The sequence below is a fragment of the Acipenser ruthenus genome, chromosome 4 (genome assembly GCF_902713425.1).
Source record: "Acipenser ruthenus chromosome 4, fAciRut3.2 maternal haplotype, whole genome shotgun sequence".
In the NCBI taxonomy this organism is placed as follows: domain Eukaryota; kingdom Metazoa; phylum Chordata; class Actinopteri; order Acipenseriformes; family Acipenseridae; genus Acipenser; species Acipenser ruthenus.
Genome location: NC_081192.1, coordinates 12,168,990 through 12,313,168, shown reverse-complemented (window position 1 = coordinate 12,313,168; position 144,179 = coordinate 12,168,990). Strand labels below are relative to the sequence as shown.

At 37.3% G+C, this 144,179-nt stretch overlaps 3 protein-coding genes and 1 long non-coding RNA gene across 4 annotated transcripts; 2 read left to right on the top strand and 2 right to left on the bottom strand.

Annotated features, from left to right (window-relative positions):
• Window positions 1-36,920: 36,920 nt before the first annotated feature.
• Window positions 36,921-69,953, top strand: LOC117400284 (collagen alpha-2(I) chain-like). The gene is made up of 49 exons (XM_034000009.3): window positions 36,921-37,034; window positions 37,576-37,611; window positions 38,287-38,370; window positions 39,103-39,150; window positions 41,406-41,450; window positions 41,562-41,615; window positions 41,765-41,818; window positions 42,182-42,235; window positions 42,689-42,742; window positions 43,510-43,563; window positions 44,036-44,080; window positions 47,967-48,065; window positions 48,957-49,010; window positions 49,284-49,382; window positions 49,480-49,524; window positions 49,903-50,001; window positions 50,271-50,324; window positions 50,413-50,520; window positions 51,196-51,249; window positions 51,694-51,792; window positions 53,228-53,281; window positions 53,531-53,629; window positions 54,049-54,102; window positions 55,188-55,241; window positions 55,465-55,518; window positions 55,963-56,016; window positions 56,147-56,191; window positions 56,721-56,819; window positions 57,636-57,743; window positions 57,908-57,961; window positions 58,361-58,414; window positions 58,730-58,783; window positions 59,999-60,052; window positions 60,161-60,268; window positions 60,527-60,580; window positions 60,668-60,721; window positions 61,145-61,306; window positions 61,722-61,829; window positions 62,223-62,330; window positions 62,938-62,991; window positions 63,104-63,211; window positions 64,384-64,437; window positions 64,706-64,813; window positions 65,237-65,290; window positions 65,391-65,498; window positions 66,657-66,903; window positions 67,346-67,530; window positions 67,954-68,196; window positions 69,057-69,953. The coding sequence occupies exons 2-49, from the start codon at window positions 37,600-37,602 to the stop codon at window positions 69,201-69,203; spliced, it is 3,954 nt and encodes a 1,317-aa protein (XP_033855900.2). The 5' UTR covers window positions 36,921-37,034; window positions 37,576-37,599; the 3' UTR covers window positions 69,204-69,953.
• A 13,287-nt stretch (window positions 69,954-83,240) lies between these two features.
• Window positions 83,241-125,828, top strand: LOC117400447 (N-acetylneuraminate 9-O-acetyltransferase-like). The gene is made up of 18 exons (XM_034000427.3): window positions 83,241-83,840; window positions 101,341-101,437; window positions 101,731-101,851; window positions 102,313-102,357; window positions 107,567-107,632; window positions 108,195-108,239; window positions 115,458-115,581; window positions 115,800-116,014; window positions 116,567-116,992; window positions 117,365-117,454; window positions 118,397-118,516; window positions 120,553-120,709; window positions 121,100-121,179; window positions 121,493-121,594; window positions 121,884-122,024; window positions 122,716-122,793; window positions 123,854-123,946; window positions 124,293-125,828. The coding sequence occupies exons 1-18, from the start codon at window positions 83,516-83,518 to the stop codon at window positions 124,548-124,550; spliced, it is 2,583 nt and encodes an 860-aa protein (XP_033856318.3). The 5' UTR covers window positions 83,241-83,515; the 3' UTR covers window positions 124,551-125,828.
• LOC131736819 (uncharacterized) lies at window positions 86,600-93,199 on the bottom strand. Its single transcript, XR_009328400.1, has 2 exons — window positions 90,266-93,199; window positions 86,600-87,896 (listed from the first exon to the last, which is right to left on the bottom strand). It is a non-coding gene; the product is annotated as an uncharacterized LOC131736819 (long non-coding RNA).
• A 6,171-nt stretch (window positions 125,829-131,999) lies between the features above and the next one.
• Window positions 132,000-143,954, bottom strand: LOC117972266 (epsilon-sarcoglycan-like). Its single transcript, XM_059021197.1, has 10 exons — window positions 143,945-143,954; window positions 143,701-143,831; window positions 141,434-141,506; window positions 138,610-138,778; window positions 138,187-138,337; window positions 137,391-137,419; window positions 136,245-136,412; window positions 133,982-134,008; window positions 133,347-133,535; window positions 132,000-132,336 (listed from the first exon to the last, which is right to left on the bottom strand). Exons 1-10 carry the CDS (start codon window positions 143,952-143,954, stop codon window positions 132,000-132,002), a joined length of 1,284 nt encoding a protein of 427 aa, XP_058877180.1.
• Between the last annotated feature and the right edge of the window lie 225 nt (window positions 143,955-144,179).

Genomic DNA, 144,179 nt, shown 5'->3' with positions numbered 1-144,179 from the left:
CTGTCTAGAACAGGCCATCCTCAAAAACTGAGTATCCGGGTGAAAAGGGCATTAGTCAGGGAGGCCACCAAGAGACCTCTGGCAACTCTAAAGGAGTTACAGTCTTTCACGGCTGAGCTGGGAGACACTGTGCATACTGCAACTATAGCCTGGGTGCTTCACAAAACTGGCCTTTATGGGAGAGTGGCAAAAAGAAAGCTATTGTTGAAAAAAACTCACATCAAATCTTGGCTAGAGTTTGCCAGAAGGCATGTGGGAGACTCTGAGACCAAGTGGAAGAAGATTCTATGGTCTGATGAGACCAAAATAGAGCTTTTTGGCCTCAACACTAAGTGCTATGTTTGGCGCAAGCCTAACACCGCACATCATCCTGACAACACCATCCCTACCGTGAAGCATGGTGGTGGCATGCTTCTCTGCGTCAGGGCCTGGAAAGCTGAAGATAGACGGCAAAATGGATGCAGCAAAGTACAGAGAAATCCTGGAGGAAAACCTGCTGAAGTCTGCAAGAGACCTGGGACTTGGGAGAAGATTCATCTTCCAGCAGGAGTGGCTTAAAATCAAAAAAGGTCAATGTCCTGGAGTGGCCCAGTCAAAGCCCGGACCTCAATCCAATTGAGAATATGTGGAAAGAGTTGAAAATTGCTGTTCACCAAAGGTCCCCATCCAACTTGACAGTGCTTGAGCAATTTTGCAAAGAAGAATGGGCAAAAATTGCAGTGTCCAGATATGTAAAGCTGGTAGAGACTTATCCAAATAGACTCATGGCTGTAATTGCTGCCAAAGGTGCCTCTACTAAATATTGACTCAAGGGGGTGAATACTTATGGAATCAATTATTTTCTGTTTTGTATTTGTAATTAATTTAGAACAATTTGTAGATTTTATTTTTCACTTTGACATTATGGACTTTTTTGTGTTGATCAGTGGCATAAACTCCTAATTAAATCCATTTTGATTCCATGTTGTAACACAATAAAATACTTTTGAGGAGCCACTGTATCATAGGCATCAATTGGAATTTTAAATTAAAAAAAAACATGTGCATCTCAAAACTTAGCCCACAGTACAAATGCACTTGTTACACTCATAAGCGAAAACATCATTCTATGAACACACTTAACAAATTAATATCCCAAAGGCATGTATTTATTGTTGTTGTAAATTTTTAGGCTAATGTTGTTGAATTATTATTAGTCGTAGTAGTCGTATTATTATTATTATTATTATTATTATTATTATTATTATTATTATCCAAAAAAAAACAACCCAGCATAAAAAAAACATGTTGTCCTATTTCTGGATTAAAGTTGTTGCCCCTTCTTTATAGTTTTATAATTATTTACAAAGAATTATACAGAAAAACTCCAGCATTTGCTATTCCATTTTTTGAACCAACTGCTAAATCACAATAGTCAGTTTATTACTCACCGTAATGCATTTGAAATTATATTGTATATTTTCTTTCAGTTTTCTTTAAAAGGATATCCTTTACTGATGTTTTATTAATAACTTAAAATTGTCTAAATAAAACTAAGCATTCATCAGTTATATTATCCTTAATTGTAAATACTATAAACTTTTGACTCTAGTCAAAAGTTTACGTACTCCAATAGAGATTTATAATTTATAAAAATTTCTCGAAAACAAAGAATTTTAGGAAAAATCTTTTGTAACAAAAGTTATGCTTTTGTGGATGAAGAAAAAAAGTTACAAGAAATATATGTCTATAGTTATTTATTTATGCATTTTTTTTTGCAAAACATTCATCTTGTTAAGGTGAATTGTTAACTCATGATTTTCTTGACCATCTTCTCTCAATTCTTGTGTCAAATCTTTTGCCGGGCTGCTCAAACGATTCTTCTTCCAGATTTTGCAGAAATCTTTCTTGGTCTTCCACACTTGGAGCTAGTTGCAGTAGTTTCTGTTCTCCTGTGTTTGTCAATAATAGCCCACACAGTGTTGTTCGGTAAACCGAGTCTTTCTGCTATTTTTCTGGTAGTTTCTCCTTTTTGGTTTAGTTGTATCACTGCCATTTTGAGATTGTTGCTGTACTCTTTAGTTGTAACCATTTTTTTGCTTTTTTTGAATCACATATTTCCAATTTATTTTTCAGCACTTGATGATTATGCATTCATTTATTCTATTATTATCATCAGGTGTTGGTTTTCAATCATGATAATTGTCAATAAGTAGCAACGAATGGGTTTCATAAGATATATGCTGATTGCCCAAATACTTTCGTATGAAATTAGTTTTTGCATGTCATTTTTCATTTTATGCTTGTTATGTAATAATTTGTTGTTTTATTATAAAGCTGAATCTCTAATGTATATCTTTCAATAGAGCAATTAGAAATTATAGAAATCACTTTATTTGTGTTTTTTTCTAATTGTTTTTAGTTGCCCAAATATAGAGAGATAGTAATTAAACCATATTTTATGTTTTATTTATTTTTTTACTATAAAGATATTTAAATACACGCAGATCAATGTAATGTAAAGCATCCAGAGATGATAAATAACAAAAGCAATAAAAGTATCATCATTAAATACGCACAAATATATTTTTCACCCTCCTACACCTGGAAGTTCTATCCGTTACCATGGTTATCCAAAACACTGAGTGGGTTTTCAAACCTCGGTTTAGATCCAAGCACGACTCCAGCCAAGCTATCCTCAGCTTTGTAAACTCTGGGCGACCATTAGCTTCAGGTATTTCATTTAACCCCCATTCTATTCTAGTTTGTCTTAACAGCTGTATTGACATTTTGGGGGTCTGATGTGTAGCACCCTAAATATTTTACCCACTATTAATTAAACTTTAAATTAAGCTTCCCAAGGCTGTCAACTTCTCCTTTGTTCAGGCTAATTAGTTTTCAGAAAACTTCTCAGAAAAGAAGACTCACAATCCATTCATCTACATAAAAACATCAGTTTTCCACAATTTGACCTCTTGTTTCAACATTAACTACTACTGCCCTTTCCCAAAAGAACAGAAAGCTCTGGTATCGCACTTACACACACAAACAAAGCCAGCATAACTCATTCTCTCAGTTGCAGTTACTATGGTATATTAAATTATGGTAAAATCAAAGCATCGGGAAAGTGTAGTTAATACTTATGAAAGTGTATCATTAGTTCAATGGTTCCAGTTGGGAAACAGAGGGGGAGGGGGGAATCTGACCTTTTGTTTTCAATTACAAGGAATTTCGGTGTTTGGACTGAAAAGGGGAGGGGACTGGAGGGGAGGGGCTAACAGTACATGCAGAGTTTACTCCCTATTACCAATATAGCCAAGCCCACTTCATGTTTCTGTAGCATGGAAGCTATGTACTAGCACCCCTATAGAGAAGGCTGCCAATAAGGGGCTTCTACTGTACTTTGTTCAGGCTAATGTGCAGTACAAAGTTATCACCTTTTTTCACTGTAAATTCTACTTTAATCTCAACTTCAAAAACCAGTGGTAGGAGGAATAGGAACAGGATAACATATCCTCTAAGGGTCCCCCTGTGCTCACTTAGTTTGCTTGCATTGGCTCATACTTCTGTTTCTTCTGGAAACCACAGATTTTAAAATGGGCTTGTGTTCAAATCCAATGCTCCAAGCAAACAGCTTTTAAAAGAAATAAAATGTTTTTAATACATTTCCTGACAAATGTTACTGCTTTATATCTTTCACAAGAATTAGTTTAAGCAAACTCTTGAAGCAGCTTTTTAAAACCAAGTTGTTCACCCTTTTTGTAAAGTAGTGGATGAACAATGCATAAAGTATGCCCAGCAATCTAGCTGGCTTGTCTAATGGAAACAGTTACAAAGCAGACATTTGTAATTGTTTACAGACAGAATTTCCACAACTGTTTTTTTAAACAAATTACTGAAGCAGCAAAGCCTGTTTTACTTCTAAAGTTAAAACATCTCATCTCAAAGCTTTTTATGACTTTTCAAACAGGGAGCATTCTTTTTTAATTTTAACAGAAAATGTCAGACCACAGAACCCTGGTGAGTCCAGCCCAGGATGCTTTGATTTAGACCAGCCACACTCTTGGATAAGAAAACAAGAATAAAGACGTGGCATTCCCATTGGGGACCGTGACAAAAAAAATTATAAAAAAATTTAAAAGAAAAAAAATCATTTCCGTTACAAAAACCTTTTGTTCACTACAAGGGTTTTCAACCATCATCAAACCATTGCTGTTTGAATGTCCTGTTACTTATTGCAATAAGAATTGTTTGAATGCTATGTCAAAAAATACTGTATTGTGTAGTATTCTGTTTACAGAGAAAGTAACTGTTCACCAAAGAGAATACATTTTAAAATATTAGTATGGCAGACTCGGTGTTTGGGTTGCCAAGATGCACTCTATTGTTTACAAAAGGAACCCTAGTTGTGCCTTACTTTACAACAGGGTTGACCTCTCCCATGTAGAGTGTCAGTGGCCGAGCTTCTTAAAGTAACAGTACAAAAACAAACAATGTAATTAAGCCAAAAGGGACTGCTAAAACCAAAACTACCACATTTAGTTTTTGTCTTTTTTGTCCTAGTATTATTCAATGGAAATTTTACACTTTTCTTATACATACAATATATACAAATCTCCATTTGGGCGACAGTGGATGTTCCCTTCATTGTAAATAAAAACGTGATTTGGTATAATTTAATTAAAACACTATTAATAATACATTTATCATGGTTGTTCCCATTGCTCCTCAAAGTTAAAAAGAGAGCAATAAATTACTGTGGCCATCTAAGCCAGGCCGACCCACGCACCTACCACCACATAGCACTGCATAGTGACATACTGCGCCCATATATATATAAAGGCACTGTTTTATATATATATTCATAATCAACCCTGTTTAATCACACATAAAACATACATCCTAAAATATAAACTAAATACATTTGTGTTTGCAAACTATCATTTTTCCTGATAGAAGAAAAGATTATTAGACTATCATTGTGGTTATGATAATGGTGTGCAGTTAATCACTTGTATAAACTGTATCAAGTAAGTATACTGTAGATCACCAAATAAACCACATCAGGCCCTATTCCCAAAGCTTTCTTTTTTTATGTTTGTTTTGACGGATTAAATAAAGTATGATAGTTATTAAAAACCTTTCTAGACTAGTAAAGTTAAATTCTTATGAAACTCAAAATGTATTTTATTTAAATCAGTCCACTGAGACTCAGCACTGAAACAGCAGTGCGATAGTTAAAGATTTTCTCTTGAAATTTTACATCCAGTACTTTCAACAGCTGTTTTACTTTTACTCAGTATTCTATCCCCTTATTAAAACCATGTGGCCCTGGTGAAACCGGCTATCCAAACATGGAGGTCAATACAAACACTGAAATGTTAAAATCAAAACCTTTTTTTAAGTTTCTTTTCCTTCAAACCTATTTCTGTTGATGCACATGATATGAGCCCACTTGGAGCAATAGCAATGTTAACTCTTGAGTGAAAGCTATATTAAGTTACTCCCCATGTATTTACACTTTATAAATGAAGGGTGATCACAGCCTACAGGCTGCCAGTGGTGATCATGTGACCCTTCACCTTTTGAACAAGGTACACTGTTGGGTGAGGTGTGTGTGTCTCTCAAAAATGTCATCAGTGAAAAGAGGAGTGGTTTATAGAGATTAATTGGTGGTTACACTCCTTGTTCAATCTGCAAATTTTGCAACATCGGACTGTTTAAGAGATACAGTGGCTCTCAAAAGTATTCACCCCCCTTTGACTTTTCCACATTTTACTGTGTTACAACATGGAATCAAAATGGATTTAATTAGGAGTTTTTGCCACTGATCAACACAAAAAAGTCCATAATGTCAAAGTGGAAAATAAAATCTACAAATTGTTCTAAATTAATTACAAATATAAAACAGAAAATAATTGATTGCATAAGTATTCACCCCTTGAGTCAATATTTGGTAGAGGCACCTTTGACACCTTAATTGCACACAGGTGGACTCCATTCAACGAATTATGTGACTTCTAAAGACAATTGGTTGCACCAGAGCTTATTTAGGTGTGTCATAGCAAAGGGGGTGAATACTTATGCAATCAATTATTTTCTGTTTTATATTTGTAATTAATTTAGAACAATTTGTAGATTTTATTTTTCACTATGACATTATGGACTTTTCTTGTGTTGATCAGTGGCAAAAACTCCTAATTAAATCAATTTTGATTCCATGTTGTAACACAATAAAATGTGGAAAAGTCGAAGGGGGGTGGATACTTTTGAGAGCCACTGTATACTGAACATGACATTAAAAAGTACATTTAAAAGCCAATTCTGCTTGCCACTTTGTTATTTGTTTGGTTTCCACAATTTTAAAACATATTTATTAAAAACTGGTGATTATTGCTAATAATATATATATATATATATATAAAAAAAAAAACACACACATGCTAAATGAACTTTGCATAACTCTTTCATATGTTCTCCAAACTGCTTTCTGTGATGCTGTAATATAATCTCCTCCTCACGTCACTCACACTGCTTACTCTGAAGCTGGGGCCCCCTTTGGAACATCATATGGGTCAAAACAAATTCTTTTTTTTTTTATGTATCTTCCAGCCTGACACTGCAGCTCCCAGCTGCAGTATGATATACTACACTGAAGTGATCCTTGCCAAAAACTTTCAGACAGACTGAGTCACTTAAACGTATCCCTCATATGGCTGAAATAATATGGAAAAAAACAAAAAAAAAATTACTTTTTAGTTTTACTTCTTTATGTTAAGTGTCTCATTGCTGAACCTAAATGAAAATAACACTCAACATTATGCCAGAACATATATATATATATATACACACACACACACACACAGCTATGGTGGTATATGTTTTGAATCACTCTGTAGAATTAACTAATTTTGAATGAAGCCTGCTGAATAATGTTACATTAACATATTGCATTGCAGACCACTTTGTAGTTTTTCATATTTTTCGGGAGGAGACAGAAAATAATTGTGCTGTGCCACAAAAGGAGAGTTTGTAAAAATAATAATGTTTTTTCAATGGAATGTCCTTCTGATGGCCCACCCAAAAGTCTGGTTCCCATATGGGAGTTTGCAGTCTGTTTTATGTGAATTTCAGCAACTGAAAACCCTCTTGGCTGGTGAAATAGTGAACAAAATGACATGAAGGTGGAATTAATCAGATATATCACCAATAATTAAAATAATTATTCTAAGCAGAGATAATTAGGGTGTGTAGTTTTAGATAATATATTACATATAACATTCATATGACTTCTCCGACAGACAAAAGCTATAGTACTGACCTACATTTTCAATGCACAGTTCAGTGCCACATGCATTTTCTCAGCAACCACAAATGTGTTGAAATAGACATTATGTTGGAATTCTCTTTACTCTGAAAGTATATTATATACTATGCCCGTGCCAAGCCATGACCAGATCTAGCCCCCAATTTTCAGATGGGCATTGTATTCAAAAACATTTTATGCAGACATTTATAGTTTTTTTTTTTTTTTTTAATGCTTTTGGTTACCAGTCTGTGAGTCATGTGGGTTCAGTTGGAAGAACCAAAAGGGTGTGCCCTATTCTGCTTTTTGGCTGAACAACCCTTTTAGCAATGTATACAGAATTGACCGTGAACAAAAACATATATATTTTTTTTACACTTAAAAGTGATTATCATACATATCTTAACATTATTGATATGATTTCCCAGTTGAAAGAACTTAAGTCTATTTAAAATTGCCATTCTCTGAGGAAGAGTTCTTTATGTAAGAAAATGAGAAGATAAAAAAGGTTTCCTCGTTCCACATTGTTTGCTCTCTGTTGGTGCAGAGTACAAATCACCATTTCCTACACACACACACACACACACACACACACACATACTTAAAAAGACAACTTCTTGTGCAGCTTCCAAGGGCAATAACTTCTGCTGTGCACAATCCCAACCTATTTATACAGTTGCCATTAAAACCCTAAGCAGATGTAAAAGAATGCACAACCTCAGGCATACTCAGCCAATGGGCAAGCTCATAAATTAAATAGAATAATTCAGTTGCTCAAGAGTATAATATCTAGCTCAAAGATCTGAATAACTTCTGAGCTAAAATCATATTATTACTGTAGATCAAATTAAATTAATTCTGAGTGTTTCACTGGCAGCGGTATATTCTCTTCTACATAATTAAATTCCTTACTAAGATAGATAGATAGATAGATAGATAGATAGATAGATAGATAGATAGATTAGGGCTACCTGCCATTTTATGCATTAAAAATACAAAATATGCACTAAATTTAAATTGAATGTGTAAAAATACGCATAGCAATTTTGTTGCACATTTTGTCTGCCTCCCCTAAAACTTCCACTAACAACTACATCTCCCAGAATACAATGTCTTCAGTTACTAGGAAACTGTACACTAGAAAAACCAACCCAACAAACATTATCCAATCTCTGGCTAGCCCTGTTGTCTTTGCAAACAATCACAGTAATCATAATAATAAGAACAATTTGAAGCTACATAGGTTGAAGTTTAAACATCCCAGTCCAGCTACACATCCAACTGGAACCATCGTCACAGGCAACTGCTAAAAAAACTGCATATAATAACAAACAAACTTTTATAACTTTTTCCTTATTGTATTTGTCTGTATAGTTTCATATTGAAGTTTTAACATGTTCACAGAGTTTAAGAACTGAATGTTAAAATATAAGTAATGTAATTCATTTGCAGAGTCAATGTGATACCTCGAAAAAAATGCACTGAACTGATAAAGAACCATGTAGAACACATGCGTGGTTGTACAGTAGTTCAAAGTAACATTGCAGTTCAAATGGAAGGCTCTTTTTTAATGCCTACCTGTGGCGGGGTCACCCCTGCCCCTGGGTGTATTTTGGTTTATTGTATATAGTGTGGGTTATGTAGCATGGGTGATTTAAAATGTATGTTGGTATGTGGGCACAGGGATGTCACAATTAGTTTGTTTGTTTTGTGTTACAGTGTTCTGTTTGTCTATTTATTTTGGCCATCATGCTGTTTGTTTTGTCACAGTGTTTTGTTTGGCTATCATGCCGTTTGTTTTGCACAGCAGTGTATGTATGTATATATATATTAGGGGTTTCATCGATTAATGATTAATTGATTAATCGAATAATTATACTTGTAGCCTTAAACTGCATATCTTCAAATTGGTACTGTGCTTAAAAAATGACCTGTAAAACTGAAAAAATATTTTTACAACATTATATTTGTGTGATGAGGCTAATTGATCTGGACACATACAACACAATCTGGCAAGACTGAATGCATATTAAAAACATTGCAGAGAAACTTGTTCAACCGTATCAGTAGTTGGGTGCCACTGGCATGCAAATAATCTTCCGATGGACATTAGTCTACTTCATGAAAAGTGTCATGCAGGCACAGTTAACAGAGTGGGAGAGAGCAACAGGCCTGAATGGCAAGTGGTAGTTTATCATACATCTTGTAGAGTAAGCAAGCACTCAATAATTCCAGTTTTAGAAGAGCCCTTAAGCTCCTCGGTGTCACATATTAAAGACAAAGATAGTGCTTTGCCTTTGTCAGACATAATTTTCATTCCATTCTGTTTCAGATACAATAGTAAAATACTGCCATTTCTCTGCCTAGAACAAAGATATCTAACTTGGAAGGGAGAATGTATTGTATAAGCCTCAGTGGTACCAGACCTCAGTGTGTTTTTCTATTCATGCTGCCAATAAAATCACTCCTAAATTATGGCGCATGTGCACCTCCTCCCTCATCTTTGCTGCTGGCTTAGAGTCTAGACAAGGAAAAGGCACAACAATATTTTACTTTAACTACAGTATATTGATTTTGTTTATATTTATTTTATTATTACCAGAAGATTTATCAACATTTTACAAATACAACCAGGGGATCCCTTTCATAGACAACTTTTAATTGAAAGTCTTCAGTGTTATCATAGTTGAAGTTTATTTTACACAAAACAAAATCCAATATTTTAAATTCAGTTAAAATACTAACTTTCAGAACATTACATTATCTTCTGTAAGTATATTTCAAACCCTGCTTTTTGATTTCATCATGATTCAACTCAAGATGTACCCTAGTAAACTACAATTGTAGTGATTGGAAATGTGTTTATTGTCTGTTGTCTGGGTGGGAGGGCCGGCTACTTCTATATAATATAATTAACAGGACAAAATGCATACAGTATTTTATTCTAATAGTGCAGTAGAATAATATACTATTTAAAAATAAAATAAGTTTAGTTACAGATTTCGATTCATGCAAATTGGCCAACTAAAACTCCAGGTTTGCATGATCCTTGCGAGGCAGGCTGCACTGAGTTAATATGAGTTTCCCTTCTGCTCTTTATAAAGTGCAGACAGATTCCAAAAAGGCAGACACAGAAAGGAAGCGAGTTCTGAACAATCCCCCTGATAATTACACTAGAGTGCCTGAGAAGAGCAATTTTAGTGGGTTTTAAATATCTTTCCAATGGAATTAATAAAACCAAAAATGCCAATTTAAAAGAAACTCTTTGAAAATATTTATTTATATGCAATTTCCAATATAATTCAAGAATATATGGGTGTAGGGAGGGGATTGGGACTTAGAAGTTAAAACAAACCCTTTTTTTGGCTTACATTTCTGGATAACTGAGTCGTCTGGATAGTGGAGAACACTGTCAAAAGCCAAGTTCAGATCCACTTAGACGTGCATCAGGAGCATGAGAGAGAGATTAGAGCATGTATTTACTGACTTCTGAATTCATTCATTGAAGTATCCCCCCAGATATTTACATATTTAGAACTATATGAAAACATATGTGTCCCTTTTTTGTTCTTGTGCTGCTATGTTAAAATGGTAAGACGTTGTCCTCTTTAAAAGTGAGGTTACTGTGCCAGTTTGTATCCAGCCCTAGCCTTTCCATTAAATTCGATGGGATGAAATGCCAAGCCATTACAATGGTGCCCAAACATAAAGTTGAAACAGGCAATTTAATGCCTGTGTTCTTTGTATTAAAAGTTACATAATTTACACAAACCATTGAACCGTCAATACACAGTTAGGGTTACCGCCATACAGGAAATCATCTAGTAACTCCAATTTCCATATGCCTCATTGAGCTCAAATTACACCAACAAATCATGTGTTCTGCAAGAAGACTCTAGTGGGAATAAAAATAAACACAGTCAGAAAGTCTCCTGTTTGCCAGTGCCTACATGACAAACACGACACTTGCCATTAAGTGCACAGCTTCAATGTGTTGACATTTTGTGTAAAGTATACTACAGGGAAACTACCAATCATTTAAAAATGTAAATGGTTATTGACTGACTACAGGATCTTTTCACACCAGCATCTGTCTGGAATATATTTAGGATTGCAACCAGCATGAAGAGACATGCCAATTGTATTATTCATTGAGATGACTTTACTGTCCCCAGAAGTGGAAGGAATGTTGCTGATGATTATTTCTTATCAAATATGCCATTTGCCCCAGGCACTGCAAGATTATGTATGTTAGTGTCTTCAGACAAATCATGAAATCCAGCTGGCCTTTTACCCATTTGCCTATTACACATAACACAGTACAACTCGATCTAGAGCTAACATGCATTGACTTTAAAGTGAGCACTCAGAATCTCAACTCCCCATCTGATTACAGACACCCATACTGCTATCATTACCCCCTCGTTTAAAGCATTTAACTCTACATGACTTCATTATTTACATAAATAAACAATAACAAAAGGTCCTAAAACTTCTGCAATGCACCAGCTCTCTGGTCCAGTCATCACAACTGTCCCTGGTTGGGAAGAGTGATGTTGCTGGAGAATGTATTCTTCTGGTGCCTGCAGCGTGGCTATGTAACCATTTGGTGAGTTTCTGGTGCCTTCCACCAAGGTCTCCTAAAGAGCAGTGTTCAGTGTACTCTTCAAGACTGGTCAAACAAAAAAAATTATAGGAAATGTGAATCCACTTCTTCACCCAGTCAAGCAGCATTCAGCCCCCTGCTCTCTGACGACAGTCAGGAGAACTCTTGCTTGGCTAGCTGACCAGAAGCATTCGCTGGTAGCTTGGGTACTCATTTTATGAGTTGTGATGCCACTGTCTTCCTACAGTCCCAGGGACAAATCTACATGTTCCTCCCAGCTCAAGTTCACTGAAGCTGGGGTGCTTGCTGTCCACCAGCTGAAGCTGATAAGCTGACTAGGGTTTCTTCCTCCCATGACTTTGATGTACATTATTCAAGATGGTGATCCTCTGGTCACCATTAGATGACCAGTAAGAGGTACAATGTTTTCTTACTGGTCCGTCTTGGTCATGTGATGAATTTCCAATGCTTGTGCTACAGAACATATTTTGTTTTTTGGTACTACAGCTGGCTTAATGGACCCCATCTATTTTCAAAACTGCATATACAAATATTAAGGTGTCTCCTGTAAGATGTGCTAATGTATGCATAGCAGCTGGTAGGCAGGTGTACTACTGAACATGAATGGATTTGCACTGCAATGGTTTCATTGCTTTTTCTGTGCTTCCAGCAGTTTGGGTTTGGTAAAGAAATATGAGAACCTGAAAAGAGAGCCAGCACAATTTCACAAGACCAATATGATGTAAAAGCATCTGGAATGTGACAACAGTCAGTACTGTAGGGCAGCAATGTGGAGTGTAGGGCAGCAGTGTGGAGTGTAGGGCAGCAGTGTGGAGTAGTGGTTAGGGCTCTGGACTCTTGACCGGAGGGTTGTTGGTTCAATCCCAGGTGGGGGACACTGCTGCTGTACCCTTGAGCAAGGTACTTTACCTAGATTGCTCCAGTAAAAACCCAACTATATAAATGGGTAATTGTATGTAAAAATAATGTGATAACTTGTAACAATTGTAAGTCGCCCTGGATAAGGGCATCTGCTAAGAAATAAATAATAATAATAACAATAATAATAATAATAATCCTCAGTAACTACTCTGAATTTGGAAACAGCTGTGGAAAATGTAATTATTCATCATGGCGAAGAGGGAAGAGAGAGAGCTCCTCAAAAGATCCCAGTTGTTATCTTAGTTTGTGATAGTTGTATAGTATGTATGCATAGAAGATGTCTCAAAAAGGAAATATTTTGTGAAAGCATTTGCATTTCCCTTATTTTATTATATGACCAATAAGGCAAAATAAGGCATATTTTGTATTCTTAATTTGCTTGTGCAAGTTACCTGTATATTTGCAGTATGTCTGATATTAAGTGAAACTTAACCAGTTGGTGTGTGCTTTACTTAATGCTTTAAGATATTTAGACTTGAGACTTTCTAAATGCTCTGTACCCCAACACAGAAGCACATGTGTGCAAATACATTTTCTAATTTATTTTTCGACCTTAATAGGAAAGTGTAGTCGTAGTTTATTATAGTAAATGTTAAATAATGTTCCGTGCCCAATTGAAAGGTATTATTTTATTTTATTTTAATTTAATATACCGGTAGCAGTATTTTTTATAGGTTTTTAATGACAAGGGTTTCATTGGGGTTGTATTCATATATTTCATGGCCTTTGCATTTTGGAGAGAAATTGCCACTGATTACTGTGGTAATGAGGGCTTTTCATGGTTCAAACCTTTTCATAAAATTGACCAAAGTTGTATGTAATGGTTTATTTAGATTTCCAGAAAGCTTTTGACAAAGTCCCACATAAAAGATTAATTCTCAAACTGAACGCAGTAGGGATTCAAGGAAATGCATGCACATGGATTAGGGAGTGGTTAACATGTAGAAAACAGAAAGTACTGATTAGAGGAGAAACCTCAAAATGGAGCGAGGTAACCAGTGGTGTACCACAGGGATCAGTATTAGGTCCTCTGCTATTCCTAATCTACATTAATGATTTAGATTCTGGTATAGTAAGCAAACTCGTTAAATTTGCAGACGACACAAAAATAGGAGGAGTGGCAAACACTGTTGCAGCAGCAAAGGTAATTCAAAATGATTTAGACAGCATTCAGAACTGGGCAGACACATGGCAAATGAAATTTAATAGAGAAAAGTGTAAAGTATGTTGAAGATGACACCCTGGGATCCTTTAAGAAGCTGCTTGATGAGATTCTGAGATCAATAAGCTACTAACAACCAAACGAGCAAGATGGGCTTAATGGCCTCCTCTCGTTTGTAAACTTTCTTATGTTCTTATGTTCTTATGTAATCATCTTGATGTCCAAATTATAACAAGATGTATTTTGTTTATGTTTATGTTTATTGAAAACACACACACACACACACATGTATGATTGTTCTTTGAGAATCGCAGAGGTACTGTCTGACTTATGACTAAGGTGTTTTGAGCACAGTGGTTTCCCAGCTCATGTTTAGGGCTGTAGAGGCTGTAGGACATACTGTAGTAAAGAAATGGTTTGTTGGCCAAAACAGTTAAACAGCTGGAAAAGAAGCTTTACAGGAGCTATTTATGATATGTATAACTGAAGAGAGGTTTCAGAAAGCTGGGTAAATGGGGATTCTGATTGTGCCTGCAACTAATTTGGTAAGAAACTCAGCAATGTGGGAACATAAAGATTCAGCTATGACACAGCCTTTGGGAGTGCCTCCAAGGATGACATCACAGAAAGCACAGCACACCACTGGGGGCTTGGGGGCTGCCATTAGTGGTGGAGCTGGTCAGGTGATTAGGAATGGAATCTTATCAAAGGTGCTCAAGGGGACTTTACTGCAAAAGTTACTGGAGAATTTAAGCAGTAAATTCATGCTTGAAAACAAAAACAGTTTTGCAGAGAAACCACGTCTTGGAGCAATTGCTAAAAATGAAAGACATGTAATAACAGACTAGTAAGGATTGTCCATTATAGACAAACCTGTTGACCTTTGGATACTTTAAATTCCCTAGTGACCCCCATACATTTTCTTTCCACAGATTCCCTTAAGTCAAAGTAAAGGCTGATGCTGCGAGTAGATTTCTTTTCAAGGAATATATAACGTCATTAAAACTATTCTGTAAAAAAAAAATATATCTATCTATCTATCTATATATTATTATTATTATTATTATTATTATTATTATTATTATTTATTTCTTAGCAGACGCCCTTATCCAGGGCGACTTACAATCGTAAGCAAAAACATTTCAAGCGTTACAATACAAGTAATACAATAAGAGCAAGAAATACAATAACTTTTGTTCAAGTAAAGTACAAGTTTGACAAACCACAATTCAATGATACAGCAGGTAATAGTGATAGTTACATCAGGATGTGAGTAAATACAAAGTACTACAGGTTAAAAACTTGGCAGATTACAGTATTCTGAAGTACAGGATTAAATGCAGTAAAATAGGGGCTGATAAGAGCAAAATAAAGCACATTTACATGAAGGGTGATAGTGTCCCAGGATACAAACAGAGGAGTTCTACAGGTGCTCTTTGAAGAGGTGAGTCTTAAGGAGGCGCCGGAATGTGGTCAGGGACCACATATATATATATATATATATATATATATATATATAAATATATATATATTGTAATGAAGTGGGCACTGGTCTGCAATGTTTGATGTGGACAGCTTCACCAATCCCGTCATATGTGAAAAATACTCCAACAACTTTTGAAATGAAAACAGGTTGGTGCCTGTATATTTATTTTCTTCACAAAACAAACAAACAAAACAAAAAACTAACTCCCTTCAGAGTACTGCCTGTAGTTTTGCAAGAATCTAACTATAACTGGGCAGCTAGTCCATTTACCAGTAATCAAAATACTTTATTTGCTCTATGTTTTAGCTCACAAGCCACTTCCTGACTTTCTCCAAACTCCCACACCTAATAACTCACCTGAGGTTCATTTATATCTCCCCCAAGATCAGCCTCAGCTGATCAGCATTTCCCATTATCTTTAATTAGTCACTGCATTATTCAATTTAGGATGTCTTTACCAAGATGGCCCCCTATTGCCTTCATTCACAGTAACATGGAGTGTCCTACCCTAACCCCAGGGGCTTAAAGCCTCCATTTTTATGAAAATCTTTTAGTGGAGCAGAAGGGGAGTTTGATCAATTTAGAGCAGCATGCTCTAAGTAACATTAGTGATAACAGGAAACTACTTTAGAAAGAATCAGTTTCATCTGTATTAGGGAAGCTGTAGTGGTCTAAAACATTATTGAAGTTGCATGCTCCTCCCTGTTAAGAGAGAAGAAGAAGCCACCACCCTCTCTAAAAGAGGAACTGATCTGGCGATGCCAGGTCAGCAGGGTGGCCCGTGACAAAACCATGCCCTCCCCCTCAATGATAATAATAAAATATATATTTTTGGGTGTACATTTCTATATGTAAATATAGAGTTGAATGAAAAGTGGGATCGCACAATGACAGTTTTGGCATCTAAAATTACTAAGTGGCAGTATTTAGATACACTTTTTTAAATCGATGCTTTTTAAATCAATCGAGTAAACCTCATTTAGTTTTACATCTGCAATACATTATTTCTTACCTATACAATGTTTATCCTATAACAGTATGTCAGTAACTTGCATCCCCCACCACTGTAAATTCAAAATTAGATGGATGATGAAAAAGTTGATGACAATGACCATTAAGTGGAGATAGACGAAGGATAGAGGGAGTGGTGAGGGTATGGAATGGGTAACTAGTCATGTTGTTGAGGCAGAATCACTTGAATCCTTTAAGTTTTGAGATCAATCACCTACTAGGAACCGATTAGCTTAGATGGGCCGAATGACCTTTTCTTGTTCGTAAATTGTTTTTATGTTCTTATGTTCTTATATATCATCAGTATTTACAGAATAGTATATAACAATTAAATGTTGATGATTATGTTAAATAATGTTAATACGTTTGTGATGGAGAGAATTCCATCTTCCATCACTAACCATGAACACGGACCATTTTAAAAACTCGTATTGAACTTTTAGAACATAAGTTGTACTTTTGAAGAATTCATATTGTGGTCTTATGCAATGCAATGTGTAACTTACCTGGGGAAGGCATGTGCTGGTGAGGGGGTGACAGCCAGTAAATAAATAAAACAACAACGTTAGTAAAGCAGCTGGCGTGGTGTACGGGAGTTTATTTTACAGAGTAGGTGTACAAATTACAGTCCAAGCTATCTGTTGTTAGATTTGTGGCTATAACTCTTTAACTATAAAGGTTACATGTACATGTCATACATTAAATGAATGTGCACACACTAGGCTTTCATAATAAAAGTGAAATCGTCTGAAATTCACCCTGTTCAATACAGATAACAAAAACCACGGAAAAAGAGAGATGCTTTTTAGAAAAAAAAACATTATTTATTGTTTGTAAAAAATATGTTAGCATGGCCAGCTAAAATCTGACAGTGTAAAATGAAACTTCAACATGTAGGGAACATGGAAAAAAAAGTTTGAACAAATTGCATAATAAATAAAGGAATTATGGCCATATATACAAAAGGGACCAAAAGCAACCGCTCACCGCTACCACCCCTGCGCTGACTCGGGAGGGCGAAGACGAACATATGCTGTCCTCTGAAGCGTGTGCCGTCAGCCGACCGCTTTTTTACACACTGCAGACTCACCATGCAGCCACCCAAGAGCTACAGCGTCAGAGGACAACGCAGTTCTCGAGCAGCTTACAGGCAAGCCCGCAGACGCCCGGCCAGACTACAGGGGTCGCTGGTGTGCGGTGAGCCGAGGACACCCTGGCCAACCTAAGCCCCCGGGTGACGCTCGGCCAATTATGTGACGCCCCCTGGGAGCTCCCATCCTCGGTCGGCAAAGGAATAGCCTGGACACGAACCAGCGACGTCTAGACTATAGAGCGCATCCTGCACTCCACGCGGAGCGCCTTTACCGGATGTGCCACTCGGGAGCCCCTTATTTTGTAAAGATTTTGTGTGAAAATGTTTATTTACTGCACCGAGTAGGTCTGTCTTACAGCTCAGCAGCAACATTCCAAAACACTTGCATTCAAGGCTATTTCCTAATATGGTCATGTGACAGGAAAAGAAGGAACCCCTGGTGTAATCCACCTTCCCGACCGCTGGCAGCATTGTGTAGGACTGTCCATACTCTGGCCAGACAAGCAGCGTCTGGGGATACTGGAAGTTCCAGGTCTGGCTCGACACGGAACTGCAAGGCTGTTGAGGCCCACAATTGCGCTCGCAGATTGGCGGAGGTGGGGGCACGGGCTGATTGCAGAGGTGGGGCTTACACCCCTTGTGTTTTGCAGCAGAACCTGAGTGAACCAGAGTGGCGTTTGCTAAATCCCGGATCTAGCATATGGGCATAGAGTAGAGTCAATTTCTGATAGCTGAATAAATTGACCTTGCTGAAGCTGATCTGTTTTGGAAATGCGCAGGAAGATGATACAGTGGGAATCCTGATGAGTGTGAGATCACTACAGCGAACACCCAGCATAGGAAAGCTGGCAATAGAAGGAACTACATATTCTGAGCATCTTAAAAAAACAAAAAATGCAGTTAAACATATAGTTTCCATTATTAGGTCATCAAATGTAGAGAAGCAGTCTTGACAGAGGATTGAAATCAAATTGCCCAGAATAGCTATAGAGATAGGCAGATGAGAAGGAGAAGCAGTCGGAGAGCTCTTAGAGATTCTACGCAGGAGGAGACGGACAGATGATGTTGATAGGAGAGTTGGGGACGTAATGGACATCAAGCGAAATTGGTATTGTATTCCTGACAGATAGGATTTGATTGTAGCTAGTTCAAGATGTAAAGAGTCCTCTGCATGTACTATAAAAGCCATAATCCAGTCCTAGTTGAATGGGGTCGGATTAATCCTGCTTTGGGAGCAGAAAGTCAAATAGGTGGTCCAGCTGGTGGAATAAGAGGATCTGGTGGAAGGAGCGAGTGCTGCAGCCATGTATGCTTGCACTGCATTGAGTAGTCTGCTGATAATTCGGTTCAGTTAAAAATTAGCTGGTTGAACTGGGGTGTCACTGCTGGAGTTGGCAGAGCTGTAGGGACCTGGAAATCTGGAAATCTGTAAACGAGAAAAGGCATCAGCTGCACTATTATAAATGCCTGGAAGATTGCACGCTTGGATTAGAAAATTATTTGAGACTGAAATCCATATTAACCAATGCAGCAATTGTGTGATAAGAGGTGAACTGGAACAGCTTTTATTTATAATATGAACTGTAGATTTGTCCAAGGCGACTTACAGAGACTAGGGTGTGTGAACTATGCATCAGCTGCAGAGTCACTTACAATTACGTCTCACCTGAAAGAAGGAGCACAAGGAGGTTAAGTGACTTGCTCAGGGTCACACAATGAGTTGGCTGAGGTGGGAACTGGGGACCTCCTGGTTACAAGCCCTTTTCTTTAACCACTGGACCACACAGCCTCCATCTTGCTTGTAATCATATGATCATATCCAGCATTGTCTTTGCCTCTCAGGGTTCTCTTGAAATGTACAGCTTTTATGGGGGAGGAAAACAAATTTGCAAAGTCTGGGGTGTTAATCTCGCCCTCACAATGGGAAGGGCAGCAGTGTGGAGTAGTGGTTAGGGCTCTGGGCTCTTGACCGGAGGGTTGTGGGTTCAATCCCCAGTGGGGGACACTGCTGTTGTACCCTTGAGCAAGGTACTTTACCTAGATTGCTCCAGTAAAAACCCAACTGTATAAATGGGTAATTGTATGTAAAAATAATGTGATATCTGTATAATGTGAAATAATGTATAATGTGATATCTTGTAACAATTGTAAGTCGTCCTGGATAAGGGCGTCTGCTAAGAAATAAATAATAATAATAATAATAATAATATGGAGCTTGACAGCAAAATGTGCATTTTGCTCTGGGCCATTTTAAAAAGCTTGGTGCTTACAAACTTTTTTTGGTTATTTTAAAGTAAGAAAATACAGGAAAAGTTCAAATTGAGTGTATTTTTGATCTGTATAAAATGCAACATATATTGCCAAAGTTGTAATGTCTGCATTGTGGATACATGTATTCTGATAAAAACTACATTATGTATTGGATAACAGAAATCGAAAGCATACAAAATATGCTTTTTTATTTTCAGATTTTGTAGCATTTCCAGAAAATGCAGTGGAATACATCAGAGTTATTTATTTTTTAAATAAAGCTGAACTCTTGGATTTTGGTAAAAAGGGCAGTACAGTATAATACTGGTTTTAACTTTATATATATACAGTATATATATATACACATTTGCCTTAAGAATTTTTTTATTGCATAATCTGACAAAGTAAATGAAACAGACTTTATGTTTAACGACAAATGTGTCACTGTACTCTGGTCTTAGAGAACTAAAACATGATTGCTTTGGTCAATGGTCAAAAATACAATTACTTTCCTTTTTTTAAGAAGTATGCCTTCAGTCAGTGCCTGTACCGCATCTGCTTTAAATGATACTGCCTAGGCTTGCGGCGCCTGGAGGACTACAGGTTTTTGGGAATGCAATTGAACAACTTTATTTCATATAATATAAAATCAACCTAGGCAGGATAGGTAGATCTATCATTTGTTTTTTTTTAATGGTTGGGTATCTTAGAGATTTTTTTATTTCTGTTCATAAAAAAGCTTTTCCTTTTGGAGAAAGCGAACGCCTGCATGACAGACCAACCTCAAGTTGTAAATTACCAATTTGCTGCACTGTTTATTGCCTCACAGTCTGCACATTGGTATTGCAGGTAATCTAGTGTGATCAGATGCATGCACATGGAGGACTGGAGAGGGGGTTGGTAGGGAGGGAAGGCACTACAGTGGGATATTAATTACTAAAGTTCTCAAGTTCTGTCCTTTATTCGCACCACCCCTTTTCTACAAATACGATACTTGTATTATTGCCACCATGATGAGTTGTTGAAGCAGGGAGTATTTTACTACAAATCCCAATGCATTAGCACTGGGAGTTGTAGTGCTTCTTTGTTGTATGAAGGTGCATTCTTAAACTTGTCTTGTATTCCTCTACCACTAGAAACACATATGGGACATCCTGGAAAATTCCCTTTAGATCTTATATATGATCTTTAATTATAACATAACCTCAGTCAGCTATGCTAAACAAACTTTGTTGTAATAAAATGTGAACTGTGTTTATGGTTTGATTATTTAAAGGACTTTCATGTAACAACAATGTATATTAGGGAATATAAGGAACAGGAGTGAGTGCAAACTAATGCAGAAAGTTACAGACTAATGCAGAAAGACTGCATGGGACATTTTTTTCTGCTCAGTGGAACAGATGTCTCTTTTTGTTTTGAATGTATTTGAAATTAGTCTTCATTGAACATGGGCATTCAACCCTACACACACAAAAAAAAAAGCAGGCAGTTCTGGCCAATGATCTGTAGGATCTGCTGATGACTGGTCTAGATATGTGCTTTTCAGCTTTTTGCTTCAACTGTGCAGGGTCTCTCCTCTCAGAGCTTGTAGCACTCTAATTCCAATGCACTGGAAAACGGCATAGCAGTCTTGGAAGGGGTAGGCATAAAAAAAAGTTAATAAAAATCCATCTAATATCACATGCCTGCTGTGGGAAGGCTTGTGTAAATAATACATACTTCCCTTGTATGTATTATCACACTTATCTGTACTTTTATAAAAAGTTCCAATACAGATATTGGAAAGACCTCAAAACTGGAGATCAGTTTCATATTTCATAGAAACCCAGTATGTATCCTGCATATATACGACATATGGCTGTGTTTAACAGTCTTTTCAAAGGAGGCACTAGTTACATGACTACAGTGGAAAGGGATTTCCTGTTTCACAGTTGTTTATAAAGCTTCTGAAAAATTCAGTGCAGCAAGATGCCCTCACTGTTTTCTTGACCTATGGAGACCACAAAAGTCAAGAAGACAGCTGGAGAGGTGGGGTGCAGGTAATGGGAAATCAGAGACGTCACTTATACAATTGGGCTGCTTGATAACTTATTGGCTAAAAATTGTATCTTATGAAAGAAAATGATAACCATGTCATAAAACACTGTCTAGCTCACCGTGACAATACTTAAAAATATATATATGTTTACAATAAAAAGAAAAACAGCACTGGGTGTAAATGTTGAAATAATAGTTTATTTAAATAACCTAATACTTGCTGTCATCATATTTATATTATTTGATTATTTTTATAGTAGCACATATTTTAAACGGGGGGGGGGGGGGTGTAAATAAATACATAAATGACAGCTAATTAGTCCAAGTTCTTACCTTTCAAATGAGCCATTGACCGTCACTCTAGGACTTGTAGAACCGGAGAAATTATGTTTGAAGTGGGGAGTGTGTCAGTGAAACTGCATTGAACAAGGGCGCCGTGTAAAAAAAGCACTAATGTTTTAACAGGTATTTTTTCCTGGATTTAATGTAAATCGCATATTTTTTATCCAGATTTAGCTAAATACATAAATATTAAAGAACACATTCTTAAAAACCAGAGTATAAGTGCAGCTCTGGAGAATACAATGCCAAATCAAACACATCAACGGGCATGGGCTTGCATGTTAAAGGGCTATGCACACCGGATGATAAAAAATAATTAAAACTATTGATTTAAATGGAGTAATGCACACCACAAGCGAAGCGAGTGGCATGAATGATGCAAGCAAATATAGAAATACATTTGTTGTATTTGTATTTGCGCTACGCGCTGTTTGCGTCACAATGGACCAATCAGAAATAAGGTCAACCGTAGTGGCTGTTTACATGAGCATAAGAATTCCGATATTTTTCGGAAAACTAATTCTGATATCAAAAGTCATGTAAACACACTTTTCGGAAAATGTATCGGAATATTCCGAAAGTCAGTTTTCGGAAAACAGCACCAAGAAATTTCAGATTAAATTCCGAAAACTAACAAAATGTATATCATGTAAACACAACTTATTCCAATAGGGTACTGCACATGTGCAAACTTTGACCTTCATTCCTGGACATGGTTTTAGAAAACAGAGAAAATAATAATAATCTGCAGTCAGTCTGCATGCATCCATTTGTCTAGTTAGGGATAAAGTAATACATTTGTTAAAGTCCGTATGTATTTCTTAATAGCCCATACTGAAGCAGCAAATGTTTGCCAGCTTTAAAATGACGTAATAATTTAACATAATATCTGCAAAAGAAACTGGTAATATAGAACAGGATGAGCTGTTGGAAAGGCTGATTGCACATTTTGGGTAATCTGAATAGAGGTATAGGATAGTAATCTTTGAATTTAAGACCTGACACTTCAATAAAGCACTATATTGGATTGGTCTTCAAAACGTACTTAGGCTACTACAGTACTTTGCATGCAAAAATATCCAGCATTTTCCAAAATCTTCAATCCTTGTATACAGTTGAATTCTAATTAGATTTTCTATTGTTAATCATGTAAACACAGAAAAGTGACTTTTAAGGAAATCAGTTTCTGATTCAGTTTTCAGAAAACATTAGTTTTCGGGAAAACGCTTTGTCATGTAACGTACTGACTGTCTTGCTCATGCAGACATTACCACAGGAAAAAAAAATGGACATCCAGGAGAATTTAATTTGACAATTTAAAGTCGACAAATATAATGTTCTTTAGGATGCCAGTATCCGTGGTTATAAAGACAATAAAAAGAAGGACGCCACAGACAAGCAATAGCAGAACAATTGGAAATTGATGGTATGTCTATCTCTCTTTATTTATGGTATGTCTAGCTCTCTTAATTTTAGTCAAAGTCGACGGGGAGCACCACACACTAGTTTTGTATTTCTGTAAAATGACGCTTCTTTGTTTTAATAATGTTGATCAATAATAATAATCACATTAGCTCTTTAACAAGCTGGTGGTATTCCCTGAACTGTTTCCCTTTTTTTAGTGTGTGGTGTACCCATGCTCTATTTCTTTGTGTTTTATTTATTTTGTTCGACATGTCTCCATGTACGGCAGAATGCACAGTATTCTATTTTTCCCCGTAGGTGGTCATGGGGGACATGGCGATCACGTGACGTGGGTGGCTTGGGAAGAGTGCGAGTGTGATGAGATAGTGAGATAGCGTCGACTGAGCTAAAACACAGTCCTGGCTTTCGGTAGTTAACCACTTACAGTAGGATGGGCAAACATAATTTCTGGTTAGTAAGAACATAAGAACATCAACAACATTACTGGGGAGTTGGTTCCAGACCCTCACAATTCTCTGTGTAAAAAAGTGCCTCCTATTTTCTGTTCTGAATGCCCCTTTATCTAATCTCCATTTGTGACACCTGGTTTCTTTTTTCAGGTCAAAAAAGTCCCCTGGGTCAACATTGTCTATACCTTTTAGGATTTTTAATGTTTGAATCAGATCGCCGCATAGTCTTCTTTGTTCAAGACTGAAAGATTCAATTCTTTTAGCCTGTCTGCATACGACATGCCTTTTAAACCTGGGATAATTCTGGTTGCTCTTCTTTGCACTCTTTCTAGAGTAGCAATATCCTTTTTGTAACGAGGTGACCAGAACTGAACACAATATTCTAGGTGAGGTCTTACTAATGCATTGTAAAGTTTTAACATTACTTCCCTTGATTTAAATTCAACACTTCTCACAATATATCCGAGCATCTTGTTGGCCTTTTTTATAGCATCTCCTCATTGTCTAGATGAAGACATTTCTTTCTCATAGATTCCTTCTTCAATTTCAGTATCTCCCATATGATATTTATAATGCACATTTTTATTGCCTGCGTGCAGTACTTTACACTTTTCTCTATTAAATGTCATTTGCCATGTGTCTGCCCAGTTCTGAATGCTGTCTAGATCATTTTGAATGACCTTTGCTGCTGCAACAGTGTTTGCCACTCCTATTTTTGTGTCGTCTGCAAATTTAACGAGTTTGCTTACTATACCAGAATCTAAATCATTAATGTAGATTAGGAATAGCAGAGGACCTAATACTGATCCCTGTGGTACACCACTGGTTACCTCGCTCCATTTTGAGGTTTCTCCTCTAATCAGTACTTTCTGTTTTCTATATGTTAACCACTCCCTAATCCATGTGCATGCATTTCCTTGAATCCCTACTGCGTTCAGTTTGAGAATTAATCTTTTATGTGGGACTTTGTCAAAAGCTTTCTGGAAATCGAAAATAAACCATGTCATATGCTTTGCAATTAACCATTGTCAACGTTGCATCCTTAAAAAAGTCAAGCAGGTTAGTTAGACACGATCTCCCTTTCCTAAAACCATGCTGACTGTATCCTAGGATATTGTTACCACATAGGTAATTTTCCATTTTAGATCTTATTATAGTTTCCATAGGTTTACATATAATAGAAGTCAGGCTTATTGGTCTGTAGTTACCTGGTTCGGTTTTGTCTCCCTTTTTGTGGATCGGTATTACGTTTGCAATTTTCCAGTCTGTCGGTACAACCCCTGTGTCAAGAGACTGTTGCATGATCTTGGTTAGCGGTTTGTAAATAACTTCTTTCATTTCTTTGAGTACTATTGGGAGGATCTCATCCGGCCCAGGGGATTTGTTTATTTTAAGAGCTTCTAGTCCCTTTAACACTTCTGCCTCTGTTATGCTAAAGTTATTTAAAACTGGATAGGAACAGGTCGACATGTGGGGCATGTTGTCAGTGTCCTCCTTTGTAAAAACCTGTGAAAAGTAATCATTTAATATATTTGCTATTTTTTTCTTCGTCTATGATTATGCCATTTGTGTCTCTTAGACATTTAACCTCCTCTTTGAATGTTCTCTTGCTGTTATAATATTGGAAAAACATTTTGGAATTGGTTTTAGCCCCCTTAGCAATATTGATTTCTATCTCTCTCTTGGCCTTTCTAACTTCCTTTTTGACTTGTGTTTGAAGTTCCAAGTACTCTTTCGGTGTGCTTTGTTTTTGGTCCCTTTTAAACGCTCTGTAAAGTGCCTTTTTCCGCTGAATTTTTTTTTTAATTGATCTATTAAACCATTTTGGCCATTTTGTTTTATATTTAGATTTGTCTACTTTTGGGATGCAATTGTTTTGCACCCCTAGTACTACATTTTTAAAAAACAGCCATCCTTTTTCTGTGGATGTTTTCTCTATTTCACTCCAATCTACTTCGGTTAGTCTCTGTTTCATACCTTCATAGTTTGCTTTTCTAATATTGTAAACCTTAGCTTTAGTCAATTCTTTTGGGGTTTTTAAAAACACTTCAAATGAGACCATGTTGTGGTCTGAGTTTGCCAATGGCTCTCTGACCTCTGTTTTAGATATTCTGTGTTCGTTATTTGAAAAGACTAAATCAAGGCATGCCACGTTGTACCTAGCAGGGCGCATCCATCTTGTCTTTCAGTTCCCCTCCCCCATCTCACACTATCTCTGCTAATCTCCTGCCTTTTGGTGTTTAGCTCAGTCACCTATCTTTGACTGAGTCGTGTTAGGCTATGCAAAACTGCACATAGCTGGTTTTGCCGATGGGAAATTAAAGAACTCGAAACTTACACAATACTATATAGAAACTTAATATAAAAGCATATTAAAACAACTTAACTATAAAAGACACATATACACATGTCAAACTTATATAGTTGTAATTAATAACATAATTAATATCTCGTGCAGAAAGCCATCACTACACCTGTCCACTACCCAAAAAACAATAATTCAGCAGTAACATTTTCCAAAACACAAGAATCAAATTTGAGTATTTCAAGGGAGCAATCTTTACACACTGAAATTAATATATACATTAATTTAATTATGTGCAGAACGTGACATGCATCAGAAGACAAAGCTTGGCCAATAGAGATTAAAGCTTGAAAATGGTCTATATGAATGTCTCTGTATCGAGTAGGGGTCCTCTGGCATTAATAATCATGACCTAAGGTATTTTACAGGATTAAGGTCTGGACTTCTTGCTGGCCAGTCTATAACTTCTATCAATTCACCTCCTGTTTAAAATAATCCATAACAATCCTAGCAGTATGACTAGTAGTATCTTGAAACAGAGCAAACCCAGGACAAATTGCACCAGAAAATGGTCTTACTACAAGGTCCAAGACTGTATCTGTGTACTGCAGAGCTCTGAATCTACCCCTTGGAAGCACAATAAGATCCATGCGAATGATGTTGAATTGAGCAAATCATTTTCCTAGGGCTCTCCATTCTCAAACATGTTGATCATTAGTGAACAGATTCAATATTTATTCAAGAGTGAATAAAACAGATGCCCAGTGATGGAGCTGCCAGTTCTAGCGATCAAGTCAGTAATCAGCAATCTCTTTAGTGTTGGGGGGTTAACTAAGGAGCAGCAACTGGTCTTTTTTTAACTTAAACAAGACATGAAGTCTGTCCCTCACAGTCTGGTTGATTATGGTGAGTCCAGTGGCTATCCTTAAGTGGATATTGAGCCCATGTGCAATGGACTGGAGATTCCTCAATGCCATATTGTGTAGATATCAGTGATTCCATGGTGTGGTTCACCTTCCACAACTTTGTCGAGGACATGTAGTGTACAAACCTATGGTTTAAAAACATGTCCACTATATGTAGAAACAATAGAAGGGGCCAAAACTGGATTGACCAGCTACAAATCTTTGTGTATCTCCAGATTCCCGCTTTTGAACACTTCTGGAAGTCTGGACTTCAGTAAAAAATCTTCATCTGCCACCACCTGTCTTCATTAGAAGCCATGACTCACAAGCCAACAACAAGAAACAATGTTATCACCTGAGCTGCCACTTGATTATAATCAAATCTGAAGTCACAGATGCAAAATGCATCTCTACAGCTGTCACAATTTATTGAAGAACACAAAAAAGGTCTACCCGGTGAATGACTTAACAACATATATAATGTTTGTTCCTAAAAAAGGAATATATTTTTAACCCGAAGCACACTTAAGATAATTGTGCATCTTGCAACATGAAATGAGTAACACTTTATACAAGGTTAAGATAAAGAAAGTTTAATGAAACATTCCCTTGGTGTTTTGGAATTCAGTAAATGTAAAACTATGTCTGCATTCAACTCCCAGAGTCATAAAGTGAACCAAAATAGGATGCTGGGCATTTTTACTATGAACAAAACTAGAAAGCTGTCTATCTGTGTAACTTGTGTATTCCAAATGAGTAACTTGTGGAACCATTGAAATACATTTCTGTTAAAACCTGTGGTTAATAGAGTGTGACACATGGTAGCAGAGGCTGTGCGTGCAGATGTTGACCAGCATGATTTTCATTCATTTAGGCAATATAATTTCCTTACATTCCAGCAATCAAAGCTATCACTGGTAAATCCATCTCAGTTACATATGTGAGCAGGAGGATGATGGGAAATGTAGTTCAGAGGTCCGTGCTGGTACATGGGAAGCCGTCTTGAGGCAGGGAATGCAATTTAAAAGTCTAAAAAAGTGGTCAAATGTAAAAAAAAAAAAGAAAACAATACACACACCTTACATAAACAGTTGTAGCAACACATGAGAACACGTAATACAATAAAATAAAAAGGTCCTTATGCACCCTTTAAAAGCAATGCAAATTACTCAACACGCACAAATAATGAGCTGCAATCACGATAATGAGGGTCACAATGTGTGTTTCCTGTGCATCGGGATATTTAGCAGCCGCACTTGTAGCCCAGAGGTGAGGTGAGTTAGGAGTACAGAGAGCAGTAGGCGCTGTATGAGATTTGTGGAGCACAAAAATCAAACGAAACAAAGAAATATGGCAGAGAAAGGGCAGCAAAGTCCTCTTGGCACAGAAAAAATGAAAAGTTTTCTGAGGAGGAGCTGAGAGTCCTTACAGCTGAGTGAGATGATAACGCCTTACCACTGCATCCTCCGGCATCCCAAACAAAGTGACCCTGGGTTTGAATATGCAGGGTCTTCTCCGTCTTGCCCTTCTCCTATGAAGGTTTTCCTGCCTGTCCTCAACAAGAGCCAAGCGTTGCTGCATCAGGAAGTGCACCACAGCAGCCATCCTGCCAATGACAGGTATCTGAAGGTGTGTGGTTTTATACAGCTCCTAATTACTCTCTTCTACAATGGTTTGCACCTTGTAAGAGGAGGTGCAACATTTTTGGAGGGTCAGCAATTGCCCAAGTGCAAGGCAAAATCCTTACATCGCTTAGTATTCTAGATCCCTGGCCAAGTCCATGCTCTTTTCTTCATATGAATACATTTCAATATCATTTAAATGGATTAATGATGGCAAAGTGCTAATTTGATAGAGGGTGCAGAATGGCAGGTAAAAATCATTCTTTACATACGCCACATTTTTAGTGGCCACTAAAGTCCCATTTTATGGCCGCTAAACACAGTTTGCATGTGCAAAACGCAGATGTTGGCCTACAATATGGGTGTTTTGCAGCTGCAAATCACTTTGCACCTATCCTTACATCATGAGATTCTCAACAGAACTAGGATTTTTTTGAGTGATTGTTTTGGTATATCCACAAAATCAAAGATAGAATACTATAGCACAAGAATTCTTACTTTCCTGACTTCTATGCAAGCTTCTCCAAGCCTACACAACAGGCTGGCAGAAGTTAATAACAGTGTGTGAGGCTAACTGCATTTCTATACCATGCAATTTACCTTAGTAACAGGAATGAGCCAAAAAATGTAGCACCGCCAAGGTTTTCTTTCAAGCGTTTGATTCCTCCCCTTGATGCCTATATTGTCTGATAGCGCTGGTAAAGATTCAGGCATTAGCTTGAAAACAGACATGTTGTGGAAATCACTTATGGGTAGATAAACCTGTATATATATAACATGATATTTGATACTGGAAGACAGTTTTGAGATTTGTGCCACATGTGTAAAACTACTACAAGCCTGACGAGTATTGAAAATCCATCTGTTGGCCAGCTTTTAGTCATTGGAAATATTTATGCCTTAAAGTGACTTTTATACCCTGTATCAAAGCTTAGCTTTTCAGAAGATGAAAGCACCAAAAGAATGGTGGTTTTGTTTGCTAGGTTTTCATATCAATATGCACAGGCTACAGGCCTACTATATATATATATATATATATATATATATATATATATATATATATATATATATATATATATACAGTACTGTGCAAAAGTTTTAGGCAGGTGTGAAAAAATGCTGTAAAGTAAGAATGCTTTCAAAAATAGGCATGTTAATAGTTTATATTTATCAATTAACAAAATGCAAAGTGAGTGAACAGAAGAAAAATCTACATCAAATCAATATTTGGTGTGACCACCCTTTGCCTTCAAAACAGCATCAATTCTTCTACGTACACTTGCACACAGTTTTTGAAGGAACTCGGCAGGTAGGTTGGCCCAAACATCTTGGAGAACTAACCACAGTTCATCTGTGGATTTAGGCAGCCTCAGTTGCTTCTCTCTCTTCATGTAATCCCAGACAGACTCGATGATGTTGAGATCAGGGCTCTGTGGGGGCCATACCATCACTTCCAGGACTCCTTGTTCTTCTTTACGCTGAAGATAGTTCTTAATGACTTTCGCTGTATGTTTGGGGTCGTTGTCATGCTGCAGAATAAATCTGGGGCCAATCAGATGCCTCCCTGATGGTATTGCATGATGGATAAGTATCTGCCTGTACTTCTCAGCATTGAGGAGACCATTAATTCTGACCAAATCCCCAACTCCATTTGCAGAAATGCAGCCCCAAACTTGCAAGGAACCTCCACCATGCTTCACTGTTGCCTGCAGACACTCATTTGTATACCGCTCTCCAGCCCTTCGGCGAACAAACTGCCTTCTGCTACAGCCAAATATTTCAAATTTTGACTCATCAGTCCAGAGCACCTGCTGCCATTTTTCTGCACCCCAGTTCCTGTGTTTTCGTGCATAGTTGAGTCGCTTGGCCTTGTTTCCACGTCAGAGGTATGGCTTTTTGGCCGCAAGTCTTCCATGAAGGCCACTTCTGGCCAGACTCCTCTGGACAGTAGATGGGTGTAGCAGGGTCCCACTGTTTTCTGCCAATTCTGAGCTGATGGCACTGCTGGACATCTTCCGATTGCGAAGGGAACTAAGCATGATGTGTCTTTCATCTGCTGCAGTAAGTTTCCTTGGCCGACCACTGCGTCTACGGTCCTCAACGTTGCCCGTTTCTTTGTGCTTCTTCAAAAGAGCTTGGACAGCACATCTGGAAACTCCTGTCTGCCTTGAAATTTCTGCCTGGGAGAGACCTTGCTGATGTAGTATAACTACCTTGTGTCTTGTTGCTGTGCTCAGTCTTGCCATGGTGTATGACTTTTGACAGTAAATTGTCTTCAGCAACCTCACCTTGTTAGCTGAGTTTGGCTGTTCCTCACCCAGTTTTATTCCTCCTACACAGCTGTTTCTGTTTCAGTTAATGATTGTGTTTCAACCTACATATTGAATTGATGATCATTAGCACCTGTTTGGTATAATTGTTTAATCATACACCTGACAATATGCCTAGAAAATCCCTGACTTTGTGCAAGTGTACCTAGAAGAATTGATGCTGTTTTGAAGGCAAAGGGTATGGATTTGATTTAGATTTTTCTTCTGTTCACTCACTTTGCATTTAGTTAATTGATAAATATAATCTATGAACATGTCTATTTTTGAAAGCATTCTTACTTTACAGCATTTTTTCACACCTGCCTAAAACTTTTGCACAGTACTGTATATATATATATATATATATATATATATATATATATATATATATATATATATATATATATATATATATATTCTTTCAATAGATAAGGAAAAGGAAACTACTCTTTTAAAGATAATAATAATAATAATATAAATGATTAAAATGTTACTATTTGCATTCTCTTTTAAATAGCTATTTGTACCAACCCCAGTAATTGCTGGGTATGCTGGAGAGTCCTTAAATGACCCTGTTGTTTTTTTTCCCCTTGGTTAGCATCATCATTGTTATTATTTCTATAAAACTATCTCTTTAAAGCACAGCCCTATGTATTACCTTTTCGTTATCATACCAAAACTCTTTTATTAAGTCACAAGCAAAAAAAATACATCAACACCTGCAAAAAGGAGTGGCAGTTGTCTCTATTTCAAGGCGTGTAACAACATGGTTTACTTTTACATACCCTTAAGCTATACTAAATGGAGACACAGAATTAATGGCGAATAATATTATATTGGAATGGTTTAATTTTATGATTCCAAATTTTAAGCCTGGTTAAAATGGTTTGACCCTATTCTATACAAACACAGTTACAGTATAGGCCTACTTTAAAATACTTCAACATTTTGCAATGCTTAACAGTATCTCTTTTAGTTACAACTTTTTAAAAATCTGTTTTATTTCAATAACCCTGATTTTGTCCATTATTTTACACCTTGCGTAGCATTTTTTCTTGGGTTTGCGTATAATAATTCTGTAAAAGGATACATCCCATAATCATAGACTAGTCTCTGCGGGTCTGTTTGTCTGGGCAGGAACTCCGTTCTAGATAGCCTCAAGGTGGAGTTTCTTCTTTAAAAAAAGCAGATGCGTTTCCGATTATCAAGAATTAATGGCATTCTGTTGTATGTCGTTTAGCTGTTTTATTTAAACATGTGCGCTATAGTTAAAAAAAAATAAAAAATAAAAAATACTACTACAAACTGATTTGATTGTGGAGACTAGATTAACATAACGAATTACTTTTTACTTTACAAATACGTAGACAAATTATGTTAAACACAAACATACAGGTGTTGTCTACGTGTCCCCAGGATTTAGGCGAAGGAAACGAAATGGTAGCAAAAGAAACCACCTCCAGCAGTATTTGCACACACGAAAACAAAACTATTTTAAAGTGTTTCGTATATTTTTGCAAATAGCCCAGACCTGACAGATTCGAATGTTCTACATCTTTTTTTTTATTATTATGACGTACTTGTAATAATACAAATGTTAAGATAATCGTTGCCAATTTATTACAGAACGTGTTTTTCAGCTCTGTCTATAAACAGCAACAAACGTTAAGTGTCTTAAACTCCAAATAAAACCCAACATTTATACAAATAAAATCATTTTAACTATGGTTCTTTTTTGTTGTTTTGCACGAAAATGCATTAACGTTTAGGTTCAAAACGTTCACATTTGTTTCCTTTCTTCAAAAAAAAAAAAAAAAGAACGTACAAAACAGTTTATCCCATCTTTCAAACTACCATACGCTTTTCCAAAAATGTACATACATCTAATGTTTAATTAATACAGATCTTTCGTATCCATTGTAATTTATGTTTGTTTCAAACATGTACAGTATTGTCCGTAAGCATTGCGAGAAGGCACCTTTTCTAAAGCGAGAGCCTTACGATGTAGTGGTGCTCGGTGTAGGTGTCTCCCGTGATACGATCTGTAGTGGTGCTTAGGTGTAAAGGAGTCTCCAATGATATAGTCGCTGGACAGCGCTTAGATCAGTCGGAAGCACCAGGATACAACTCCAGTTAAGATGAGAACAAAAAGCCAGACAAAATGTCAGATGTTCCCTTTTAAAGCTTCAAAGTGTCCACGTCCTCAAAAGAAGAGATCTAATTAAAAACAGTGCATTCTCGTCACCATTGTTACATTTGTGCCAATATTGCTTGAGAAGGCTGGGGATAAAAAGCACCACATGACACGGATAAGTTCTGGGATGGGAGTAAATTTAGAATGTCTCGATTGCTATTGGTTTGGAGCGCGGGTCTTGACACGCAGACAAAGGAACCTCCTGCCATATAAATAGGGCTGATGATTAGACTATTATTTTAGCATCACTGCAGCAGGTTTCTGCTAAGTTTGGAGTTACTCTAGTCATCACAACTGCATGCCTGCTCGTTGTAGGTAATAACCACGGCTCAGCAGCACAAGGAGTCTGCATGTCTAGTCTGCAGACATGCTCAGCTTTGTGGATACTCGGATTGTGTTGCTGCTTGCAGTAACTTCATACCTAGCAACATGCCAATGTAAGTTTATATATACTTTTTATGTTTGTTACCAAGTATGTAAAGTTTTTTTTTTTTTTTTTTTTTAATGAACAGATGCAGATTTTGCTAGGAACTTTAGGTTTAAGTTGTTAAATGCTACAGTTTTAAGAACGTGTATTCGGTTTTAAATGTAAAGAAAATTGTCCATATCCTTTATGACTATGTGTTTAGGTTTTACTTATTATTAAAAAGATACAAGATATCAGGGCATTAAAACATTGGCAATGTGCTAGTTATTAGAACTCACAATATAATGCAATAAACAAATACAACACGCATGTATTTTGTTGTCCATTTTCCCACTTTTTAACATAGAATTGTGGATGTAATAAATTAAAGAAGGGTGTTTCTAAAGTGATGGATAATACAGAAAAATAATCTCTACAAACTCAAAACAGATTTTGTTGAAAAGAAAAACTTTTGGGCGTTGTACAAATAGCTATGGGGCGACTAATTGGACATTTATTATAAACAGGTTGAAATATGCCCCCTGGTGGCGTTTAAAAGATTTGCGTGGTAACTCAAAGTTGAGACCAGGCAAAGCTATTGTGTTTTGGCTCGTATCCCAAGATAAACGGAAAATTAAAATGATTTATTGTTTACATTACCATTGCCAAAAACCACGTAACAGCTTTAAAATTCAATGCATTGAAGTAACTACATTAAACAATATGTGTATTCATGTTTGACTTGTACGAGAGAAAGAGAGAGGAGAGAAAGAGAGAGACGCCCCCTGGTGGCCCTGCCATGAACTGATGCATTTCAGCAGTTAACTGTTTATTCTTTAAATCTGTATTGGTCTGTTATATTCTAAATCTATTCTAAGTTATACTAAATCAACATGTGTTCTGTATACTACTTAATACCATGGTCATGGTTAATGTTATCACATTAAATCAAAATACTTAAAATTCAGGTACGATTGAGGCCTGGTTTGAGGTCATTGATGTTAGGTTTGCATTAGGGTTACAGTTGGGTTTAGGTATAGGAGTTAAGGTTACTTGAATAGATATTTCAAATATGAATGTGGTGAGTTGAATTATATTTCTTATCATCAAATTGATTTTTTTTTAGACATAAGCTGGTCTGAATTGTACCTGAGCTAGGCCACGTGGTAAAAATGGCAAAATGGCAATGGGAGGCCCAAAAACCAAGAACTAACGTCATGTCTGATCTTGGACTTCATGGTTGCTTCAAACCTACCATCACTTATAAATACACTGGACACATACATTCAAATCTGAGAGGCTTTCAGCAATTATTATTATAGCTGAGTTATACATACATTTTAAATATAAGTCAGTATAAGTTATTGTAGCCTATTTATAATATTGCAAAATTCAATACAGATACAACAAAAAAGAATGTTACTGAACAGTCAAATGGCACATGGTTTCAGAACAGTAATTTGCAGAGCCACATTATCCAGTCTTTGACTTAATGCTTAGAATTGCACCCATGCTTCTAAATTATAGCCTAGGTTTTACTGATTCCTTATACAAGCACTCTGCTTATTGTTTTGACCATGCAGTGGTTAGGCAAGTGGCAGTGCCCTCTAGTGGTTATTGCATGGTGCATCTTTTCAAAACTTATCACTTAAATATGTATAAAATACTTTGAACTGAGTTTGCAAGGACTATTTTGCTAAATTATTACAAACGGTTTAGATGGATAGTTTATTTTAGTGCTGTTAAAAGCATACATTAAATGCAAATTGTAGTTATATATTTTCAAATTATTCAGCTGTTTAAAAAAGGTAATCTATCACCAATATGAAAATATATTTCAAATAATTTCATCACTATTCTACAATGAAGTATTTCCTAAATATATCATCATATTTGGTAGAAACCAGGCCTTCTTGCTTTGAAGTTATTCACTTGATGACTTTTCATGTACGTGCTTATTATTTGTTACAGCATTGTAAGATATCATTTTAAATTCTCTGCATAAATAGAACCCAGCATGCATTATTATTATTATTATTATTATTATTATTATTAATATTATTATTATTATTATTAGTAGTAGTAGTAGTAGTAGTAGTAGTAGTAGTAGTAGTTTCAGTTTAATTCCAGTTATACTAGTTATTCAAATTACAGTTAGTATATTCTTGTACCAGTGCAATGGTTACTAAATTCTTATTAAAGCTGATTTAATACTAAACTAGAAATGCAAAAAAAACTATTATCCTCAGCATGCAAATACATTATTTCCTTTTGTTCCATTGCAGTGATTACAACAGTTTGTTTTCATTTCAAACACTAACTACATATTTTCTTTTTTTTCTTGCTGTCACACAGACACACAGGTTAGTAAAATACAATATTTGATGATTCTTTATCTGCATAGATGCATTTTACCTTTTTTAATAAATGTACTTCTGTTTCTGCTTATCATTCCATGCCAGGCTGTATGTACTGGCATTAATCTTCCCGTCTGTTCGTCTATTAGTGATTTCCTTTTATACTTCTAAAACTGGCATCATCCCCGATAGAGCATCAACCCCGATAGAGCATTATATTCTACTGGTAGAAGTCTCTGATTTCAATTGGTTTGGGGGAATGTCTGTGGGAATGTCCACCTTGGCTCATTATCCCAAAGGGGCTGGACATTTCTGGAGGCAAACCTTTAAAATAAGGTGGAAATTAAATTGATAAAGGTATTTGCCTTGCATACAAAGGACTCAAAGAAGGCTATGCATGCATCAGGGTTAAGATACATTCTTTCTATAAAATTTAACATGTAAGTTTGGAGTGAGTTTGTGGTGTGGCTAAATAGTACACATAGAACATTTGATGGGGAGTTTAATTCTAATCTTTCTTACTATATTGTATAACAAGAGCTCAGCCATGTACAGTTATTATGTGTATTTCATTGATTATACTGTATGTATTGATCATACTTTATAATATGTGACAATAATTCTAGTGTAGTTCTGTTTTTTACTAAAATGATCCTTTCTGTTGAGTTTTAATGAAGTAATCATCAATTAATGACAGTAAAAGCCTCAACCCTTTGATGTGAAGTGCCACCCTTTGTAAAGTGTCTAATATACCCATGAATTAATAAATCAACACCTGCAGTATTGCTAGATAATAACATTGTATTCATTTTTTTCCCCCATTGTAGAATCTTGAAGGACCACAGGTGAGCAATATTTATTTGACACTGGTGGACATTTAGATTATTTTAAAAGAGAATTGTGCATTTGTGGCCTGGGATGCGAAAACAAAAACTGTAATCAATGGTAGCATATACACAGATAGAAGGCCCTCAGATTGTTATGGTGGTTATCAATATCATTGCAAAAATAGAAGAAAAAATAATCTAAATATAATATAAATATGGAGACACTTATTTTAGTAATAGCTTATTTTAGTAGTAGCTTTAACACTATTGCATTTTGATTGGTTAAGAATGTTTGTGAGATGTTTGTGTGAGACGAACTTCTATGTCTACATTAATATATTAAGAGGAAACACATTCACTGTGTTGCTCATGTAAGAATACATGTAAAGCCTAAATAGATGTGTGCAATGTGCCACTGAACCAGTAGACTTTTTTCCATCTGCTTTTTATTATTATTATTATTATTATTATTATTATTATTATTATTATTATTATTATTATTATTATTATTATTATTATTATTGTTTTATATAATATAATGTTTTTTTTTTCTCTTCAGGGTCCCCGGGGAGACAAAGGCCCCATGGGAGACACGGTACGGAATTATAATTTTTTTTTAGCTGCTTTTTTCGAATACTTTAGAAACTGTAGTTTCCAATATTCACCCCTAGGCTTATTATGTTTAGGCATGTTCCATCTGTCATAAATTATGTTTGCTATTTTAATGGAAAAAATGCTCTTGTCTGACATTTTCACATATACCCACACGTTAAAATGGCAGTGTGGCCAACAAGAGTTTCCATACAGGGGGGAATTCCTGTGAAATGAATGAGCACTGAGGGACAATGGACGAAACAATGTCCTCCAACTTTGCACATGTCTTTTTCACAGGAATTCACTTTAGCATGGAGACTGACAGTTCCTAAAAAACACAAGAGTTGGTTTACTACTGATATTTATTTATTTATTTATTTATTCATAATTTTTATTGCAATTATAAAGCCTGTATGGTCAATTTTCTCTTTTAGGACTGGGGTTTATTAATACTTCGTCTATACATTGAGCAGTTCAAATAGTACCAATTAACAATAACTGTAATAACTGTGTACAATTATTTAATGCTAACGCTGCTCAGAATTCAAAAAAAGTTTGTTGTTGGTTTTGTTATTTGGTACTTTTTAAAAGTTGCTATCCCAGCTTCATAACTAGGATTGAGCATTTAATGACTGAGTATTTATTTATTTCTATTATCATATCATATTGCTCTTAGGGTTCCCAAGGTCCAAATGGTAGAGATGGCGTACCTGGTACCCCTGGACCTGCAGGACCCCCCGGTCCCCCTGGCCTTGGTGGAGTAAGTGCAAAAAATATCTTTAGACAAAAAGCACAGCTGAAATCTAAATCCTCCAAACTGAGAAAAAATGCTTAGACACATTTAACATGACACAGCCCTGTCAGAGACAGATTTTGAGGCCTACATCAAACTGCAGTAACTCCACATCATAGCCTGTGTATACATCATCACAGCCAACAAAATGGATGTCTGTTTGTGTTATATCAAGTAATAGTAGACTGTTTGAAGCCTCAATTGTGTAGTGTCAGTGCATACTTACAACATAGAGATGACATCACTTCCTTCACGTGACCAAAATGTTCCAAATATAATCCCATACCCATTATTGAAATATCTACCGGACCCTGTAAAGTTTCCATTCAAATTGCATTTGTAAATTTCCAGGATCTATCTGACACAATAGTTACCTAATATAGTCCTATGAGCTGTATAGAGCTACGTCTATATTTAACACTGTAATCTAACCTGATAAATGTTTCCTGTAGTAAATTTGTTTCCATGCTTACCATATTTATACTTTACTACACTTTACTATGCTATTGTCATGGTATTCCACTGTAAACATTCATAGAGGCAATCACTGCAAGGGTAATATTCATAAATAAAATAGCATCTTAGTAAGTAAATTGGGCATGTTTTTGAATACTTCCAAGGAAAACTACCTTAAAACTTTTTAATTTAGTTTGAAATGTATGTCATCTTAATATTTCCAAAATACTCTTCTTTTTCCAGAACTTTGCCGCTCAGTACAAAGCCCCTGACGCAGGTCCTGGACCCATGGTAAGCATATACGTATATATATATATATATATATATATATATATATATATATATATATATATAGTAGCGTGCACGGGGGAAGACAGCAGCAGGGCTGGTAGGTGACGTAATCACACACGAAGACATAAGCCTGATATACACTCCTTGCAAAGGAGCCGACTCTTTTGTACAGCAGTATCGGCGCTATGCTTTAGTGCGAGAGGTCCCGGGTTCGCGCCTGCCCTCCACCTGTGTGTGGATTGCCTTGCCCTGTGTGATGCGCCTGCCTGCATTAACCTAGATCGCTACAATATGTTAGTGTTTTAATTCAAACACTTTTATTATGATACAAGATAGATATAGGTAATTATAATAAGCAAAATGTAGTTATCCTCTTATTGGAGACTTGGTCTGAAAAGCAAATATTTGAATTCCTCTCTTAATTCAAGCTACCTGGCCACCATTTGATTCATTGATGATCCAAATCCACCACGAGACAGCTTTCCTCCTTTTGGGAGAGGCGCTCTGTATTTGTTGACCTTTAGTAGGACCAAAATGATGCCTGCACCTCAATAATAGATTCAGTAAAGAATGCACCTAATGTAAATTTATAGTGATTTAATTTATACAAAATACGCAGTTTTTTTTATACATCACTGATTGGGTACAGGTGAAAAGTTGCCCTTTTCATTACACATGTTGTCAAATGTATTTTTCATATGTTCATTCTTTAAGAACTTTAGTAACAAATAAAATAATGTTTATACAGTACATTTTACAGTACCTTTAGATCAATTGATCTAAATACTCCTGTCATCATTAAAATGTGACCCTTCCTGGCTTTTTGCTATTTTTATACAGAAAGAAATACACTAAATACTAATTAGCACTGTTTGGTGTTTGATTTCCAAAATCTTGCTATACAACAAGGAAAGAGACACACTTCAGATCTAAACAGTGGCAGTGTTCAGATCTACTACTGTTTAGAATGAATACATGGTACAGACACTTGTGTCTTCCTGTTATCAACACACCCGTAATACTTTTGCACAATGATATTATGATTAGGCTTGCTACTTTTCGATATTAACCGGTAAAGCTTGTTAAACGCAAGTTTGACTGAAATAAATTTATATAAGATAAATATTGGTAAAACCACTGACTATTTTTTTTTTATTTTCTTACCAAAAATAATCATTTAGAAATAATATCTAGTTTGTGTAGTTTTTATACTTACTGTCTGTCCCGTCTCCTTTCCGCTCTGAATGGTTAGGGGTCGCTGTCAGTCATCTCAGTGGTCTGTTAGAACTGTAGCTTCACTGTCACTGTCATTTCACCCTGTTCTGACAGATCTCGTTGACAGAAGCAGCACTACAATGCTCTCATTCGCTTAAATGACTGTCAGTCATCATGACCTGCACTGACTGTGCACTTGCCAGCTACAGCTCCTGTCATTCAAAGCGCCTACTTTGAAATTAGCGCATTAAGGTGTAGGTAGGCTTTTGCCATAGGTATACGGTTACTAGTTTGATTTGAAAATGGGGAGCAAGAGGAAAACATTTAATGAATATTGTGCACAATACCCTGACCGATGTCTGAAGTCTCCGCGGCAGGACGAAGTGGGCCTGTTTGCCTTACCTTCCAGTGACTCTGAGTCCAGCTGTGCTGAACCTGAAGCAGGAGAGGGGGAGCTCAGACTCCAAATAAGAAGTGGAAGTTAGTTCTGTTAGGTTTTTTTTTTTTTTAAAGTGTGTAATACACTTTTATACGCTGCGTTTTCTACAGTTTATTTGAGACAATTTAAAAATTTGTGTAGGATCTATATCTATACAAGGTATAGCTCTGCTGTGACCAAACGTTATTTCAGTTAGAATGTTGGTAACCATGGTTTTGTTGCATGTTGAATATGATAAAGGGGTTTTGCTAAATAAGACGTTTCTCAATGGTATAAAAAGTCTGTGGTTTTTTTAAAGCATAACTGTCGATTTCACCCATTCTCTGCTTGATTGGAAAAATAAAGATCGGAAAAGAACGGTAAATTCTTTCTAAAATAAATGTCGATATTAATCGCAGATTTGGCAAAAAAATAAAAATCGAATAGTAGCAAGCCTAATTATGATGAATAATACTGCAATAAGACAAGCTTTTCCTGCATGAATATCAATCTCTTACTGCAATCTCAAATGCCTTATAATCAATAAACACAGACCCTTTTGTAAACTTCTGACCATTATTGTAAATACACACTCTAAAAAGTCTTGTTTTGATTTTGATAGGGTTTGATGGGAGCAAGAGGCCCACAAGGCCCAACAGGACCTCCCGTAAGTCTGACATCTTTATTATTAGGACTCATACCTTTCAATTGCAAGCATTGATTTAATTAAAATTGCTATGACCAAAATGAATGACTGTTTTATTTTCTGTTAAATTAGGGGGCTCAAGGTTTCCAAGGACACCCTGGCGAGCCTGGTGAACCAGGACAGACTGTAAGCACTTTTTAAGCAGACCAGAGGCTGAGTGTCTTTTGGTTTTTTTGAAGGTTGCTGTACTTTTAAATAACATGCTGACTTTCTGACCTCATTCCACCCCCCCTCCCCCCCCCCACCCGCGCCTTTTTTTTTTTCTCGAAAATCAGGGCCCAGTAGGTGCTCGAGGCCCCACAGGTCCCCCTGGAAAGGCTGGTGATGATGTAAGTAAAGAGTTCTTGCTCATATTCTTGTCCTACAAGGAAGATGTGGCTCATCTCCTTCACTTTTTGAAATGTATTTTCCTATTTCACAGACAAAGAGAGTTATTTTATGATGTAGGTACAGACTCAGATACATTTGTTAATATAACAGGAGTCAGGAGTTATGATCTTTATTCACTGGTATATTCCCATAATTAGGCCCATCAATTGGTAAACCCCATGATATCAGTTTGACATAAAGCAAAGGTATTTTTCCTTTTTTTTTTTACTTAAGAAGGCCCTTGGATAAATCACAGCGTAATAAATAAATGTAATGAATGCTGAGGCACCCTTGTATATTTCAATGTCTCTCTTTAACAATAGGGTAACCCTGGCAGATCTGGCAAACCCGGTGATCGTGGAACTGGTGGTGCTCAAGTAAGAAGCATAATTGCATATTATACATATGAACATATCATATCATATAATAGGTCATATGTATATACAGTATATATATATATATATATATATATATATATATATATATTTAAAGCTAACAATGAGATCATTTGACAGTAGCCTAAACATTCTACTTAATAGATATGTAATTAGTGGCCCACACAGACATACAGTAGACCATAAGAGCGATTTTGTGCTGTTGTATCACTGCTTCAGAGTGAACTTGTAACCAAAAAGCTTTGCAAGAGGAAAAGGTTAGGTTAGTGTTTTAATAAATATAAACATGATCACTTTTGTATCCAATATTATTACACAGACAGAAGTTTGCTACACATGTATAATGTAGGTTCTTGTTTATTAATAATCCAGTTAGTAAGGTTATTTATTGCTTAGCAACTTTGATATTCAATAACCTGTTTCCACCTTCAATAGGGTGCTCGTGGGTTCCCAGGAACCCCTGGTCTTCCTGGAATGAAGGGACACAGAGTAAGTATCATTTTACCTGCTTTTGTTTAAAATGTTAATCATTCCCATTTCAGGACACACTGCAAGAGGTACGAGCCAGCTGGATGAATTGAAAGAGCAGTAGATCAACACACTGATAAAGAGCTTTGATAGGACTGATTCTTTAATATAATACCAAATAGGGATTTGCATCTGTAGTACATGTTTAATCCCTAACCCTAACCAGAGTCTTACAAAAGAGCGAATTCACTGAAAAGTGATATGGTCCACGTATCCACACTAGCTTAATTTTGGTTATAGCCTCACTTTCCTCTTGTTCATGTGATCTTTTGGTCCTGGGTGACATGTTTTCAAAGCTACATGCACAGTGTTCACATATTATATTGCTCACAAGACTTATACATGAAACAATAATGTCAAGTGTAGTTTAGTGTATCTGCACACAGTGTCATACCAGCAAATGGATCTCACTGTTCAATCAGCTGGTATGAGTGCAGTCGGAATGTCAAACAGTACATTAATCCAAGTGTGTCCAGTAATAGTATTAGTTCAAATAAAGAGGACATATTTTAAATTATGACTGAATGTGGAATAGTGTAGTATTTATTTTTTAATTATGCTGAAGTTTTATCAACAACCTGAAATATCTAGTAACTTTACCATTTCTTTTGAAATTATGAATTTTGAATCCAGGTTTTTAATCAGAAAAAGCCTGGGATGTAACATAATAAATCTTGGTTCTATTCAGTGTGAGCTTTCCCCTCAATTTCTGTATTGTTCTTATACAGGGTTACACTGGTCTGGATGGAAGTAAGGGTGATGCTGGAGCAACTGGCGTTAAGGTAATGAGAACACCATAATATTATAAAATAACAAGCAGGCGCTGCGACAGGTTAGACTTTCCATAGAGCTTAAGTATATTGTTTACCTCCTTGTCAAAACCTTGACTACCAATTATTAAGTTGATCCGTCATATACACGATAGTATATTAAGAAAATTTGCTGTATTTTGATATATAATATAGTATTATAGAATTATACCATATATACATGCCAAAATTGCCCTGTAATATTCCCATAAATGAAGACATTAAGATCAAACCAGTGTGTAGCCTGCTGGAATGACCCTTTCACTGATACACACTGAATACCAATGATCCGGGCTATATTATGACTGGATAGCATGGTATGCCTGATAGAACTCCCACCACCTTTATAGGGAAGGGTTTGGTTTCCAATGACAAAATGGTTATTTCCATATTGACTGCTGGTTTCATTTGGAGTTCTGATATATATCCTCTTCTTTCCACACAGGGTGAAACAGGCGCTCGGGGGGAGAATGGATCCCCCGGACAGGCGGTAAGTGACCTAAATACTTTAGAAGGTTTTGTTACAATTTTATTTTTACAAACAACAACTTATTATCCATTCTATTGAACGATAGGGACCAATTCACAAAAGTTTAACCCATGACATATACAATTCTATGCAAAAAAGTCTTAAAAAATAACCCATTAGTACTTTTTGAATAGGGCCCATAATCTAAAACCCATGTGGATCATATATTTATATTTTTTAAAATATACTCACAACAAGCATTTACATTATCCCATGGCTCTGCAAAACAGCATACAAGTTAGTTCTTGATATCGCTGACAAATTGGAAAACCTGGTTGGAAACCATGGTCAAGTATCAACATTAATTGTCCATGTAGGTACAAATGATTATATTTAGAGAATCTGAGATTCTCAAGAGTAATTTTAAATCACTTTGTCGAGAAGCAAAACAAGGATGTAAGAATATCATTGTTTCTGGTCCTCTACCTGTTGTTAGGAGGGGATGTGAAGCCCTCAGTAGACTCATCTTCTCTAAATTGCTGGCTAGCTAAATGGTGTGCTGGAGAAAACCTGGGTTTTAATTGATAACTGGGATAGCTTTTGGGAGAGACCTGGGTTCTTTAAAAAAAGATGGTCTGTATCCAAATAAGAGAGGCTCATTTAGATTAGCAGAAATATAGAGAATTATTGTAAAAACACTGACTTAGATTTCAGCCGTGTGACCAAACTCCACACTTAAAACATCACATTAAGGTAGTATCAGTCCCCCGCTGTGAATTGCCAGCTTACTGTCGGAGCTCATGTTCTGACAATTTAATTAAAATTAAAACATCGTCCAGTGGCAATCTTAGTAGCCCTGCACTGACCCATCTGAGGTTGGCTTTATCAAATACAAGATCTCTAAGCAACACCTCTCTTTTAATTAATGATTCTATTTTGGAATCAAAATATTTTTACTTTGGTTGAGACTTTGCTGAAACAGGATGATACTGTTTTCTCTTTTTATCAGAAAGCACGCCCCATAGGTCGGGGTGGCGGTCTTGCCACCATTGTTGGTAGGGAGTTTGATCTTAACTATAATATATAATATTGAAGGTTATTTGTCATTTGAAATCCTGTCATTTGTGGATGGTGGTCAATTTCCAACTCAGATTGTAGTAATTTATCGACCACCCAGACCCAATTCTTTCTTAGATCGCCGACCTCTTCTCAACACTTGCTATCAAGTGTGATAGGATTGGATTGTGGTTTTAGGTGATTTTTATGTACATGTTGAATTGAACTAGGACCCCCTTGGAAGAGAGTTTATGAGATTACTGGAGTCGGTAGGATATTCTCAACATGTATCTGGCCCTACTCATAATAATGGCCACACACTCAACCTAGTTACCACTCATGGTGTAGGCATCCAGAACCTGTCTATAAGAGATCTTGCAGTCTCAGATCATTCTGCTATTGTTTTTGAATTATTAATACCAACTGCAATAAAACCCACAGCACATTGTATAAAAACTTGGTCCCCCAGTTCTTCGGCTACTGTTAAATTCATGGAAGCTTTGTCCACTTCAGCATTTATTCAGTCGGGATCGGTCGATGTGCTGGTAGATAACTATAACACCACTCTTGGTAACATTCTAGACACCTTAGCACCTGTTAAAAAAAATAAAAAAAAGATTCTCAAAAGATTCTCCCCGTGGTATAATGACACTACACGTTTACTTAAACAAACTGGAATGTAAATGGAATCACTGGTCTTCCAACTTGCGTGGAAAGACAGTTTGCTGAAATATAAGGCGGCATTGTTCTCGGCCAGATCAACTTACTATTCTACTCTTATCGAATCAAATAAAGATAATCAAATAAATTGTTTCTTTTGGAAACAATTGCGAAACTAACAAATAAACAGAAGGTACCCCGCCTAAACATCCTATTAACAGCAAGCAGTAATGATTTTATGAACCATTTTAGTGAAATAATAATTGATATTAGGAATCAGATATCTAATCTAAAGGATAGTCAATCTAGAAGTTATCCTCCAACACTGACACAACGCATTTCTTGGGTCCTGTTACATAGAAACAAACTTTTGAATAATGTTCCTTACTCAACCAGACAGATTTAACTAATCTTGTTAGAAAGATAAAATCTACCACATGTGCATTAGACCCTATTTCTACTAAACTACTAAAATAAGTATTTTCTACAATGGATTCTACTGTGTTAAATATTATTAACAGCACACTCTCATCTGGTGTTGTTCCTGACTCATTTAAGGTTGCTGTGGTACAACCATTGCTTAAAAAGTCAATTTTAGGCCTATCTCTAATCTTCCATTTTTTAGAGAGAAAGGTAGCTAACCAACTAAATATATTTCTTGCCACACAAAATATATCTGAGAAATTTCAGTCGGGTTTCCTCTCTGGTTATAACACTGAAACTGCACTTATCAGAGTGGTAAATGATGTGCTGTTAGCATCTGATACGGGCTCATCCTCAGTTCTTGTTCTTCTAGACTTGACTACAGCCTTTGACACCATTGATCACCCAATTCTGATTGCTCGTCTAGAGAAGCTTGTAGGATTATCAGGCAATGTATTGTCCTGGTTTAAATCTTATCTTTCTGACAGGTTACAATACGTCAAAATCGAGGGCGATTCCTCTGCTTTATCTGAAGTTACATGTGGTGTACCACAAGGTTCTGTTATTGGACCCATTCTGTTTGCCTTATATATGCTGCCTCTGGGTGCTGTTGTCCATAGACACGAGGTAAACTTTCATTGCTATGCTGATGATACTCAACTCTATTTATCTTTGAAGCCAGGTGATACCTCAACTGTAAATGTTCTGACTGCCTGTCTTGCTGACATTCAGCAATGGATGTGAGAACATTCCTTAATGTTAAACCCGGGTAAAACAGAGGTAAAGTTCTTGGGATCAAAAAGTCAACTCAATAATGTAGATCCATATGTTAATAGAGTGGACAGCTTCCCTTTTGAGCCGAAGACTGCAATGAGAAATCTGGGTCTAATTCTTGATCCAGATCTTTCATTCGAACCTTATATTAGGAATGTAACCAAAGTGTCTTTTTTTCATCTAAGGAATATTGCTAAACTAAGACGCTTGCTTTCGCAACATGATGCTGAGAGACTGATTCATGCTTTTGTATCATCCAGAATTGATTACTGCAATGCCCCGTTTACTGGTGTTTCAAGTTATGTTTTATATCCCGATTGCAGCTCGTGCAAAATACAGCTGCTAAGGTCTTAACAAAAAAATTAAAAAATGACCATATCACACCTATCTTAGCATCCCTACACTGGCTAATAACCTACAAAACCATAAATACTTCAGTTCCATCTTATTTGAATGACTTGTTGATCCCATATGTTCCCAGATGACCACTCCGATCACGGGATGCTGGATTGCTTACTATCCTAAAGATTTATTATATAATACAGGCAGTTGAGCTTTCAGCTATAGGGCTCCTAAACTAGAATAAACTGCCAGGTTTCTTAAGGGAAGCACCAACCATTGCTGTTTTTAAAACAAGACTGAAGACACATTTTTATGGTGTAGCCTATTTATCTTAAAATTGACTTGTCTGCACCTTTTATTGTTCAGTTTCTACTGTTTTATTGTATTCACTTGATTCCTGTGCCTGCTGGATTCTGTTTTAAATTGACAATGTACTGTTTGTTGTATTTTTTATCACCCTGTGAAGCGCTTTGTGACAATTCTATTGTGAAGGGCGCTGTAATAAATAAATATTGATAGATTGATTTAAGCGGAAACCATTTGTGTTGCTGTTCACTGAGGATTATTTGTTAACTCATAGGAGCCATGGTGTTGTTGTTGTTGTTGTTGTTGTTGTTGTTTCTTAGAAGGTTTTTTGTTTTTTTTCTCCCAGGGCTCTCGTGGTATGTCAGGAGAAAGAGGTCGTGCTGGCCCTGCTGGCTCAGCTGGTGCTCGGGGTAGCGATGGGAATGCTGGTCCTTCCGGCCCTGCTGTAAGTACCAAGTACACATTTGTATTGCGTTGCTTTATAGGATTAGAGGGCTTTTTTTTTTTTTTACTCCTGGGTTAGCAATGGCAGTCATGTAGCAATTATAATAATATTCATTGTTAAAATATAGCATGCACTCTTTGTATCTAACACACATAATTGAACTGCCTTATTCTACCATATAAAAACACACCATTCCATACGATATAGAATACTATTACCCAAGTATAGTGTGGACTTCGTCCATGCAGTAGAATATGTAGTAATACTGAAAGAAACAATACAATTCAATTGAAAAAGACATTGGCAAGACCAGTGGTCAAAATGCTTATCAAAGAGTTTCTTTTAGTATTTCTATGATACCTGCACACCACTTATATAATGCTAAGCCTGTACATAACACTCACATAAATTCCCCCAAAAAGGTGCAAGCTACACTTAGACAATTATGGTACTTTTTAATTGATGTAAATAATCTATTGAAAATAATTGCTATTGTGGGGCCACACTGAGTGAAGATAGTTGTTTTGCACTAGGATTGGCGTTGAGGCCATTGAGAGTTTTCAGGTGTGAGGGACAAAGATGGTGAACCCATGTTACTTGTGTTAAATTTGCATTCATTTAGTTACTGTATCGAAACGTATTTGCTATAGTAATGTAGATAAATAGGTAAAAGTATAAGAAAATATAGTTGTTTAAAGTTATTGATAATATAGGTAAAGGCAATATGAGCTCACACTCACACTAAATTAATCCTCATGATAACACAGATAGTCTGACCTAATTAAAGCATCTAGATTATTCCTGTTCCATTCCAATGGCAAGCTACGACTATACAATCTAGAACTCAGTAAAAGGACATTAAATTGAAATAGATGCTTTTCATTTTTTCAGGGTCCTCTTGGTCCATCTGGTCCTCCAGGCTTCCCTGGTTCTCCTGGTCCAAAGGTATGTATTCTAGATTTCTGCTTTTACTTTTCAAAACTCCTCAAAAAAAGATTAAGTTCCAGATGCTCAGAGCACACTGTTCACTTCAAAACCACCAACAATTGTGTTTTAGATGCATTATAATTAGCCCAGTTAACTGATGACCGGTTTCTATGCACCATGAAATAGTTCCTGTAAGTCGCTGATGAAGGTGTCTGCTAAATAAAGATTATGTTCTTGTACTTTTGGTTTAGCTCTGTTTCTAACTACCTCTTCTTGTTCTATTTTATTTAGGGTGAGGTTGGCCTTGGTGGCCCCAATGGCCCAACTGGTGCTCAGGGTGCAAGAGGTGAGCCAGGTGCTGCTGGTGCTGTCGGCCCCGTGGGTCCTATTGTAAGTATCCCAGCCACTATGACCAGTAAACAGGAGTTTGTCATTTGGTTCATACAAGCAAATCTTTCTTATGAATTGAATTTATTTTTCCTCCTAGGGAAACCCTGGTAACAACGGTCTCAATGGTCCTAAAGGTACTGCTGTAAGTATATTAAGTTGTCTAAGTGACTTACTTATTGTTTGTTACCCAGTTGTTATGGATATTTACCTGATCTTCATACAACCCTCAGACATCCCATTCCGACTTTCACAGCAAGTGGGATGTGACAAAATGCCTTATTTCAGTTGTAGATGAATATGTAAAAAAAACTGCCAAAGTGGCCTTCATCCAAACTTTTACAAAACTGTTGTAGATTAAGATTTAAAAGATCTAGCTATTATATTTTGATGGAGAATAACAGATGTATTATGAAAATTCTAATTGAAGTCAGATTCAAGTGAGATTTACAACATGGCCCAATATGTGGTTATATACCATACATCCATTTGTAAATGGCATGAACTTGTTGTTTTCCTATAGGGTCTCCCTGGTGTTTCTGGTGCTCCTGGTTTCCCCGGCCCCAGAGGTGGCCCTGGACCTCAGGGACCTGCCGGCGCTGCTGGACTCAGAGGCAACAGTGTGAGTATTCTGTAAAAAGAGTCATGAAAATCCTACAAAATGACTGCTTTATAGCCACCAGTTATCCAATATAGAAAATAGCTGTTCTGCACATTTTGAATGCCCTCAGTATTTATCTCAAAGGCAAAAAATAAATTGCATTTCTGGAGCTGGGGTACTGCAAATCCTGTTATTTTATTTGTAATTTATATATGTTCTGTTCAAGATAGTTTCAGTAGTTTACAGTAACATGTTTTTACAGTAGAATATTTCTGTTTTTATTACTCTAGGGTGATCCTGGCCCTTCTGGTCCCAAGGGTGATACTGGTTCCAAAGGTCCACCTGTAAGTATTCTCCTTCAAATGTAATTTCTGTATTTTTGGTGGAATTCTAGATCCCCATTCTACAATGATGTTTCTGCTTCCCAAACAGGGTGACTCAGGTCCCCAAGGTCAGCATGGCCCTGCTGGTGAGGAAGGAAAGAGAGGCTCACCTGGTGAGGCAGGTCCACCTGGCCCAGCTGGCAACCGAGGAGGAAGAGTAAGTCTATTTCAGCTGGAACCAAACCATTCAACAAACATGTGCTTTATTTTACAAGCTTACTAAAACACTGACAAACGTTTCTTTAGTTAATTAAAATAGAATAAGCTATTTACAAACTAATAAAAAAATGTAACTTAAAATGTTCAGGAAGCATCCACCCACCACTTTGTTTAAAGGCACTTTAGATGTCACTGAAGTAATGTTTTGTAAATGAGAACAGATTTTATATTATCAGTGTTAGTAAGCTAGTTTTCAACAGTTAATAAACTAAAATAAATGACCCTATGATCATTTGTTAGCTAATTTTTAATATTTTATCCAAATTAAATCCAGTGCTTTTCCTGTAAGACAAAGTTGATTACTTAATTTCTCATATCTTTATTACATCAGAGTGAGCTGATATTAATCCTTTCAACCAGATGCCATAGCATGATGAAATATATACATCCTTCTTTAACGATGTAATTAATTTAGAAATTCAAGTGTGGTTAGAGATGGGGACCTTTTTAAATCCTGACTCTCAGTCAGTTGCTTAACGTTTAACAGTAGTTTAGTCTCAACAAACAGTACACATGGATGAGAGCCTTTTATTGGCTGAAAATGTGGATAACTGATACCTATGTTATTGCTATTCAATATATTTAAACATATTATTTTCTCTATTTTCAACAGGGTGTTCCTGGAACTCGTGGTCTCCCTGGACCTGATGGTAGAGGAGGCCCAATGGTAAGCCTGCTTACTGAGTAAAACAAACAAAACATACATGTTGTGTGCATGTGGAGAGGCCATAACATGCTTAGCATGCAGTTTCCACAAGGATTAGAAGGCAATAGAAGCCTTCCTGTGAGAGCACATTGACATAGCAAATACTGCTATGTTTTGGAGTTGAACTCTTAAGGCCAACTGTTTTTTTAGAAGATAATCACTACTGTTACTAGAGTAACTGTAACTAAGACAACAGCCCTTGGGATACATATAGTAGTACTGGGGGAAAAGTTATGAAGGGCGAGAAGGGAGGGGGGTATAGGATGGGATGTTGTTGTAATTACATTGATTGTTTTTGCAAACACCTTATGCAAGTGTGTCTCTATTGGGTCTCTATATAGGCATAGTATAATTAAATGTGTATTTGTGATATGTTGATATATTGATGGTATTTATTGTCTTTAGGGTGGCCCGGGCAGTCGTGGTGCCACTGGAGCACCTGGTGTCACAGGTCCCTCTGGTGATGCTGGCCGTCCTGGTGAACCTGGTCTCCCTGGCTCAAGAGTAAGTCCTGAGTCCTTTCAGGGTCAGCATGGTGGTAATAAGGGTGTAATTCCACTCAGGGTCATTGGACTGCCTTGTACTGCTGTTTGTTTTTTTCTACATTGATTTGGGTAATAAGGTGCATTGTGCTTTGAGAAAGGTATGACTATCTGGTAAAGCTGTAGAGGTTAAAACCTCCATAGATGCCATATTTCAGCCTTATTTAGTCCATCAGATCAGTCAGAACTCAAATCACAAGCTCACTAGTGTTCTCTGCGCAGTACAGTAGACACTAATTCAAACCATGGTATCATAATGAAATACATGCTGATTGCAGCTGTAAGAACCATATATCAATATGATAATTTTATTTTAAGTGTGTAAAGCACTTCATCTGCCTCTATTTTATTGTGAGTTATTGCTGTTTTTTTATGTTTTTTGATGAAAGCCTCTGAAAAGTTGAATGTGCTTAACAAACACAATAATGTGTGTACTTCTCATTATATCAAATGGTGGTAATCATATAAAGCACAATTCACACATGTAGATATACATATGAGTGTGGAAGTGTTTCTCTTGGGCTCAGTATAGTAAGATAATCAGTGGGACTGCCCATTAGTTTTATAATTAACATGCATTGTCTGCTATTTTTACAGCTTTTAACTTCTATACTTGCTGGATGTATCAACACACTTTCACGCAGTTAAACCACCAACTGGACATTAATAAACCTAGAATGCCATTTAGTAATACATTAATAGTAGGTAATATGATCACAAAAAATCGGAATCCATATTTAAAGTCTATATCATATGTTGTTTAAATGGTAAATCTGGCCCTCAGACATGATAAGGTCTTCCACAGAAGCAATATCCTACAGCAAAACATGGATGAAATATATTTTCATAGCACAAAATGAAAAGCATTCTAGCAAGCTAGACTATTTTATTATTCCAAAAATAATATATTAAAATGACATGGTGTGGGGCTCCCGAGTGGCGCATCCAGTAAAGGTGCTCCGCGTGGAGTACAGGATGCGCCCTATAGTCTGGACGTCGCCAGGCTATACCTTTGCCGACGGAGGACGGGACTGAGGCGCTCAATTGGCCGAGCACCGCCCAGTGGGAGGGAGGGCTTGGTCGGCCTGCGGGCTTGCCTGTAAGCTGCCCAGGGCTGCATTGTCCTCCGACGCTGTAGCTCTGGGTGGCTGCATGGTGAGTTTGCAGTGTGTAAAGAAGCGGGCAGCTGACGGCACACACTTCGGAGGATAGCGTATGTTCATCTTCGCCCCTCCCGAGTCAGCGCAGGTGTAGTAGCAGTGGGCTGAGCCTAAAAATAATTGGACATTACTAAATTGGGGAGAAAACAATAAAAATAATTGGTGACCACTAAATAAAAATAAATAAATAAATATAAATGACGATGTAAAAACATGTATTACCTGTTTTTATTTCAGGGTTACCCTGGCAACTCTGGCAACTCTGGACCTCAAGGAAAGGAAGGACCCGCTGTAAGTATCTCTTCTTTTATTATGATGGTTGATCGATAGATAGATAGATAGAGATAGATAGATAGATAGACTGTACATATTTTGTACAGTTTATAGCTACAGACTATTACCAATGAAAATATAATCAGCTAAAAACTGATTTATTTTTTAATATCTATGCAAATTCATAGTGGAAATGTGATAGATTTAGTAATAGTTAGATTTTTGCTGTTATTCTTTGTAAGTGATGGTTTAAACTCCTGTCTTTAGGGTGCTAATGGTCAAGATGGTCGATCTGGTGCCCCTGGTCCAGCTGGTCCAAGAGGTCAGCCTGGAAACATAGGATTCCCCGGCCCCAAAGGCCCCGCTGTAAGTTAATAAAGATGCTCATAAGAAGGAATTCAGTGACGCATTATAAGACATGTTCTGTCATAAATAAAATAATTGTAAAGTGTCCCTTTATAATGAGCTGAACAGTATTTTATTTGTTATATTTTTTTCCTCTCCATGTTCTAACAAATTAAAATATTACTAGTCAATGTATAAAGATTATACTCATGGATAACACATGATGGCAGAACATACACTACCCTCCAACAGACATTGGGATGCAGTATTGTCAGTACTATTTGTGGTGGCAAGTGTACTGTACAGTATATGGCAAGAATAATATTTAATTTTCAGTTAACTTACTTAATTTTGAGTTGCCTTCAAAGATAAATGCTAGACAACACCATAACTTTAAATAAATACAGAAACCTGACACCTGTCTTTCTTTTTTGTTTTAGGGGCTGCCTGGCAAACCCGGTGAAAAGGGACCTGCTGGTCCAGTTGGTGCAAGAGTAAGTTTCTGGTCTAGTATATATTATTGGATGGCATGTAGCCAGTGTACCTTTTACTTATAGTACATGGTACTATCCACTATCCATTAAAATAATGAGCAACAGTTCAGAAGGTCACAGGTTCATGGGCTCGGCTATTCATTGGGCGACACTCTCCGCAACCCAGCTGAGAACTTTCTGTTAGGCTTTAGTTGACACCGACTGTGGTAAGCACTTTGGGCCTCATTTACGAAAGGGCACTAAACACTATGGTGCACCATAATTGTAATTAGTTTGCACATTCATAATTTTTGTATTTACTGTTGCAATTGTATTAATTATCGTGCGAAATAGTGGGCATATTATGGTGCACACTGATTTTATTGTGCCACACTATGGTAATCAGAATGAATATGTGATTTGTATGGTATTGCATGATAATGTATTTAAATGAGGCACCCCACTCTGAATAATGAGATGAGCTTTATTCACACTGTATTTACTAAAGGGCAACAATCATAATGTGCACCTTAAAGTGGGCAATAATTAGTCAGTTTGGAAACCAGGCTTTAACCACTGATAGGCACACTATTTAAACCTATTTTTCTGGGCTGAAATCTATCTGTCATCATGGAGGCATTACTTGCATTACAGTTTTCACATAGAGCAGTGAATTAATGTTATAATTTCTTAGATTATATTTTATAGTTCATTACATTGGTACAAATAATAGAGTGGTTAAATAAAACACTCGATCAAACAAGGTATTATAATTTAAAACAACCTCCTTCACTAGAATTTCTAACTCCTCTGCAGTTTTAGTTTGTGCTGCTTCTGCCTGTTCCCTGTGGAGGGCTGCATTTGTTGATCGCTCATTTTCGGTCAATGTAAGCCACCTCCACCTTTCACAATAAGACACTGACCAAAAGAAACACCTGGACCTACACATGTATCATTAGCTATGAGTCAGCATCACTTCTTATATTGTAGTAGTTTAATCAAATCGTTTCCTGAATTTATGAATAGATTATATCCTAAATTACATGATAAAGATTCTTAAAGAAACCAGATATAAATTGATTTATTTTCTTTTTTTTCCTAACAAGGGAGCTGCTGGCCCTGATGGCAACACTGGTCCTCAAGGTCTTCCCGGTGTTGCAGTAAGTACTAACTATGAAAACAGGACACGGTACATCCATGTCTACTAATCTAAAGTCACATGTAAATTTACAAAAAATAAAATCATGTTTCTCTAATTTGGATTTGGAAAAGGTTATTTATAATCTTATTACAACACTATATATTTAAGGGTACTGATGTTAATAGTTTCTTAAGTTTAATGTATTCAAAATCCTAGTTTACTTAGTATTTTTTTCTGTTTAGGGTAATACTGGAGAAAAAGGAGAACAGGGTCCCGCTGGTGCTCCTGGTTTCCAGGTAAGTTTTCTGAAACATGACACTATACTGATTACTGATGTTCTTATTGCCCTTATAAAACTTTTGCGACTGAACCTTACCTAATTGTAATGGTTCCCGTTGTACATTTATACATTTTCACCCATCAATTAAAAGGCCTTAAAATTGAAGTTTAATGTTTCAAAATTGTTCCATGGAAAATTGTATGCAGTAGATTAATGCAGCTTTGATTTTGAACCAATAAATTGCCCTGACCATGCAAGTATTCAAGGCATATTCTGGTAGTTAAAGTTCAATCTGCAGATAGAACTTGAACAGGACTTTGGAGGGGGGTCTATTTTGCTATTTCCAATGCAACTCACTACTTATACTTCCATTACTGTAATATAGATAAATAATGTGACCAAAATATTAGCAGTAGAATATCAGTTTTGATTCAGGTTTATTTTCTGTTTTTTTTAACAGGGTCTTCCTGGTCCTGCTGGTCCTGCTGGTGAAGCTGGCAAAGTCGGCGACAGGGTAAGTAAACAGAACTGGTCTTATATAAAGTATAGATAAAGATACAAGAAAAATAACTGACAATTATCAGCAAATTATAAATTCCACACTGTATTATAAACTAAAGCATGTTCATTTCTCTTTTTTATAGGGTATTGCTGGTGATTCTGGTTTGCCAGGCGCTGCTGGTCTAAGAGTAAGTTGGTTTTCATTCTATGAGAGGAACTCAGAATTTTCATACACTTCCATACATAAAGGCTAACTCACCTTGCAAATCAAGTAATAATTACACATATTTGTCTTCTATGTACCTGTTATAGTAAAACAGGTAAAGTAAAAAAAACAAAAAAAAAACAGATACAACTAATGTTTTTAACAGCATTGCAAATGCTTTGCAATAAAATAAATTAACACAAAGTATTCTTACTTAACAAAATAATATGGATGAAATCTACGAAATAATGAAAAAAACAAGACCCTTATGTGTATGGTTGTAGGCTGATCCAAAAAGTTCGATCCAGGTCAGCCACTGTCTAGTGATTTATAAGGTGAAGTATGTAATGTGTTGGCTAATGTTTAACTCAACCACTGACACTCTTTCTGGAATCCTGGCGAAACAGGACATGGGTGTGACACATGAAGAGGATGTAAACATGCTATAGTATAAATGATGCATGCATGTCAAGTGTACACAGATATTGAGTTTTGTCTTTCTATCTTTACAGGGTGAGCGTGGTAACCCAGGTGCGGCTGGTTCTCAGGGTGCTCAAGGACCAGCGGGCCCACGTGGTCCTTCTGGTACTCCTGGGACTGATGGTGGCAAGGTAAATAAACAGGAGCGAGACTAACTGGTAAAGAACAGACTGGCAATGCCAATGAGCTTTTCAGTCCACAATACATATATATATATATATATATATATATATAGTAGCGTGCACTGGGGAAGACAGCAGCAGGGCTGGTAGGTGAGGCCTGCTTCTCCTCAGAATAAGGAACGCTAGTATATAATTCTTGGGGTATAATTCTACAGTATATTTGATCTATACTACAGTGACTGTTGTCTCCTATAAAATAAACCTGATACCTAGGTCTTAATCAAAACTTCCTTGTCTAAACATAGGTCTCATCTTTCATAAAAGAACAATCACTAAGTTACTGGGTGCTGTTAAAATGTATTGCTACATACAAGATTTTACCTAGTCATCCTAGTCAACGTAACCTCGTAAATCCAGAGTCCACTATGGGCTCTGACTGTCTCAATGCCAACACTATAATCCTAATGTTTCTAGTTTAGAATAGTTTTATGAAGAATATTAATGGTGTGTAAAGCATAAGATGTTTAATAATGGGAGAATTTATCCACACATTAACATTAGATGACTTTCTTAAAGCATCCCAGGAGCTAATGGGCTTCTAATGTTCTAATGGCCACAGAAAACCACAAAAGAAGCGTATTGATGTGACTGGTCACTCTACCCCTTTGGGTACTGAGGCCAGAAACAAAAGGACATGCACTATGCTTTCACTAAGAACACACATGGGCATCAAGTTTGTGTGACGTTAAATTTGATATTTAATGCTGCTGCATTTGTGACGACTGGCCGCATTTACGTAACACAGATTATGTTGCTTGTCCACAGGGGGAGCCTGGTAATACTGGTTCTGCCGGTGCTGCTGGTTATCAGGGTGCCTCTGGAATGCCAGGTGAGCGTGGTACTGCTGGCATTCCTGGTGGCAAAGGTGAAAAGGTGAGTCAAGAAGATATTTGGTTATATATTATAATGCTTTCACTTGAGTATTAGATGACAAGTGTCAAATAATAGTAGAGAACTCATCTAAAAGGATAATTGATAACAGTATGTACACTTTTTCAGGAATCTAACTAAACTCTCTATTAATTTTTACAAATTAGGGCGAGACCGGTTCAAGGGGTCCCGAGGGCAACACTGGCAGAGATGGTGGACGTGTAAGTATATATTTTAAAACATGCTTTAAACTAAATTGTTTATCATAAATAAATAAATCATTACAAATAATTAAAAAAGAAAATTGTCACCTTGTTTATAGCAGCCATTTCCTGGCTCAATTTCGCAAAGAAATTCATAAATGTACTGTAATGCGTTTGGCATTGACATTGGCATCTTGCTTACTCAGTTGCTATTGGATTGGCAAAACATATTTGTGGCCAAACAACACAATTAAAATGATGAGTGCTTCAGGGGGCCAATTAGAATGCCAGAATGTTTAGGTATATAATGCAACATTTCATTGTAAAGAGAAAGTGTGACCCCATTTAGGTTATACTATAGTTTTGAGAACTTCTGTCAGTATGTGTTTTAATGCCCTTTTTTGTTCACTTTTCTAGGGTGCTCCCGGACCAAGTGGCCCACCTGGACCTTCTGGTGCAGCTGGTGACAAGGTAAAGCTTCACACCATCGCCCAGTTTAACACATGTCTCTAATGTGGATAAACCTTACTATACTAAATACATAGACGATCGTGTTTACCTGTATGTGAACAGTTACAAGAGAAAACCTAGCTTCAGATTAAGATCATAAAAGGACATCACATCATGCTGCAAAAAATTAAGAATTAAAAATTAGGACAAGATAAACCAGATAATGATAATTTTCAATGGTCAATAATCTAAGTAATTGCATAGTTACTATGCATAACAATAATGCATTGTTGATACCAAGCAATCCTTAAGTCTTCATCTTTTTCTTTATTTAAGGGTGAATCTGGTCCTAATGGTGCCTCTGGTCCTGCTGGTCCTCGTGGTCCCTCTGTAAGTATCAACATGGCTTTTAAACATGAAACAAAACACTCACACACAGCAGTGGACTAACAATGCCTGTAAAACACTAAATAGCTTTCGTCAGCTCGTTAAACATTTTCTTTTGAAGATCTTACTAATAAATAACTTATCTTCAGCCTGTAGTTCAAATCCAAAATTGCTGCTAATCAATATACAAAGTGAGGAGCTGGTGTTAAACTCCTAGCACGAACTAAGTCTGAATCTCATTCAACAATAAATGCAGTAGTCTCTAGTAAATCTGAAATGTTTCTTCTGGTAGGGAGCAATGATCAAATTAGCAGCTCAACATGTATTAACCTTGGGGGATTACCTGTTGTCACTCCAAAGGCTAAGTGCATCGTCATCATCATTACAGAATTGATATTGCAAAGCCTGTCACTGTGCTTGACCCTACCTCCACTGTAGATATCAGAGATCAGACTCCACTGTGTTCCCCTTCCCTTAGCCTTTTAGGGTTCGCCCAATGTTAAATATCCCACTAGCAACCTGGCCCTTTAACTCTTTTTACTGTGTGAGTCAGCCCTGCTTGTGATACGTCACTGTCACTGGAAAGAGGAGATTCTGATCTTTAAAACGAGGTCCTACTTGTGTATTTCCAGTAGATGACCATATTAGGAGATAGCCTTGAATGCGAGTGTTTTGGAATGTGGCTGCTGCGCTGAAGACAGACCTACCTCAGTGTAGTAAACAAACCTTGTCACACAAAATCTTTACGAAATAAGAGAAATGGCGACATCGAAGGCACAAGGACCTATTTTCCGATAAATATGTATCTTTTCTTTTGCACATTTTCAATGAATCAGTTGTTTTTTTTGTCATTGCTTTTGGTTCCTTTTGTATATATGGCCATAATTCCCTTATTTATTATTCAATTTGTTAAAAAAAAGATTTGAGCTGGCCATGCTAAAATATTTTTTACAAACAATAATAATTTTCTAAAAAGCATCTCTCTTTTTCTGTGTTTTTTGTTATCTGTATTGAACAGGATGAGTATCAGAGTATTTCACTTCATTTCCTGTATGACATGTACTTGTAACCTTTATAGCCAAAAATCTAACAACAGTAAAAAAACAGGTGAAAATGTCTCGAACCCTAGAAGTACCTAATACATACAGATATCTTATTTTAATGAATAGCAATTACCAATCCAATGATGCAAACAATGGTGTGTTCGTTCTTCGGTAGGGTGAGCGTGGTGAAGTAGGACCTGCTGGTAGTTCTGGATTTGCTGGTCCTCCTGTAAGTATCACGTCAATGAAAGTGCTTTCTGAAGCTCTTCTATTTCATTATACTAATGTTTTGTTTTTTACTCTTTGCTCAATCTAATGCAACTTTGCTTGCTTGCAGGGTGCTGATGGTCAACCTGGTGCAAGAGGAGAGAGAGGCCCAGGAGGATCCAAAGGAGATATTGGTCCCCAAGGTCCTACAGGACCTGCTGGAAGCTCAGGTCCCGCTGTAAGTTTATATGGATAACATTTTATGGAATATCAGAATGACTTCAGGTGCACTAATGAACACTGTAGTGCGGTAACTCTTAGGCCTCTTAAAATTGGCAGCATGCATGCATGTAGCATAATACAGACAACCCCACTCACCTCGACTGGGTAGTGGGCTAGTCCTTCCTTTAAACAAAGCTAGATATGAAAACAACCAAACAACATATTGTTATTATCTAATGCCTTTCACACAATATATTGTTTACTTTGTATTTAGGGTCCTTCTGGTCCAGGTGGCGCCCCTGGTCCCCGTGGTGATGTGGGTCCCACTGTAAGTATTGGCATATTCCTGAATCATATTATAATTTGTTTGATGGATGGAGCCTATATTTATTTCCTCTGTTCTTTTCCACTTTAGGGTATGACTGGTTTCCCTGGTGGTGCTGGTAGAGTTGGTGGCCCTGGCCCTGCTGTAAGTATTCCTACAACAGTCATCTAACCTACAGTATTATTCTTGACATGCAGTTTACTAAGATGATAGTTTCAAGGCAGTGAGTAGCAGGTACTGTATAATACGATAGTGGTATGCTTTGTAATATATTATAGGACTGTGTCACTTTTTTATAAGTTCAACAGATGTTTTTTTTTTAATGAAAACATTTAAAATGCCAGCCAACAGATTAGGACAACTTAATGCACTACAAAACATATGTAGACTGCAATGCAGCGGACTGTGTAGATGTTTATGGCATTAAGACACGATTCAATCTTAGCACTCAATGTGTAGTCACTCATATCACAAAGCCACCACACAGTTTGGTACAACAATCAGTCACTCACTACTCAGGACAGGATTCCCAATAGTCTCCCTAATTGTCACTTCTTTGTTTTGTAGGGTATTAGTGGCCCTCCTGGTCCCTCTGGCAATGCTGGTAAGGATGGACCCAGAGGCGCCCGTGGTGATACCGGACCAGCTGGCCGTCCCGGTGAACAAGGCATGGTTGGTCCTTCTGGTATGGCTGGTGAGAAAGGCCCATCTGGCGAATCTGGTCCTCCCGTAAGTCAGTTTTGGTTTGTTTTTTTTCTCCCCCATTTGTCAAGAACACTACTAATTTCTGAATCACAGTTTTAGAAAAATAAAGAAAGCAAATTACTTCATTTTGGACCTTCATTTTGATTTTAAACAATTACTGATGGTTCAGGTTTTTACAGAAGCGTCCTAGTGCCAATTAAAAAAAAAAAAAAGTAGTATCTCCTATGTAGGACTATATAAAAACTGCTAAGCAGGAGATATAAAGTCCTACATTGGAGATACTTTATTTTTAATTGGCATTAGGACGCTTCCGTAGGTTTTCCCAATTCATCACTATTGTTCGGGGAAAAAAATGCAATATGAACTGTGTGCACAAATTCCCTGTAAAGAAAATGTGATGCTTCTTTCTTATAATTTTAAATATTTGTTACCTCTGCAGGGTCCCACTGGTATCTCAGGTCCTAGTGGTGTTCTCGGTTCCCCTGGTATTGTTGGTCTGCCTGGCTCAAGAGGAGATCGTGGTCTCCCTGGTGGTGCAGGTGGCACCGTAAGTATATGTTGCATTTTCACTGAAACAAATGGTTACCCTTGTGCAATATCGATTTTTATTAATTTGAATGAAGTTTTGAGTTTCATTTAGTAGTACATATTTTCCCAATTGCCCCATTCACTGTAATTCAGTGAGAATCTGAATACTGGAAAATGTTGTGGCAAACACCCGGGTTCCACAGCCTGGGTTGTCACGTCACTTGTGTGAAGGATGCAATGTTAACACCTCAGGATACTGAAGCAATGTGGTGCTAATAGTAGTTTTAAGAGGCCGTTATAGTAGTGATAAGCAGTGAAAAACAATGGAAAGGGAGGAAATGACCTATATATTGCATTGTTGCATTGACCCGTGTGTTTGGTGCTCTTTCAGTTGTTATGTTGTGTGTTTCAGGGTGAGCCTGGTGGCCTAGGTCCAGCAGGTTCACAAGGCCAGCGTGGTGCAGCTGGTAATATGGGTGCTCCTGGTATGACCGGCGCACCAGGCGAGGCAGGACGTGATGTGAGTAAAGCACAACAGCACGTTCTTTTAATGTGAGGCAGGTCAAACCATTACGTTGCAGATTTGATATGTATTTGCAATTTGAAACACTGATTGTTCTTAGTTCATTTGAAGCAAACATCAGTAGTCTAAATAGTTTTATAATTAAATTGTGGTGGTTTTTATGGAAGTGTGTGTGTATATAGATCATATGTATGGAGTATAAATAGTGAATTGGTCATGATTTAAACCTTTGTCTTTCATCATCAGTATTGTTTTCCATTGATTCTAGTGAGAGTTTATATCGCCATCTCGTGGCCAAGTATTGTAATTGCCCTATTTATTTATTGATTGATTGATTGATTGATTAAACTTGTGTTATGTATTTGCCATGTTTTTCAAAATCAGTTTAAAAAAAAAAAGGCAAATCTAAATTGTGTAGGATATGTTAAGAACAAGAAAAATTATCCTAGTTCTAATTGTTGTACCAATGAAAGACTGAATGATCTGGGTTCTTTTCTAAAACAAGACCAATATGAAAACTATTTTATTAGCTTAAGACCACAATATACGAAGATGTTCTTAATTTAATCATATCTTTAACAGTGTTTGTATGTCTGCTTAACAGGGACACCCTGGTAATGATGGTCCACCAGGCCGTAACGGGGCCGCTGGCTTCAAGGTAAGCATTTTCAGTTAATTGAAATATGTAATATTATGCATAAATAAGAAGTTGCATTGTCTCTAGGACATTTGATATAACAAGCGTGTGTTTTCCCCCACCTCTTCACCAGGGAGATCGTGGTGAGGGTGGTCCCGCTGGAATTGCTGGCACATCCGGAGCTCCTGGTGCTCCCGGACCAGCTGGTGCAGCTGGCAGACCAGGAAACCGTGGAGAAACTGTATGTATCATTCCATGCTGTGTGTTTACAGGACATCTTGTCACTTGTGCCTCATTCTGACCAACTGGTAATGGTTGAAAAAGAAAGTGTCTGCGTATTACGTTATATTAGAGTGATGAGAAACAATGAATTCCTTACCGAAATCCAAAATCTGAAAAGTAATCCCAAATAATGAGACACAAGATTTCACATATACAATTCAAATTGATAATCACATATGGAACTTTATCTACACATGTCTGAGTAGATACCTCATATTTAGAAATAGACCACTATGTTATCTCTTGTAAGGAACTATCAGTTTGTAAAGTAACTAATATTGTGGTTTATGATTTATAATGATTCATGTCCAAACAGTAATTAAGAATTTAACGTAGTTCCTTTATTTATTCCAATATTCAAGAGTTATAAGCTTGACAGTTATTGCTAACATGCTAATTGTAGTCAACAGCAGCATTTCCTGTAGTAAGCAGACGCGTGTTCTTGAGTTCAACCAAAGTCAGACAGACGTACTCTCACTTCACATTCAAACATGTCAAACCGTAACTCGGTTCCTATTCATAAACTCCCTTGTATGCATTCTTAATATACTTATGTCTGGTAAATTCAGTTTCCATTAATAATATTAACCCTAAAAGTACATTTAAAACCATACAGGAGACAGGAAACTATTTGGTTCCTTATCTTTGACACGGTTACACAATACCCACAAAATGGAATGCTTCCTCAGTGGAACTCTTAAAGTGATTTCCTATTATGCACGGTTGACCTAATTCAACATGGTAATTGTTATTCACAACTGTACCAGTTTAACTAGATTATTTAAAACACATGATGTGTTATAAATATACCTTACAGTATATGGGGAAATTACTTTTGGAATTACTGATGCACAACCATTGTATTATCTGTTGATCTACCTATTTTTTATGCTAAAACGTTAGCAGTTACTACTGTATACAAGCTTAATACTGTAATGTTTTTATTGAAAGTGCCCATTGAAACGAGTTAAACTTTGCTCGACTGGCATGTTTCAGACAATGTCATTGAAATATAGAAAATAAATGGGGTTTGCAACCCCCATGTGTTTGGGATAATAATTTCCAATAAAAAGTGTATATATAAATACTGATGTCCTTTGTATTTGACGTGTTTTCATGCTTTATGTTTAGGGTTCAGGTGGAGCTCAAGGCCCTCTTGGCCCAGCTGGTGCAAGAGGTATTTCTGTAAGTATCCTGTCTTGGTTTTATAGCACAGTCCAGCAAGATAACGGTTTTCAGTATGATTTTGTAAAAATCTTCATTTTCAAATGTTTTTCTAATTATATATTTTTATTTAAAGAAAGTGCATTCATAATGCTGCAGTTATTTCACTGTTCTGTAATAGTGAAGGAGAAGACACTGCATGTAGTGCAGTGAAGGAAAAAAAAGTTTGCACTGCATTTCCATGCCTTGTCCTGTATTTAAATAATAAACCTTTTTGTTTATTCTGTAGGGACCTCAAGGCCCACGTGGTGAGAAGGGTGTTGCTGGAGAGAAAGGTGAAAGAGGCATGAAGGGACTCACAGGCCATTCCGGTATGCAAGGTCTGCCTGGTCCTTCAGTAAGTACTCTTTTGTTTTACAGCACCTTAAATAGTAATAGAAATAAACTTATAAAAATGAACCAAAAAAATCTGAGTTTCTATCCCAAAGTAGCCAAAACATTTTTTGTGTGTTACCAACAAGTAGTTTTAAAACAATTTTTTGGTGTCAAAAGATGAAGCCCATCCACACCACAAAAACCCACAAAAATCCTCCACCAGAGTTGGCTTACTTATCAAACCATAAGACCTTGTGGAATCATTCAATTTCAAGGCCAGTTCTCCACATCCCAACTATAGTTATGCCCTCTAGTGTAAATAGGTTGAACACCCCACAAACACCTATTTTAAATCACTGTTTTCTCAAGTTAAAATCATTTGATCTACATTGCTCAGCTTTATAGATTACTATTGTATTATAATGCTGTAAATCTTTCTTAACAGGGTCCAAGTGGTGAACAAGGTTCTTCCGGTCAAACTGGTCCTTCTGGCCCAAGAGTAAGTAAACCCATGTCAACACTCCAACATTAAGCAACTAATTAAAAAAATCAGTTTTAAAATATTTTATAAATGTTATTATTAATATAATTGCTTTTAGGGTCCTGCTGGTCCATCTGGTCCACCTGGCAAGGATGGTCAACCTGGACACCCTGGTCCTATCGGCCAAGCCGGTTCTCGTGGTCCCAATGGCCAAAGCGGTCCAACTGTGAGTATAAAGTTAATGCAACCTCCAAAGTCGCGATCTAGTAGTGAAAAGGTATTTAGAATAAAAACTGCTGCAGGATTCAAAATTTAAGATAAAGTGTAATCATGTTACCAGTTAACCTTACTGTAGGTATTGGGATAATTTGCATTGAGCAGAAGGAAAACAAAAGTCCTTTAGTTATTATTATTATTATTTATTATTATTATTTATTTCTTAGCAGACGCCCTTATCCAGGGCGACTTACAATCGCAAGCAAATACAAATACATTCAAGTGTTACAATATAAGTCATACAATAAGAACAAGAAATACAATAATTCTCAAGTGTGACAAACCACAATTCAATAATACAGCAGATAATAGTGAAAGTTACATCAGGATATGATTAAGTAGTGATAGTTACATCAGGATATGATTAAGTACAAAATACTACAGATTAAACACTTGGGAGATTACAATATTCTGAGGTACAGGATTAAATGCAGTAAAATAGGGGGCAGATAAGAGCAAAATAAAGCATATTTAAATGAAGGGTGATAGTGTCCCAGGATACAACAGAGGAGTTCTACAGGTGCTGTTTGAAGAGGTGAGTCTTAAGGAGGCGCCGGAATGTGGTCAGGGACTGGGCAGTCCTGACATCTGTAGGAAGGTCGTTCCACCACTGCGGAGCAAGGGTGGAGAAGGAGCGGGCTCGGGAGGCAGGGGAGCGTAGCGGAGGTAGAGCCAGTCTTCTAGTGCAGGCGGAGCGGAGAGGTCGAGTGGGGGTGTAGGGAGAGATGAGGGTCTGGAGGTAGCTGGGTGCAGTCTGATCAAGGCATCTGTAGGCTAGTACAAGAGTCTTGAACTGGATGCGAGCGGTGATCGGGAGCCAGTGGAGCGAGCGGAGTAGTGGAGTAGCGTGGGCGAAGCGAGGTAGAGAGAACACCAGGCGAGCAGCAGAGTTCTGGATGAGCTGGAGCGGACGGGTGGCGGACGCAGGGAGGCCAGCCAGGAGGGAGTTGCAGTAGTCTAGGCGGGAGAGTACCAGGGCCTGGTGGTGGTTTAGTCTCTAAGGTCTTAGAAAACATTTTATGCAAGGACTGGTACAAGGACTAGAAATGAATAGTAGGAAGTAGTGTCAAGTAAAAAAGTGGAAATAACACAAATCTGTTCTCTTTAGGGCCCCCCTGGTTCTCCCGGACTTCCTGGTTTGCCTGGTATCTCTGGTGGTGGTTATGAAGTTTCTGGATATGAGGGAGAATACAGAGCTGACCAGGCTGCCCAAAAAGCCAAGGACTACGAAATTGGTGCCACCCTGAAGTCCCTGAACAACCAGATTGACAACCTCCTCACCCCAGAGGGCTCCAAGAAGAACCCAGCTCGTACCTGTCGTGACATTAGACTCAGCCACCCAGAATGGAGCAGCGGTATGTTTTTGACCACCTGTTCTTTATAGAGGTACCTACCTGCTGTAGACAACCTTGCTTGGTTCAGGAAGACAGTGGTCTCCTGTTACTGATGGTCTTCTACAGCAGGTTTGGATCAATATAATTGACTGAACCGGTTCTGAAAGCAACTGGTCTCGTAAGTGGTGGTCTCCTACAAATACTTGCTCAATTAGTACAAATATTTATAGACTTTCATTACCAACAGTTTATTAATCAAAAAAGTGTACCAGAAATCTCTATGCTGCAGCTACTGGTATTCTCTTAGAGAGGGTGGGGAGTTGATGGCCATAATGGACGATCATACCCAGGACTCACTTGAGTTAGAATAACAGAAAAGAGAACACATTATATCTCTATCTCTTTTTTTAGTGTTGCAATCAAGTATATATCAGTACTGACCTGACTTTGGTATCTTCTCCAGGGTACTACTGGATTGACCCCAACCAGGGCTGCATCATGGATGCCATCAAGGTTCACTGTGACTTCAGCACTGGAGAGACCTGCATCTACCCCAACCCTGCAAGCATCCCACGCAAGAACTGGTACAGAAATGCCAAGGACAAGAAGCACACATGGTTTGGAGAAACAATCAATGGTGGCACTCAGGTACAGTTTAACAAACAAAATATTTTCACCAGCACACCCTTATTACCTTAAAAAACAATGTGAGGAAAACATAGACTCATAGATACAATGGGTTGTATTTATAAAGCTTTATTTTTTTCAGTATTTACACCAAATTCCTATGCATTTAACAACATGCTAATTTTTCATGAGTTTTGTCTGTTCCGTTTTGTACTGTATATCAGTAGCTTTGGGGCTACATAGACCGAAGCACATTATCTATGGAACTTTGACTTCTTATCATAGAAAAAGTAATATACAAGATGAAAGTCTGCTGACAGGATGTGTTAATATTACAGTTTTAAGACATCCCATTTGTAGCAGACAGTTCATAGAAAGAAAAATTAATATGTACATCAATATGTACATTTTAATTGGTGTTCCTTTTTTTTTTTTTTTTTTTAGTTTGAATACAGCGACGAAAGCATGACTCCTCAGACCATGGCCACCCAGCTTGCTTTCATGCGCCTGCTGGCCAACCAGGCCTCTCAGAACATCACCTACCACTGCAAGAACAGCATCGCTTACATGGATGCTGAAGCTGGCAACCTGAAGAAGGCTGTCCTGCTGCAAGGCTCCAATGACGTTGAGCTCAGAGCTGAGGGTAACAGCCGCTTTACATTCAGCGTGCTGGAAGATGACTGCACTGTAAGTTATACATGATTTCATTGTTCTTTTCAAAAAATAAAGTACAGTAATCACCTATCCTATATTCCAAGCTACACTGAATGATATACACTAGGAAAAAAGTTTGCATATATGTATAAGGTTTAAAATTGTAATACAATAAATTGAGTACCTTAGTAATTTGCTTTGAATGTGGATATTTAAATAAATGAATATATCTACTATAGCAGCATGCAATATTTTCTTTTTAAAATGTGTAATTCCAGTATACATTAAACAGAGTTAATCCTTAGCGGTCCATTTATTCAGCGAGTCTCAGGCGTGTCAGGCCCAATTTATTTTCACACAGTTCATTTTAGACGTGCTGTTTAAAAGTCATTTTTTTCACAGTAAAACAGGTTTAAAAGGCACTGCATATCAACAGGATACTCAGTACTGCATCTCCAGCCCCGCCCCACCCCTTGTTCGCTGTATTTTTCACATACCTCTTCATAGTCGTGCATACCGATAAATCATCTCCTGATCACTCGTTTTATCACCAAACTCCTCAATAATGCGAGCCAAGTCTTTATTTTATTACTATAACATCTCAAAAAGCTCTGCAAATGTCCATGATTGAGCGCTGGATGCGGAAGCAGCTATCTTGTTTGTTTATGGCTGTGTTATCTCTGTGGTGGCGGGGCTATGTGTATTGCTCAGATCCTCCCCTTTTTTTTCGGCTTCTCTCGGTCTCACTCGGTCATTGAATGGTTTTCTCTGCTTTTTCCAGAGAAAAAACAATACTCATTCTTGTCGGAGGGTATGTGGATACAGCAGGTAGATATATCCAGTAATACTACCAGAGTATATATAACTGTTTTTTTCTTTTCTTTTTTTTACAGCGACACACTGGTCAATGGGGCAAGACAGTCATCCAGTACAAAACAACCAAACCATCTCGCCTGCCCATCCTCGACATTGCACCTTTGGACATTGGTGGTGCTGATCAAGAATTTGGTTTGGACATTGGCCCAGTCTGTTTCAAATAAATAGACTTATGATAAATTAAAAAAAAAATCTCTCTGCCATTTCTGTTTTTATACTGAATGCTGATTTCTTCTGCACATCCACTTGCTTAAGCTCTGGGCCTACGGACAAGAATATGGACTGAATGGAGGATTGTGCAATGCAATGTAATACAGACCCCAAGAGACGTGGAAATCACCTTGTTGAGGGACATGTCAGCATTTGTAAAATAAAGTGAAATAAAAACAATGAAAGTACACACCACTTGTGGTCTTTGTATATCTTCCAAAGAGTAAGTTTAAAACCACAAACTCTAAAGGTTTAAACTACCTCATATACTTGTATTAAAACCTGATCCACGTCCTTAATGTAAGAACTGGAATGCTTTAAGTCCTATCGCAAAGGTGCTAAATGCAGTATTACACGGCTTACGTGCTTCAAGCAGTGACATGGTGCTACACTCCTTGCTGAGTTTAAAAGAAGCCGTTCCAAGTTTAAACCACTTTACTGTATTACTTTGTATTGTATTTCAGACAGAATCCTCTGCAGCTTCTCTGTATACCCCATATTAAGCATGTGGATCATTCCTTAGCCGTTTTTTTTTCTTTATTCTACAATCCAGGTGTTCATGCTTTAAACACATTCCATCCATTTGAATGGGTAAAAGGAGGCATCTTTCTAAAAAAATAAAAAAATAAGTTTATTGTACCTATTTTGTATATGTGAGATGTTTAAATAAATTGTGAAAATAAAGCATGTCCAATGTTCCAAAACACGCCAGTCAATGAGTTAAGTTCATTGTTAAATATCTTTAAAAAAATTAATTAAACAAACAAACAAAAAAAAACATTAGTTACATTTGTATGTGCTGCATTGCCATATAATAGAGAAAAACGTCACTGTGGCACACATTAAATTTGAAGTTTGGTATTCAAGTGTAATTTCATGTAGATAAAGAAACTATTCTAACATACAATAGCTAAATAAGGTAATAAAATGACATGCTGTAAAGAAAAGGGAACTGTAAGTCCAAATACTCTAATTTTTAAGAAGAATGGCAATGGCATAGAAGTGTATCTTTTCTTGTGCTTACAGTTACTATACTTTATTACCTTATTTTGCCATTTGCTACTTGCTCTCAATGCTAACATACCAAAATGTGCTTTTCAGCACTGCAATATAAAATAAATCAATCATTCAATTAATAATTGGAGCTACCCCCCCCCCCCCCCCCCCCAATATATCATGCTCGTCAGTTGATTAATGAATTGAGAATTTCCTTTTTTTTTTTTTTTTTTTAAACTCAAAATCTTTATGTTTAAAAGACTTTGAATGCTGGTAAATAGTATTTTTTCATCAAGGTATTTAACTGACGTGAATGCATTCCCTTTTTACTGTTCAATACTTCATTTAAAATAAAAAAGACTCTAATTCTGTTCCATGTCGTTGATATAAGGAAATCTCGCTTTACATATGTTATATAAATACATGCACATACACACAAACTCTTACTGTATGTGTGGAGACCTATCTAAGAACCAGACTTTTCTCAGGTATTCTACACAAATGTATTATTTGTGCACCTACCCAAGTGAGACATACATCTTCAGATATCATGATATCCCCAAGCTCTTGGGCATGAGTTAGTTATGTATTTGAACATTTGCCCAATATATAAAAGTAGAGCAATCCTGAAACATACTCATGTAAAACACATGCAAAAAAACGCAAGACATCATATCATATTTTAATACTGAGATAAAAATATGGTTGGGTTTCAGATAAATCAAATAACCACTTTTGATAGTGATTTGTTAAAAAACAAAATCCTGGCCTTCTAACAGTCTAAAAATTTATGAATACCAACATTTGTCATCAAATCATCAAAACTTTACAAACTTGTCTCTTATGATACAGCTGTGTGAATATGGGACAGCCACAGATTGCAGAAATTAAGAGTGATGTCCACTACTGTTATCATGAGGAAATGAAGACATAAATAAAGAACTGGAGCACATGAATAACATCATGAATCAGGGGGTGCAGAGTCCTTTGACATATCAATGTGGATTAAGAAAGACTAAAGCTGTTGTTAGTAAGTAGGCTAACATACAAAAATGTAAGAAGAGTTTCAGGCTTTGTTATTGGATCAAGATGGCAGTTGCCAAGGATACTGATAATTCTAAAGGCAAGAACATTATTTGTCTGCAACAATGGACTTAAAAACCATAGTTTCCAAGGCAACTGCACTTAACTATGTAATTTCAGGACTACCCAGTTATGAGTGTGGAAATTCTAAGGTACAGTGTGTAATTAATATTGTGACAAGTCGAATCTATCTGCCATTAATGTTCACTGTGAATTAAAATCCTATTACCCTGCAATAATGCAACACAGTGCAGGATGGATAAGCACGTCATAAAGGCTCGATAGACACAGAAGTCTGTTGTCGAGTCAAATAACTGATTTGGTTGAACTCAAACAAAAACAATTTATTATTCAAATAGAGGAACCCAAATACCAAAATAGCTAGCCACAGTTTGCATAATATGAGAAAATAGTCTACCTTGCTAGTATAATATCCTTAACTTATGTCTTGGATTCTATCCAATTGATGCACCCTGTAGTTTAAATAAATATATATTGGAGTGGTATTTGATGGAACATATTTTTTTTACAATTACAATTGTAATGGTTAAAATGCACCTATGGCTCCCACATAACGCAAAACATATTGTACATGAGCTATGAATTACTTTTTACACAGTGGTCTGGGGACCCCTTGTGGACATAAATTTCCATGCACTTTGGTTGGTTTTATAGTATGTTTGTAATATTTTTTTAAACCATTGTGGCAAACTGGTGAGTGGATAAAGGTGAGTTAATCAGATTAATCACACAGACAATTGCTTTCAGGTGCAAGGGTGTTTTATTAATGAATGACAATGTCCAGAGCCCAAAGGCAAACACCAGTAAATAATAATGATGATGGAGTGATACAGTGGCGTGTATCACTCGTAATTGTAATCCCCGGGTTTGACCCGCAATCAAAAAGTCCAGGTTTTACACACACCAATACTAAACACAAACACAAGACAGTGAGTGAAATTAGGTGCTAGTGATGTGATTTACAGTACTCCATGAAATGCAGGGGTGAAAAGTGATGTCCGGGTTAATGCTGGCTTGCGCTACAGCTCCGGATCGTGTTAACTGGTAGTCTACAAAGGCAAACAAAAGTTACAGCCGACACTTAACAACACAAAACAAACATTTGTGGTTTTAAGTACAGCACGGTATTCCTTCAAGGTCAAATCCAACCATTTACAAAGGAACAGATTACTTTGGTACACCCCTATTTAATACCCTTCCTCATGACCCCTTGGTTAACGAGCGCATCCGCTTCTCCAATCCGCGGATGCCACACCGTTTCCCGTCCAGGTCATTGAGTTCAGGTACCGTAGCTCCATCCCTTTTCTAGCTGACCGACTTCCACCTACTCACGGGAATAAATTGTCATGCCTTTTAGTCCAGGGTATTCTGTTCCCTTTACCTAGTGCCCTCACAGTTCGGGAGGGGGATCTAACACCAAGCGTCATTCGATCTCTGTCACAACCATCCATAGTTTTTAACAGTTTATGGGCATGACCAACATATACTAATATTGTCAGAAGAACTGTTATTTTTTAACCTTAAAAAGCTAAGATGTATCTCTTAAACCCGGTTATACCCAATTATTGTATATAGAGAATATAAACCGTATTTATGTAAATGAGCCAGGTTGCTTGTACCAGATACACGAAAAGATCTGTCTGGTACCACATTTCATATTGCATATGAACATGCTGGCTTTTGAAGCTGGATTGTATAATATAGTACTGAGAGAGGCATTCTATTGCTGCTCTTAATTAGAACTACTTCCTGTATCTTGTATTTGATTTTACTCTTACAGGTATCCGTATTCACATTTATTATAATTGCTCTTATTTGAAATCATTCTCATCCATTTATCGTACTTCCTATGTGCTCATACTGGATTTTACTTGTATAAGCAAATATTTTTTACTATAAATGAACTGCTCTTAGTCGAACTCGTTCTTACTCGTAATTATTTACTGTATTCACTATTTTGCTCTTATTTGAATTTGATCTTTTTTGCTACTAATTTTATTGTACTTTACAACTGCTTTTATCTGTAATATAATACTCGGTAATGTGATATTATGTTACGTGATATTCTATAATGTGATATTTTGTAATGTGATACTTTGTACTGTGATATTTTGTAAGAATTGTAAGTTGCCCTGGATAAGAGCATCTGCTAAGAAATAAATAATAATAGTACTGTATTGTGTTATATGGGATACATCAACCACCATTACAGACAACTACTGATCAGTGCAGTGTGACTCCAATAATATACCACCCTAAAAGAGGCTACAGTGTGGAGTAGTGGTTAGGGCTCTGGACTCTTGACTGGAGGGTTGTGGGTTCAATCCCCAGTGGGGGACACTGCTGTTGTACCCTTGAGCAAGGTACTTTACCTAGATTGCTCCAGTAAAAACCCAACTGTATAAATGGGTAATTGTATGTAAAAATAATGTGATATCTGTATAATGTGAAATAATGTATAATGTGATATCTTGTAACAATTGTAAGTCGCCCTGGATAAGGGCGTCTGCTAAGAAATAAATAATAATAAATAATAATAATACACATTTCTACCATAGCCGGAAGTAACGGAAATGGAAAGGCCAAAGAAATCATTCACATAAATTGTTATTGGGTATAAAATGGGAAGTTCCTACGTGACAGAATTAAATACATTTTCAGAGCATTGCAACTTTGGTGATACTGATGTTATGGGAGATGTATTAAAAAAAACTGTTAATAAAAATGATGCGTTATTTTAGAAAGTAAAGCACTATAATGGAGCTTGACACTGGATCAGCATTATCCCTCATTCCCCACAGCGACTAAGTGCAATTATTGAATCTTGCAAAGTTACAGAGCATCTGTACTTCTTAAAACATCCAAAGAAGTGAAGAGTACTCTGGTAGACATGTTAAAGGTTACTTTAACTCAATGCCCTGTGACCTCCAGGAGCCTGTAGATTGCTGACGCATGAAGAGCTCCAGGGTGTAAACAGGCAATTGGCTGGTCATGGACTCAGGAGGGCACCCTTCACCTTCATTATTCCTCAGCTGTTTTGGCGATTTCTGCAGCGAGCGAAAATAATTAGATTTTCTAAACCGAGGAGAAAAAAGGGGTAAAATAATTAACCTACACACTTAGAAAAAAAGGTTCTTTCTAGAACCATTAAAGGTTCTTTGCACCGATGTTATAGGGGAACCTTTTTTGGTTCTTTAAAGAAAAAAAAGGCTCTATCTAGAACCATTAAAGGTTCTTGCATTGCTGTAGAAGGGAACCTTTATTGGTTCTTCAAAAAACCTTTTTAAATGGTTCCTTAAAGAACCTTTTTAGGTTCTCCCCCCCCCCAAAAGATTCTTTCAAACCATTTCCTTACCCATGCATATTTTGTCTGCAATACAGACCCTCCCATCTTGATTTTTATTATATTGCTCCTACTACAAAATCATTGTGTGAAATTAAAGATTAATGTAATGTATTTTTGTTACTGTAACATTTAACTTTGTAGATAGACCATTCCCTTTTACAATTCTTCTCTGTAAGTAAGCTATAGAAATATCTTCATTATTAGTTAAAGCAGTAATAAACAGAACACACAAATTACTAACTACTTCTGTGTAAGGTGAATTAAAATTTTAAAAAATGCAGCAAAACTTTTTTTTTTTCTCTAATTGGAGAAAAGCAGCTCCATTTATTAAATACAAACATAAAATATGTACATAATTAAATTGAAATTAAGTAAATTAATTAATTAAAATGAAAGGGTTAGAGACTTCCTTCACATTTTCTCCAGTAAACTCCAGTAGAAACAAACTTAAAACACTAAACATTTCTGCAGCACTTTCAGAACAGAACCTTAATGATCACTTTATGTGTTTATTTTCTAAACACAGGCCGAAACAGCATTATATAGTATTTTAAGACAAATTGGCACTGTCTTTGAAGTATTAAGTTTGAAGACAAATGCCTCCAAAAAGCTCATTGTCTTCCTCGTCTGCTTTGGATATTCAATACCAAATATATAATATAAAGAAAAAACAGACAGCCCCCAAAGCAAGAGACGCATCCAGATTCAAATCATCAGTTAGCATGGACTGGCCATCCATTACGACGGTCACTCTCTCGTATGACATAGGAGTTCCCTCTGTACAGTCATGTAAAACAAATCACAGGGGTTGGGAGGGCTGGGACCTGAAATATATATTTTTTTAAATTCAGAAACCCATACATGTCAAAAAAAATAAAATAAAATACAGTACAAAACAACAACAAAAAAACATTATGGACTTGGAGGTCATTCAAAATGTTTCTGATAGGATAATTGCACTGGCTTAATATACATAAGAGCTATTACAAATGCACATGGGGTGGAAGGAAAGGCCACTTATGTTTTCATAATATCAGAAAAAATATTCTGAAACATTTACAAACTTTTGTTTTGATCAAGTAGTAATATATAGTACATGCAAAAGGTATACAAAATGTAAATATATCTGTTAGTTGCAATGTTTCTTTTACATTCTCTTACATTCAGCCTACAAGCAGTTAAAGATGGAAACAACCGATCAATCAAAATGTACCTGATCTATCACAAATAAAGTTAACGAATCTTCTTTTAACAGGGATGGTAGAAGTAATATTGCTGCAGTCAACTCCAAACCTAGAAAAAAACCCCAAAAAAAACATAATAACTGATAGGTTGTTATTTGACATCAGTACCAGTATCCAGAGAAATCGCATTCCAAAAAGATCCAGGTGTCAGCTGCTTTAAAAAATACCTGTATATAATATATATATATACACACACACAATAAATCTATTTACCTGAATAATTATTTTGATAGCTATCAATATTAAAATCAAAAAAAAGAAAATGTAATGTCAACCTCAATGTTTTCCAGAACTGAATCAAAACTCAAACCAAAGCTTGTTACCTTTCTTCTCTAGGTCATTCAAGCAGCAGTTTATTTATTTTTTTACACACATCTGTTTTAATTGAGTCTTCGGGGCTAGTGCTATTAATTGGGAAGCCATCTTGCCAAGATTTGTCACCACCATCTTGTCTGCATCAATGCCTTATAACAACAACTTCTCAGTCAGCAACTGCATAATATAAACAGGATATAAAATATTTAAACTCTTTAAAAACAAAGCCTCCAAGGCTGATCACGGTTATATATTATTATTGCAGACACCTTTATCCAAGACGACAAATAAATAAGTTGCCAAAGGTTAAATTATTGATTACCTGCATATTAACAGAGTCTTCCCTCATCAACTCCTTAACAGCAGTAAGCAGCTGTATGATTTTTTTTTTGAGAATTCATTCAGTTCCTTCTTTCCAGTTCTTAAAATGAAGTCATATATCACCTGAAAGAAGTATGCACAAAATGAAGATGGATAACTCATGCTATTGTTTCTATGTCAGTTTATCACACTGCTTTTAACCACCCATTGCTGCAATAGGTTTTCTTATTTGTGTGCAATACTTACATACTTTCCCTGTTCAGAACAAGGACACTTGTCCATGACTGTTTTCATGTCTCCACCAGGACTGTGGACAACCACATTCGACATCCTTCGTGTGTCTCTTTTAAAAGCATTTTTATATGATTTTCATTGGGCTGTGGTTTTGCCCATTCCTTGGATAGCTCAGACACATTTCTCTCATAGACATCACTGTTTATCACTATTTGAGCAGTGATCCATTGCAACAGTGAAACTGTTTTTTTAGTGCTGTTACACCTCCAAAGTCTTTTCTCACTCCATCTCAAATGCGAGCACTGTAGGATTTGCAGAAGACAGACTGTGAAATACATTAAAACACTGTGAGAGAAGAGCAGGGGGCTGGAGTGTCTGTGAGTTTGCCAGAGAGAATGACTGCAGGTACACAGAAAACATTAATAATATACCAGACAATAGTGTGAGAGTAACTTTAAAAATGCACTAAAAATCATTTAAATTGGAAAATTCCTCTATATCAAAATAACTCAGGCCAAATGTTCAGAGACATACCCAGGGTTCATTTCCTTCCTGCTTGATTGTGGGATAGGTCTGGTAAAATTTGTGTCCCATGCTGCGGTATTCTGCACTTTGGCCAATGTGTGGAAATAGGCCCAGGTAGTAGTGTGCACTTTCCTCAATCATTTTTGACCATACCATGACAGATTCATTTTCCTTCAGATGTCTTTTTACATACTCGCTTAATGGAGGCAGTGGAACATTCATATCTATGCTTTGGCCTGTGAATAAAATAAAGTAAAAAAATCACAACAATAAAAGAATGAAACTGTTTAGATGACTCCCATCCATCCATCCATTATCATAACAGCTTATTCCTTTAGAGGGTCACAGTGAGCCGGCGCCTAACCCGGCAGACACAGGGCAATGCAAGGCAGGACTACACCCTGACAGGACGCCATCGCAGGGCACCACACACACACACACACTGAGACACACACACACACACACACACACACACACACACACACACACAGAGCAATTTAAACAGCAGGTCTTTGGACTGTGGGAGGAAACCGGAGTACCTGGAGAAAACCCACAATGCAAACACATTGGGGAAAACATAAACTCCTAGATGACTCCCGTACACATACAAAAAAATACAATGATCACCACAGTTCAAGACATAATAATAATAATAAAAATAAATAGTTTTAAAAAAAATAGCTTATTACTAGTCATGCCTATTATTTTAAAGCTTTTAAAACTACCAATTATGAATCAATTGTTCACGCTGGGCAAACGATACAGTGAACTACAATCTCGCTGTTGAGAAGTTAAGTTCGTAACAACAGTGAAAATCCATTGCTCAGTATAAACCAGCGATTGATTATGAAATGTAATGTTAAAATGCAGTCTGACAGGAAATAGGCCACGCCCACAATGCCTTAGTTGAGGCTTCAGGGCTGTGGGCTGAAGCCAGAGAGAGCGGTGATGACTGAAGCTATGAAAACAGTCCGTATAACGCTATAGCTTGAGGTTCGCGTCTTTTTTCTTTCAATATGATACATTTGAACATTAAACTTGAATTGGTGTGTATGCATGTACTTAAAAAAGATAAATAACTTACATTTTAATTGAATAATAAAATGAAAACGGGGGGGGGGGGATTATGTCATAGCATTAACTCTAGGTTTTTATTTTTCACGCAATAACACAACACGTATGAAAATACAATAATCTCTTACAGGCACAGCGATGCTGATGGGAAAAAAAAACAGGACAAATCTCTTTCAACAAAGGAAACAATTTGCGTAAATAACTTACCCTCAAGGCCTATTGTATTTCTTGTGCGGGTAACAACCAAAACAAGCTCAACTCTGCCAAAAAATAAATAAATAGCACCTTAAATTATACTTTTTATACCTTACTTTTTACATATAAAATTATATTACATATAATAAAATGTATTGAACATTATCTTAAAAAGTCTCAGAACTCTCCCCAGTCGCTGCACTCATTAGAAGAACATGCAAGTTGGTTGTGCATTTTAGCCTGCTAAAGAGCCATTTGATAAGGTATGAGGTTCATCACACACAAAAGGTTATTTAAAGAACCTTGACAACATCGAAAGAACCATTTAAAAACCTTTTTTTTTATGTGGGTGTAGATGATTTTTTTTTTGTGGCTGCTGGAACAAGACGGCAAAAAAAGTGCTTCTTTCTAGGATGAGACGTATTAACTACAAGAAGTACAGGAGTGACCTGTCGAGCAACATCAGCAATGGTGCCATATTTTGTAGGACACAAATACACTTTGGTTTCAATTCAGGTATTTGCCGACTATGTTACCGATGTTAGTTAAATCATTGTTCCAGGGAATATATTTGGAATAATGTTGATAAAGTTACATATATTGAAATGCAAATGCCTAAAAATGCACTTCTGTTTATTTTACATATATTCAAGCAATAAATGCAATTGTAAATTGAGTGTGGTTCAGATTTGTATCCACTCTGATAACGCTTGATGCATGTTGTAGACACTGCTTTTTTCAAAACTTAAAATGTATTTGACAAAACATATTTCTATAAATATATTTTCTGTTTAAAAAAAAAAATAGAGAGTTGAATAAAACATTTTTCATTGCATGTTTACAAAAAAAAATGAAACAAATAGCTATAACAATGCAGTAAAACCTGCCAACAGCTGTTTAACTAGTTTAACAATGACTGCATATCTGTACCTGTCAGTGGAGACTCCTTAGAGGAGGCAAGGGAGGCAGAGCCTCCTCAACTTTTCAAAGGAAAAAAAAAATAACTTTCAATAAAATAAAATACAATTATTGGCTAAAATTTAAGAAAAAAACATAATTTAACCTAAACTCTAGATTCAACATTCCTAAATGAACAGCAGTGTTGGCTGATGAGAGACACATGCTTACAGTACTAGCAGTGGCAGATGGTGTTCTGGTCCAGGAGGTAGAGTCCTGCGCGGGTCCAATTGCTGCCACACCAATTGCTGCCACACCGTTTTCTTACCCGTGACCCGACCTGACTCGCTTTAATAAGACCTGCAACCTGACCCAAACCCACAAGTGTTTGTCCTTTACCTACTCACGCTCTCACATTCACACACATATCTCTACCATTCTCCACAGATTGGGTTTACACAAGGCTATACAGCATGGTAGCTTTCTCTAGTGGTCTGCATATATTTTAACATTGTAACATATCAACTATTGCTACTTTACTATAAAATACCTATACTATAAAATACCTAGTCTATTCCTTTCGTGCCACCAGGTGAAAGGGAGCTACACCTGTGCTTTCGCAGAGATGATGTACCAGTTCATTATTTTCATTCGCTATGATTCCAAAATAATTCCACACTTCTGATTTACCTCTCAAACTACACAAAATCTTTTGTTTCACTTCATACACAAACATTTTTAATATCACCAAGCAGACGTGATAAAAAAATATCTTGCCAAGTATCAAACAAGCCAGAACAACACTGCCTAGTCAGCTGACTCCTCCCTGATCGCCTCCTGCTTTAGTGTAGGAAATACTGGTACATTCACCTTATAATACGTTTGGGAAAGCGTTTGGGAAAGACTAGTACACTGAAAGGACAGAAAACGTTTTTGGTGATTCAAATTCAGACCTGATGCAGGACTATACCTGGAGGAGTGTTTTTATTTTTTTATTTTTTTTTATTTTTACAAAGGGAGGCAAGCCTCCCTTCGCCCATTAAACACAGTATTAGCTGTGGCAGATCGCGTGATTTGTTTCGTTTTGCATTGCATCAGTGGTCAGAAACACACTCTATGTTGTTAATTGTTTTATTTTGGTGCTTGTCTTGTGAAGGGGTAAAATTTGAAATGCAGTTCATTGGCTGAATAAGTTTATACTGAAAAACTCTGAAGGGAAGCCATAACTAAAAATTGAAATTGGTAAGAACAGGTCATTTCATTTGGCAGTAGAGCATTACCTTTGAGATTACATATTTGAAGGGAAGATGTGAAACTTTAATTGACACACATACCAGAGTATAGGGCAAAGATTCTTGGCTAAAACAAAAAAGTTGCTGGTTGTTGCTATGGTAACTTGATCACTGATGAAAAATGCTCAGGAGCGCTCTGAGCCGCTCACTTACTTAACGCGTGCGTGGAAAAAATGGTGCCCCCTTGTTTACAGAGTGCAAATGCACACCAGAGTGACACAAACCTATTTATCATGCAGGTGAGAGAGACACACACTAACAGTATAAGTTTGGTATTTTTGGCAAGCTCCTGCTTAATTTACAGAAGGGACACGAAATATTCCAGTGACTGCAAAAAACTGTGGCCCTGGAAAAAATGGTGCCCCCTTGTTTATTGAGTGCAAATGCACAGCAGTGACAAAATATGTTGAGTATGCATTCAGATGGCAAATAAAAAATAATTATAATCTCCTTTGAAGTTCAACATTTCTTGTATTGGTTTATATGTGTGTGTGTGTGTGTGTGTGTGTGTGTGTGTGTGTGTGTGTGTGTGTGTGTGTGTGTGTGTGTGTGTGTGTGTGTGTGTGTCAGTTGTGAAAATCTGTCAGGAATTAAATTGCTTACAAATAAATAAGTAAATAAACATTTAGAAGATTGTACTGCATTTAACTGAATTATAAAATAACTGGATTAATTTACACGTAGTAGATTACCTCTGTAGTAATAATAATAAATAAATATAAACGAGAGTGTTTCAATGTGTTTATTGTGCTCTGTGAAACATACTGCTACAATTCGTCCCAAGTCTTCATTTAATTACCGTTGCGTGTTGTTGTTGTTGTTTTCTTCTTTTTCTTATTAATTTTCTAGCAGACGCCCTCACTCAGGGCGACTTACAGTTGTCACAAAATATACATATTTCACAATGCAGTAAGAGCAGATAAAATATACAATAACTTCAGAGCAACTTTTACTAAAATATATACATGTACAGTTCGATAATCACAATAGTAAGAGTACATACAATACTTCCGTCCTAATAAGAGTACGTAACTAGCTCATTTATACACATTTGAAGAAACACAATATATAGTTGCTGTTGTTGTTGTTACTGTATTTAAACAATCTATTCTGAATGTAGACTCGCCGAAATCACAAGCTTATACAAACATTTTCCGTCCAGAAGCAATAAACTCGCTCCCGTTTGCAGCAGACCGCACGTTCACTTTGCAGCAGGCGCTGCTCTACCTAGTGGATTACAATGACAGGTTACGCGCTTTGCGTTGTGAGCGAGGAATCACACGCTCCCGTTGGCAGATCGCAAGGTTTGTTGCAAGCGCATGCGCACATCCACCGGGGACACATGAATCCTAGGGGGCACTGAATTCGTCGTAATACCGGTATTAAACACAGCCAGATATGAGGTTCCGTCCAAACAGAGCGCCGAACTCAGCGAGGTACAGCAGGGGACAGTAACTTCACACGGGACTATTTTATCTACCATCACCTAAGAAACACAAACAAGCAAATAATTATTATTCGCCATTTTTAAAAGTGATTTAAATCTGCTCAGTGTGCTTTCTGAGCGGCTCACTTACTTAACGCGCCCACTGTGTTTTTTTCACTGTAAGCAAAGTTACCTCATACAATAACAGCCTTTCAGAATGTCAACAATGACTTTTACAACTGGAAAATCCTGTTGTAGTTATTTTTTATTACCAGAATGACTGATGACTAGTACAGAGAAAAAAAAGAAAAAAATGTTTTGTTGGAGTGGAAAAAGAAAAAAAGAAAGTGTTTTTTTAAACTTATACAACCCGTTTTTAAAGTTAACAATACTATTTTTTTCAATACAATTCAATAAAGAATGACTCTTACTCCAATGCATACGAACTCAAACCGAATTGAAAAAAATTGAAGCCTGTAATAAAGTATGTAGATTTACACTTTTGTGTTGTTCGCTGCGCCTGCGGTGTACATAAGTTCAATTAAATCAACTTAATTACATCTTTTTAAACGGTAAAAACTGAAATCAGAAAATAATAAAACGGATTTCATAGGGCCCTAATTTATTTATATGAACCTGTTGTACTTTAACTCGCTGTCAATGTTAATTTGTGATATTAAAGCTGAAAATCTGTAATTTCTATAATGTTAATAATACTGAATATTGAAAAAAAATAAAAAAATAAAACGACTTTGTTTAAATGTTCAATATTATTGCAAATGTTATCCCTTTACATGAAACTACTGATGACCTTAGAATGATATGGGTAAGGAAACAAAATAGATCCATTGCACATTATGTGAAAATAAGTTTTAAAATCCCCCCACTCAGAGGTCACTAGCCGCCACTGATACCTGTAGACACTGGGTGAGTTCACGGAGATCATTCTGCGCAGGTTCTGTGCAGAATCTAACCAATTCTTAGAAGAGATAATTGGCTAAATTGGGCAGGTTCTGCAGAATCTGCGCAGAATGATCTCTGTGAACACACGCTATGAATCACCTGTCCTCTTCAACTTATTTGAAAGACAAATAAGAAACTAGACGCTTATATGCTTCAGACAGCCCACAGACAAGTTAAAGTGCAGTGTTGGAAGGGTGTTTTTGTTTGACTTTTGGACGTTTGTAATTTAACGTTTGTAATTTAACTGTTACCAAGTTTCTTGAAACATGAAAGCCTGAATAGAACGTATACCTTTTTCGTTGTTTTAGTTTAAATAAACTGTTGTAAATGCAATATGAGCGATCCTAAAGTAACTTTAGAGAACTCGTGTGAGGCAGCCCCTGCACTAGGAGCAGCACCGGAAAGCAATGAAGGTGAAACGACCAAATCAACTGCAGAAAGTGCAGCGGGCTTCTACGCGCATATCTCCCGGCTGAGCACTACCGCTGCGTCTCGTCTGTCTGATTGTTGTCATGGAGGATCCAAGATGGCGGTCCTGGCCTATAGCCGAGGCAAACGAGAGATAAACCAGTATTTTAACATAGAAAATGCCAAATTGCTCGCTCTAGTGGCTGTCTTTCTGCTCCTCATATTTCACTCAGTATACCGGAATTATGGAGGTAAGTGGAGGGAAAAATGGGGAGGATATGTTTGATGCCCAGTATTATTATGTCGTCAGCATGCTTCTGGTCCGTGTAAACAAAGTTAATTGCGTGTATTACGAGTACAGTTTTTTTTAGGAAGAAGCTACAGAAAAGCGATAGGCAACGAGGCCTTGTGAACTGCATTACATTATATATATATATATATATATATATATATATATATATATATATATATATATGCTAGCATAATGTTTACTCAAGATGTAAGCAAGTTTAACCCATGCATACGGTTTCCCGAATCCCGTGTCCCCAGTATATCTGACACAATGGCAAATAGGCTACGCTATGAAACATCCGAAATTAAACGCTTTGTTTCATAAGATTGAACTGTAGTCTCCTAAAGCACATCAGAGCAGACAGTTGTCTAGCAGTGCACAGTTTTTAATTTGGGTGTGTTCACATTATTTTCTTATTTTGATGTGCAAAGTTCTGTGGCTTAAATCTTTGGACCGGTGCAGATGCCATACACAAGCATTTGTGTTGTTTTTGCAAGCGGTCCTATGGTTTTATATAAAGATACATACACACTAAAACACAAATAATAATGTTCAGTTTGTGAGAACAAATGCACACAGTCAAGCAATGCAGCACTTGCAAGAGAAGGTTTGTAATGTCTCATATGTCATTCATTCCACGTCCTAAAAAATTCTGTTCCTGTAGCCTTACTCGTTTGTATGTCTGTGCACACAGAACCAAAGATACATGAATGCCTTACTACAATTAGTGCCAGTTCAACCGCTCGTTCCAAAAAACTAAACGCAGGAATGGTTTGTCATTTACAAGGTATATTGTACCTTATTAAACAAAAGAGAGAAAAAATGGCCAGAGCACAATTAACCCTTTAGCATCTGGGCGGCACATAATGAAACCCCACATTCCTGGGGTGTAGTCCCGGGAGGGAGGGCAGCACGGCAGCACGGCCCCCCACTTCTTGGGCAGGGAGAGCACCGCTTCTGTACTTCACATGTAGAATATTTAGCTGTTTTGCTCCTGTTGTTAATATATATGGAGAGATACTTGTGTATAACCCATACAGATAAGCAAAGAATGCAATAACCGTAAGAAACCCTAAAGAGATAAATAATGAAAACAGTTTGAATATAGCATGCCTGGTCTGGAACAAGAGGTGTGAATAATGTAGAGGCGAAGGGAACCTGTATCAACGCTGTGCTGAGGTGTCAGCGTTTTACAATTAAGATGTAATAATTGGAACCGTTCTTATTTTTAGACCCATATATCAGAAATCAAGTAGATAACATATGTTAAACATTTATTTAAAAGACAAAACTCAATAGCAACAAACAAATAAAGGATACCTGTGGCCTTACACATCTTTTTTTTGCAAACGGATGCATTTCTGGACCAAACCATTCAGATATGAGAAGGAGGAGTGTTATGCATAGGAATAATAATAATAATAATAATAATAATAATGACAGTTTTAATCATGTGTGAATTAGTATTTGAAACTGGTTGTGAAAATATGTACAGTATTTATTTATGTATCTTATGTAAGTAGCAGTAAGTCTAGTTGCCTTACATTAATACCTCAATACCTGATTGTCTGAATTTGTAATCAATTGGTACACTTGTTAGCCCTTTCAAATACCCTTTAATACTACTAGTTATAAACTGCGGTTCTGTTGAGTGTATGGGGAAATGGGGACTGCAGGCGGCGTGGTAGGGTTGAGAGAGCGGGGGGCAGGGGGGTAGTTAAATAGAGACCCCTCACTTCTAAATATAATACTACACCACTGCCAGCTTCAACAGCTCTTACCAAAAAAACTAAACGGTCTTCTGTCACATTTCAAATCCACATTTTTTCAATGAAATAAGTTTCAGCACGTGATGTTGCTGGGAAGGAAGGTCAGAAATATATTATAGAATGGAAGCGCAGACTGGCAGCGTGTGTTATATGAAGTAGGAGAGTGTTTAGTGAGCTTGTGTTTAGTAGTTGAATATATGTCCCATGTCTGGTGCTTTGTTCTCATTTGCAAGCAATCAAGTTGAGCCTGGGGAGGAACAGCATATCGGAGGGCTGCCTTTTCAAAGGTGGTAAATAGAGTTAATAAACCAGCATTTTAGAGTCCCATTGCAGTTTGCTTTCTATGTAGTTTAAAAAGTTCCCGTTGAAAGTTTTATTTATTTTTGAAGTTTGAAAAAAGTTTCATGAAATAAAAAATCATTAAGTTAATACTTGTTTAAGTGTGAAAAAACGTATTTAGTGTGTAACGTGACACGCATTGCAAAACTTTCAAGGAAATGCGGGTGGGTATCTAGATATGTTAATTTAATCAAAGGAACGTATAAGGTTTCTGAAATGTGTTAATACAATAGCATCGAGGACTACCTATTGTAAACAGATTTTTATCAAAACGTTTAGTTTGCCAGTTTAGTCCAATGACCTGTAGGCCTATTGCTTGTTTTTTTCTTGTTGGAGAACACGTTTTGTCAGCATGTTAACAAAACTGATGTGTTGTACTCAGTGCTGTTGTACACACAATGTGTAAATGGTGGAGAATAATAAGCCAAATGGCAAATAATAAATCGAATATTATTATAAATAAGTTTGTGCAAAATAACTATTGATGGAGTAGTCACATGTTTTAATTACAATTGGAAAACACGAAAACGATTTTAAATGTTACTGGAAGAAATCAACATCCTTATGGGGGGTGTCGTGGAAATTCTAATAAAGGAAGCGAGACTGCGAATTCCAAACACACAGGCCTTTATTTCTTAAGTTTGCAAACTGAGAACACTCTCAGCACACAGGGTGCTAGATAATCATCGAGCAGTGTTCCAACATACAGAGTTGGATCAGTTTCTTATATACCTTAAAATTGTCAGCAAGGCAGAGGGTTAGCCAATGATGATTCAGGTATTAGCATATAAGAGAAAACTTATAACTATGCATACTTGGCATAAAACTAAGCAAGCAGATAAAAAGGATGGGTGGTTTGGGTATACGTGCAAAAAGACACGTCTGGCTCATCCTTTTTTCTCACAGCCGCAGCTGCAGTGTAGGCATCTTGCGGTTCCTTATCTTTAGCAAGGCATGCAAGGTTATGGGAGAACAAAATGCCAGTACATTATGTCGAGTCAGTTCTATTTTCTGTAACATTTCTATAACATTCCCTCCCTTTTGAGACTTTGTCTCAACCTTATTCAGAAAATGGATTCAAACACACACACAATAGTACAAGTTAAAGCGAGATTTACAAAGTTTAACATGTAGTGTAATATGAACAAAGTGACGACCCAACGTATCCCGCTTGCAGATTTTCCCCACTATCTTAACTCATCAGGTCATCTGCCATTTTGTTGAAAGGGTCATCATTTGAATCATTACACTGGTCATCATTAGTAAGCAGGGGCATGTTTAAAACAGTGTCAACAGTTTTAGTACATAACTTTTTCACACAAGTTATGATAAGCAAAAACAACAACAATATCACTACATCATATATAAACCAGTGTCAGTAATGTTCAAAGTGTTCCGTACAGTATGGTTGAGCATTTCCCACCAACCATTGTCCGCATGTTTTCAATCATGTTCTACACTCCATGTGTGCAATGTTGTTTTTGTTCTGAGTTCTGTGCGATTTTCAGCGTAGCTGTGGTTTGTAGTATCTGGCTCTTTTTTATTATCTTTTAGTTCAGTTAAGAGCCAGATGAGAAACACAGTTAATATGCTGCCAAGAAAAATAAGTCAGGACTCTGGGGGTCCAAAGCTGACTGTCCCCAAGGCCATCCGAGCCGTCTACGTTGTTCCAGGGGGCGATACATCTTCCTTCGGGCTATAGGGCACTTTTCCGCAATGGCTTGCGTGGATACAGGTTGATCGTTCAGCGACTTTCACCGCTGTCTGCGTTGTCAGGAGCACCTGGAACGGACCTGTCCAGCGTTGTTGATGCCAATGCTTCCGGAGGTCTTTGATGATCACCCAGTCCCCTGGCAGGAGCTTGTGGAGCCTTCGGTTCCTTCGGTTCGGTTAGAGCAGCTTTTACCCTGGAGCTATCTCGGCAGGTCCCACACTGTGTTGTAAGTCAGCTACATCCTGTAAAGAAAATACATATTCAGTTAAGGCAGGTAATGACACCATTTGGAGCACAGGGGCCTGAGTTGATGCGGCCACTGCTTTAGCAGCAGCATCTGCAACAGTATTCCCTTGAGAGACAGAATCAGAAGCGTTAGTGTGTGCCTGGCATTTACATACAGCAGCGTTCAATAGGGGCACATCAGTAAGATTGGGTCGTGGCTTGCAGACCTGTTCTACTAAGGTGGTGCAATCGTGAGGCTCTCCATCGTGAGGCTCTCGGCTTCTGTAGGAAGAAGTGTAGAAGGGTTAAGCACAGTACAGCGTTTTACCACAACATGTGACATGGTCATTAATACATTCTGGTAATGTAATAGATGAGCTGGAGTCAGATGTGCTGTCTTGGCCTGTGAAATGAGAGCATGTACTGCATGAGGAACATGTACAGTTAGAGGGCACATTGCAACTAGGTCAGCACTAGCCAGCACAGCTTCAGTGGCGGCGGCCACCGCTCTCAAGCAACAGACTAGCCCTCAGGCTACGTTACCAAGGCGCTTAGAGTAAAAAGCCACAGGACGTTGTTTTCCCCCATGCTCTTGTGTCAGTACTGCTGACATGAATCCTCCCTTTTTACAAACAAACAGGTTAAAAGGTTTAGAGTGATCGGGTAACCCAAGACAGGGCGGAGAGGACAAGAGTTGTTTAAGTTTTTTGAGGGCAGTTAGTCCGTCAGGAGTCCAGTCAATTGTGTCTTTCATAGTCATCTTATGGCCATGTATCAAGTCAGCTAGGGGCTGAGTTACTGCAGCATAATCTGGAATCCAAGCTCTACAGTAGCCAGCCATACCTAGCAACGTCATCATGTGTTTTATTTTTTTTTATTTTTTTTTGTGGCAGGCTGGGGCAGTGTCAGAATTGCAGTGACATGCTCCAGGCCCAATTTCCTGCCTTCCGGTGTAATATCGTGTCCCAAGTATTTTATAGATGGTGACACGAGCTGCAGCTTTTTTTTTTATACCTTATGGCCATTACAAGCTAGGTACTCTAAAAGAGCTCTTGCATCAGTTTCGCATGCGTGCTGAGTTTTAGAACACAAAAGCAAATCATCCACATACTGTATGAGTTTGCTTCCACCAGGGGGAACAGCTGACAAAACAGTAACTGGGTTTGGCACAATAGGGGCCCTTGCATGTATCGCGTCATTTACTAACCTGAGGTCTGGACAAATCGCCATTCTCCCGAGGCTTTGCGGACCGGGAGAATCGGGGTGTTGCAAGGCGAGTCTGGGCAGGGCACGATAGCTCCTCTAGAGACCAAAGATGCATGCACAGGAGCAATGCCTTCCTGTGCTTCCTTGCTGAGAGGATACTGGGCACGGCTAGGCCGGTGTGTGCTTTTTGGTGTGACTGTTAGGGGCTCTGCCCCTTTCATAAGGCCAATATCATACTTATCTTTTGCCCATAGAGAATCGGGGAGGCCGATCAGCAAGGGTGAAAACGTGCCTCCCAGTGCTTCCTCAGGGGGCGCATCTCGGTTCTCTGCCCCATGGATTCCCCGTTGGACAGGCGTGACCCAAAAGAAAGGAGCGCAAACAGCGCGAGCACTGGGGGAGAATTTGAACCCGTCTTCACTTTGCCAGTCAGTCACCTGCAACACAGACTTAAGCCAGACACCAGTATCTTTCCACTCTACATCATCGGTTTTTGCTATGCTTATATGTGGCACAGAGTCAGTTGTGTGGTAAAATAAAAACTGACCGCTATTTAGTTTAATGGCTGCAACACAAAAGCGTAAACCTATATACAAGGCGCTGCACGTAATTGTTTCGTTAGATGGAGGTTGTGCTAACCACTTTCTCTCAAATTCATAATCTCTTGATAAAGGTGAGTACAGGGCAGTGCAATGTAAGGCATAAGGTGATATAAACCCAGTTTCATGACCCCAATGTTGTCGAGCCAATTTAAATAATTCCTCAATTTATTCACCTCCGTTTTGTATATCCCACGAATAGAACCAACTACGGGTCTCAATCATTTGGGCCATCATCAAGGGACACGAGATGGTAACTCCGCTTTATTCACATTTAATTTCACAATTGAATTTACATAGTAGATCTCGTCCCGCTAGGTTGCAAGGGCAGCATTCTGAGAAAATAAACCGATGCATAAACGTTTTCCCTTCATATGTACGGGTAAAGGCATCATAATTTTCTCCCTCAATACTACTCCCGAGGCTCCCACTGTTTTTACTGATTCATTTGATATCATTGGGTTATGCATAGTTCTAGCATTTATGACAAACATTGCAGCACCAGTATCAATTAAGAATTCAAATGACTCACCATTCACGAAGAGATCAACGGTGGGGGCTTCTTGTGGTTTAGAAAAAGTTAGCACGTACTGCTTGTTCGCTGTTTTGGTGCCAGCTGTCCCTGCCTCGTTTCATTCTGGTTTCGGTTTGTATAGTGTTACTTGCGGTGGGGGAGCGCTCTGCCAGTTACTCCCGTTGGTTTGTTGTTGTTGCTGCTGCTGTCTCCGACACTCTCTAGCAAAATGTCCTTCCTGGCCATAATTATAGCAACTAGTGTCTTTATCCTGGTTGTGGAAGTTTCTGTTGCCACCGCCTCCGCTTCCCCCTACCCCCCGTCCCACGTCCGCCCCGTCCGCGTTGGTATCCGCCTCGGGTTGGTCCTTTGCCCTGATAATAAGCCAGCTGAGCTGCTTGCAGTTTAACTCCTTTTTCAGCTTTTGTCTTTTGATTGCTCTCTTGCTTCTGTTGTTGTCTTTCAGCGTGCTTGCAATGTAATGAGGGGAGCCGTCTCCCATCCAATGCATGTCATCCGTACCTGTTTATTGAGGGCAGGTACGAGTCCGTTTATTATGGCTGCTTTTAAAAGACTGTTGTATTCATCGGTGCCTGGTCGGAGTCCGCTGTGTTTGCGAAAGCACGTCTCCAATCTTTGTCTATATTCCTCTAGAGACTCTTTGGAGTGCTGTGTGCTCTATGTATAGCATCCCAATCGGTTTTAGTAGGGTATTGTCATTTCAATCTGTCCAGCAACTGTTCAAACTGCGGTTGATATTCTCCATCCCCTGCCGGTTTCCACGTCAGATTTTTGTCAAAAGTATCTTCGATGTCCTCCCAGCGAAGCTTTAATTTGCATCGCATAATGTGCCCTATTTCAGCGGCAGAGGGTTTGTATTGACGCACAAGACGGGTCATCTGCTCGCTGAACTGAACTGCATCCTTAGTTGGGTCGGGCAAGTCTTTAGCAATGTCTTTAATCTCATCTTGTCTCCAGGTGCGCTGAATCAGGACCTCTGGCAGCCAGTACGCTGTCAGGGGGGCCATGATAATGGCGTTGTTCAGATTGCCTTTTGGTCCCAACCGTGTAGTGAGCGTGCTGGAAGATCCTGATGTCTCAGGGGATTCTGGCGATGATAAGAAGCTCAGTCCAGGGGGCGACCAAGGGGACCAAGTCCACCGGGAACCGCCTTGGAAACCTGTCGGGTTGCTTGGGGTGGATATCAGAGGCGGAGGTGCGGGCAGCGGACTCTCTGCTGTGGGCGGAGGCTGTTGATGGACCTGGACGGGCCGGTCGGGCCGAGGAGCAGGAGCAGGGGCTGTGGAAACAGGAACACAATACGGGGGGGGGAGCAGTCCCTTTCCTCATCGTAATCTCTGTTTCTCTGTCTTTTTTTTCTTTTTTTCACTTCCTCAGTACTATCTTTCTGACTTGCTTTTACCATTATGCTTTTAGCTGTTTGTCTTTCTGCTTCTCGTTCTCATTTCCTATAACCATCCCAGTCTTTTTCTCTTTCTTTGTCTTCTCAAACTCTAACTTTTCTCTACATTCTTGTAACTTCCTTTCACTCTGGGTTGCTTTTAGTGGAAAATCAGCTATTTTATGCCACAGAACAACCTGGTCTACAACACCGCGACCCCATTTATCAGCCATCGTTCGTCCCGGTCCAACCAGCGCGTCCGGGAGACAGACCTCCTTTTTACTATTACTTGACCTCATTGTAATCAAACCCACACGCGCACACACACACAATTATCAGATAACACTCATTCACTCACTCATTCACACGGTTATCTGTCGTCCACACTATATCACTGTCTATTTTTATTTGCACCACCTGCACAGAAAAATTACTTTTCTTAATTGACCATCCAACAGTGCACTTGGTATATTGATCAACTACACTAGTAGTATGACTTTTTTTTTTTTTTTTTTTTAAACTGTGCATTTAATTTTTTCAATTGTTATTTTTAGTTCAATATTTGGTATTTCATACGATATCTTTTTAACTAGTTTAATTTGTAATTACTTATTAGTATTATTCATAGATCAGTCGAATCACTTAATTTACCTGTTTCCGGATCAGGATTTCTATGTCTTAGACAACAAAGTTCCCAGAACTCTTTCTGCGCAGCCCGTTCCCAGAACGGGTTTTATCAGGTTCCCAGAACCTGAACCACGTGGTCTATCTTTTTGTCCTCTAGACAATAGAGTTCCCAGAACTCTTTCTGCGCAGCCCGTTCCCAGAACGGGTTTTATCAGGTTCCCAGAACCTGAACCAATTGGTCTATTTTATGTATGAGGAAAACCAGTCTCACCCTTTGTCTTTGTTCGGTACGGCGTATCCGTCCACCGATGCTCCCAGCCGGGTTCAAGGCGGGTCCTTCACCTCCGAAACTATTTCAGAGTGTGGTTCCCTGAGCCACTCCTAAGCAGCCCCCGTGCACGGTTAACCTCAAAGTCCCCGGGAGCAATCGGAAAACGGAGCTAGCCGTCCCATCTGGGTCGCCAAGAATTGTCGTGGAAATTCTAATAAAGGAAGCGAGACTGCGAATTCCAAACACACAGGCCTTTATTTCTTAAGTTTGCAAACTGAGAACACTCTCAGCACACAGGGTGCTAGATAATCATCGAGCAGTGTTCCAACATACAGAGTTGGATCAGTTTCTTATATACCTTAAAATTGTCAGCAAGGCAGAGGGTTAGCCAATGATGATTCAGGTATTAGCATATAAGAGAAAACTTATAACTATGCATACTTGGCATAAAACTAAGCAAGCAGATAAAAAGGATGGGTGGTTTGGGTATACGTGCAAAAAGACACGTCTGGCTCATCCTTTTTTCTCACAGCCGCAGCTGCAGTGTAGGCATCTTGCGGTTCCTTATCTTTAGCAAGGCATGCAAGGTTATGGGAGAACAAAATGCCAGTACATTATGTCGAGTCAGTTCTATTTTCTGTAACATTTCTATAACAGGGGTAGCAGCAAAGACACTGCTAGCAAACAATGCCAGCAGTCGTCTGTGGCTGTATGCCTTTTTTAAAAATAATTGTAAAGGGGTAAGAGCGAGTTCTTGATCAAATAAAAGTTGCTATAAAAAAAAGAAAGAAGCAAAGCAAAGAGGACTCCAGTAATCACACTGTTGAAACAGATTTTGACACTCATTCTGAAAGATTCGTAATAGATGAGAAAGATGAAAGTTGTTATAGTGGTTACGAAAATGAACAATGTTCACCTACAGATTCAGTGACAGGTTTTAATGGCCATGACCTCATTACATCAACACCAAAAAGTTGCAAAACACTACACACTGCAAATAACTTTTGCAGAAGATGAATGTATTGATATAGATGAGGAAAACCCAGTGTTCAGATGGTGGCTATAGTTTCACTGCTGGAAAAGTTTACTATCCAACTCACTTTTTCTGAATGGTCAATATCCCCAAAAATAATAAAAAAATAAATAAAAAAAAAAGGTTCTCAAAACCGTTTCCTGCAGAAAGGCTGGACTGATGTGAGATAGATATAGATATATATATATCTATATCTATCTATCTATATCTATCTATGTATAAGGTGCATAAAACATATGTTCCTGTATTCATATACAGCCATGTTTCTGTAGCGCTTTTTCAAGGCTCAAGCCAAATGTTCATTTACAAGATGCAAAAAATTCAATTTTAAAATATCGAAAGAACCTGTCTGTGGGGAAACAGTATTTGTTGATGTCAGCAGCTATTGTTCATTCTGCCACTCAAAAGGCATTCAGCATGCCAGACACATGAAAATCAAACAGGAAACGAATAGGTCAAAGTTTAAAACACAATACACCATCATCCTACCACTTTTAAGGAAAGCAGATGTGGAGTTTATGGATATCATTTTGAATAAAGCAGCATTTGAAAATGAAAAGAAATGCAAAACAGTCCGTGGATACATACAAGAAATTGGATACCTGTGAGGTATCAGGGTGATAGCTTTTACTGAATATCAGATATTAATACACAAATCATGTGCAAAATTAGGACCAATTCATCTCTATCTAGATGCCACAGGCTCAGTAACCTCAAAGCTAGACTGGGAGGACAAGCAAGTACTCTACTACGCATTACTCCTTCATGACTCAGAACAGGGGATATCTATGCCAGTAGCAGAGTTATTAACAACAAACCTTACTGTTCCTTCTGTATCTTATTTTCTAAATCTTTATCTGCGGACATTTCGATCAATCAGTGGTCCTTCTGGCCAGTCTGCTGATAAAGTAGAAGTTGATTTCAGTTTTGCTGTAGTTGATTCCATTTTAATTTCTTTTAACACAGAGGATTTGCTCTCACATTTAAACTGGACATGGGATTATATGAGCAATGTTGGTGGGAAAGTGCATGTTATTCACGCAGTGTCCCAAAATCTAAAGGTGCTTCTCCTAAGCTCAAAACTAAGAGCATTTGTGCTGCACACATTTGCATTACTTCAAAGCAGACACTATATTGAAGTCACTCTTTTATTTGTTACTTTCCCCAAGTGCAGGAACAGATTGTCACAAGATGATCCTTGAACAGCTAATTGATTAATCTGTTGAATTAGAAAAGGGTGAAGTAAATTGCAGTGAAAGAGGGGATAAACAGTCTGGTGAAAATGACCCATTTGGCATCCATTTTGTAAAACTGTGTGACAATATTTTCACTTGCATTGATAAAACCCAGGGTATTTCTAAAGTACCAAACCCATTTCATTGTACACATTTTATGCAAGTATTATTGTTGCTATCTTCCACTTTTTCCTTTGTGGACAGGGTGTTTGCTTGCTGAAGGCAAAACAAGAGACAGCAAAGCAGCTGTAGAAAATTGGTTCAAAATTATAAAAAAGGATCTGCTTTTGGGAAAGATTAATTTAAAACCAGGCCAATTTTTAAGACGATCATATAAAAAAATAGAAGGAAGAGTAAAGGAATGGACCTTTATTAGCAGGTAGAAGAAAAGGCTTGCAACAGTAACAATAATAATCAAATTATTTATTGATTGGGACCCCACGATAACAAATCGATAATATTTTCATGAAATAGAATATTCCATGAAATTAAGTGTGTCTTGCATATATTAATTTACTGTCAAGAATGTAATCTGTGTTGTTGCTTCTAAAAGTTATGGAGAATATGCATCTGTGAACAAATACGGGATGATGATGCAGAGATCAAGAGTACCCTGCTTTGTTAAGGTATTTTAGACATATTATTTTGTTTTAAATCAGTCCCAACTGTAGCCGCCTGTCTTGAGCGAAACTAATAATATTTAACATTGCTGTCACGTGCTGCTGCTTCAGAGAAAGTTGGTGTTTTTTTTTACCTTTTTGTTTTGAAGCAGTGCACTATCCACAACCTTTTTCGTTTTTGATTGCTGTCTGAGTCTAAATGCCGCTGGTTCGGCGCTCGACGTATGTGATCCAGTGAAACATTGCTGGTTGTTCAAAATAGTTTGCCACCAGTAGAATGTAAAATTAATGTACACGAGCCGCTGCAGTAATTACAGATTTTGTTTTATTCATTTTGGACACTCGCAAAATGTTCACTCGTTTAGCAATATCAGTTGATCTCCTAGGATACTAAACCTGCCCCGTATGCCCATATCTACCAATCAGTGAGGACAGCCCAGAGTGGTTATTGGCTGCTGTTAAGTGTCAATCAATAAATCCTGTCCAGTTTTCTTTTTGAAATTGAAACAAGCTTATAATCACGTCGGGAACCTGGACCGATACACATAACTTAATTGGATTTAAGTGTAGGTAAAAGTACACAAAATAGACAGTTTTCACTGTGAAGATTGAATTTCAGTCTGTGTCACGTTATTCACGGCCGTGAAATAGGTAGGACCTTAGTAATGTACTGTATAAGTGTAAACAAATCCAAGTGGGCGAAATGGTTCTCTCAGCACTCCAGTATGTAGATTGATTAGGCCTATACATGTAATGTTGAAGCTGACCCCCTGGGATCCTTGAAGAAGCTGCTTGATGAGATTCTGGGATCAAGAAGTTACTAACAACCAAATGAGCAAGATGGGCCAAATGGCCTCCTCTCATTTGTAAACTTTCTTATGTATGAAAGAGATATTCTTCATATCTTGGTTAATATGTGGACAGTTCAACTAATAATAAACCCACATACATGTATGAAAGAGGTATTATACATATTCAAGTATGGAGACGCAAAATAAAATTATCAACCGGAGTTGTCACTGTCGAAAGTTCTGTTGTAGGAAATGGTAGGCTACCTCGTAATGTACTGTTTGGAAAAATGACTATATAGTTGTATTCACTGAAGATGATGCAAATCTAAGTGGCTATGCAAAGTCACGGAAAGTTTTGATTAAAATACGACAGCAAAAAGTGAAATGCATCTCTGCAGCCGGAGCACACTGGATGGGACTGCTGCTTTCGCTAGCAGAAGCTGGGCCACGTAATCCATAAATTGTAACCAACAGCAAACTTAAAAAAAAAAAAAAAAAAAAAAAAAAAAGAGAAAGATTGAATTATTTCCATGTGAAGAGGCCATAATGTTAATGTAGTTTTCAAACCTTTTTTTTCTCCTTTGGACAATGGGGTTGATTTTTTTTTTTTTTTTTTTCTTAATTTACCGCTATGTTTACATTGGAAATTTGTCAGATTTTACACAAAACAAGGCAAAGGCTCATGACGGCAGGAATATGAAAATTGAAGAGTGCTATATTTAAATGCCGATGTATTTCTCAAACATGTCTTAAACATTGGGATTTGTTTGAATGAGCTTTTATACCATCCTCTATAAAAAGAGGTCTTATTGTTCCATTAAACTGTTTTTTTTTTTTTTTTTTTTTTTTTTTAAAAGCATTTTAACTCGATAATGATCGATAATCACCCTTAGAATTTGCACAACGTCTGGGTTCGATTTACAACACTAGTAACTGAGGAAACATGTAAGAAAGGAGAGAATTGGATTTTCTCACTATTACAAAGGAAATGCTCACATCAGATCAGGGATTGAGGCAAAAATTCATGAACAGCAGCTTGCTTTGCACCCTGTAAAGTGGGGAGGCAAAGTGCCAACGAAACAAGGCATGTTAAGTCTGGCTAACACTTGCACAATTGCTAATCATTTGATGGTAATGCACACAATTTTCCTTTGAGCCACATACCCTTGAAGTGTTTACTCAGGATGTTCAGGGCGGTTCAGAGATTTCCCAACGACTTTTGAAGGTGCATAATGCCATTTTTGAAGGAAAATGTAGTGAGGCAAAGCACATATGGCTTCTGGGTGGGGGTGAGACGATACACCAAGGTCACGGTACGGTATGTATCACGATACGCAAGCAACGATATGATTCGTATCACGATACTTATGAAAACCTCATCTCTGGTTGACGGACTTCGGATCTATACACAGATTCAGTTGAAAATCTATTATTTTACTACTAAGTAGTAGCCTATACCACTTGTTTGAGTTTAAAGACAAAGCAGTATGTCAACTAGAGTTCCTGGGATTTCAGATTTAACTTAATTAACCAGATCTCCTTACCACATTTCTGAGAGAGGGAAAAAAAAATACAAAGCAATGTGTTTGATAACTGTTAAAGTACAAACTTTGTTCTTGTGTTTCTTTACAAAAATATTTTTTCAGCATTAAGTTGTGAAGTCTAATCAATTATAATTTAAATATTTTTAAAAGTACATTGTTTTTGATTGTATCATACTTAACTTTAACTCAATAGATTATAAGACTTATTACTATTATTATTGTACCATACATTTTATCACTAAGTATTTGTATTTTTGAAGTATGAGTATATTATTTTATTTTGTATACTATGTACACTGTGCAGTTTTTAAATGTGGTTTAAATAATTTAAATCAGATTAAAAGGAATGATAAAATTAGTATTAAATAAGTAATTTTCGTCAGGATTGACATTTCTTTAAATAAAGTAACATATTCAACCAAATCAAAGTTTAAAGATTATTTAACCAAATGAAAACATTATTAGGGCGCACTGAAAGGTGAACAAATATAAAATAAAACTTATATGAGATGTAAAAATTAAATGGGTTTTGTCATCTATAACAAGGGTTTTCAACCTTTTTTTGAAACTACCCCTTCTGTCGGGAGGTTTGAGCTGAAGTACCCTTTACAATTTTCGCTCAATGAATGGTACCACAGTTGCAATAAATGGCAGATTAATCTGGTTAACACATTTCTTTTTTTCCGGTTTATTTAATAGCTATATAATTTTCTGAGACTGTCAAACTGCTGAGACAGAAAACCAAACAGCAGGCATTCTTAAAACTTAATTACATGTCTTTGGTTGCACAGAATTAAGACAGTATTTAAAGGGGGCTCCCGAGTGGCTCATCCAGTAAAGGTGCTCCGCGTTGAGTGCAGGATGCGCCCTATAGTCTGGACATCGGCGGTTCGAGTCCAGGCTATTCCTTTGCCAACCGAGGACGAGCGCCGCCTGGGGGAGGGAGGGCTAGGTCGGCCAGGGTGTCCTCGGTTCACCGTGCACCAGCGACCCTTGTGGTCTGGCTGGGTGCCTGGGGCTTGCCTGTAAGCTGCCCAGGGCTGCATTGTCCTCTGACACTGTAGCTCTGGGTGGCTGCATGGTGAGTCTGCAGCGTGTAATGAAGCGGGCGGCTGACGGCACACGCTTCGGTGGACAGCGTGTGTTCGTCTTCACCCCTCCCAATTACTAAATTGGGGAGAAAAACAATAAAAATAATTGGCGACCACTAAATTAAAAAAAAAAAGACAGTATTTAGGAATCATTGGGGACACTCATATTTGCTTTCTATTCGGCAAAGTCATTAGAAATAATACAAAATAGTCTGCACTATAAATGTTTATCATGTTACTATTTACTTCCCACCTCAGCATAATTGTGTGCCATTTAAAATGTTAGTAATATCAAAAACATTAACCTCAAGATAAAACTGTAGTTAATTACTAACAATAATACACTTTTTTTATTAAAGCCAGCATAAAAATGATCCAAAGGGACCCTGTATAACTTTCTGTCGCTTTACACTTTCTGTACTCTTCTGTGTTCTTCCTTTGTTTTTCTTCTGCAGGTAAAATAAATTTAAACTCATCACAGGTGTGTAGGAAACCAAATAACAAAATGAAAAAATAAAACACTCCCGCACTCTATTTTACCAAATCTCACTTTTTTTATTGTTCTTTAAAAGAAAATAGAAACTAACCTTTTGGTCGCAAGACCTTCATAAGAGCACCAAATGTGTCAAACACCGAAAAAATATTCAACCAGCCGCTATTGATGTTAATAAAATACAGCCAAATTGAGTATTGTAATGACTAATTATGTTTACTGGAGTATTTATACGAACGCAAAAAATGCAGAAACATTGTGCTTCACCGATACGACAAGTTGAAAACAGCAAAGATAATGAGCAGCACAGAGCGCTATATGCACAATCGCCAGATGATTTGTGCTTCACCTATATATCGGAGTGTAAAGCTGTGTGGTCCAGTGGTTAAAGAAAAGGGCTTGTAACCAGGAGGTCCCCGGTTCAAATCCCACCTCAGCCACTGACTCATTGTGTGACCCTGAGCAAGTCACTTAACCTCCTTGTGCTCTGTCTTTTGAGTAAGACGTAAATTGTAAGTGACTCTGCAGGTGATGCATAGTTCACACACCCTTGTCTCTAAGTTGCCTTGGATAAAGGCGTCTGCTAAATAAACAAATAATAAATAATAATAAAGCCACTCAATCGAAACCGCGCATGCTTACAGGTGGAAAATGTGGACGTGATAGATTCTGTGTTTTTTTTCTTTGTTTTTTTTTAATCTGCTGTTTACTTTGAGCTGCTAAAGTTAAATACCGTGGTTTTAACACAGGCAACTTTGCTTTAAATTTACATAATCATACCTGTCTAATAAAACTGCTTCCTGTATTCAAGTTCAGTTGACTTGATTTTAATAGTGCTGGTAAGCTTGTAACTTGCTTAGAATTTGATTTTTTTATTTTATTTATTTTTTTTAGCAGAGACTTGCATGTTACTCTGTAATACAAGGTTACAGTTCAAGAATAATTAAAGTTATAAACTAGAATACAACATAGAAACACAACAAGTGTAACAAGAACAACAGTAAATACTTCCTGTGTTAACTGTTACACAATAGTACTGTTTGTGTGTCTTATAATGTGGCAGGGAAAACTATTTTCCTCATGGAATAACGCAGATTTTTCTTTTTTTTCTTTTTTTTTTTTTTTTAGTCGGAGAATTTCTTTTTTTTTATTGCGGAAAACTAGGATCCCTGCTGAATTGTACCCTGGCAATGTTTTCTTTCTTTTGTTTAGCAAGGTACAAGGAATTAAATGACAAACCATTCCTGTGTTTAGTTTTTTTGGTAGGAGCGGTTGAAGCTGGCACTGTAATTCTAGTATTATAAGGTGTTCTGCAAATGTCCAATATCAAAACAACTTCAGCCTGGTGAATGACCTACCCAGACTGTGTAATGCACGTCGTGTATCCTATCAGAAGAGCAATCTGATGCACTGAAGTCATCAATCTTGACAAAATCAGATTTTAAAGTTAAACTGTGGGTAGTAGGATAATGAAAATAAACTTGTCTACAGTGCTATTTTTTAAATGTTCTGCATATAGGTTACGTTTCTCAATAACAGATTTCTTCATGCAGCATTGATGTATAGTTCATAATAACATTGCTGTCCTCATTTACTGAATGCTACAGTAAATGATTATGACTTTTATTATAAGGATGTTGTTCAAACCCGATTTCCTTCAAGCTATTGTAGCTAACGTAATAATTAAATAAATCTTACTTGTCCTGAGGAAGTCTGTTGAAGGAAAGAAACATTAGGCACATAAACAGTTCATACAAGGCAACTATAACTACAGACTGGTGGTGCTTGTTGTCAGAATTAATTTGTCTGCCAGTACATTTATTGGAGTAAATTATCTCCTCAGAATTCTTGCCCCAGTGTTCCATGAATATAGTGTTAACCTCCTACATAACCTGCTGTCATCCTCCTCGCCCACAGGTTTTAGCTGTTTATGAAACTGATGTACTGAATTACCCACATTCACAATTTGTTGTTCTTGCTTTGTAGGTGGCGACACCTGTGAGCGTCTTCTCTCCAGTGGTAGATTGCTGGGCGAGAATGCATGGCAACCTTATGGGTGTATGATGCACAGATATAAAAGCAAGTGAGTAAAAAAAGATATAATATTTTTCTTGTTTTACATAAACACCAAAAAAGTTTTCAAACTTGGGTTCACATTAATTCAAACTTCAAATCTGAACAAAACATACATAGACAAGTAACTCTCCCCTTTTGTGTTGGATTCATTCACATTCCTTCATCTCCACATCTCTGCCCTTCTAGCTACTGCTTGGCCAACCTATTGTCTACTGCCTCGTCCAGTTGGGCAAATTGTGACAGTCCTGAAAGTTGCCATTTGTTATATCTGACAGTTGTATATTATTTTTTATATTCCAGTGAAGCGAAGAGCTGCCTTTCTGAGAAGCACATAGCATTTATAGGAGATTCCAGAATTCGACAGCTTTTCTATTCATACGTTAATATAATAAACTTTGAAGTTAAAGAAGGAGGAATGAAGGTATGTTTTTTTAGTAATATTATTTAATGTCAGCTTCTGTACAGGTCCAAATGTCTAAGAAGGAGGAATACCTTTTATACAAGTTTCCCGTAGTAAGAGCATAGCAAAGTATAATAAAAGCACAGTGAAAACATGGTGAAGTATAGGTAAGCATTGTAAAGCACACAGGTATGCTGAAGTATATTAAAAGAAGAAGAAATAAAAACATGGCAAACCAGGGTAAACTATGGTAATTGCATAGTACGACCATGGGAAGAGCGTGCTAAAAGTGCCGTGGTAAACTTTTAGAAGGGTGCTAACATACATTTTACTGTAATTGTGGTTAAGGTAATTATTTCAGATTGTCAATTTATTTTATTATTCAGTTGTATTGCAGATGCCTACAATAATTCTAAAAATGCACTTTTGAAAGCTTTTTTGCTTTTGGTATGCTGATATTTATTTTTATTTTATTTCTATAGCATGAAAACATTGCTTTTGAAGACGGAAGTGCTTCTCTGAAAGTGGTGAGCTCTTTTCACTACAAAAAGTCATTGGACTGATTTTATCTTACTGTTGTCGCTGTTTATTAAATAAATCATTATAGTTTTGATGGGTTGCGTTTAGGGATGAAATGATAGTAAATTTAACTAAGTGTTTTTTTCCTCTGGTGTATCATCTGCAATACCAAGAAACTGCAGAGAGTTAAAAAAAAAAAAAAGCAAGCTATAGCAAGAATGAAAATACATACCATGACACTGAGAGAATCACCAAATGTCTTATGTTTTTCTATATCACCACAGCAAGGAGACACTAGACACTGGAAGCCAGCAGTAGATTTATCAGACCATTTAACTCAATAATACAAAATATAAACAATAAACAACTGTTTTTTTTATTAGGCCTCAAACAAAACATTTATAGTCTCTCAATTTTTGCTTTCTTGAAAAGGCTTATGGTTTAGGAAATTCTTTATTAAAACTGTATTTTGTTTTAAATATAAATGGCCAGGCCCTGTAATAGTCTTTTTACTCATAAACATTGTAAATTAAACATTACTGAAAGATTTATATAGGGTCCCCTTTTTTTTAAAATAAAATGACTTATGATTTAGGAACATCTCTGAACTCCACTGGATGGTAAGTAAGGAAGTGCCACATCATGTTTAAAGTTGTTCATGCTTTGGTTGTTGTGGTTTTGCCACATATATTCTGCAAACTGAATGGCCGTCTTCTATGGTATTTCCCCTTTTATATCTTTTTTTTTTTTTTTGTAGCTAAAATACAGCAACACCGATGATTTTACCCTCTTTTATTTGAAAAAAATAGCTCCTCCTGTTTTGCTTCAGCCATGTGGAATCATGTGACTATCGTTTACTATGATTATTGGGTAATTTTAAAATGTCCACAATAGGATAATCACAAATATTCGTATCGTACTATTGAAAAATCATTTCATCCCAAGTTGCGTTATTTGTTATGCAATTTGGCATTTTAATTTGAGATGTGCAATGAGGCTATATGTAGGTTTATGGTTGTTGTAGCAGTGTGCCCCAAATGGTTTGTTTCAGTGACGGCTTGTGACTTTCTTGACAGGTGAGTTACAAATCACAAAATAGTTATTACCACCCCCACTCAATAGCTAACGTACTAAAAGTAAATTAAATTTACTTTGTTCAGCTGATTTCGTATATGCCTCCGCTGAGAGCATTTTAATGCATTCAAATAAGACTGCAGTCGTTACGTAAAATATACTCTCATCAATTAAAAAAAACAACATTAGCACTGGAAACACACAATTTACGGAATTGCGGATACAAGTTTTTATAATCAATTGGCAAATGAGAACCTTAAAACCACATAGTATTTAGTTCTACAAGTCATTATGTGACACCAGCGTGGAACATTCACTATAAAGACACAAATACAGTATCACAAAATCATTAATTCAAAACAAACAAGACAGCTTGTCATGTCTTGGCAAGAAATTGACAGTTTTACGTCCATTAAAAGAGATGTAACCTTGCCTTATTTAGTTGAAAGGAGGAAACAGTAGTTTGTTCACAGTGCTGCCTTACATTTTATGAATTCCTCGCTGCGGGGTCATATTAAAGGGAGATGGGATGATTGCCTGCAATAAGTCCCCGTAGACTAGATGGCAATGCCTAGTTTCTGTCATATGACAAAGAACACTACAGCTACTCAAATCTCTGTTTTCTAGCTATTTTTACTAGGACCATGGGTAAGTTTTTTTTTTTTTCTTTTGCCCCAATGATTTTTTTTGTGGTAATATGCCACATTGCTTGCTGGGAAGATGAGTATTATAAATTGTTTTATGAGGCAAGCTGGGGGAATTTTTTACAAACAGAAAGTTTTACAAACGTGTTTATTAGGGAAGATCGCCAAGAAACCCTGTCTAGTTACTCGTATCACTTCTTTCTAGCTATTTTAGTGGGAAGATGGCTATTGCAGGTGCATGTACCAGCTACCATAGGGACCTGCAGTCTGCATTAGTTACATGACATAACAGCGAATCCAAAACCGCACCGACATTACCGCGAAGGACATTATCGTTACAGTGACTGCCCATAACAGCACTACGACACCACTGCGCCAAACTACAATTCCCAGAAGACTCTGCGAAGTTCACAAAAGCATCACTTAACAGGAACTCGGACAAACGATGCAGTCAGAGCGGGGTTCACCACAGATTTTCTGATTGCAGAAGACTGTAGGAGGCTGTGTGGTCCAGTGGTTAAAGAAAAGGGCTTGTAACCAGGAGGTCCCCGGTTTAAATCCCACCTCAGCCACTGACTCATTGTGTGACCGTGAGCAAATCACTTAACCTCCTTGTGCTCCGTCTTTCGGGTGAGACGTAGTTGTAAGTGACTCTGCAGCTGATGCATAGTTCACACACCCTAGTCTCTGTAAGTCGCCTTGGATAAAGACGTCTGCTAAATAAACAAATAACTACAGTTTTTTTTTTCCACTTTTCCCATACACACCATCATAATTAGACTGGTAAATATAATAAGTAAAACATCCATGCAGTAAAAGCGTGTATATTTTATACAGATTTGTTTTTTAAATAATTTAACTTTATACTTTTGTCCTTGCATCTCTGCCCTGTCGTATCCGTACTTAACCCACTGTTTTCTTTCTAGCATGAGCAAGTTCTGTTTTGTTTGAAATTAAAATGTTCTAGTCAGATAATTCCCCTTTATGTACTTGCTTGGCATGTAGTAGTATTCATTATTATTTAATGTTTCTGTTGCACACATTAAATGGTGATTTCTTGTTCCTTTGAAAATATATTTATTCAGGGCTACAAGAGCACAACACAAACAAAGCAGTACGTAACTGTAACAAGCTGAACTTTTTTGTTTTGGAAATTTTTATTTATATTAGAAAACAGAAGAATAATGGGATTTTAGGAATGTACCATCTATATTTATCTATAGGGGTGTTTAGGAATGTACTATATACATGTATTCAACATTAATTTTAGGGTGTTACACTTTCATAGATTAGGGGTTGTAAACTTTGGATGACACTGTATACGCACACACACACGATATAAATCTATTCTCTAGCAGCTTGCAGGATTACATTTTTAGGTTCCCTGCCAAACAGGCAAGCAAACGTTTCTATGTATTGTAGCGGTCGCGGACAAAAGAAACACAGCAAAGGCAGTTTTGGGGCCAAAATAGCAGTAATAACAACCACTGTTTATTTCTTCCTTGAGAAATGGATGCTCTGAGAAATGGTGTAGGGTAGAAAGATTTTAAAGTTTAAACAAACATAGTACCCGCACACTTTTTATATTATGCTCCAAAGTGTTTATATTTTTTATTATACCCAAGATCAACGTTTCGATCTGCAAGATATCTTCATCAAACCTGGTATGCAACTGTTTTGCAATTGTGCAATACGAGACTCACTGACACTGCTAGGTCATATTAAAACCTGCATACTGAGGGGGGCGGGGGCGGGGAGTTCCTGGTAAGTGACACGTTTGTGAACTTCGCAGTCTTATGGTAATTGTAGTTCGATGTGGTGATGTCATATCGCTGTTATGGGCAGTCGCTGTAATGGTCGGCGCGGTAATGTCCCTCGCTGTGATGTCTGCGCATACGGTCTGCATTCTCAACTATTGAAACTCACCTCTTCAGCCTAAAGTAAACAGGGACACAAGTGCCACTTCAGCACCAGTATGTAAATGTATTAATGCACACTTATTTTTATTTTCATGCACAAAGTGCAGCATATGTAGAATTCAACAACAAAAGGTAGAGTGCATGCCTGAGCCAAAGATGGTATTTCTGCAAATTATGACAGTACGGTCACTGTCTGATCGATATGTCTGTCTATACACCTCCATTTAGAAATCCATAAAAAATGTGACTTGTTCATTTACAAACCTTTACTCAAATGTTATTTATTTTTTTTGGATTTAACACCATAATTGTTGTACTAATTATACAATTTGCTGAATTGTTAAAACATGTGGCATGTTCCTCAACAAAACCTTTTATAAGAGCCATCTTCCTAGTAGAAGTTGTAAGAAAACAGTGATATGAATGACTTGTGTTTCTTGGCCATCTTCCCAATGAAAACTTTTGTAACAACCATCTTCCCAGTAAAAATAGATGTAATTTGTGTAAAATGTGTACCTACAGTGTTTGCCATATTACTCAAATATATTTTAATATCCATCATACCAGTAAGAATTGGCAGAAAATAGTGTTGTGTTTTTTGCCATTTTCCCACTGCAGACTGTTAACAGTATTTCTTCTGAAAAATGTATATTCAAATACGTATTTCACAATTACAGCTAGATTAGAAGAGGTGTCTACCAAAACACAGTAACATAGTAAGTAAAGCATAGGCGTTATTGTAGTGGCCTCTAGTGTCTGTCGGAGTAATTGCAGGCAATCATCCCAGTCACCCAATCATCCCGATCTTCCTTTTACTATGACCCCTTCCGCGTTCGTTTACCGTCTTTCTTCAGAATCTCCAGTGCTAGTGTTATTCTTCCGTCTAACAATTGAGCGTCTCTCTTCTTGGGATCTTACTGTAAAGCTTATTTTCCTCAGGTTGCATACAATACCAGATTCAACTAAAGCCATTATTAAACAAATTAAAATCGCACAAATTCGAACTGCTCCAAATCCAGTAGGGATTCCCCAGCATGGTGAGTTGCCATGGTAACAAGCAGCTTTGTGAGGCGCTCAAAGTTTGTGCCTCATGCAGCAGAGCGGTAGCACTGCATTGTTCCAGCTTTCTATGTTGTGCTTTCACTGCTGGTGAAAGAGAGTTGAGACTTTTAAATAATGTCACTAGCACTTCTGTGGACTTAAATGTATTTAATATGGTTAATGTATTTTATATTTCTCAATTAAATAAAATGAATATTCCTTTGGGAATTATTGGTGAGGCCATGCCTTGCTTGTCTCGGCTGACGAGCCACCTTTGGTTTGTTTAAAAAAAAAAAAAAAAAAAAAAGATATACTAGCTTGTGGATTCCTGAAACCCACTCCAGATACTACGGCAGCAAAATGTGTGGTGAATTTCATTTTGGTGGAAGTTTATGATGGTGTTTATAAATAATGATGTGGTATTGAGTTTAAAAAAAAAACAAAAGAAAAACTGCTTGACATGGCATTTTTGATATGTTAAACATTCAACTTCATTAAAAATATCTGAATTAAATATCTTCCTTTTCATCTCTCTAAAGGACTTCCTATGGCATACAGAAGTTAACAGTTCTATGAAGGAATCTTTAACATCTTGGACATTAGAGGTTTGTGTTTAAGTAATAATTTTTCAGAAATACTTTTCTGGTATAAGGAGATATTTGCTTCATTTTCTGGTACAGAATGGTATTCTGAGGTAACAATACACACCTCTGACCATTTTCCTTACATTATGCCCTTGGGGAAGCTTTGTTTTTGTTAACAAAAACACCCACGTCCTGTTTTTTTTTTTCCATCTTTTTTCCCTCCATGTGAGATTCTATCCTGTGAATCTTTTCACTCACAGGTGGTTGCTGGTTACCATGGAGACATGAAGGCTAGCTCTCTAACAGGCATAGCACACTTAAGTATTATGTCTTCTAAAAAAAAAAAAAAAAACTCTTAAAGGTACTGTATATTGGTGAGAATAACCAATAAATGGCTAGTGAGGGGAAATGAAACAGTCATAACTTTGTTTTCCTTTTTTTTTTTTTTAATGAAACATTAGAGATACCACCTAATTTTTAATCTGCTTGACAAAACATTAAATACATACATAACATTTGGTTGCTCTAGTGTACAGTACACAGTTATCAGCATTCACTGACTAACCTTTGTTTTTGATTTTAGGGTACCTCACTAAAACCAGACATGATTGTTTTGGGAGCAGCTACTGTAAGTAGATTCTCATAACCTACATATCTCGTTTTAAATATGTATAGTTATATATTTTGCACTTTAGTCAGGACTTGGTCAATCACCGATTTTGTGGGGCGTTTAAAAATGGGCAGCAAGTGAAATACTAAGTTTTTAATAAAATATAATTTCATTGAATGAACATGAAATCAGTAAATGATATTTAATAAGATACATGTCAGTGGTTCATTATTTATGTATTTATTATTTATGCAGGAAGTTAACCAATTGAGACCGTGGCTTTATTTGCAAGAGGGTCGTGGAAAGCATTTTAGGAGGATAGTGACCTCAAACATTAAACTTCAAGCGAGTTTGTTTGTGCAAGTACTGTCTGTCGAGTTACTGCAAACACGGTAACCCTAAATTACATGGACAGTGCGAGAAACTAAAGCTCCAATACCAAAATCCAAGCCAAACAACTGGACAGGGCTCACACATATTATTTTCTCAAATTGCCTACAGTCGGAGCACAGTGCAGTGCTTCCTACAGCATGGCGGGGGGCGGGGGCGGGGGGCGGGGGGTGCTGGCTTTACAATAATACTATACAGTACCTGTTAGAAGTTAAAGTTACTGACGTAGTGCATAGACAAATGAAACCCAGCAGAAAGTATTTACCTCCGTAGCCTGCAGAATTACTGTGCATATGTACCATGTTATATAGAAACAAGCTTAGTTTTATTCATGCTTTCCATTTTTGGGGACCCTTTCTTTTAGATTATGTTTTGGTTTGTTTTTGCCGTGCCCAGGGTCTGTATGCGCTCCACTGTTACATTGTAATGTTTACTTTACTTACGCAAGTTCTAAATCTTGACCTTTGGCGTTGCGAATCTATTTATACTGAGATGCAAACTCTGATCTCTCCTGTATAAAGCGGTAATTTTATGCTGTTCGTAAACTTGCGGTAAAATGACGGTAGTTGTTCACGAAAAAGAGCTGCATAGTAAATCACACGCAGAAATTCTACGAAGGACGGAGTCTACGAATTCGCAGTAGAATATTTACGAACATGGAAGTAATATTAGTACATAGAGCCCTCCGTGTGCAAGGTGCAATAGGAAATGCACATGATCTTTTTTTTTTCTTAGACGCACGTTAAAATCGGATCCAGTGTGCAATGGCCTTAAGATGAAAATTTTTCATACCGGAACAGTGTTTCTTAAATGCCTACATTTCCCCCGGAAGAAGTAGAACTTAAAGAAATGGGTGTTATTTACAAATCGGAGGAGTCTACAAGTTGACGGTACCGATTTACTATATGCAAGTTTTCGATGCTTCGTTCCATTTCTGATGGCAAAATTAAGTCTTAATTCACACAGAACAACCATCTTGAAGCAGAAACAAGCGACACAAATGATAGACTTGCTGTTGATTTAAACACCTCCGCCTCTGTGGGTCTACTATTATGGTTTCATTTTGTAATCTGGTTATTTTACAGTTGAGAGGTTTGGTCGAAATAAAAGTGCATTTTATATTAGCTAAAAATAAAAAATAAAATATTTATTCCTGAAAACCGTTACTACTCCTCAAGCCCTCATCCGTGGATCTTGCCCCACACACTTTTAGAAAGGCTGTGGCTCCGTTGACTGCAGGCATAATGATTGCATGTCCATGCTTTTATTTAGGGTTCCTATGTACTATGTACAGTAATTTCATATGATGATGTACTTGGGGTGGGGGTGTCGTCACAACCTGAAACATTTCCAAAGGGGGGGGGGGGGGGGGGGGGCAGCAAAAAAAGTTTGAGAACCCCTGGTTTAGATTAATAAGAGTCAGGTCAAATTTAAAGTAGCTCAATCAAATTAGATACATATAAAGAAACCATAATGAGAGCTCATTTAAAAAAAAAATACTATTTTGTAGGCTGTAACGATAATAATCGAATTATATCGATTGGGACCCCACGATAACAAATCGATTAATATTTTAATGAAATCGAATATTCCATGAAATTAAGTGTGTCTTGTATATATTAACTTACTGTCAAGAACGTAATCTGTGTTTTTGCTTCTAAAAGTTACTGAGTATCATCTGTGAACAAATACAGGATGATGATGCAGAGATCAAGAGTACCCTGCTTTGTTAATATAGTTTATACATATTTTGTTTTAAATCAGTCCCAACTGTAGCTGTCTGTCTTGAGCAAAACTAATATTTAACATTACTACGTTGTCACGTGCCGCTGTTTCAGATTATTATTATTATTATTATTATTATTATTATTATTATTATTATTATTTTACCTTTTTGTTTTGAAGCAATGCACGATCTGCAACCTTTTTCGTTTTTGATTGCTGTCTCCGTCTAAATGCCGCTGGTTCGGAGCTCGACGTATGTGATCCAATGAAACGTTGCAGGTTATACTAAATAGTTTGCCACCAGTAGAATGCTAAATTATTGTACACTATCCGCTGCAGTAATTATTGTAGATTTTTTTTAATTTCATTTTGGACACTCGCAAAATGTTCGCTCACCTAACAATATCAGTTGAGATCTCCTAGGATACTAAACCTGCCGCGGATGCCTATATCTACCAATCAGTGAGGACAGCCCAAAGTGGTTATTGGCTGCTGTTAAGTGTCAATCAATAAATCCTGTCCAGTTTTCTTTTTGAAATTGAAACAGGCTTATAATCACGTCGGGAACCTGGACCGATACACATAACTTAATTGGATTTAAGTGCAGGGTAAAAGTACACAAAATAGACAGTTTTCACTGAAGAATGAATTTCACGGTCTGTGTCATGTTTTTTGGCTGCGACGTGGTATGTAGATTGATTAGGCCTATACATGTAAGAGAGATATTAATCCTATCTTGGTTGCGATGTGGGCAAGTAAGTCAATTAATAATAAATCTACATACATGTATGAAAGAGAAATTATACATATTCAAGTATGGAGACGCAAAATAAAATTATCAGCTGGGGTTGTTGCTGTCAAAAGTTCTGTTGCAGGAAAGGATAGGCTACCTCTAATGTCCTGTTTGGAAAAAATGACGATATAGTTGTATTCACTCAAGATAATGCAAATCTATATGGCTATGCAAAGTGTAATGCATCTCTGCAGCCGCGGCACACTGGAAGGGACGGCTGCTTTCACTAGCAGAAGCTGGGCCACGTAATTCATAAATTGTAACCAAAAAGCAAATTAAAAAAATGTGAACGGGCCATAATGTTAATGTAGGTTTCAAACCTTTTTTTTGTTTTCTTTTTTTTCTTCTCCTTTGGATAGTGCGGTTGGGGTTTCTTTTTTTTCTTAATATGCCATTATGTTTGCACTGGAAATTTGTCAGATTTTACACAAACCAAGGCAAAGGATGTTGACTGCAGAAATATGAATTTATATTTAAATGCCAGTGTATTTATCAAATGTGTCTTAAAACATTGGAATTTGTTTATACCATGCTCTATAAAAAAAGAGGATTTATTGTTCCTTTAAACTCTTACTGTGAGGGAAGTTTTTAAGCATTTTAACTCGATAATGATCGATAATAGTCGATTACAATTTGCACGATAATCAATGTCAACGTCAGGGTTCGATTTACAACACTACAATTTAGATTTAGAAACATACAAATCACTGTATTTATTTGGTTTTGCAAGTCTTGCTACTGTGGCATTTAGAATTGCACTGAACGCCTTTACACACACAGAAGCACTTCTTTGACAAAACTTGTTGCACTTGCAAGAAATTAAATCTGTTCAGGAACTGTGCATTTCCTCAAAGCACATTTTGCAATTTGATTATATCTCTTTACTGCTGTCTGTTCTTTTCTACTTTGTTATTTGCTTGTTTGATATTTTTGCTCAAAGACCGAAATAACTTTTAATTTCTTTCTTTGATCATTTTGAAATGCTCAAATCACAAAATGGTTATTTTTGTTGGTGACTGACCGAATCCTGACTGAGTGTAACATACACACTAGAATTTATGCATTATGTGTTACTACCCAGTCCCCCCTTATTTTTTAGTATAATTTTTATTTTATTGCCAGAAAATAACCTCTTATAAATAACCTTGATAGGTTATTCAGTTGACACTAATTAGTTTAACCTTTGACACTGAGATAGGTTATCCTAGGGTAGACTTTCTGTAAACTATTACATACTTTCAGTGACTACTGTAAAATAAATAAAACTGACCATAAGTTATATACATATTAGCTTCTTGGATAAGTTTACTGATCTTCTACAATGTATAACATGGACTCCTCCGGATGGAAGAGATAAATGGTTAGATATGTATATTGAAGTAGTTAAACAAGAAATAATAGCAGGACTAAAGAAAAGACGTAAACTTAATTTAACCAATATTGAAGAACAAGCTATGACTGAGTTGTTAAATGATGATGATATAATGATAAGACCAGCAGATAAAGGCTCAGGAATAGTTATAATGAACACAGATGACTACATGAAATCTGTAGAATGTGAATTAAATAATACATATACATATGAAGAAGTTAAAAGCAATAAGATCAATAAATCGGTAAAAGAGGTTAAGGAAATTGCGGAGAGACTATACAATAAAGGAATTATATCAAAAGAATTTAAAAAATACATGCAGCCACGTCATGCAAGAACAGGCCTAGCAAGAGGAAATCCTAAAATGCACAAAGAAAATCACCCTATGCGAATGATAGTCAGTACAATTGATAATCCAACACACATAATAGCTGAAATAGCAGAAAAACAACTTCGGTCGCACGTTGAGAAATTACCAAGCTATGTTAAGGATACAACACAATTTTTAAAAAGACTTGAATCACTAAAACACAACCTTCCAGAGAATAAAATTTTATTTTGTATGGACGTAAAATCCTTGTACCCAAGTGTCCCTCGTAAAGAAGCTTGTCAAAAAGCACTAGATAATAGACTAAATAAATCAATACCAACAGCAGAGGTGCTGAACATGATCAACGTAGTTTTAGGAAACAGTTATTTTACATTTGTTAATAAGAATTACAAACAAAACGATGGTACAGCAATAGGATCTAAATTAGGAATGCATTTTGCCAGTACATACATGGGGAAATGGGAAGAACAATTACGTAGAAAATCGGAAAGAGAACCTTTAGAATACATTCGGTTTGTAGATGATATTTTGGGGGTTTGGACACATGGAGAATAATCTCTTTTCCAGTTTCATAAAATGGCAAATGAAATACACAGTAATATTAAGGTGGACCTTCGATGGACAAGGAAAGAAATAGAATTTTTAGATACCATAGTAAAACTTGAAGGTTCAATTGAGACTGACCTCTTCTGTAAACCTGACATGCACCAGTATTTACACATGTCCTCTGCACATCCAATACACACTAAAAGGGCAATCCCAAAGGGTCTAGGAATAAGAATACGAAGAATATGCTCAAAAGAAAGTGACTATATAAAACAAAGAAATATATTAAAAACACATATTAAAAAGAGGATACAAAGAAAGAATTATAGAGATGGAGTTAAGAAAAGTGGATAAACTAAAGAGAGATGATCTACTAGATTATAAAAATAGAGATAAAAAGGTCAAAAGAGTCCCATTAATAATGACTTACTCTAAACTTTTGCCCAGTATTTCTAAAATAGTTTGGAAACACTTGCGGATTCTACATAATTCAGAAAAATTAAAAGTATTTCTTTAGGCCCCAGTTGTAGCATTCAAAAGAGAAGCTAATTTAGGTGATATTTTAGTTCACAGAATAATTGACAAAATAGGTTCTACGAACATGTGCACCAGTAGATGTAAAGTGTGTAAATACATGGACAAAAGCAAAAATATAATTAAACATAAGAACACCACATATCCACTAAAAACTAATACCTACTGTAAAAATAGCAATGTCGTTTATGGAATAGCCTGTGAAAAATGTGATGAAATCAAATATGTTGGAGAGACTGGAACTACTTTATATAAAAGAATTCAGAACCACCTTCTCATTAATTAGAAGTAAAAAAAATGAATGAACCAATAGTACAGCACTTCACCAGTCAGGGACATGACATAAATGATGTAAAGTTTGTAGTATTAGAAAAAGCTAAAATTAGACAATGCGACCTACAGAAGAATAAAAGAAAGTAAATGGATAAATAGACTGAACACGATTATGCCAGCGGGACTCAACAGAAAAGAATGAACTAATTAACTTCAATAAATATATAACATTTAAATAAATAAACAAAATTCATTCAAAAGTTGAGCATGCTGATGCGCTGGGGAGGCCAAATCAAGACTGATCCTCAGAACCAGCATTGCATGATATAATAAAAATATAAGTTTATATAAAATAATGTTAATTAGAATTAATACAGATTCAAAGATAGAAGTGAAAATGATGTCACAATATATAGAACACCATTACATCCTATAAGAGTAAATCATGGATTTGAATGTAAATAATAACAAGTAGTTGTCATGCCGTCAAAAATGTATAAATACCTCCAATGTTTTGATTCAAACACAGGCTCCCTTGAGAAAGATATGTACAACATATCGAAACATTGGTCAGCTGGCTCTTTGAGCTAATTATATATATATATATATATATATATATATATATATATATATATATATAAACACAGCAGGGAGGGGGTTAATATCCTCCCTGCGTGAAAAACATGTGCAAATGCACATTGGTTTAGTTTAATTGGTTTTTGTTAATTGTTTAATTATTGGTTAATTGTTATCCCCTGCACCTGGCTATCATTGTAAATTAGAGCCAGGTGCAGGGTATTAAGAGAGCAGCCAGTCTGTTCTAGGCTGCTGAAGAGTGTAGAAGCCTGACTGTGCTGGTGTGTGAGCACAGCTATATAAAAAAAAAAAAAAAAAAGGAAAAGGTAGTGTAGAGCCTTTTGATGTGTGTTGTTTTGTTGTGCAACAGGTAAACAGCTTAGCTGTCCTGTCTTTAGTTTAGGTTCCTGATTTGTGTTTCAGTTATTGCTCAAAGAAGAGCTAGGTGTTTGTTTTGTTTATTTTGGTTTTTGTATTTGTTTATTAAAAATAGCGCAACCGCGCTTTGAAAAATCAAGTTTGTGTGTGGCTGGATAATTTTAAAGTGCTGAAAATGAACCCGAAGGACTAAAACCCTTCACTAATATATATATATATATATATATATATATATATATATATATATATATATATATATATATATATATATATATATATAATATATTCTTTTAACATTAATTCTGGTTATTTCTATAGTGGTCCATTAAGTTACACAATGGCAGCACTGAAGCCCTCAACCAATATAAAACCAACCTCACATCAATGGCACAGCTTTTGGAGAAGCTGGCGGAACATGGTGAAGTTATCTGGGTCCTGCAAGGTAAAGCAGTAAATACAGTATAGATGTTTATTCACGTTTTGAAAGTGATTCTAAATACAGATGTGTGTTATCAAAGTTTATAAATATTCCCATCTATGACCAATTGGTCAGTTCCCAGCAAAGTTATAAAGTAACTATTGATAATAAAATTCAAGTTAAGGTTTATGTTATCAAATCGTGGTTTTCTTTTTTTATTGTAACCGTATTCTTTACTCCAGATCCAGTGCTTGAAGACCTTCTTCGTGACGACAGAAAAATGATCACTAATCAGCAAATAGACTTGTACAATGAAGCAGCTCTAAGCATACTCAACAGCATAAACAGCGTTTCCAAAGCCAAGGTTCAGATCCTGCGTGCTTCCAGGTTGGCAGCTGAACAGACCATCAGTAAATCCCTGGATGGTTTACATCTCCCCAAAAGTACAAGAGATATTGTAAGTATCTACTTGTACTATCTCTTGTGATATTGCAAGTGTGTAGTAGACATGTCATTGTCTAGTTTTGTATAGGGTTATGATTTCTGCAAGTGTCTTTACAAAATGGAACTAGTACACAACTATTCCTGCAGTAAAAATGATTTGCTTACTTATTTACAGCATTAAATTCCATTTTGAAGTTTACAAGAGTAGAAACACTAGAAAGGAAGTCTCATAACCCGAATGTTTTATATTGTAAAATTAGGAAAAACAAGTGTACATCAGGTAAAGTATTTGAAACTAACTCTGGAATAGGTGTTCGGTGAGAAGGTGAAAAGGGAGCACTACACAGCTTCATCCTGAGGCTTTGGAAATTATTAGTCCTCAGTGCCTCAGGAGACCTTCCATTATATCGAATCCATGGCTAAGATTGCTACCATTTAACAAATGGTATTTTGGGAGGTGAATTTTTTTTAGTCAAAATCATTGTTATATATTGGTTGTATTGTGCTGTGATAAATATTTCAAAGTACTGATTCTTTTTTTTTTTTTTTTTTTTTATTGTGACAGAGTGCAATGGTTTTAATGAATTACTTCTGCAACAAGATCTTAAAACCTATTGATGGCTCCTGCTGCCTCCCTCGGCCTCCATCTACTCTTATCCAGAAGTTGACTGCTTGCTTTTTCATTCTGTCTATAAGCGGTTATCTCTTGGTGAATTTTATTTGCCGCAATAACCATCGGGAAAACAAACTTCCCAAAGATATAGAAAGTGGCGAGGAGAAGAAGCCTTCCATAGCCATTTCCTCTGTTGCCGGCCTGAAAGTCCCATTTAAGTCAGTTTGTAAATTAGGCCTCATCATGGCCTACTTTTATTTTTGTGACAGAGCTGACATATTCATGAAGGAGCAGAAGTTCTACACCCACTCATCCTTCTTCATACCACTAATCTTCATACTGGTGTTGGGATTTTTTTACAATGAAAACAGTAAGGAGGTAAAAAAAAAAACACAAAAAATCTCTTCTGTCCTTCTGCCCTTGTATGGCTACTGTATGTAAACTACATTTTGTAGAATCTTGAAAGAAACATTCTGAAAGTGTTAGAGGGCCTTAAAGCTAATGTGTGATTTTGAATAATTGTTTAACCCTTACATACAGTACACACACATTTGTGTACATCATTATTTTTATTCCCGAATATGGTTCTACAATGATGTGTCCAAGTATTAAGTAGTTAGAAATGCATTTATTTAAAGTTATGAAACCATTCAGAAGTACTGCAATTATATGTATGTTTGTACAGGAGCTGTATATATGCAGCTATAATATTTACAATATATGCTTATTACTTTTTTTTCTTTTAACCAGGCAAAGTTTCTAAACAGGGAACAAACAGATGAATGGAAGGGTTGGATGCAGCTTGTAATCCTGATATATCACATATCTGGTGCAAGTGCTGTAAGTATTCGCACCTAAAGCACAGGAAAGTGTATTCTTCAATTGGTTTAGAGGGAACATTTTTTGATGTAATAAAACTGTGTACAAGTGTAGGAAACTGTTGCCCTGTATTTTATAGTTAACCCTTTGCGGTCCATTGTCGGACTGGGTCCGACATTGCAATTATTCCTCACAGGTCCTTTGTCGGACTGGGTCCGACATCATTATAGCAACGCAATAAACGGGTGTTTAGTCGTTTTTTCTCCGGAAAAAGCCGAGAAAACCATTCAATTGCCGAGTGGTAGCGACAGGAGCCGAGACAAGTCGGAAAAAAAAAAAAAAAAAAAAAAAAAAGGCGTATTTCATGAATAGTCATACATGGTATCAGGTATCAGATAATGGGCGTCCATAATAAACAAGCTGGCTAAGTGCGTCAGCGCACTGAGACTATCATGGACATTTGCAGAGCTTTTTTCAGATGTTATAGTAATAAAATAATGACTTTGATCGCATTATTGAGGAGTTTGGTGATAAAACGAGTGATCTGGAGATGATCGATCGGTATGTACGACTATTATTATTATTATTTCTTACACAGCTGAACGCTATAGCAAACAAAAGGCTGGGGAGGGGCTGGAGATGCCTAGTGTGTGCTTTGTTGATATGCAGGGCCATTTAAACCCGTTTGACTGTGAAAAAAAATACTTTTAAACAGCGCGTATAAAATTAACTGCGCGTGTGAAAATTAATTATTCCTGGCGTGCCTGACGCGCGATTAATAAATGGACCCTAAGGATAAGCATTTTGACCTTTCCTGGTTGTTGTGTGTTTTTTCTTTTAAGGACCTATATTTGAATAAAGTCACCATGTTTAAAATGTGTGGCACCATGTTTACAATGTAAACTTTATGTAAGAGCCAGACTAAATGTGTGTGTGGATCTGATTTGTAAACTTCCTTTCCAGTTCATACCTGTGTACATGCATGTACGAGTCCTAGTTGCAGCATATCTGTTTCAAACAGGCTACGGGCACTTTTCCTTCTTTTGGCTGAAGGGAGACTTTGGACTTCACAGGGTCTGCCAGGTATGTAGTTAAGTGAAGACTGTTGGTACATTTAAATAGGGAGAAATTCATTATTAGATTTTATAATACAACTCATAGATTGAATTTACTATGAAGGTACATTTTGGTTAAATTTAGGTAGAGAGAGACCAAATCTTTCTGTCTTGAATTCTGGTCAGAACCTGAAGAGCTGATTAAGATCTTTCAGTTGTTCCTGTTCTTACTCTAAACAAAAGGATGACCATAAGGTTGTTCTAGGACAGGTTATCTCCTGTCCTTGCTTTGACTAAAAGGTTAAATTACCTTCAGGCTTAGGAACAAGTTTGCTTTATGATGGTGTCGTAAAAGCTAGTCCCACCAGCGAGATCTGGACAGTGTTAGATACTTGGGCTGATTAAGAGATTGTATAACTGTAACCAAAAGAAACTTGTTGTCTTGTGATTTGGTTTAAAGAAAAATCATGATGTCACTGAAAGACTGCATTTAAACTGAGAATACTGAAGTGTTTTTTGTATTGCTCTGATCCGTGTTTAGAGAGAGTATACCTGCAAACTGTTGTCATTATTTAACCTTTAAGATGTCTGGTTGCAACTTTGCAACTCAGAACTTTTATCTTCAATAAACTACACTTATCTGGACTCGAAAGCAAGAAGCCCGCAACTTCTCTTTCTATGCTTCTTTTATTGCTGATTCACCACAAAGACTTGTTTCATTAAATTATATTCATATATTGTACTGCATTGTTTGTTTAAATTTAATTAATAACTGGGTTAGGATGTCATGCATTTGTTTGTTTTTTTTTCTTAATGAGGAATCAATACAGTATGTACCGGTAATACTGGCATACCAATTTCAGTCAAACGATTAGTGAATAAAAGTAAAGGTCTGAAAACAGGATCTTCGTTTCATCCTTAGATACTGATAGTCTGATTGTTGCAAATCCTGTCATTGGAACATTTCTTCACTCTGGTACTCCACTGCTTTGTCTACAGAATTGAGCATGTTTATTTGAATTTATAGCAAAGTATGCAAATAGTTTAAACATAACACAGTTTGAATGAATGAACAATATTTACATTGTTTGTTTGTGCAACGCAATGACTTTTACTATACTGAGCATCAAAAGAAACTTATCACTTTATATTTGAGCATCAAAAGAAACTTATATTTGGATAAAATTCACTAGATGTGATTTGAAAAATGACAAACTCTGTTTTAGAGTAGGTGCAGGGACTTTTTATTGTGCTGATTAACAATTGACATCACAAAGATGCTGCAAAATGATCTGTCGATCTTGGGCAGGTGTTGTGACTCTTGGTCTCCCAGTTCGTGGCCTGTCATTGACAGTGTCTGGTTATACCATCTCGCCAGGTTTGGAATTGCTGGCTGTGAGCACCCAAGACGGCAAGCCACAGTACACTGCCGTAGTCCAGCCTCCAACGTGCCTATTGCACGAAGGCGCTGCTCTCTTGACAGACATGGCATATTGTTTTTTTTTCTGTGATTTTTCTTTTGCTTTTATTCAAGCTGCAATTCAACAGCTGAAATCACTCCATATCCAGTGTCTAATCAACTGTCTCACTAATTAAGTGATTAAGTGCATATGCTTCAGTCAGTCACTCAAGCGTGTCACGGTCAAGGATGAATGATCGAGTAATTAAAAAGAAACCAAAAACATTTCATCAATGTCCATCATTTATATACCTTATTTTTTACGAAAATAAATGTGTTATAATAGTGATACATTTCTCTTGATGCTCGGTATATATAAAGATGGGTGGAGATAATTTACCTAACTTACCTTCTGGTGTACAATAGTACAGAGGGCCACCATAGCAGCTAATATGGCACTGACTTGACATAAGTCTGCAAGGCATTTCAATTGTTCTGGAGGAATACAGGGAAGTTCCTTTGATCACCACCTCTTATTCCTTTAGGGATATGTACAAATCTGTAGCAAATTCCACATGATGTCATCAAATATCGGGACTGTTGGCAACTGAATTAAAAATGTTTAATACTGGAATAAACCTTTTTCATTGTTTATTTTTCATCAGGTACTTTTCCGACTAAACTTCCTTGTGGTTGTGCTATGCCTTGTAATGGATCGCGCCTATCAGTTTTACTATTTTGTTCCATTAGTAACTTTCTGGTTTGCTGTCATCTATGGGACAATGGCTATGTGGCCTCAGATTCTCCAGAAAAAAGCAAGCGGTAAGACATTGTATGATTTCTGTCAAATTAATTTAAAAGAAATTGCAGTTCAAATACAGTTTACACTGAATATTCAATGCAGTACATTTCACATGAATTTCCATTAAACACTCTTTAAATATAGATGACTCTGATGGTAGGGCTTTTACACAGTTCATATTGAGGTGTACTCACTGAGCTACAGTATGAAGGCAGTCTTGGATTGCACATGACTCAGTGCCTGAATGCAGTATAATGATTCAGGATTCTATATTTGCTTTTCAAATACCTCATTATGTGAAGTCTAGGAGATTTTCATCGGTTGTATATATTGCAATCAGGTACATTTTAGAATTAGAAAAATAAAGGATTTAGCTGTAAATTAAATGTTATCTTTGTTTAAACCCATAGGCAATGCTTTATGGAATCTGGGATTGCTTCTGAAGCTTTTTTTCTTGCTCTCCTGCATATTACTTTTAAATTATTCACAGGTTGGTTTTACCTTTCACTGTTTTTTGTAAGAATGCACATATAACAGGAGGAAGGATCATTACAAAGTTGGTAAAGGCCCTTCTTGGTTTTCAGATTCAGAATAACAAATCTGCTCAATAGTTATATCCAATAAATACCAGGATCCTGATTTGCATAATTTTCATCCATTGTAGCAATTGGTAAAATCTAATGTGATACATAGATGATTATATTTCTTGAAAATTGTACTATTTTAGTTATCTGAATTTAAGAAACTTCTGCTGTGTGTTGATTTGCTATTCAGAAGATGTAATCAAGTCTCTTTTGTTTTAGGGTGCTTTTGAGAATATTTTTTCCTGTTGGCCAATATCCAAGCTTTTTGAGCTGCAAGGAAGCGTCCACGAATGGTGGTTTAGGTGGAAGCTGGACCGTTTTGTATGTAAACTTCTAATACAAAGTATATAATTCTGTGCGCACATGCTGTTCTTATACTTGTATGGATGTTTGTTTCTGTGCAAGATTAAAAAACTTGTGCATGCCTTTGTCGAGGGTCTTTCTGTGTTAGGCAAACCATCCTCGTAGTTCAAATATGTGTTCTTATTGTTATTTTGAAACTTGGTAGAGCTTTAAAAAATAATTTTGTAACACACTAATTTTAATTCCATCAAGTTGAAAAAAATTCAAGTAATTGTACTCATACGTACACGTGTTACATGTTTTTCAGGCTGTCTTTCATGGAATGCTCTTCGCATTTCTGTATTTGGTGTTACAGAAATGTCAGGTACTTTCAGAAGGCAAAGGAGAACCTCTTTTCTCACACAGAATCTCAGACTTTTTACTATTCATATCGGTAGTTTCCTTTCTGGTAAGTAGCACTAATGGCGTAATGCGGTTTATTCTGTTTCTTTCAGAAGTTGGGGCATTGGATGTAGCATGCAGTTACTGCTGAAAAAAAAAAAAAATAATAAAATCATAGACTGACCTAGAGAGAAATTAGAGGGAAGATTAGTCAGGGAGTGACGGCTTTACACGGCCATTGACTTTTGATACAGCTGTGGTATGTGATGTTAATACTTGGTCTTTTGATCACTGGTCCTTCAAAGTTGATTGCTAGAAGCATAGATTATGGGGTTTGTGAGCATTTAGAATTTTAACCTCTTAAATTTAACCACAGAACCTAATTCAGAGAGATGAAGCAAAACTTGATTTCTTGGACTAATGGCGGTTAATAAAGTATTTTATCGCCTCCCCTTTTCCTAACTACTGTATAGAGAATGAATGATGCCAGCAATTTGGCTGATGCACTGAGTGGTTTAGACTAGTCTTTTGGACTGACTGCATCCCATTGCCGCTACCCAGAGGGCTGTAAAAACATAAAACTGTTAAGCATGATGGAATGAACGTAGTGTATATTTTTGCAAGTTTGCCAACAACTATATTTAGTGAGTGTAATTCATTTCTGTAGATAAATATTGCCTGACAGTTCTGGCATGATTCTGGTTAATATATTTAACAGTGTCTTAAGAGTATGTACAGAACTGTATTATTTATTGCAGACCTATTCCATATGGGCAAGTACTTGTAAAAATAAGACGGAGTGCAATACATTGCATCCTTATGTATCAGTGGTACAGGTAAGTTGTGTTTTTTCTTTATTTTTTTTGGACATTACTCAACCATAGTGTTTTAAATTTAGAAAGTCTGCAGTTGGAGACATTTACCAACCATGAGCAAATTACACAGCAACATTAGCAAAAGACTCAAACTTATTTTCGGATTCTATGAGGCCCTGTGGCAAAGTGGTTAACAGTGTGCAGGTGCAAGTGATCAATGAACAATTATAATCCAGGTGCAGAGTAGTTTAATGGGTTTGTATGTCTAGTGCCTGATGGCAAAACAAACAGTAAACAATAATGATAGTAAGTAATACAGCGGCATGTATTGCTTACTTTGTAATCCCCGGGGTTTGTCCCGAAATAGTCCCGTTTATTGTACACTCGCACCCACACGAAACACATACACAAGTCAGTTAGTGCGTGAATTAGTGCTTGTGGTGACAGTACAGTTATTTGTGATACAAGTGCAGTGCTGTTCCGGGTTTGTGTTGGCCTCTGGCGACAGCTCTGGAACGTGTTAGCTGTCTAATAATAAGAAGTAACAATTAGACTAAACAAGCAAACACTCCCGATACGGATACAAAAAACACAGGTTCTTCCGGGTTCTTTTTCATTAACCAAAATGAAGGAACAGATTACGTCGCTTCGACCCCTACTTATACTGTCACTCATGGTAAACGATTGCAGCTCCTCCAATCTGCGGCTGCCACATCATTTCCCTTCCGGGTTGATGAGTTAATGTACCAAAGCTCCGCCCCTTTTCTAAGTGACCGACTTCCTTTTAACCCTAGGAACGAAGTGTCAGACGAAGCAGTCCGGGGTAGTCTGTTCCCGTTACTTAGCGCCCTCACAGGTCAGGAGGGAGATTTACCACCAAGAATCATTGTCTTTCTGTCACAGGCCCCTTATCAAAATTGCTTGCAGCCCTTTAACTACATCTCCCACTGTCTCTATTATTGGAGAAAAGTAATAAAATACAACTGCAGTATTTAGCCAGACATTGAAGGAAGAAGGGTAGTATTGCAGAACTACAACATATCCATACTCTCTACATATTCTCTCTTTATTTCCTGTACAGATTTTAGCATTTATTTTAATCCGGAACATTCCTGGTTATGCACGTTCAGTTTACAGCTCATTCTTTGCATGGTTTGGCAAGATATCTTTAGAGGTAAGTAATGTGTCGCCTCTAAAAATAATATGGAGAACTTGAATTTGTTTTTTTATTATTTTTTTTTAATACACTTTGTCACTTTTTAAGTACAGTTTTATACAATTTGTCATAATTTGTTTTAAAATCCAGGATTTGAAATAAACATTTATTTGTTTTGAAAATGCAATTTTGACATTTTTGTAATTTGCTGAATTTAATTAATCCTTTGGGGAAAAAAAAAAAAAAAAAAAGATGCTGAGTTGTTAATTCTGTTTGAAAACATACTTGTTGAAGTTTGTAAAGCAATTTGCTAAAGGTTTAATTAGACTGTTGTACCATAACTTGCTTTCTTCTTTCACTTTAGCTCTTCATTTGCCAGTACCACATATGGCTAGCTGCAGATACCAAGGGGATCTTGGTGCTAATCCCAGGCAATCCAGTGCTGAACATCATCATTAGCACATTTATCTTTGTTTGTGTGGCCCATGAGATCTCCCAAATTACCAACGAATTAGCACAGATCGCCATTCCTAAAGATGGCTCAGCTCTGCTGAAAAGATTACTTGGTGGGGCTGGATTTCTAGTAGTTCTTCTTCTGTCTGCTCAGGAGTCCAAACTTTAACTTTCCCCTCAGACAGGAAAATGTTTTCTGTAATATGGGGAGCAATACAAATTGTATTGTAGGAGCCGCATATGTTGCACAGGAAGATTATTCTTTTGTGTCAGAAATTGTGTATAAAGCTGATCAGTTATGAGTTAATTATTGATAGTTTGTTTTGATGGGTGGAGGGACACTGAAAAATGAAAGGCATTTGGTTGGTTATTTACTATTTATTACAATTAATTCTTGTGTCATGAAGCCCTCAAACTGTTGGTCAATTATGAGTTTTATGAGTGAAATTTTTCTAAAATTATTTTACCATCTGGAGGGCAGGTACCACTTTCAGAACAAAATATGATTGTACAGTAAAGGGTATAGATTTGTATCCTTGTGAAATTACATTAATGCATAGTAGTAAACAATATTTAGAGGTATACAAGTACTTATCTAGTGTTCATTTGTTTATTTGGAAATTAATTCTGTATATTTTAGCTTACTTGTACTTTTCAAAGAATTGCAATAAAACAAAATGTTACAGATTTGTTCTTGCATACATGGTAATGCATGTGCAGAAATTAAATCCAGTGACAGCAAAGCTTAATGAGCCAATGTCAAGCATGTGGCAGTTATCTGTGGTTCTTGTGCATTGCTACATACCTATAGGTCAAAGCAGTAATCCCACTTCCCTAAAGACTTTACTGTAAGCCTCATTCAATGACACTAATGCCCTTTACTGTTGAACATTGTGATCTCAAGATATTTCCCTTAACTCATAGTCAACTGTTGTAATGCCAGTTTGAACTTTAAATAGCCTTTTTAACACAAGGAAATACCACAAAAAAAGGTAGGTATTCTAGATTTACATGTATCTCTACCTTGGGATATTGATAAGTTTGCACTGGAATTAGTGGCATTTTATCCACAAATATCTTGAACGGGTATATAAAACTCCAATTTAGATTAAAAAAAATTACAAATCAAATTTTAATTTAAACTTTTATACAAACTAATATGCTTATGTTATAATGCAACTAAGACATTTATATGTACAGTTATTGTTTACTTATTTACATGCTTGTACATTTGGTTAACTTGTTGAAAATCTATTTTAAACAGTGGTTTATTCTTTTACGAACCTTGGGTGTTTTATATTAAAAGAAAAAAAAAGTCATACATGGAGAGATGTTCTAAGTAAATGTTTTTGTGATTTCCTATAATGTGAAATGTGACCATTTTTATTTATAAGAGCCTTTTCTGTTTTACACTCTATTGTTTATGATAAAGATTTCTTGTAATAGACTAAGTGTAATTTATTTTCTTTTTGGTACATTACAATTTCATCTTGTGGCTGGTTCATATTTCAATCATGCAACTGACTGTAAGGGCAATTTCTAGTCTCTCGAATGCCATTTGTGTGTTATCATGGAATGAGATTTAACTAGTGGTCAATTTAGGCAGATACAGTATTTCTGTTACTACAAACAAAATAACGTGATCAATGGCATAGTATCTACAGGAGAAGATTGGGACACACTGTAGCTGGGACAATTTAATTGATCAGCATGCCGAGGCTCATGTTTTTCAATCCATGATCATTCCATGTTGCTGTTAACATAAAAAGAAAATGTATTATTGGAATACATGTTTGTGATCTAATAAATTACATTATGCAAGGCTACAAAACTAACTTTTTACTTTTTTATACCTAAATTATGGACCTATTTTGTTTTATAATTCCCACAAGCAACAAAATAAATACTAGTTACCACTCAATCAGTGCATACAGTAGCTGGATCCGAAAAGGTTTACAATTAAAGTCTGTGTTTGCTGCTGTAGGTCATCCATCCCTTGACCCTAATAATTTTCTTGCACCATCTTGACATTGAAGAATAATTATGGGGACAACCTCTCTCACTAAAGGTATCAAAATCGAAATTGTTGCTAGGGGTCCTCAGTCAGGATGCCTAGACAAGAACAAATCTAAACCATTTTGCAGATTCCATCGCCACAACTTGGGACTTAGGTTTTAGATAAGCGGTTTTTACACGCAGGTGCCAGGAAATTCTGGATACTTATCTTTTGTAAAACAATATATTGTACATATTGTATATTTAATGTACATAAGTTATTTTGTAGTGACAGACCTTCTGGTGCATACAATACTGTACATTACATTTCTACTTGAATGTTGGTTTAAATGTATTGTTTGGAATATGGTCAGGCCTTACAGACACTATTGGGCTTAAACATTTACATTCACTGCAGTACAGTGTCTTTCTTGATTTGCCTTATTACTGAGTATAGTATTATTATTATTATTATTATTATTATTATTATTATTATTTATTTCTAAGCAGATGTTCTTATCCAGGGCGACTTATAATTGGTACAAGATATCACATTATTTTTACATACAATTACCCATTTATACAGTTGGGTTTTTACTGGAGCAATCTAGGTAAAGTACCTTGTTCAAGAGTCCAGAGCCCTAACCACTACTCCACACGGGTTGTGCTTCTTTTTTTTTTTTGGGGGGGGGGGGGGGGGGGGTGTAAGATAAAGAAAAGGTCAAATACCATTGTCCTTTACGTATCCTTGACTAAAATATAATGACACAAGTGCTTTGTCCCACCTGCCAAACAGGAAGGTCAAGTACTATTTAAAGCAGAGAGGTGTGGTGCACAAATGGAATGCATTCTAATTTGCCATAAAATAAAAACTTATTCAGTAAAGCAATGCAACATGTAAGGAATGTTCTAAAACTAGCAGACTAAAAATATGGTGGCAAGTTTATTACAGAAATTATTATTTCAATGATTAACAAAACATTAAACGTCAATCCTCCAAGCAATGCATCATCTAATCTGTTTTTAAATATAAAACCTGAATAACACACCTATATGTTGTCAGCAAAGTACTTTTAATCTATCGTATGCTTATACAAATAAGCATATTAATGGTAAAAGCATGTCACGATTTAAAAGTTATTGTGTAAAAATGAATTCTGTCCTAATAAATTACAAATGTAGTGCTTCTGTCAGTTTTCTTTCTTCAGGAATACCATTTACCTAAGAAAAAAAATCAATGTAAATTGTAACCGCTGTCATAGTTCAATTATCATGGTGTTTTGAAATCCAAGGCACTCCAGTATATTCAGAATATTCTGGTCCCATTTGGTTTAGTTCTGTTGAGAGAGAGTCGCGATGCTTTATATGGCTGTAGCAAGGCTATCAATAAGAAATACAGTATCGTTTATTTGCATTAATGCAGTATCGGTACAGTTTTTTTTTATATATATTTTAGGAAATGTTTTTGTTTTTAAATTTTAGGGCGCATGTCTGTTAACCTGGAAAGGGAGAGCACAAGAGACTGAGAAAGGAAGATTTACAGAAAACAACTACTCTATTTTGCTTTCTCCGCAGCCTCTAAAAGTATGTTTTTCTTGGTAAATAAAAATGCAGACTATGACTACAGATCTGACTAATGCTTCAGTAACCATGGACACAATATACATGCCTCGAGTCGCTGGAATGGGCTCAAAATCTGAGTGATTGGTTCCAGCAATTTATATTTTAGGAGTGTTATTTTTTGTTACAAGATTAAAACTTTTTTTTTTTTTAAGAAACCTACATCCTTATTATTGCTTAAAGAAACTGATGTACGGTAATGTATTTACACACAAACCAAATTCACATGTATAATCTGATTTTCCTAAAACACGACCAAAATGAATGAAGCTGCATTAGAGGATAAACAAAACTTGTATTAGTCATTATTTAATTCACACACAAAACAAATGCATTCGTTTATAGGACCAAAGGTGTATTGTAGACTATAAAAGGTGTAAATCAAATCAGAAGTGCTAATGACATATTTCAGGTATAGCCTATAAGATATTAATTTCTCAGTACATCCATACGAAGACAATCATGACCAGTAGTCATGTGCAAAAGTATACAATGGAGCAAAAACTTTATTTCATAGCGTGTATAAAAGATGTTATTGAAACTGTGGAGGATGGCCGAAAGGATTCCACAGCAACGCTGCAGCGCACAACTGCACGGAATACACTTGTAAGCAGATTTAATGCTGCCTTCCCTGTGGAAGAGGCTGAAAGTAGTGACACTGGAAAGTTGTCAATACATTTAGGGATTTTTCATATTTGTTCCAGTACAATACCACAAGTCTTTAGTAAACAGAAATTGCTAGACTAACTTAGTTTTGTGTTTTTAGTATCCTCTAGAGGGTAACAGTGGTTACTTTGGGTTTGTTGCAATTGAGACAAATTTGAATACACAGCTGGGGACTATCTTGAGCGGCTTAGTTTGTTGCAATTGGTATTAACTTGCGTACTGGTTTAGTACCGGATCATCCCTAGTTGACCCAAAGGGACCAATTTTGAAGCAATGTAATATTTTCAGAGAGAAATTAAAACAATCTTAATGATTTCAACTATTAAACTTAGTTGCAGGAAGGAGTTGTTCAATACTTTTTCTTGGTGGTTCCATGCTTATTGTTTACTGTTCTATTACTGTTACTGTTAAAATATTCAAGGTATATTAGGGCTTAAAATGTACAATTACTAGCAAGAGCATACTCGGACCAACCCGCCTCCTGAATACTGTTCCCATTGTCCATAATAAACAGCTTATTCAACTGCCATGAGACCTGGTATTACCATTAATTAGCTAGTTTTTGAGGATTGAGAGTTATTGAGGGATAGTCTGTCTATCCATTCATCCTTCCACTCATCAAATGGTGATAAAAATGTAATTGCCATTTCTTATTCAGTACTTTTCTACATTCTGCTGATATGTTTCACGGTCATCAACTTTTTCATCATACTAATTGCTCTAATTTTTAATTTACAGTCATGACAGGGTTGTATGTTTCTGACAGCCTTCATTTAAATGTATTTCTTAATAACTTTAGCAGCACAGTGATTGTTTATTAAGTTTAACATTATTTACAGCATTTAACATTGACTACCCACGGACCAAAACTAGAGATGGTTGCACCTTTAACTTAATAATGAAAATAGGCCTTTGAAAAGGTTATTGATGCTATTTAAAGAGTAAAGTCCAGTCACTGCACCTACTAAATGCAGTGATTGGCAATGTACTAACTCTGAGACATGATTGTTACAAGATTGTTATTACATACTGACCTGCGGTTGGCTGTTACTGAAAATAAAATGTAATATGTAAACCAGGCCACTTATTAAAAATAAATAAATAAATGCCAATAGTTTCAGTGACTTTTCACAATCCAATCATTACTTGCATTGACAGATTTGAATACAGAATTCACGGGGGGGGGGCAGGGCCACGAGAGGAAGGAGTGTTTTTTGCAATTTAGGATTGGAGGCGCGGCCTCTAGACAAGGGAAAGAGAAAAGGATGGGCCGGACTCCAACTGAGAGTTGGAGACTTCCCTATGGAGTCGAGGATCGCCTTAATGGCCTCTGGGCCCCTGAAAAGACAGTCCTTTGACTTCTCGGAGAGTCGTTATTAGCTCGGCCTTGCAACTGGGTCCCAGTTAGCGACCGGGTTCGACCCCCAGAGGACGGAACGGCTCATACGAAGCCTTGACTTAAGGAAGAAAAGAATCTGAAAGAACACAAGTAATTGTTAGTTATGGGACTCGTGCACTAAGAATAAGAGGGCCAAGTCTCAGGAGGGTAAAGAAGGAAGTAAGAGAGCCTTTTTTCTTGAGGCAAGATACAGCGCATGAGCTGCGAAAGAATAGTGTGGCCGGCGGTCCCCTCTGACCACACAAAGAACCTACAGAGTTACTGGAACTCCAGGTCGACTCGCTATTCCCCCCAAAAGATGGACCACGGCTCCCCGCTGAACCCGCACCTGTGAAGACAAAGACTGCATGCCAATGTATAACATAAAAACAAGAGGAGACAAACAATGACAAACAAAATAACTAAAAATAGATGGTAGGTGGAACAAGCTATGTGTCGGCCATCTGCTCAGCGGAGAGGGAAAAAACCCTTCTATTAGGCGAAAACCTTTGGTGGTCCTGGTGGAGAGGGCGTCCCCACTCCAGGCATACTAGCTATAGACTGGTGAGCTGCAGTGTTATCGGATGGCAGTGATGGGATGTAGGAGTTGACTGCTGAAGAGGACCAACGCCCCATGGTCTTGATCAGGTGATAGCTGATGCGGACTCTGACTGCAGAAGAGGCTGCGCCAATCCTGAAGGAGTGTGGTGTAGAATAGGGGAGAAAGACCTGCTCTGGTGATGAGAGCGGAGAGGTGGGAACAGAACCAGTGTCTGGTAATGATGCTTTTGGAGCAATTATAGGAAGTCTGAAAGAAGATGCAGGGGGGGGTACTCTGTGCTTCTTTGGAGTATCAGACGTACTGCTGGGATGCATTATTGTAGATGCTTGGAAGATGGTGAGTTTGGATGATGAAATTGTGGGACACTGATATCCAAACAATTAAAGATGAGTTGCTGGAACTTCATTCTTTGATTGTTCCAGTGTTGCAGCAGAGCGTATGTGTGTCTGTGAGCACGGGGCGGTGCAGAGCATATGTGTGTCTGTGAGTGTGGGGCGGTGCAGAGCATATGTATGTCTGTGACCACGGAGCAGTGCTGAGCGTATGTGTGTCTGATCGTGGGGTGGTGCAGAGAGTATGTGTGTCTGCTATTACTTGCCTTTGGATCAAAGAGGAGAGCGCATGACGTCAGATGGTGGCTGCTGATTGGGAGCCTGAAGCAGATGCTGTAATCAGGTTGTACACTAGAATGCTGATAGATGGGGGCGGGGCCGGAGCTGCCAGGGCTGGGGGGAGCAATAGAGTCGCTGAAACAGAAGATGTAATAAAAGAGGGGGCGGAGATTGGCACAAGAGGCTGAAGGAGGAACTGCAGTGGTGCTGGAGCAATTGTCTAAGCCAGATAAACAAGTGCTTATTGCTGACAAGGCGTTGCTGGTGCTGCGAGTGTAATTCTTTAGTTCAGTAGCAGTGAAAACTAGAAGTGTACAGGATGGGAAAGTCCAGTAAAATAGCAGTGTGAAGCCTGTTCCCAAAAATTAAATTTGACAGAAACAACAACTCAGCCATTTCTTAGTACTTGGAAGCAGCCTAAATCAGAATTGTACTTGAAAATGTACACATTCAGAAAAATAAAATGAAAAAAATGAGTTTGGAAAATAACCCTTAATGTTGCACAAAACATCAAAAGAAGAAACCATATGTGGTTGCTGGACTTGATTTCTGACTACAGGCGCTTGCTGTGGAATATTGAGGGTGGCTGATGCCCAGCTGTAGGTCGGAACGTCATCTGTGAGGACCGGAAGTGCTGAACCCGAAGACGCGGCCATGATCGAAGTAATGGAGATTGCTGCAGTGTTATAAGCAACCCGTTTGTCCATATCGTTGAGACGTGTATTAATTGAAGCAATTGAGACTGCGATGGGGTGAATGAGGGACTTCATATCCTCTCAAATGTTGTTATGAAGCTGAAGGATGAGAGCTGTTCAGCTGTGCTGCGCTGGAGAGGATGGGACGACCATGACGAGATGAGGGGCTGCTGCAGCCTGTCCTGGGACTCTGGGCAAGCGAGTTTGTGGAAGCGCGCTTGCAAGAAGGAGGCGACGTTGGTGTAGCAGATATAAAGGTACATTTATTATTGTACACCGTCATACGCTCGCTTCTAGCCGGGATGTTGATATTGTTGTTGTGCAGGCCAATCCTTATAAAATAGCTGCTCCGGAGGCTGAGCCTGCTGGCAGGGGGCGTTTTCATCTCCGTAGTGCCGGGGCAGCAGGTCTGGTTGCTGGGTAGAGGTCTGCATTAGAAATAGACGGTACTGAGCTTCCATTGGAGAAATGATGAGATAGAGAAATTAATGCGATATTTTGAAGAGATCCGGCAGGGAAGAACAACGGGTTGCAGCGTATGCAAAAAAAGCAAAACGCAAGAGAAAGTTGAGCTGTGACTGAGTTTAAATATGGTGTCAATGATGGTAAGACAGATGAAATTAGTCAATAATGATAGGCAGGTGAAATTAGGAAGGGGCAAAGCCCTGGCTCACGCCCCCTTAACTCCACTAAAGTTAACATCTAAAGTTACCTTTTGAGGTTCAGTCCAAGTAAGTAATAAATGTCCATAGGTTAAAATGATCTGGCAGTTAAATGGTTATTTTCTACTGGTAACTTAACTAAGAAAATAAAAAATAGCTGTGTACCAAACCATAAGGCAATAGCTTAAAGTAGAAAAGTCACATGACCTCAATATGGCAGCATAAAAGATCACAAGAGGTCACCAACACATTTAGCATTTAGGGTTTATATAACCCTACCTACATGAAGTCACTACATCAAATGGTTTCTGAGATATAAGACGTTGACATTGTGGTGGAAGAAAGTGCACATTCTTCTTGCACATTTATCATCTGGAAACCAAAAAGTCACATGATAGCAGCTAGCTTCGGTCACAGGTCAAAATTAAACGTGCTGTCAGGTTTTAATTGAGGCGTTTTCATGAAAATATGAAGTTGCAAGCTGAAATGGTTTATAAGATGTTAGTACTGTAGTTTACTTCAAATAATGTTTTTGTTTTCAGAAAAGAAAAACACACCCCATAAAGTAACCAAACCAGAAGTTAATAACAACACATTTAATGCTGGTTCTTGTAAATCAGTAAACCTTAAATTGTTATTTAGGTCTGAAAGATTTTTTTTTATTCATTTTCAAACTGTAATTTCAGAAATAAAAATGCTAATGATGATTTGAAGTAGAGAGTCTAGCCGTCTGTACGCCACAGTAAATGTTTTTAAGGAAGTATATTTTCACTCACGTTTGTGTCTGCATTAGTGGCATACTAGTAGTCGCATAGCTGTCTGGGTGTAAGGATGGCACAACTTCACCGCTGACTAGGTGAAACACAGACAATGTTGAAAGAGGCCATACTTTCTCACGGTTCTTGGACATGTTTCGTAGCTGCTTGGTACACTTCTGGATAGAATTATGATGAACCAACTGAATGCTGCAAAACAATTTCGCATAAGTACAGGTTTTGAATGGGTTTTGTGTTTATTTCTGTGAGGTATAATAGTGCCAACAAACTTATTGTCTTATTATTTCTAAGTGGAAGCAGTATTTAGGTCCAGAATTAAACTGCTATCTAATGAGCTGAGATCAGTATTTGCACTGTACCGACGGTTTTCTGTTTTGATTTTGTTCTTTTGTTTCGGCCTTTAGATTTTCCAATATGATCAAGGGCTTGTGGAGAATCAACCAACTCTCTTATATAAGCAGCTTCCCACGTAATGATTTAAACAAACATGAAATGAATTTAATGAATGACTCAAATGCATGGATCTGATGTTGGGCCAGCGTGACCTTAGCAACGAGAGTAAAAAACAAAACAAAACAATGAACCTGAAACTAAATAAATAATAACAACTAAAACCGCTGAAAGAAGACACTTACTCTGGTGTTTGCATGTTTCTTTTTTGCCTAGAAACGAAACAAAATTAATGAATTAAATACTAGTATTAATACTGAAAACGTCCAAATATTAGCCAATGGAAGACCCAGGTGAGGCAAATGCTCATGTGTATCTACCACAGAACAGAATGGTCAGTATTTGCTTCCAGACTTTGCTGGTGGAAAAAAACAAAATCACTGAGAGACAAACAGACAGGAGAAAGGCAAGCTAAAAAACAAAACAAAACAAATTATAATAAAAAGATGGGGCCGGATGCAATCATGTAAAGAATGATGCATACATGAAAACAAATATGGGTGCATATGTTACTTGCTGTTTTTTTAAGAGGGTATGATAGAGGGGGATATTAAACTGCTGCCCTGTTCTGATCCATTCAAAATATGTGTAGGAACAATGGCTAGACAGAATATGCGTTTGTCTAAACCGAACGCACAGTGTAGTATGGACAGTGCGTTTAATATTTACAGTGCCGAGAAAAAGTTTGCGAACCCCTTAGGATGTTCACATATTTCAAACCTAAAATGTTATTAGATTTTAATCGAAGTCCTAATAATAGATAAAGATAACCTGATTAAACAAATGACACAAAAACATGATACTTTTTCAACACTTATTTATCCACAAATGATTTAACATTCAATATCCATGTGTGAAAAAGTATGTGAACCTTTAGTTTCAGTAACTGGTGGCACCCCCTTGAGCAGCAATGACTTCAACTAAGCATTTCCTGTAACTGTTGGTCAGTCTCTCATATCGGTTTTGAGGAAATTTTGCCCATTCCTCCTTAAATAACTGCTTCAACTAGGTGACATTTGAGGGCTTCCTTGCATGGATAGCTCGCTTCTGGTCCTGCCACAATATTTCGATGGGGTTTAGGTTCGGACTTTGACTAGGCCATTCTAAAACGCAGAATTTCTTCTTCTGCAGCCATTCTTTTGTAGATCTGCTTGTATGTTTAGGGTCATTGTCTTGCTGCATGACCCACTTTCGGTTCAGCTTCAGCTCACGGACGGATGGCCTGACATTCTCCTATAGAATCTTCTGATACAATGCAGAATTCATGGTTGTGTCAATGATGGCAAGCCATCCAGGTCCTGAGGCAGCAAAGCAGCCCCAAACCATCACACTCCCACCATCATGCTTGACGGTTGGGATGAGGTTCTTCTGTTCGAACGCAGTGTTTGGTTTTCGCCAAACATAACATTTCTCATTGAGGCCAAGAAGTTCTACCTTTGACTCGTCTGTCCAGAGAACATTGTTCCAGAAGTCTCGTGGATCATCTATGTGCTCTTTGGCGAACTTCAGATGGGCAGCAATGTTCTCTTTAGAGAGCAGTGGTTTCCTCCTGGCTATCCTTCCATGAACACCATTCTTGTTCAGTCTTTTTCTGATAGTTGAGTCATGAACACTCACATTAGCCAAGGCGAGAGTGGCCTGCAGATCCTTGGATGTTACTCTGGGGTTCTTTGTGACTTCCTTGATGATTTTCCGGTTTGTTCTTGGAGAGATTTTGGTAGGACAACAGTTCCTGGGTAGAGTGACTGTGGTCTTGAACTTTCTCCATTTGTAGACTATCTGTCTGACAGTGGATTGGTGGAGCTCCAAATCCTTAGAAATGGTTTTGTAACCCTTTCTAGACTGATGAGCATCAATAGCTGTTTTTCTAAGGCCCTCAGAGATTTCTTTTGATCGTGGCATGATGTGTTTCCACACACCTGTATGGTGAAGACCAAACTCACAAAGTTTCTGATCTTTATATAGGGTGGGGCCTTCCAAATTCACCCCTGAAGATCTACCTAATTATTTAAACACCTGATTCTAATTATCCCCTTAATTGAGCTGATAAAACCAGGGGTTCACTTACTTTTTCACATACCCTGAATCTTAATTACTAATTGTTTGTCTAATTCATACATCATTTTGTTTCAAAAGACATGGAATTGGTTAATATAAACCCTACTGGATATTTAAGAAAAGACTGGTTTTGATTCAAGAAGGCTACCATGGTAAAACTATGGAATTTCCATAATTTATCATTGGGGTTCACAAACTTTTTTTCTCAGCACTGTGATAGGATACAGCATCATACCAGATTTACTGTACAAGCTACAACAAACTGCATGTACACATCCTTTGCAGATGTAATTAATTTCTAGAAAAACAACTTCTGTGCAAATAACTGGTAACTGGCAGTGTGGAATTTGTTTTTTGTTTTGTTTTATAATATTTCAATTGCATACTTGCATCCCTTCCCGTCGGCAGCACATGATATACCCAAGGATGAAAAGGACCAAGGCAAAAGCAGAAAGCACTGCCAGTGTGATCAGGAAGTCTGAGAAATAGTCCCTACTTTTCAGTGACTCAAAAGGCGGCCTGTATTCTCCAATATCATGTAACACTCCACTTCCTGGTCTAGTTTTGTAATATCCACCTATTTAAAAATAAATACAATATACATTTTAGAATTAACTGATGTTTTACAGTAACTACTCATGGTTAAGTTTCAGAATTTTTCAGTTGGGTCAATTATCAATCAATCAATCAATCAATCAGTCAATCTTTATTTTATATAGCGCCTTTCATAGTGGAGCACCATCACAAAGTGCTTTACAAGATGCAGTAACAACAAGAAAATCCATAATACTTTAAATACAGAGAAATGCATAATACATGATAAACAGTAAAAAAACAAACAATGCATAATACATTAAATACAGAGGAAAGTGCATAATACACGATAGTAGCATAATACATGAAATAGTAGCAGCAACACAGCAGCTAATATCAAGCTTAAAGAGCATGGAAAGCAAGAGAGAACAGGTGGGTCTTGAGAGCTGATTTAAAGCAAGCGACGGTGGGAGCATCACGCACCAAAGCTGTGCTCCAGATACTGTAAGCTGCGTTCTGGGTGTTTTACACATTGAAAGAATATGAATTACATATGATAGATAAAGTTAATGCTTAAGAATACTCATAACAATTTTGCTGCACAGCTTAAAATCGCATGTTATCAAGCTTCTTGTACTTCATTAATTCCCGGCGTCTCAAAGGTCAATATACTGCATGCAGTAGCTAGAGAATAGATCATAGAAATGTCAGCTTATTGTATCCTGCCTGGGAACTGCCAGAAACAAGCGACTAATAAGTCTGGGTTTTCAATAAAACATTTTTTTTAAAGCGATGGTGAATAAGTGACTGGATTCTTGATTCTTAGGATAACCTCTTTGTCAACCACATTTTTGAAAAGTTGATCTCTATAATATATATAATATTCTGTGTTTGGAGAGAGTTTTTTTTATTTTTTTATATTAGAAATAGGCCATATAGTATGTGCATGCAGGCCTTTTGTTAATAATATTCCATCTGCAGTATTGGAATAAAAATATATACATATGTTCTGTTTCTGTGTTTATTTGCTTCTCAGCAATATTGTTTGTGGTGAATAAAGCAAATAAGAATAATTGTTGTTTTTGGTTTTATTGTAAGACCAAGTTTTTGTACAGTAGTTAAAATGTAAGGCTGTAGTTAATGCATACCCATAAATTAGCATTAATTAATTAAAGTACTCATGACTTCAAGGTAATGTTACATTTCACTCACATAGTGTCTAAATTGGAGAGTAAACTATTCAATGACCCGAAACCTTATCTGGGGCACTAGTTGGTAGTTTACTAGATTTGTTTAAATGATGAAACACATTTTTTTTAAGATAGTACTCCTTTAACTGAGCATAAGTAGATTTTAATACATATTATTAAGCTATCCACTCATTATTATAAAACTCTCAACAGTGGTACATTTTGAAATAATAAAAATCTTTCCCATTGTCTTCAATGTTGAAGTTCTAAGAGAATGTGAACCAAACTTATTTCAACGCTGACAACATAGAAAAAGACTTTTGTCATAAATGTACAAAGTTTCTTTAATATTTCAATATTTAAGTTCCAGTGTTTTCTGAGCTCTCACCAATACCATAGATCCATTTTAAAAGTTTTTCAGCAACCCTACTTCATCTAGATGAATTTAGGACAGTGAAGCCATAGAAATCATTATCCTTGTGTATTTTCTTCACTTTATTTATTGGTTTATGTCAGTAAATCTGCATTTTAGTTTTGGTTATGGACATGCATGTATACTCTGGTCTTCTTTCCTGAAGCTTTAGCTTAAGCCATTCATTTTTTTAAACCAAAACACTTACCAGAGATATTTTGCACCAGTCAATGTAAAACGTTGCCCTAAACTCCTTATCCTGACTGCAGAGCTGCTGGTTCTGAGGAGTTTCTACTTCCTTCAGACAGGAAGAGAATGCAACATCAGCACCCACTATCACATACACCCTGCAGCAAGCACATGCAAAGACAAGGTCAGTTCAAGTACACTCCAAAAATAAAATAACAAAAGCACTGTTATTCTACAGAGTGCTGTTTGTAAAAGGATATTCGAGTGACTGGTCAGTTCTTTCATGTGAAAAACTGTCGTGTCATTGAATAAGTATATAATTAGATAGTTGCAATGATTGGTCGCGCATCTAAAACAACAGTGGGTCAATATCTATAGGCACCACTGTACATAAAGAGCACATAAGACTATTTGTCATGTTTAAACTTACCCTTCCTTTAGGTCATTTATAGGAAGAGGGAATCTGCCTCCTCTATCCAATGCTGAGGTGATATTAATGGCATTTAGCCGATCTGGCTGCCATACATTTTTCACAGCTCCAAGGAAGTCTCCCAGCATTTGACCTGTGGCGAGTTCAGGCATGACAGGGAGGACTGCCCCTACGGTGATCCCCAGTACGAGGAGGCCTGGAACCAGGGCCTGGTTGGGGACGCCGCCGAATGGTTCTGGGCAGTCGACCATACCCAGGTGTCCTCAATGCCCAGGAGTGAGGAGCCCGAATGTCCACCGCTCAAGCCTGCACCAGCAGAGGAAGAGTGCCTGCTGATCCCACCACCATCACCAGAGGAGATCAGCTGGGAGGCCATCCTCCGCACTGTAGAGGCGTCCTGCTGGTGCCCCTTCTGCGGAGAAAGGGGGCATTCCCCACTCAACTGCCCCCTCCTACCAGAGGGGTGCCTGATGCACCCATTCCACCAGCAGGGGGAGGATGCCTGCTGGTTCCCCCACTGCAGCCAGAAGGGGAGGAGCCCCTGCCGCCTTTGCAGCCAGAAGGAGAGGAGCCCCTGCCGCCTTTGCAGCCAGAAGGGGAGGAGCCCCTGCCGCCTTTGCAGCCAGAAGGGGAGGAGCCCTTGTCGCCTTTGCAGGCAGAAGGGGAGGAGCCCCTGCCGCCTTTGCAGCCAGAAGGGGAGGAGCCCCTGCCGCCTTCGCAGCCAGAAGGGGAGGAGCCCCTGCCGACTTTGCCATCAAGAGGAGAGGAGCAAGAGCTACCTCTGCCTCCAACACCACCATTGGGAGAAGTGGAGCTCCTGTTGCCGCCTTCATGGCCAGGGGCTCCCCTCCCGCCTTCGCCATCGCCTGGGCCTGCCTGCTGCTCTGCATCGCTGCCGCCGTCGCCTCCCGAGGGTCCACTGTCGCCGTTGCCTGGGGTCACTGCAGGCTTCGCTTTGCTTGGTGTCGCTGCCAGCCCTTCATGGCAGCAGGGAATACTGTGGCCGGAGCCGCTCAAAGGGGAGCTACCGGCTACGAAGAAGGGGGGGGAGGTGAGGAGACCACCTCCACCACAGCCCCGACCACCACCCCTGTGCCATAGCCCGGCACCTGAGCGTACTCCACGACGCTTTCAAATTAGACTTTACATGTAGAATCTACACAAACTACTCCACATTGAGAAAGTTAAAAAATGCATATAGAATATAAATAAGTAAGATTTACAGAGAAAAACTGATTATTTGCATAAGTATTCAACCCCTTTGCTACTGCAACCCTAAATCAGCTCAGGTGCAAATGATTTGTTTGAAAGGTCACAAAATTAGTGAAATGGTTTCAGCCTGTGTGTACTCAAAGTGGTTTAACTTGTAGATAATTTCCCTCAGGTATATAAAGACTTTCAAGCTGCAACTCACATAGTGATCCAACAAAGCAACCATGAAGATCAAGGAGCTTTTGAAACAAGTCAGGGATAAAGTGGTAGAGAGACACAGAGCAGGAGAAGGATACAAGATCATTTCAAAGGAGCTGATTATCCCTCTCAGCACAGTGAAGTCCATCATTAAGAAGTGGAAGATGCATCATACCATCCAGACACTACCCAGATCAGGTCGCCCTCCCAAACTCAGCAGCCGAGCAAGCAAGAAACTGGTTCGGGATGTCACTCTGAAGCCAACAATGACCTTGAGAGATCTGCAAAGTTCTGTGTCTGAGATGGGTCAGTGTTCACACATCAGCAATAAGCCGGTCCCTACACAAAGCTGGCCTGTATGGATGGGTGACAAGAAAGAAGCCATTACTCAAAAAGACTCATCTTAAAGCACGTATGGAGTTTGCAAAAAAGCATATAGATGATACTGCAGACATGTGGAAAAAAGGTTTTGTGGTCAGATGAGACAAAAATTCCAGGCGTTACGTCTGGCGCAAGTCCAACACTGCACATCACCCAGTCAACACCATCCCAACTGTCAAGCATGTTGGAGGTGATGCTTCTCTTCAGCAGGGACTGGGAAGCTTGTCAGGATAGAGGGGAGAATGGATGGTGCAAAGTACAGGCAAATCCTTGAGGAAAACCTATTTGAGTCAGCCAAGACTGAAACTGGAGAGGAAATTCACATTTCAGCAGGACAATGACCCGAAGCACAAAGCCAAAGCCACACTGGAGTGGTTGAACAAGAAGAGAATTAATGTTCTTGAGTGGCCCAGTCAAAGTCCTGACTTGAATCCAATCGAGACGAAGATTGCAGTCCATCGACGATCCCCAACAAACTTATGAGAACTTTAACAATTTTCCCATGAAGAATGGGCAAAGATGTCACCATCCTACTGTGCAAAGCTAGTAAAGTCCTATCCAAAAAGACTCATAGCAGTAATTGCTGCAAAAGGTGCTTCTACCAAGTACTGACTTAAGGGGCTGAAAACTTATGCAACCAGTAAATTTCATTTTGTACATTTTCTTTGCAGGTTTTGCTGACATTTAACCTCCTCCTCATATAACAGTGTTCAGTTTAACCACTACAGCAAATAATAATATCAAGTTGTTTCCCTTTTTTGTCCTATGGGGAGATTCTATGGGTTGTACTTCTGAATTATAAATGATAATACAATGGGAGTCAATGTGACTTTCACAAACATTGTTAAAAAAAAACAAAAAACTATAGCAATACAAATGTTGTTTAGAAGCTAATAGGTAAAACTACCCATATGGGCACTTAATGGATTGTTATATCTGAACCCATTTTACAGTGAACAGCAGGCACACAGATACCAATGTGAGTCACTATTCAGATTTTATCAGCTATTTTGCCACAGTTGTTTTCACTTACCCTGTGAAAACATGACGTTAATGACAAGGTTGTGTCTTGCAGTCTCAAATGTACGTTTGTTGTAGGCGGTAATCTGACTCGGAATCAAGAAAAAAGTATAATCTCTGATTAGAATGATAGAATGTGCTGTGCCTTACTCAAGGTTTGCAACAAAACCAGTTTCCACAGTTTGCTAAGAGATTTGCTGTATTGTATGTTTAGATTTAATAAGCACAAGGAAAACTTCATTTTGTCTGAAAAAATCCAAAGTGGCAGATCTTAATACCTGCCACCTCCCTAAAAGATTCACTGTATTTTACTGCAGTGTAATGATAGTGACACCAGCAGGGTTTTCATGAGTTACAGGATTCCAGTATTTAAATATGCTGCTGTGGACTCTTGACCAGAGGGTCATGGGTTCAATCCCTGGTAATACTGCTGCTGTACGCTTGAGCAAGGTACTTTACCTAGATTGCTCCAGTAAAAACCCAACTGTATAAATGGGTAATTGTATGTAAAAAAATAATGTGATATCTTGTAACAATTGTAAGTCGCCCTGGATAAGGGCGTCTGCTAAGAAATAAATAATAATAATAATGATAATGTATGAAGAGCATTAAAAAGAGACCCTAATACCATTTACTGTAATTGTGCCTGTTGTATTTGTGTAGATATTTAATCATTTTTTCTTTTCTTTTCCATCAATCCAACAGAGAATTGTGAGGGTCTGGAACCAACTCCCCAGTAATGTTGTTGAAGCTGACACCCTGGGATCCTTCAAGAAGCTGCTTGATATGATTCTGGGATCAATAAGCTACTAACAACCAAACGAGCAAGATGGGCTGAATGGCCTCCTCTCATTTGTAAACTTTCTTATGTTCTTATGTTCTTAACACAGTTGTAATACAATACATACATTTTGTACACACAGTAAACGTACTTCCCTGGTCTCTCCCTAGATGGCAGTATAATCTTTTATGCACCATGGTTCCCATAGACTAAACACAAAGTGTGTTTGCCGGCAGCGTATAGGTTTCTGGCTCATACAGCTTGTTACTCTTATTGGTCCAATAACTGTTGTTTTAAAAAACAGTAGAATCCCAGCCCATGTTTTACAGAAAGAGGCTGTGGGGCCTAGGTGTAGTTGATCGATATATCTTATCTGCCATACTTTAACATTCACTATGTTTATCTACAGTACATATGTACAGCCATGGCCAAAAGCTTTGCATCACCCAGGTAGAATGAACTCATTTTGCTTCATAAAGTCGAATGAAATCTGCTGAATAATGATACCTTAACATACTGAATTACATACTGCTTTGTAATTTTCCATATACTTAAGGAAAAACTGACAACAATTGAAAAATGTGACATTTCAAAATCTAACATGAAATACTGTACTACTTTTATGGTTTCCAGTAGAGTTCTATGATATCATGTTGTAGTTTCTTTCATTACATTATGTTAAATAAAAGATCAAAATTATGTTTATATATATATATATATATATATATATATATATATATATATATATATATATATATATATATATATTGTGAGACAGCAGGGAGGGGGTTAAAACCTCCCTGCGCAGAAAACATGTGAAAATGCACACTGGTTTTAGTTTAATTGTATTTGTTTATTGTTAATTTAAATTGGTTAATTGTTTTATTGTTTAATTATCCCCTGCACCTGGTGGTTGTTATTAAATTAGGACCAGGTGCAGGGTATTTAAGGAGTGAAGCCAGAATGCTCAGGGCTGCTGAGTAGAAGGAAGCAGGAGAGGTGCTCTGTTTCTGAGCAGTCCGGAGAAAGAGGTACAGTTTAAACCTGTGAAGGTTTGGGGCAGGTAAACGGCTTAGCCGTCCTGCGAGTGAGTCAGGTTCCAGTGTGTATAGTAAGCGCTCCAAAAACGGAGTTAGGAGTTTGTTTGTGTTTTGTTTGGTTTGTAATTAAAAAGAGCGCAACCGCATGCTTTAAACCTCCATTTCTCTGTCCTGGGTCGCAGTTCTTAAAGGGGCACGAACCCGAGTGAGTGGCAAGCTCGCTCACAATATATATATATATATATATATATATATATATATATATATATTTAATTATGTCTCAATCCTAAAATTCTAGGGTGATGTAAAACTTTTGGCCATAGCTGTACAGTTTTAAAAGGAAACACATAATAGAAAACTTGGTTCACATAATAGAAAACAGCTGGTAAGTGTAGGGGACCTTAATTGTAATGACAATGCACCACCATTAGGCAAGTTGTACTTTTTCTGAAAATGTACCTCAATGATAATTGGTTTGCCCACAAGATCAGCTGTTGGAGACCCATAAAGCACTCCATATATAACGCCAGCTCTGTCCAAGTAGCCCAATACATTTGTGTTAAATGTGATGGGGTAATTCCTTGCATCGCCTATGCAAACACCACACTCAATAAATGGTATAAAACAGAAAGTATGGTATAAATGAAAGTGACCAATTTAAGAGTCCTAATTTAAGTAATACTACAAATGCTTGAATCCATACATCCATTCATATTTGAGTAAGACAAAAAATATTGTGAAGGAGTTCAGTTAACTCAGCAACACATGCCTTTATAACATTGTATCTGTGAGTCAAAAGCTTGGGTACAAAGTGAAATATTTTACAGAGTATGTACAAGTCTACATGGGATCTATACAAATCCTTATTCTACTACAATACACCTCATTTCTATTGGTGTACTGATAAAAAAAGGGGTTCTTCAATGATGTAGATATTT

Bases quoted from the DNA above. Each gene is read 5' to 3' on its own strand.
- LOC117400284 (XM_034000009.3), top strand. The intron at 38,371-39,102 runs GTAAGTGCAAAA...TTCTTTTTCCAG, and splicing joins GTCCCCCTGGCCTTGGTGGA to AACTTTGCCGCTCAGTACAA. The intron at 50,002-50,270 runs GTGAGTATTCTG...TTATTACTCTAG, and splicing joins CTGGACTCAGAGGCAACAGT to GGTGATCCTGGCCCTTCTGG.
- LOC117400447 (XM_034000427.3), top strand. From the start codon at position 83,516: ATGAGCGATCCTAAAGTAACTTTAGAGAACTCGTGTGAGGCAGCCCCT. The intron at 107,633-108,194 runs GTTTGTGTTTAA...TTTTGATTTTAG, and splicing joins TAACATCTTGGACATTAGAG to GGTACCTCACTAAAACCAGA. The intron at 108,240-115,457 runs GTAAGTAGATTC...TTATTTCTATAG, and splicing joins TTGTTTTGGGAGCAGCTACT to TGGTCCATTAAGTTACACAA.
- LOC117972266 (XM_059021197.1), bottom strand. The intron at 138,338-138,609 runs GTAAGTTTAAAC...TGCTTGCTGCAG, and splicing joins ATAAATGACCTAAAGGAAGG to GGTGTATGTGATAGTGGGTG. The intron at 133,536-133,981 runs GTAAGTGTCTTC...ATTGTTTTGCAG, and splicing joins AGAAACATGCAAACACCAGA to CATTCAGTTGGTTCATCATA.